At 35.1% G+C, this 137,233-nt stretch overlaps 6 protein-coding genes across 8 annotated transcripts; 4 read left to right on the plus strand and 2 right to left on the minus strand.

Annotated features, from left to right (window-relative positions):
• Positions 1 to 1,136: 1,136 nt before the first annotated feature.
• Positions 1,137 to 9,578, minus strand: LOC127867448 (ras-related C3 botulinum toxin substrate 2-like). Of its 2 annotated transcripts, none has more exons than XM_052408605.1 (5): positions 9,268 to 9,578; positions 8,044 to 8,115; positions 3,222 to 3,339; positions 2,555 to 2,617; positions 1,137 to 2,179 (listed from the first exon to the last, which is right to left on the minus strand). In XM_052408605.1, the coding sequence occupies exons 1-5, from the start codon at positions 9,279 to 9,281 to the stop codon at positions 1,868 to 1,870; spliced, it is 579 nt and encodes a 192-aa protein (XP_052264565.1). In that variant the 5' UTR covers positions 9,282 to 9,578; the 3' UTR covers positions 1,137 to 1,867. The 2 variants fall into 2 exon arrangements, with proteins under 2 accessions (XP_052264565.1, XP_052264564.1); XM_052408604.1 differs by having other exon boundaries at positions 9,261 to 9,578.
• Positions 9,579 to 14,638: 5,060 nt separating this feature from the next.
• Positions 14,639 to 20,398, plus strand: LOC127869789 (adhesion G-protein coupled receptor G2-like). The gene is made up of 3 exons (XM_052412451.1): positions 14,639 to 15,070; positions 16,083 to 16,834; positions 17,765 to 20,398. The coding sequence occupies exons 1-3, from the start codon at positions 14,755 to 14,757 to the stop codon at positions 20,192 to 20,194; spliced, it is 3,498 nt and encodes a 1,165-aa protein (XP_052268411.1). The 5' UTR covers positions 14,639 to 14,754; the 3' UTR covers positions 20,195 to 20,398.
• A 2,352-nt stretch (positions 20,399 to 22,750) lies between these two features.
• LOC127867459 (uncharacterized) lies at positions 22,751 to 64,165 on the plus strand. The gene is made up of 14 exons (XM_052408618.1): positions 22,751 to 22,886; positions 29,841 to 29,895; positions 44,230 to 44,921; positions 45,282 to 45,414; positions 50,928 to 51,111; positions 52,542 to 52,620; positions 55,357 to 56,875; positions 56,944 to 57,011; positions 57,216 to 57,249; positions 57,284 to 57,317; positions 57,352 to 57,453; positions 57,590 to 57,623; positions 57,658 to 57,759; positions 57,827 to 64,165. Exons 3-6 carry the CDS (start codon positions 44,255 to 44,257, stop codon positions 52,596 to 52,598), a joined length of 1,041 nt encoding a protein of 346 aa, XP_052264578.1. The 5' UTR covers positions 22,751 to 22,886; positions 29,841 to 29,895; positions 44,230 to 44,254; the 3' UTR covers positions 52,599 to 52,620; positions 55,357 to 56,875; positions 56,944 to 57,011; positions 57,216 to 57,249; positions 57,284 to 57,317; positions 57,352 to 57,453; positions 57,590 to 57,623; positions 57,658 to 57,759; positions 57,827 to 64,165.
• A 16,453-nt stretch (positions 64,166 to 80,618) lies between these two features.
• On the plus strand, positions 80,619 to 81,845 carry LOC127869790 (putative uncharacterized protein DDB_G0274435). The gene is made up of 2 exons (XM_052412452.1): positions 80,619 to 80,849; positions 81,096 to 81,845. The coding sequence occupies exons 1-2, from the start codon at positions 80,619 to 80,621 to the stop codon at positions 81,843 to 81,845; spliced, it is 981 nt and encodes a 326-aa protein (XP_052268412.1).
• Positions 81,846 to 94,978: 13,133 nt separating this feature from the next.
• LOC127867451 (S-antigen protein-like) lies at positions 94,979 to 97,965 on the plus strand. 2 transcript variants are annotated; one of them, XM_052408607.1, is made up of 2 exons: positions 94,979 to 95,263; positions 95,455 to 97,965. In XM_052408607.1, the coding sequence occupies exons 1-2, from the start codon at positions 95,026 to 95,028 to the stop codon at positions 97,923 to 97,925; spliced, it is 2,709 nt and encodes a 902-aa protein (XP_052264567.1). In that variant the 5' UTR covers positions 94,979 to 95,025; the 3' UTR covers positions 97,926 to 97,965. The 2 variants fall into 2 exon arrangements, with proteins under 2 accessions (XP_052264567.1, XP_052264568.1); XM_052408608.1 differs by having other exon boundaries at positions 95,479 to 97,965.
• A 19,590-nt stretch (positions 97,966 to 117,555) lies between these two features.
• Positions 117,556 to 132,804, minus strand: LOC127867452 (zinc finger CCHC domain-containing protein 7-like). The gene is made up of 8 exons (XM_052408609.1): positions 132,755 to 132,804; positions 130,308 to 131,024; positions 128,669 to 128,814; positions 127,353 to 127,523; positions 125,623 to 125,658; positions 125,059 to 125,154; positions 121,556 to 121,646; positions 117,556 to 119,014 (listed from the first exon to the last, which is right to left on the minus strand). Exons 2-8 carry the CDS (start codon positions 130,993 to 130,995, stop codon positions 117,750 to 117,752), a joined length of 2,493 nt encoding a protein of 830 aa, XP_052264569.1. The 5' UTR covers positions 130,996 to 131,024; positions 132,755 to 132,804; the 3' UTR covers positions 117,556 to 117,749.
• Positions 132,805 to 137,233: the final 4,429 nt, after the last annotated feature.

Consider the following 137,233-nt stretch of genomic DNA (forward strand, 5'->3'; position numbering starts at 1 on the left):
TGTAAATATTAATAATATTATCATCGAAAATGCACATATTAATATACAAGATCGAGATTTCTACTCAACAATAGATAGATAAAACGTTAACATTGTCCCATATTTTGAAGGTCAAAATCACACTTTTGGGGCATTCGGCTATCACAGTGACACCATAATTGTGGATTCTGCCAAGATAAATCAGATAGGTGGCAGCCGCAAAGTAATAATTGGATGGAATGTAAGCCAGATTTACAACATTTAATCATTACAATGTCTTGCCACATGCTGGCATATTGAAAACAATACAAATATCCCTCAATAACTTAGCTTTTGGATCAGCAGCTTTAAATACTGTCATTTTACAAAGAATTTTCATCCAAAACAAAATGTCAATAATTCGATTTCCATTAAGATCTGGCGAGTTAAATGGTCTAGTATTCGAACATAATTAATACTGTGTGACTTGAAGACAGCTGATGCTGTGTCTGGTTACAGTACCGTATGGGGATTTTGTGCCCTTAAAGGGGCCTTTTCACGTTTGGGTAAATTGACAACATTGAAAAAAGTTGTTTCAGATTCGCAAATTTTCGTTTTAGTTATGATATTTGTGAGGAAACAATAATACTGAACATTTACCATGCTCTAAAATAACCATTATTATGCATCTTGTGACGATTCAAAATCCCGAAAAATATAAAGCGTTGCAACGCGAAACGAATTAATAATTTGGAGAGTTCTGTTGTTATCGTTATAGTCTGTGAAACTACGAGGATTGCTTATATAAAGTATTACATATATCTAATGTTGTGTCCGGACGGATGGCCGAGTGGTCTAAGTGGGTACTACTTTTACTCCAGGACTCCAGGGGTCAGTGGTTCGAGCCCTGCTTAGGGTTACCTTTTTTTATTTTTTTTATTTTATTCTAGATTTTTTTTACTGGAGCTTTTTATATCTAATGTTTACATTTATCAATATAAAGCATTTTATGACAAACTTCAAAACATGCCTAAATCTGTGAAAAGGCCCCTTTTTATTCATACTTTTAAAGTATGGCATGCCCTCTAAAAAACATTGTCACTGTACATTTGGATTGATATTCAATGATTTCAATTAAAACGCCGAGTGTCAGTCGCTAAACAGAGTGAGCAGTTCCGGAATATTGTACTATTTTATTATTGTTACAATAAACATACATGTAAAAACAGTCTCGTATATGCCCACACAAGCAATTTTAATTTCAACGATAACATAAACATACGTAAATACGAATATCAACGCAGGTTATATAATACTATCTAAATAATGAATTGAAACATAATGCGCAGAAAGGAAAATCATACACGTTTATGCCAGGAAAGAGAAATTAAGAAAATTAAGTCACACATATACATGTATTTCGAAAGCAGTGCTTATTTGTAAGATATAAATGAAATCGAATCATTTGCGATAATGCTTCCGGTTTCATATATGTATATATAATCAAAAGACTCTAATAAGTGCGCCAGCCAAAATCACTATCACACGTCACGCAACCTACAAAAATATCATGTGACTTACGGGAGGCTTGCCTGTTATTGACCGTAACCATGACTTCAGTTCAACAACGAGATATAAGGCAGCGTTATGACCTGACAAAATTTTAAAGGTGTATATAATTAAATAGATTTATAGTCGGACCTTCGGGAAATATGTAATATGTTATGCACAACACTACATTTTTAAAATGCTTGAAAATCCAAACGATTCCTCGTAAACTGTATGTAATTCACAGCATTGTGTACATTGTCGGAAAAGTCCTAACAATTTCTCTTTTCGCGTGTAACACTCATAACAATAGATTACGAAAGTGTATAACAATGTACACATCACGCAACTGAAGTCGACATCACACAAGCGCACAACCAAATTCCCTCCGTTTCCGCTTAGAGGGGGTTATAACGGCCCTGATTGCACTTTCAAACACGTCTCTGGTTGACGTCTGCGTTTTGGCGGAACATTCAACGTAAAAAAGGGCGCCAACATCTTTCTTAAGCGAATCGCCTTGTTGTGAGCTGATCGTTTTCCCTGCTATATTTTCATCGCGATCCCCATTCATTAGTGCATCGTCTTTCGTACTGTTCTCGTCACGCATGTCCAGTTTCGTGCCCACTAAGACTATAGGGACGTCCCGGCAATGGTGTTTAAGTTCAGGCAACCACTGAAATAAATCACTAGAATTGATTTTGAATAATTAAAACATACATAAGGCTGATTATGTACACAGCATTTAATTGGTTAACATACATTGCGATATAAGGCGGACTTACTGGATACAAAGTACTTTCATGCTTTACGGTTATATAGTCGCTATACGTAATCGTCGTGCATCGATTTTGGTAACACAGGGGTTTTGTGTGTGTCCAATAAGTCACGTGATGAAGAAAGACGCAGTTGAAATTGAGCACTTTACATGTGTAAACTATAAATACAAAACGCCTGCACAGACTAATCGCGGACGACACTTAACCCACATGAATTTAGCCCAGTTTTCCCCAGAACGGGACTCTATTGTAAATGTATTCGTTTATTTTACCTTGAGTCTGACATTCTCATACGAGGCTCTGGATACCAAGGAGAAACACATTAGGAACACATCCTGAAAACACAGCACAAACACGTAGAGGATCAACTGTGTTGTTGTTGGCTCAGATACAACTTAAAAGTTTTTCGAGTACTCTTAACAATGAACCCTTGGTACGGAAAATCCGCATAAAGGCATCGGTTCATATTCCCGGGTACGTTCTATGTTATTTAACGTACCTTGTACTTAGTAATTTATTTAAGAGTACCCGGGTACTTGTAAGTAGTACCTGAGCCGACAACAACAATGAGATGGTCCTCATGTCATTTCTATACATAATACTGGTTCATTTATATAATCTCTGTTATGACGCTTGAATGAAATGTTGACAAGTGGAAGCTTCCTTGTAAAAATACATGTACCACACTCTCAAGTGCGTTTGTTGTGTTAAAATGTCTTGTGATCACCAGTGCTGTTTTTATATTTCAAATAATAAGATAAAACTTATAACAAAGGTTTAAGTGTAAATAATGAATGCGTGATGTAAAATATTTACTCTCTTATGCCCAGATGTGTCAACAATTACTATGTATTAATATGCAGCGCTATCCTGGCAAACAAGTTTGAAAACACATTCTAAATCGAAAAAAGTAAGGACATATTTTTCCTGGTCACGTACCGTTTGTGGGTACGTCAAAGGTCGTAGCCTATCGTACGCTTCTTGGCCGGCCGTATCATACACCGTAAGATCGTAGTTCTTTTCGTCCACCTGCATGGTTACCTTGATTGAGTCAAACCTGGTTTCGAAAAATTATATGTAATCGTGTTAAAACTACAGAAAAAGGAGGTTGAACACTATTTAATTTAAACTACTTTAAGCCAATGCTTTGCATTTACCACTCTCAGGTGGTGACCGAAGCTTTAATTATTTGAAACTTTATATAAGTATTGTCAGGGGCGTTCCTGAGGCTATTTCGGCTATACGCACGAACGAGCTGCGAGTGGGGGTAGGTGCGGGAGGGGATCTCCCCCTGCTGCTGGGGAGGTTTGGGGGGTCTCCCCCAAGAAAATTTTGGAAAATTCATTGCAGATGGTGCAATTTGGTGTTATCTTTCAGCCACGTTTTGGAAGTTTATTTCATCAATTTGTTGCTTGAAAATGACCGATAAAAGGAAATATTTTATTAAACTTTGTCCTCAACAAATATACTTTCGACCACAATTTATTCGCTAAGTTTAAGTGTCAATGCATAAAAATCAAGAAACCATATTGCGAGGGAGAATGGATCCGTAGTTTCATAGGTGTACGAGGGTGTTCAAATCCATTGCTGGCGGGAGTATGGGGTCCTCCCCTAGAACATTTTGGAAATTTCTTTGCAAAAGGTGTAATTAGGTGTTGCTTTTCAGGCACATTTCGGCAATGTTTATCCTCGAATTTTAGCTTATTTTTTTTTTAAATAAATATTTTAATAAATATTGCCAACTGCAAATGTACTTTTGACACTAATCTATTAAGTTTGAGTGTCAAGGCTTTAAATCAAGAAGTCTATGACTGCGAGGGAATGAGTATGTAAATATGAGGAAATGTCTGACTCTTGCTTCCCAGAAAATTTTGGATTTCATTACAGAAGGAGCGTTTTGTTTTTATCTTTCAGCGACATTTGGCCATTTATTCCTCAATATCTTCAATAAAAGAAATTTATTGGATTTAACATGTTTTCCATGGACACCTTTCCCATGTCCGTGTTATTGTTGCGACTCTGTAAAAATGTAGTGCCACGGCCACGGAGTGTGTATTTGTTTAGACGAGTCGTCAAACCTGGTGAGACGTGCGCCAAAAACTAAGCCTGTCATTATGTTCTGTTGAAACTGATTTAGTTTGGAGTAAATGGTAAACAGAAAATTAAATTCGTTTTCTATTAAACTGTTAAAGACACGCTCTTTGAATGAAACAACAGCATGCTCGCTGAGTCTGGAGCGAGCATAATAAACTTTTATTTAACTCGTAAATCGACTTGCCGTAAGGAAAATGTAAATCTGTGAACATTTTCCCACTTATCTGCCAAAAGAGCTAGCTTCTGAGTATCATCTAATAAACATGTTTCGCTGACGCTATCTCTAAAACATCTGGATTAAACGGAGCGTTCGCCGACATTTTGAAAATGTGCGCCATGTAAACATAATCTGGTACCAGCGTCCGAATATTGGTTCCTAAAAAATTGAAGGGCGATAACACAGTCGTTGAACGAGTAAAGTCTACACAGTCATTAGTCATTACTACCCCTCATCAGAGAAAAAAGACTTTTCTTCGTATGTTTGGAGTTAAGACTGTCTTGTGTTTTGTACACGCTGTTATTTTCTAAAACTGGACGTCTTGTTTGCTTGTTACATAAGTATACCCCTAACCCCCTTAGCCCTCACTTTTTATTGCATTTTTCGAATTTCAAGAGTTTTCTTTTTTAAGTTTGAAACTGAATTATACGCACGGACGTACTGCCGTATGCCTAGGTACGCCCCTGATTGTATAATTGATTGGTCACTCGCCTTAATAAATTTACCTCCTAGAATGTCTCTACAGTTTAATAAGACTCAGACATTATAATTAAGGACTCTACTTAGGTGCAAGAAACAATTAATCCTATAATGTTATGTATTAACGTTGATCAGACTGATTTAAACGGTGAAAATGCTGACGAACAAGTCCATGCCTTCAAACCGTTTAACCACTAAATATGTTCATATCGCTAAAGTAAGACCGTGATTTGCTGGTTTAAGACTTTGCCATGTCTTCAGACCTTTAAAACCCTTCAAGATTTGCAAAGCGCCAAAAGAAGACCGCGATAAATGGTTAAGATCTTCGTCATGCTTTCAAAACGGTTGAACCCCACATGATTTACATAAGCCTTAGCGTAGTCATGACATCACGGTAAAAAACTTTCACGTGTCGACAAACTGGTTGAATGTCACACGATTTGAATAAACGAAAATAATGTCGTACTAGTCAAGGAGTTTCTCATGTTTTCAAACCGGTTGATTACCATAATGTATGCTACTGCATTATTAGTCAGACGATGACCGCACTTCAGCTAGTTGGTGTACGATTGTTGCTTGTTCGTCTTATCGTAATAAGAATCGGTCTATTAAAATGGTACTTGATGAACCTCATCCGCCTAATAAATTAAATGTATAATACATGCCCATTTGTGAATTAAAAATACAAGTTTTATAAGATAAATGACAGCACTATAAGTACAGAAATAAATACATTTACATAAATATCATATCCAAAACGTAATAGTAAAGAGATACAAAAAAATCAAGTGCTTCTCTCGATGTCACCATTCATATGTCAGAGCGTTAACAATTAAAACGGAATCATTCAAAAAATGGCAGGTATAAAACGAACTGTGAGAAATGGCATGAATAATTTCCTGTGTACTAGTACAATGACTTGAAAACTTCCGACACGAATTAGTTTTCGATTGCTATGTAAAGTGGCTGAACATTTATTCACCACATGAGTGAAAAACTCGCAATACGCATATGAATCATATAGAACAACAGGCTTTTGATCTCCCCAGTTCATTGTCCGAAATAACGCCATACTAAACGTACATGTAGTTAAAACCCCATTTCCATGATTCGCAAACGATGTATATTTGATAATTGTGATTGTGACTTTTTTTAAACTATACGACGCGATTTCTTTTATTAAAGATGGTTGAAAACTTTCCCGGAAAAATTATTAAATCGTCATGTAACTCGATCAGTCTGTTTATACACATGAACGTTAAATGTGTTTTTTTTAACTATTTAAGTTTGATGAAATAATAGTGTTCAAAGAATCATATAATACTTGTGTTTTGGTCAACTAAGATGGGCATTTACAACAACTTGAATAAATGCGTCTTAAGAACAGACTACATTTATCCTACTGTATCGGTTAAACATAGATACTAACGTTGGCTTTCTTAAAGGGGCCGTCCAACAGATTTTGGCATGTATTGAAGCATGTTATTAAATGCTTTATATTGATAAATTTAAACATTTGACCTAAAAAATATCCAGTATAAAAAACACAAGAATACAATTTAAAAAAGGAAAAAAGTAACTCTCAACAGGGCTCGAACCACTGACCCCTGGATTCCTGGAGTAAAAAGTCTCCCGCCTAGACCACACGACCATCCATGCTCATCCTTAATGCGGGTGTATTTTTTACCTATATAAGCAATCCTCGTAGTTTCCCAAAATATAACTACAACAACAGAACTTACCAAATTATTCAATCCTTTCGCGTCGCACGACGCTTTATAATTTTCAGGTTTTTATATCGTCAAAAGATGCATATAATCATAATAATGGATATTTAAGAGCATGGTAAATGGTCAGTATTACCATTTCCTCAAAAATATCATAACAAAAACGAACATTTGCGAATCTGAAACAACTTTTTTTAATTTTGTCAATTTATCAATCTGTTGGACGGCCCCTTTAAAAAGTCGATCTACACAAGCCCGAAATTGTAAACCTCCACACTGTCAACAACATAAAAACATGTGCGGTTGTAATTTTCCTCATTGGTTTAAAAGTCATTCGCTTAAGTACATGCTTTACTGCATTGCTATTTTTGTTCTTCGTGTATAAGACGTATAAACCTTACTCTCCTACCACCCAATTTGATACCTGTATAATTATTTCAAATTGCAACATAGCAATAATACTTGAATGTATATACTGATGTAAGAAAAGCTTATTTAAAACTATGGTATAACGTAAGACCAAATATGTTAAATTTTATAGATTTATTGACCTCTAAAAATAGCAATATTGTTAAAAATTTAGCTAGGTTAATTTTTAAAGCATAGGAAATATGAAATACTTATAATACATATTATGATTAGGGTAGGACTTTTGTATATATTTATGCACAGCCTCTCGCTGTATATGGTCTTATTTAAAATACCTAATACTTTTCTTTACAATGTACCGATAAATTTTTGATGTTTATGATTCGAATGACCTGTGACTGTTTTTTTTTAATATTGTATGTGACATTTCATTTCATGTATACTCGTGTGCTTACTGCCTACTGCATTATCAAATAAACTAAACATAAACAAAATTGTAATCATTTTTATTTTTAACGTGGGAAAGGGCAGTTTAATAACTATAATGAATCATTTACATACTCTCTTGCCTCTACATCGGGATGACCTTAATGACCTCTATGTACGCAATCGAAAGTGAAGCTTGTACAATGTTCAAGTCATATCAAGTATCATGACACATGGAATCATAAATTTACAAAACACGTGTAGTTGATTTGGTTAATCATCCATTACCATGCGAGTATGTTCTCTCACGTTCGAATCTTTAAACAAGTTTGTGATATGTAACAGTTGTGTTTTAATGTTCATTTTATAATATATGCATATAACTGACCGGCTTTGAATCGGTAAGACGATGAAATTGCCAATCCCTAACTTGGCGGTCAGTACTTACACAGTGGGGATGTTGGTCTCTGGAAAGCATTTTTCCTTGTAAGTCTTCATCAAAGATGTCTTTCCAACATTCCTAAAATAAATAAGTTTCTTTATTAACCTCAATTTAACTTTTATTTCAACGCAATATTTCAGCATAACAGATCCTCGAGCATTCATTTACGTATTACAAAGGCATTCTACCAACCATAGCGACATTCAACTTCCAACCATCGCGACATTCGTTGACATAACTTTATGTCATAAGGATTTTTCAGACATTTGAGTATTCATGTTCATTTAGCAATTTTTGGATAAAGTGTATTTACAATATATGACAGTACATATATATGTTTACAATGTTTACACTTTACAAAGGTTATAAAATACAATACCATAGAAAAAAAATCGATATTGTTATATTCTTTTTGTCTACATAAACAGGACTGAAATGCCAACAGCGATCATATAATGAATTCAATTTGCTCATCATTTCCAAAACTATTTTAAATCTAAAATACCGTATGTTTTACAAGTATTAGTTTATATTAATTAAAATTTCACGACTGGTATAATACATTCATTGAAAAAGTTCATATTTTCAGTTTATTCGGTTATAAAGTTTCGGGATGTGAGATCAATGTACATCGCGAAAATAGGTGACATAACGATATACACACTACAAATAACGTTAGAAGATTGATCATTTTATATATTCAATTCGCTACGCATGAACAAATATGCATTCCTGGGTTTACCACGTAACGATGATGATCAATCTACTTGGTTATTTAAAGTTAACTGGTTAACAGGTACCTGCACCCGTACCCAGTAAAATTTATTACTGAATATACTGAAAATATTAACACTTAACAACTTTGCCAAAGTAATGCAATATACCAATCGTGATATTTTAATCAATATAAACTAATAATTGTAAAAAATACAGTATTTAAGAACTTTTCTTTGTTCGTCAATCGCGGTTGACGGTCCCTTTAAAACGGTAAGCATTTATCTAGCCTTGTATAAAATGTATCATTCCGCACCAAATGTGAGAACGATTGGTTAATTACAAACTGGAACGAAATTATAATCATTAGTTATCCTTAAAATGAACATTCAATACAACTTTAACAGCACATAATTCACTCTATGTTAATCGGTATGTATATTACACTAAACGCAAACATTTAAATATATTCAAAGGTTATACTATAACGAAGAATAAAATGTTCTCACCCATCACCTACTAAAACACATTTCAGTGCCTGCATGTTACTTTGGTATATTCATCCAGTCTTAACACAGGTAGAAACAGGTTGAAAACATCCATATCCATACAAACCACACACTATTCATTTACAACTTTCTGATAATCTTAGTCTCATTATATTCCACGAAGCAACTGCATTCTCATCTCGTCAGTGTGGTTATTTTAAATATCACATAAGGTGCGGAAAGAAATGTAACACCGCTATGTTTTATATATGTGTATCAACCGGTGTTAAACAGTAAAAATCTCGCATCTGATTTAGCAAAACTTCCTTGTGTGCTCGAAAAAATCTTAAATTGTTTCAAAAGTTTCCTGGTGAGACAGCTGTAATATACAACCAAAAAATAGGGACGAATTCAGCCGTATCAGCTCGCAACAAGGAACACGAATCTTAATGCGAGTGTATACGATTGTTTGTGTCAAAAAAGATTAAACGCTGATAAATAAATAAAAGACATTCAAAAGAAGTATTAATAAAAAATAAACAGCTGTACTTTTTAATTGAAAAGCTATGTAGAAAAAATGACATAATTTTAGTTCTGCAGCAAATACGAGTAAAGTTAAGTAAATGTGTCGGTATGTGATTAAGTACATGTGCGATCGTGGCGTCCGAGATTAGCCTTGCAGTCCACACAGGCTGATGAAAGATGACACTTTCACCGGCTCATGTTTTTTTTGTTAAGGAGATATATATCCTTTAAACAAAAAAAATCCACAAATGTCCATGAATCTCTAACAAGCACGTATCGATCGTGAAAGTGTCTGGAAACGGACTTTCTTGTACGTTAAAGGGACCGTTTTCGTTGTAGTTAGCATATTCGTTATGAAACAGTAATACTGAACATTAACCATGCTCTTAAATATCCATTATTTGCATCTTTTGACGATTTAAAACCCTCAAAATTATAAAGCGTTGCAACGCAATACGATTGAATAATTTTTAGAGTTCTGTTGTTGTCGTTATATTTAGTGACACTACTATGATTACTCAGTTTCATATCCAGTAGGGATAAAGATATACATTTTCATAGAGGATTGCTTATATAAAGTATAAAATACATCATACTTTTTTTTCTTTCTTTAATTTTATTCTTGTTTTTACTGGAGCTTTTTAGATCCAATGTTTTCATTTATCAATATAAAGCATTTAATGACAAACTTCAATAGATGTCAACATCTTTGGAAATGCCCCTTTAAATGTCATCAAGTAAATATTCGGCACTTAGCTAATCGCTAGATATAATTACATTTTATGGTTAAATGAACTTGTATCACATTAATATTCGCATATTGACACAAGATTAGAGGTCCCTGATACAATATATCATTCCATAGATTAAAGACAGTATTGTTTTTACCTGATGTAAATTAGCAGAAAAACTCGCTTTTTTGAAGACCGACTAACAACTAGTTTCATTCAGTATTTCTTAACAGGATCTCCAAAACTTTGGATTGGAAATGTCCATCGAATACATAGGTACAAACACTGATGACCTTTAATGTACCAATTGTAGTTTCCTTTAAATAGTTTTGAAAAGGCGTATGATTTTCAATTATTGTAAATGTGTCACCTTCGCTTGTACCCCCAGAGTAGTAGGGCTTTCAAAAAAGTAAAGCACTAGATGAAGGTTTACGTACCGCTGCGCTGTTTTTTTAAAGGACAACATCAATCAATATAGCTACGATTGCGGCATTTGAAATGAAAAGAAAATCGGTGATATTTTGTGTTACCACAGACCGTGTGTTATGTGTTTTGAGACGTTAAGAAAAATGGTCAAGTATATAAACGTGTGTACCTTTAAACCTATCTTTACATGGAAGACTTATTAGTTTTGGGTAAAAGGAATAGCTTACAATATACCAGGACGACACCGTGACATTTAGTGATCGATGCGGAGCACCAAACATATGATGCTTCTTATGGACTGATAATATGCTCCATATACCTTCTACTTTGTTAACGGCAAACAACGTTGACACGAGGATGAAATATGTTTTACAAATCAACACATAATATATAGTATGCGCATGTAATAACAATGTTTCTCCACGTTGCAAAATAGGCGAGGTCTTATTAAAGTTGCATGTAACGTTACATGGTTTCAAATGGTATATTTAAGTGCTGTTTCAATTGTTCTGCATGAGTGCTTTATTATTTAATATCATTTTTATATCGACCGGATAACTATCACTTAACCAATACTTCACAAGAATACACATTTATAGTTGAGTACAATGCATTGGTGTCAATTTTGAAACATTCATTAAGTAATTATTCAGTCAGATATAGTCAAAGTATTTGAAGATTTCCTTGTTAGTGAAATCATGCGAATGTGTAGAGTATATTCAAAAGTATTCATTATTTAACCCATTAATGCCTAGTGGACTCTCCCATCCTTCTAAGTTGGATCAATTTATTTCCAAAATTAGGGATGTTTAGTATATTTATTTCTATATTTAGACAATTCTTACAGAAATTCCTTTAAGCAAACAGTGTACACCCAGATGAGACGCCGCATCATGCGGCGTCTCATCTGGGTTTACGCTGTTTGCAATGTCCTGTTTTCAGGACGCTAGGCATGAATGGGTTAAAATAACACACGGCGGCTAAAAGTGTAGGGTTTGATTTTACATTTACATTTGTTCAAAACATATGTTACCTTTTTAAGATTATTATTAACATGCTCACATAGATATTTAAAGGTTATACATTGTATATGTGTGTAAAAAAGTGTGAAATAATTGTATCATGTCAAAAGTCAAAGTTTGGATATAATAATCATAATTGAACATTGCTGTAATACATACACAATATACGAACAAAATTCACTAAAATACATGAACAGCAGTACTGACCGTATTACACTAGTACAAGATCATTGCATGATCATTGTCAACTGGATCATGCGAGTTGTGTATCGTGTTATTTCTTAAAAGTTGACCCAGCATTTGTAAAAATATTGCAAGACATATACATTTCCAGAAAGGAAATTCATTTCTGCGTTGAATAAGACCGAGATCGTGAAAATCGCTGCACTATTAATGAAGATATGGCTGTTCAAAGCTATGCACCCCGTTTTGGGGTGATTTGAGTTGCATACCTTGTTATATATATATATATTTGATAGTGAATTTTTTTTTCATAAAATTTAATTTTTGTTATAATATGATAATTTATCATTTAAAATGATGTTTTCACTAAGTAATATCATAGCCACACGCTAACCGCCTGTGATCATTGCGGCCGTTAACGGTAATCACTGGTGCCACCTCATTTTTGCGATGCATTAATAAATTAGCAAATGCTACTTCCGAGGTGGCGCAACGGATCGTACATTTTGAAAATTCCCAGAAAATTCTACAGAAAAAAAGAGCCGATCGAGAGGCTTTCCGTGCCAACGAACGCGAAAGTAGGCATTTTTAAGTAAAATTGATGAAAATTACTATATAGCGTACATTGAACGTAAAGATTTGATCATAAACATTATATCAATGACATTTGATATTTGACATATTACGGAAAAGAAATGTTAAAAAGTCATCAAAGTGGCATGTATGCACGATTGTTTCACCACTCTCGTCATCATTCCATCTTCGATATAGTTTGTGATTAGTGTTTGGACCTGCGGAATACTGTGAACCTGTAACTGGATATATGCTTCAACTCATGGACCACCTCTTTTTATGCACAAATGTGTTTACGGGTTTTAATTTAAGATATTCTTACCTGCTTTGTGAATTCCGAGCATCCAATTTTCTTGTTTATGACATAGAGGCAGCGACGAATGAACAGATAGGCAGCATTTTGACAGAAAGACGACCGATATGCTTCTACAACGTGGGAGATGTATGTCGCGATATAAAGTAAAGCGTGTGTGTATTTAAATTGCAACTAAGTTGCAATACTAGTGCACGATATACACACGTGTATAAACGATTGCAAACCAAATTTAAATTTCATGCAATTATTCTTTATTGCTGCGCATTTAGCATGCTTGTAGTCCAAACGCAATTTCCAGTAATTATTCTAAGGTATCGGACACCCTTTTTAGCTCTTATTATGATATGTTATAACGCTGTTTTTCGGACATCCAGATTTTTTTCACAAAATAATAAATTACTCTTAATTTTCGTACAGTTGCAATTTATCAAAATTCTTCCCATTTGCGTTGATCCGTTGACATATTCCGTAGGTGTTTTTACAATCGGATGACGGACATAAAGCATGAAAGATGGTTGCTAAAGGTCATTGGATGGTTACATTTGCTTTATTTAGGTACAAAGGCATGCATGCTGACTATAATATGATATATATCCCTACAGAATATTAAATTTTGAACATACGAGAGCGTTTCACATTCATTGCAAACATAGATTGAAGCATTAAATTCATTACTAAGTGGTTTTTACTAGCATACGCGAAAATTGTGCCCACAAACAGAGGATTATCATGACTTTGTTGCAATATGCCTTTTTAAGAAGGTCTTTATAGTATCGGACACTGACTTATAAAAATATTTCTATGTATCTAAATGTTCGAACTTGAAACCATAACATTATTTATAAGCGTCAACAAACTTTCAGTTATTACGGCATTGAACTTTACTTTAAAAATGTGTTGTTTCCAAAAGCATGACATTGATACAAATGTATACTTTAGGTCCGTACATACATAATGAAAACGGGTTAGACCTAAATTTTTACAATATTATCGAGGGTCTTTCCCTTGGGACAGTTTAAAGTTATTATTATGGTGACAGACATACCCTATTAAAATGGTGTAATTCACAATGTACACAGTAGAGGACACATAACGAAATAAATACTAGTATTATGATTTTATTCGGGATATGATGGTTCAAGTTTTTCTAATTATCATGATGATGAAGATCACGATGATAATGATGATGATGATGATGATGATGATGATGATGATGATGATGATGATGATGATGATGATGATGATGATGATGATGATGATGATGATGATGATGATGATGATGATGATGATGATGATGATGATTTCAATCAATGAAACTAAAACCTCGTGATTTCATGAATGAAAAATCGCCCAATCTATACTTGCTTTATCTGCCGTTAGCTAGTCTCAGTAAGAGTGAATTGCACATGTCAAGAAGCTTCGTACCAAAACAATAAGTATACGTATGCGAATCCATTGGATTGAGTAAAAGGTGAGAATCACTTACGTGACAGTTTTCATAAAAAAGATTAATTGTGCGGCCATATAGAAACAACTCAGAAACACCGGTAAAGCTGGGGTGGTGATAACAGATTTATGAGCATGTCACACCCGTTTCGATCATATTTAAAGATTGGGCAAAATTATGCAAGATGGTGCATTTTTGAAATCTGTGTCGTTATTTGCAATAATGATGCATTAACAAGCTGAAGTGGTGTTTAACGCTTAATTATATGTATATGTAACGGAAAAACAACGCAATGAGGTACGGACTTCATCTTACACTTTTGAACGTCTGCGTTCATCTCGTTACGTCATCACCGGGTGCGTTTAACGTGACGGAGATAGCCATTATGGCGTTCGTGCAATCAGCAATGTGCGATAATTACATATCGTGCGGAAAAGAGATCAACGAAACAAACAGTGAGCTTGTTCAGACATTTGTTAACGGCTTGCAGTTCCATTGGCCGGAAATTCCACCCGCGCAATGCTGCAGAGAATGTTCTTGTGACGTCGCTTCCTGTGCCAAGAAGGGAACGTGTTGCCCGAATATTTTAGACCAAGTAAATTTTGAAGGTAAATTCTAAATTCTGAAGTTGATTTTGGACAACACAATGAATCAGTTGTTTAACTGTCACTCTGTAAAAAATCAAAAGATGGATGAGAGGGGGAAGAGGGCGGAATGTAATTTTGTGCAAGTATTATTATTATAAAGAAAATAATGTTCTCCTTGTCGTTTCTAAGAATAAAGACGTTTAAAATGATCAATAAATTCACATCAACCTCTGCTAAGAGATTTCTCTTGTTCTGAACATTCACACTCGTGAATCTAGCAAATATAGCCAATAATATTATTTTCGATATTGTGTTTAATTTTTAATTGTTCATTTTTGTTATCTTTCAGTTTTTAATAAATATTTTTATAAAATGGTTTGTTAGTTACTTTAGGATTGCTTTCTGCATTTTATATTGCACCTCATACTCTGACCAATTACATTGTATTTTTTGTTTTTCTACCGTTAGAATAATAGATTTTGATTACAATTGTGTATTGCGCCCTGACATTAAGTGAAACTCTATTCGTAAAAAAATGTTTGAGTAATGTCTTATAAATCTCCAAATAAAGAAGGTATAGTTAGAATCGATATTTTAAGTTTCTGTCTTTTTAACGATTATACAATTGCATATATCATTGCGAAAGTGTAACGCTTAATAAGTAATTTAAATATAACATAAAAACTATCAAGAAAACAAATTTGAGAAATCATTTAAATGTTTTAGGATGGGGCATTTTAGGGTACCTCGTGGTAACCTCTTCATTCGTAGAGTCGGTGAATGCAATTAGTATCTCCATATTTTCTAATAACATTTTCCAGTCGTATGGAGTGCAATGAAATCCTTGGATACATTCTAATAACAACCGCGTACTGGTTAGGTAGGAAAACAGTGTAAGGGATATGTGTATCATCAAAATGGTAAACAGTAAATGATATGTGACTTAAAGTGAACCGGCTACATGTCGAAATGCATGAAAACCAGTTAAACAAATAATAATTATTTCAATTTTGTGTATTATATTCTTCCACAGATGCAAACTATTTTGCATGTGAGAGGGCCCAGATGCGAAAAGAAGGCAGATTTTTCCGAGCCGAGAACCACTTTTACATGCGTTCAAAGTGCCATCCTTACTATGCGAAAACTGGATCCAGCTTAGAAGTTATTTCTTTGTGTGAAATTAGGACGGAAAACAAGTTGGAGATTCATGTTCCCGTCCTTGACACTATAACAAATGTCACTTACGCAAACAAATATTGTGCGCAATGTAATTTCGTGACTGTCACAGATGGTACCTTCCCAGGCAAAGGTGGTAATTTAGTATATTGGGATTCCAGTGTACAGTGCACAGACGCCAACGAAGCGCCCTCTATTTTGGCAGCGTCTAACCACAACCAGGGCTTTATAAAAGCCATCTTGCTGACAAAGACATGCAATGTTATATTCAAACCGAAACCAGTCTACGAAGTGCATACATCTTCATGCCTTGGTGCCGAAATCGACATATGCAATGCCACTGGAAACAAAATTACATATGACCCTTGGTTAGAAAAGGCATGCGGAGCTTACACGTCTACTTTTAACGTAAAATTTAAGAATGTGTTCTGTTTTCTGTGCAACAACTTCATCATAGATTTAAACTATTGCTCTACTATTCCTGCTCTTGATAGTCATCACATATTTCCCGAGTTTTCCTCGTTGTTAGCGTTCACACCAGATATAAGGAAACCGCCCACTTCCCAGCCGACCGGCTGCTCGTCTGAACAGGTTTTCGACGAACATGAGGTAATAAATAAACCATTTAATAAATGAGCCGTACTCCGTGAAAATAGGGTTTAATGCATGTGCGTAAAGTGTTATCCCAGATCAGGAACGACACTTTCCGCCTAAACTGGATTTTTGCTAAGAAGAGACTCTCAGTAAACGAAATATATCATAAAGGCGGAAAATAACGTCCCTGATTAGCCAGTGCAGACTGAACAGGCAAATCTGGGATGGCACTTCACGCACATGCATTCAATCCCTTTTTCATAGAGCACGTTCCAAATATATGCATTTACTTTATTGTTGATATAAAGTACGATCTTAAGTGGTGTACGTGTTATATTAGATACTGTATATAGTGTAAACGCATAAACAAGTACCGAGAGACAGTACTTAGAATTGCTTAGTCGTTTTAAATCTCATTGGTCCTATACAACTTACACCGTGGTTTCACGAACAGTGAGATATTAAAAGTTTTCCTAATGGAAAATGATTGATATTAATTACCTAGCTTGTTTGGGCATCCGTTTTATGTTAAAGGTATATTATGTTACTTATAGGACATAACATGCAATTTTCTCGTTTATATAATACATATTCACATGAAATACATTTCTAAAACGAGCATTATTTTGTTTGACCACTTCCTTGTTAGAATTAATTTGTAGTTGTATCAGATTTTAAGTCCGTGTTACAAGGTATGCGTTGAGCTCCTATTAACTCTTTCAGTGCTGGAACCGAATTTTGAAAGCCTTTGCAAAGAGTTTGGATCCAGATGAGACGCCACAGAACGTGGCGTCTCATCAGGATCCAAACTGTTTGCTATTCTGATAGTATTCTTTGAAAAAAATCAATAAAATTCTAATTTTAGAAATTCAGCAGACTACATTTTAGCAGACGACAAATTTCCAGCATGCAATTGGTTAATGTTTTCTCATATTTGTATTTCAGGAAACCTGCCGAGACATATTCTGTCGCTTTCCAAAGCGATTCAATGGCAGCGAATGTGTGAACGCAGTGGACACGCTTGATGGGGTGTCATTTAAATTATATCTAAAATTCACACCCCAAACACCATTTGGTATTAGCCTTCTTGGAGAATTGGTGGTTTTGCTAGAAAGCAAGGTTACAGAAATGTTACAGATTTGGGAACTGTATGACGCTGTATACAGTTTTAAAATACTCTACAATTTAAATGAGAACATTCTCGCTCCATCTGTATTATCAATTGCACATACATTTCCACCTGATACACTTACATTCCCACCTGATGTACCCACATTCCGATCTGATGTTTCCACATTTCAAACTGATGTATTGAAATTTCCATCTAATGTACCCACATTTCCAGCTGATGTGCCCACATTTCCAAATGATGTACCTAAATTGCCATTTGATGTACCCCCATTTCCACCTGATGTTCCTACATTCCCACTTGATGTACCCACATTCCCATCTGATGTTCCCACATTTCAACCGGATGTATTGAAATTTCTATCTAATCCACCCACATTTCCAGCTGATGTACCCACATTTCCAAATGATGTACCTAAATTGCCATTTGATGTACCCCCATTTCCACCTGATGTTCCTACATTTTCACCTGATGTATCCACATTTCCACCTGATCTTCCCATATTTTCACTTGATATAACCACATTTCCACCTGATTTACCTACAGTTCAACCTGATGCCCCAACATTAACATCTGATGAAACCACATTTCCACCTGATGTTGCTACATTTACACCTGCTCTATCTTCATTTCCGTCTGATGTATCTACATGTCAACCTGATGTACCCAGAATTCCGATTGATGTATCAACATTGCTACCAACAATGTATACACCTCTACCCAGCACTCAACCAAATCGTATGCCTGATTCAGTACCAACCATTAAGGGCAATGAAAGGACATCTACGGTAGCGGCATCTCCAGAAACAATCGAATATTTTCTTGTGAGGATAGAAATGAATTTACAGAAAAAAAGTTCAAACCCAAAGAACAGCGTTACCTTATTGGACAAGGCCCTTGAGTTTGACGAAACAAGCATGGCTATAGCATCAACATCATCCCGTTTTAATGTTACATTCAATTTTGAATTCGTAGATTTCTACATATCAGACGACTCAAATGAATTCGAAATCAAGATGTTCGATCCAGTTTCTGGCATACTCTTGAGTGAAGCTTTACCTTTATTTAATTCTCCATTAGTCAAAGCCACGACCACCAGTACTGTTCTCACTGCGAGATTCAAATGCCCACTCGTAGTTTTAAATTTAACTGAAATAAATCCCATTGAAAATAACGCATTTAGACTAAAAAACGGCGCAATGATTGATCGTAAATACGTTAATTACGGAAAACACATGATAACCAACGAAACGTTTGAAGTATGTTGGGAAATTTATAAAACATATTTTAACGGTAGTAAGACTAGGCAAACTGATCGTTCATCAGATCGCAAACCCGTGACTGCGACAGGCATACTGAGTCTTGCATGCATGATCATCTCAGTTACGTGTCTGTTGATTACCTTGGTAACCTATTTCTTGTTCAATGAACTACGCACACAGCCAGGAATTAACAACATGGGTCTAACAATCAGTCTGATAATCGCGCAGGTTTTATTTCAGTTTGGCAAAGAACAACATGCTCATGTTCCTTCTTGGGCATGTGAGTTCATCGGGGCGCTCGTGCATTTCTTCTGGCTTCTCGTAATCTTCTGGATGAATGTCTGTTGTTGGCACATGTTCCGTGCGTTCACCAACATGCAAGCTATTTCATTCAAACAAAGCTACGTTTGGAAAACCTGCGTATACACTGTATACACATTTGTCGGATCTCTGCTGTTTGTAGCAATCAACATTACTGTGACCGTCGTCAATACAAACAATGCCGATGTAGGTTATGGAGATGGCAATTGTTATATTTCTATGCTGGAAATGGTGGGATATACCTTTTCTCTCCCTGTTCTTCTTATAATTCTATCGAATCTTGCCATGTTTTGCATAGTAATTTTCAAGATTAAAAGGAACCCCGCTGTTCAAAGTTCGGCAGAATCAAAACGCAATTACTTGACAATATTTGCAAAGCTTTCCACGTTGACCGGCCTTTCTTGGATTTTTGGCTTCATCTACACGTATACGGAGATTTCAGTTTTTGTATATTTGTTCATCATTTTATGTAATGGGCAAGGCGTTTTAATATTCATTTCGTTTGTTTGCAGCAAGCGTGTGTATAACTTATACAAAATGAAATTATGTGCCCAAACATCGGAGAGGAAGAAAACGCCCCAGTCGTCAATATCTATGACACTAACGGAGGGGAGTTCTACTTTTACGTCAATATCTAGAACACAAACAGAAATCGATGTATAGATGAAACTGTTCATAAACGTTATGTTAAATGTCAAAAGTGCAATACCGATTAATTGGTGTGTTGTATCTGAACTTTCATAAAATGATACTGTATAAAAACAATCTGAAAACCGTTTGAAGAAACATTTTACATTTGGTTTGTATGAAAGCAACGGATTGATGATGGAAATGAACCTATTATATATGGCAATATGAGAAAACAAAAGAAACGACATTGGTACATATTCATGTGTAAAACACCGCAATTACCATAAGGAAACGGAAATAAAGTATTTGGAATACAGATTGAAAGTATTGCAGAAAAAATGCTGTTGCATTTTTTTAACTGTCGATTTAATTGTACAGCTATGTATTGAACGTGAATTATGTTATGAAGTTCATTTCATCCTCTTTATTCTTTTTTCTTTTTTTCTTCTGTTTTTGTTGTGGTTATATTTAATTTGTACTCACGCCACTTTGTGAGCTAAGTAACTTATTTGTAAATATGTATAAAACTTTGTTCCTACCGTTGTTGACGGTGAATATTGTACAAGTCAAAATAAACTGTATGTCCTGTCTGTCTTGTCTTGTCTTGTCTTGTCTTGTCTTGTCTTGTCTTGTCTGTCTGTCTATTAAAAGCAATGTGCCATAGGTAACTAAGTGTGATATTGCGCAATAACGATGCTGATTAACAACAACGCAATGGTGTTTTTTTAATGTTATTCGATATTGGTATGAAATTGCATTGTTTCAATCCACACTTTTTAGGCCCGAAAACAAGAAACAAAAAACTCCTCAATAGCGGCGAAACAAAAAAAAAAACAACACGTAAAATAGCCAAAGAATTGTCAACAAACCAAGACTAACTGTGATGTGAATTTTCTTTTACTTAATAATTGCATATTATTTAACAGCACTGCATACACAAGGGTGACGATATGGATGCTGACATACCATAAAACCAACTAGTGCAAATATATATCAGTATTGTGAACAACGCTCTTAAATAAAATGTATATTATATAACTATTGCATTTTTTCTTTTATTTGCATTATTTCACTTTCAATATAAGCCACGCTCAGAGACAAAGGGACTTAATGTATGTGCGTAAAGTGTCATCCGAGGTTAGCCTGTCAAGACGAGTATTCTTTAATCAAAAGAAGAGTCTTCATTTAAACAAAAAATACAATACAAGCGGAAAGTGTCATCACTGATTAGCCTGTGCGGACTACAAAAAACTAATCTAGGACGACACTAAAAGCTAATGCAATAAACCCCCTTTTCACAGAGTGATGCTTTTATACAAACATGACATTAAGTCCACGAAAGAGCGCGAGCGTTCGCGTCATCAAGTTGATCACGTTGTGGGACGTCGGCATTTAACATTTTAGTCGAGATATGTGAAAAGGGGGTTAAATGCATGTGCGCAAAGTGTTCCAGTGGTAATTGTTGTTGATTTTCGTTTAAAGGAGGACGCTTTATGACGGAAATCCAGTTTAGGCGTAAAGTGTCGTCGCTTATTAGCCTGTGCGGACTGCACGTGCTAATCTGAGACGACAATTCAAGCACGTCCATTTTGCTCTGTGTTTTCAGAGCGCGACTCATATTGTCTCTCAAGAATTAAGACCTCACAGAATATTTAAAAAATACTTTATTTTGGTACTTATAATTTAACAATGTTTTCACAGATCTTATATATACATAGTTTCAACATCATGCAGGTTCTCCGTGAAAGATACGTTTAGAGTTACTATGAAATGCTCGCATAAACTCGGTCCGTCCAAATATTGAATATTAATTCAATGTAATAAAAATAAACAATATCAAACAATTTTCTTTGAAACAAATTGTTTTGCTTTCTCTACATTCTTCGCACCAACTGGTTTGCGACCACCATACGGCGATTACCGGTAAGAGCTTTTTACAAGTTGTGTCATATACATTTTATGCATTTTTTGTGTCTTTTTTGCTTTTTGCGCTTAAACTTATATTATTGCCGCATCAGCAAAATCTATCTATACGATTTACGTATATAGACCTAGGTGAACGCAAATATCAATTTTCGCATACTTCACACAATTTAAATATTACATTCTGCTATTATAACCACTTGGTATTACACATATCATAGACACCATGTATATTTTTCAAATCCAATATACATTAATGATTGTTGTTAAATAGTTATCTTAAAAAATCATCGTTCACGTCACCTTTTTTGAAAATTTTTAACATATTGTATTAGTACTTTTCTACGTAGTTTAAACATATTTATTACCAGGGACCTATGTATAGGTCCCTGTTATTACGAACAATACATAGTTTAGCATTTAATTACACACACCATTGATACAATTTATAGATTTGAACAAAACCAGTTGAGCAACGCAACTTGAAAATATAACACGAATTATTGTTAATATGCTTTGGAAATGTTCAGTAAGAACTTTAATAATATGGCTTTTTGGGAAAGAGATGATTTTCGCTTTGTTGAGACGTCCTGTAGCCGTGTTACAATAGTCCACCATTATGTTAAGTGTTGTGTAGTCTGCCTTTAATATTATTACTGGTACTTAGCCGCTAATCGAGCACAGATTGAAAAGTTAATCAAGCTTACCTAATGATTTTGGCAATCGATAGTTTATTGTGTTATTGTGTTAATTTTACTTACTCCATTGGTTAATCAAAGATTTTTCTTTGAAAAATGAGCTGGTAAGTAATTTATAACACTTGTGAAGTGTTAAAGCTTGCTGCAATATGGTTTTAGCTATAACCAGAAACTATGTTACTGGTGGTGGGGTGTGAAGAAATGCTGTTATAATTTTCCAGATTTCAGATTCCATTCAGTGATTCATTACAAATTGTGGGAAGGTCATTTTTCAATTGTACATTTTTGCTTATAAGCAGAGGCGTCGGAGCTGGGGCGGCAGGGGCGGCAGCTTCCGCCCAAATATTTTCGGCAAAAAGGAAATTTCGGAAAAGACCTTTTTTATTTTTGTTTCCATATCAATACCCGTATATTTGAAAATATCTTTACCACAAAGCAAGGTAATCACGCTTTCGTGGTTATGACACGTGTATTGTTGTTTGCCATCACCCGCCCGCGGTAGTGTACGTGTCAATTATGTTGTTAATTGATTGATCTCTTTTATAACGATAATCCCTTTATTCATGAGTAATTAAACCTGGGAATCTTAAATTGTTGGTATGATCTAAGCCTTTGCTTCTTTTTATTAATATAAAGGAAAGTATGACATGAAACAAATGTGCCGGTATCCAATAGTCCTTAATTATCACAAAATTAAAGATACCTCAAGATACCTGAATTAATTGAAATAACTCAAAGTAAATCGATATTTCTAAAAATCTTATTTCAATATGTCTACTCCAAACCAACGAATTTCAAATTTCCAAAACGGAATTGCGGGAAAAAAATTCAGAAGAACGTTATTTTAACCCACATGGTCCCTATCGTTGTGTCGCCTGCTACAAAGTACAAACTGCGACATATAGAGATCACTTCTCCATTGATTGTCTGTCTGTCACAACTTTTGTCATTCAGAATATGCCTGCAATAGACGTGTATAAGGTCAGGTATCAGGCATAAAAACGCACTTGCATGCGCCATTTGATGCTAAATATTGAAAAAAAATCCGGGGGAGGCTCCGGACTCCCACCAACGGGAGCGGGATACGCCCTCCCATACCCAACCCCTCCGCCGCCCCAATGTCAATTTGCTTTCGACGCCCCTGATAAGTATACATTTCAAAGTAATTTGATTATGTTTGCTTCCATATGGGGAAAGGCTTATTCTAAAGATACTAGTCCATGTAAATGTACTCCCAGAGCCTTTTATAATTTTTGCTGTGGCAGCTCTGGGAGTCCATATGCACCCCTTCATAAACACAATGGCAGTTCTTTGCACAGATTTTGTGTGCATCAGTAAACAGAAGTCGTTCATAACAAATTAAGGAAAGCAATGAATAAACTTCAAAAACACATTTAATTTACCTGAATGGCAGCGGAAACCAATGGCAGCCTACCTACGTAATGCTACGTCGGTCGGGAAATAGCTCATGAGGTAAATAAACATATCCGACGTAAAATAAAGATTCTTGTATCTTGTTATAAAGCAAAAAGAAACGTTTATCAAGAAAAAACAACAACATTGAAATATGAATAGACACTTTTTAATTGATATTGCCAAATTTGTTTCGTGGCATTTTCGGTATATTAACAAAAGCAAGTGCCCAAAAGATTTATCTTTCTTTGCATTGTAATCAGTCAGTAAAATAAAGGCAGATGATCGTTTATCAAATCATTTTCCGCAAACAAGCGCTAACATCAAAAATTGTAACTTTTCCAAGTAGAACACAAAAAGAAGTTTCTTGATCCAAGTTCCAGCTCAAAGGTTCCAGTAAAGGATCGAAAGAATAAATGGGAATGAGTGTGGTTTGCTGAATTAGATAAATGTGGAAATAAATTTGGCCAATGACTAAAAACAGACATCCCTCATGTCCCTGGTTTGTGTTTTTAACTTGACTTTTTTGTGTTTTAAAAAACACAACTAGTAATATATCGTCCGGAAAAAATGCAGTTAACAGCCATGTGACAGACAAAACACACAAATCAATGTACATGTGTAGGTCACAGTTGTGAAAACCAACATTCAGTGGTTAAAAATGCTTGCAAAACAATTTTTCAGCATGTTTTACGACATTATGTTTATTTGATGAAACTTAAATTGATCAATATACATGTATCTAAAAAACATTAAATTAAAATTATACATAGACACTTAATTTTGTTTATTTGCTGCTGCTGATACTTGGACCAATCATACAATTTTAGAAGTGCTATAATCAACGAATGCAATTTTAATTGGAATTAAATACCTTAACTTGTATCTCTAGACACTTTTGTATCTGGTAATTTCTAATAAAAAAGTTACAAAGGATATTTTGTCATAGTGTTTATTTATTCAGAGAGCATATTTTTTTCAGTGTACTCATTTAGGGAACTTATATATTATCAGTGCTCCAGCTAGTCTTAAGGGCACTTACAAGCGCGCTGGCGAATCTGGAATGCTCCCTGTTGCATATTAATTTTTATGTTATTAATAATTGTTAGAATATATTATTCCCATTATTATTAAACCTTGCAAATAAAATGTGTACAATGAGGAATAAATTAATTACTACAATGTAATAAGAGATTTATAAATTATCTTTTTTAAATATAAATAAAGGGCAGGGCGGGTCCTTGAAAATGCAGGAAGGGCAGGGTGGCGCTTCGGAAGGGCAGGGCAGTGCACCCTTCCATTTAGGACTAGCTGGAGCACTGCTATAATATTTAATGCCTCAGCTCATTTCTTTCCCTAAACTCAGTTTAATACATCTGCATCTGATGCCTTGAGAAAACTGTCAAACATTATCCTAACGAGAGCGCCGATGGCGTTAAAAGCATAGGTGCAAGATACAGGGAAGAATGGCAACACGTGGTATAATGTAGTTCGATATAGCCATCCGCGAATTTCTCAAATCAATAATTTCAAACAATTACCGACTATTTAAATAGATAATCTTTCCATTTTCATCAGTGTTTGAAACGCTTATGAAAAATAATTACCCAAGCCTTTCAAAATTTAAGCACGGACAGATCTGTATCGAACTATTCTTTTCACAATGAAAAAAGACGCTACCCTATTCGTCTGCGTCAAGAATTTGTCGTAAAACTTGTGGTAAGCGTTAGATGCAGACGTGCACAACAGATTGAGTTCTGAATACATATGTCTGAATGCAGATTTTTATAGAAACTCCTCACAGAAGTTACTTCCCTTGCTTCGCCCGGTCAGTAACTTCTAGTATAAGGGAGGCCACTGCGTAGGAGATTGAGATTTATAGTGCAGATAGAATTGTTTTACGAACGAAATTTGTTTTAGGTTATAAGAAGATTTTTTAACATAAAACGGTCTTAGAAAAATTCACTAAAAACGGTGTCAGCAATATTCTTGGAAGAAAACGTTAGAAAAACGTTTCCCAAAAAAAATTGTAAGAATGACCATATACTAAATTAAATAGATATTTCGTCTGATTTTTAATCAGGTAAGGCTTCATAAAGGGCAACCGATCGATGTGGATTTTCGTAATGTGGTATATACCATAAGCATAGGTGCGTAAATGCACCTATGCAAAAAATAGTGTTGTTTTATCTGGACTGAGTGAAACCTGACTGTGGTCTGTTAAAAAATGGTTGCCTCCAGGTGTTTATACAGTTTTGTTGTAAAACCTAGTGAACCAGACCTCTCAACACAGTTAAGTTACTTGGGGTCCCAGATGAGTGCCTTAAGGCGAATTTGAACTTTATTTAATTTGGAATTCAGTCATATTTCTTAATGGAAGACACTTGGACTAATCATGCATGTTCTTATAGAGAACCTACTCTGATACTCTTTACTATGCACATTTGCATAAATATTGATCTTTGGAGGGGACATCTCGCTTTAAATGTTAGACAACTGACCCTCATTTGAAAACAACTGTGTCAGAACTGAATATCAGTGCCACACAACTGTCTCTTACATGTAGTTGTGAATAAACTGACTTGCAAGTGCAAGACCACATCTACAAACTCCTGTTGCAACACAACTGGCTGTCTTGCAGTGATGGTCAGAGTACATCATACTGGCAGTGCTGTATAACTAAGACACCTGTGATCCATAGTGGTGATCTGTTTTAAGGTTAATTACTTGGATAATTAATTTAAATCTAGTTAATGTGCAGCAACAGCTATATGTAAGTGTTCACATATAAAAGATGTATGTATGATATAACATGTCGGGGCTCAACAACTTCTTTAGTCAAATTCCTCTTTCTATGGCAAATTTCTTCTAATTTGGGCTATGGCAAATTTCTTCTTATTTGTGCTGTTTTATAAGTTTTAATGATGAACAAGTTGTAGCTAAGTATAATTTTCTTTAGCCAAATAGGTAAAAATTTGTAGCCATTGGCTTATTTGGTTAATGAAAAAGTAAGTTATGCATGTACACACTCTCAAGTGTTGAAGTATACGGATGTAAAATTTGTTATATGTGTTCAGTGATGTAAAATTATCAAAACTTCTTCAACAGTTTTATTCCAAAACAAAACTAGATACAGCATGTTGTTTTTATGCCTCATCATGGGAAAAGTACCAGTGCCAGCCCATTGGGAAGAGTTTGCGCGAAAAACCCTGAAATTGGGGAAATAGGTTTTGAAGTCCTCATATTGAGAAATTAGTGTATTTGATTTTTTTGCTCAAAATTCTTTAAAAATGATAACTAAATGTTGGCAAGTGCCAATATTATATTTACTTATGCTTTTTACAGCAATTGGGAAATTTTAAGGTTTTTCCATAATTGGCAAAGTGCCCTTTTCTGGAACTTTGTAAAGAAGGAAAACAATGCTGAGATATATGAACAGGGACTTCAAAAGAGTGTTAACCCTTTAAGCGCTGGAACCGAATTTTGAAGGCCTTTGCAAACAGTTTGGATCCAGATGAGACGCCACAGAACGTGGCGTCTCATCTGGATCCAAACTGTTTGCTATTCTGATAGTATTCTTTGAAAAAAATCGAAGAAAATGCTAATTTTAGAAATTCAGCAGACGACATTTTAGCAGACGACAAATTTCCCAGCATGCAAAGGGTTAAAACAAAGAGTCAAATGACCTTTTGCTGAAAATGTTGAGATGTCAAAGGTATTTATGGTCCAAATACAAAAATAAATGATTATTTTCCTTCTGATTCTTTTTTTATTTGCATCAAAATACTCCATAGCAAATAATATGCAGAAATCCAAAGCAAGAAAATTGTAAAAATGCTTGCATCATTCAAAAAGTGGGAATCTGCTTCAATTGAAATCCTTGATGTAGCTGACTATGTAACCACAGATTCTATTGATATTTTATCTTTAACATGAGTGCGCCCTTTAGCTCTAAGGGTTGTACATTTTGTTAACTGGTGTGGTGAACTGATTACTCCTGGTTTCAGTTTCTGATGGGTTTACAAGATATACTCTTATCTTGGTTATCTCTGATCTTTCAAAGAGAAAGTACTGTTGATGCACTCTAAATAGAGATAAGTCTGATAAGGCCAGCTGCTCAAAGGTGTATGTTTAAGCACATTTTTTGCAACAACACACAAATGCCTTAAAAACTACTTCTGCTTTAAAATGATGCATTCATTTTTATGCTCGCCCAATTTTTTTTGGGGGGGGAGCATATAGTCGCCGCTTCGTCTGTCCGTGCGTGTGTCCGTCCGTCCGTGCACAATTCTTGTCCGGGCTATTTCTCAGCAACTAATGACCGGAATTCATGGTCGGATGATTTTTCACAGAGTTATGGCCCTTTGAAATTTTCTATAAACTGTACATATTGTGCAATTCTTGTCCCCCCAACTACTAGACGTTTCCTTTTATCTGAATATATAGTGCAATATTGTGACAAAAAAAACCTTTGGGGAGCATCACCCGTCTCCGACGGTTTCTTGTCATTTATTTTTATCAAACATTGATTTATAACTATTTTTCAAAATGTAACATTTATTTTGTTCCTCGTGCTTGCCAGTTTTTATCTTGCTCAAATTAAAAACTTTCCCAAAAGTACATTGTTTGCATTTTTTTAGATTATTGTCTTTTATTAAATTTGATTCTGTTCAATGAAAGCTTTAGTGACATGCATGTAGTCCCTTAGAAAATCAAATAAAATTAAAGACCTTTTTTACAAAGATTCAAGTTTTAAAGGCTTTATGATTTAAAACCCTAAGACACTGTTGAGCAGCAAACAGCATACAACCTTAACCCATTTATGCATAATGGACTCTCCCATCCTTCTAAATTGGATCAATTTATTTCCAAAATTACGGATGTCTAGTATATTTTTTTCTATATTTAGAATATTTCTTACAGAAATTCCTGTAAGCAAACAGCGCAGACCCTGATGAGACGCCTCATCATGCAGTGTCTCACCTGGGTCTATGCTGTTTGCCAAGGCCTTTTTTCTAGACACTAGGCATAAATGGGTTAAGGTTAGTCTGCCTGGTTAGGCAATCTTTTCTTTTGTTTGAGAAAATTCTGCTACACCCAGCTATGGCTGGTAAGCCCTTGTGCCCCATTGCGTTGGAGCAGGGTGATGAAGTAGTACCGGTAGTTATGTTGTTATCTGACATGTACCTGGGAAATGACTCACTTCTCTGAATGACAGATGTGGAACACATTGTCATGAGTTTTCCTGGAAAACCTCAGCCTGTGCTACAAATATTGATGTTGATCTCTGTTGATCCTTGTGATGTTTTTATGCCAAAGGTGATGTTTTATAGCAAAGTTGTGACATGGAATTTGAGATAAATGTGAGTTTTTGGTCTTACACTGACTCGAGGGTGTCTTTTAGTGGCTTTGCGCTGGAAAGTTCAATAATTTATATGTGTATGTGTTAATGAACATGTTCTATCCTTTAGAAATGGAGGAAAGAATGTAAAAAACTTATAATAATATTTATAAAATACATTGGTAATGAGCTATCCAAGTTAAACTTTGGATAAATTAATTTCTTTAAAAAATCTTATATTCCATTTGAAGAAAATAATTATTGTTGTATCAAAAAATGAACATTTTGTGTTATCTTCTTGCAGACTGATGGCGATGTTCTGTTGAAATTGTGATGGTTCATTATAGAAGATTTCATAGGTATGTTGCACTTTTGTGTAATAGTATGAAAGCTGCATGCTTTTATATGCTTTTGTATGTACGAGACTTAGAAATTTAAGAGTGTGGTAAATTATGGCTTCTTGAAAAAAAGATAACTGTCTTAGAATCGTATATACATGTACATGTAGATGTAATTGAAGTTCAGAAGGTCACATTGATACTTCCACAAAATGTTTTCTTTGGTAAATATGAAGTATGCAATTTAAGAATTGTTTGCACCATATGTCAGTTTTTAGCTCGGCTGTTTTCGGAGAAAACCTGAGGTATTGTCATAGGCAGCTCGTCGTCCGCCGTCAGCCGTCCGCTGGCGTCGTGCTAAAACTTTGACATTTTGCTCTAAAATCAAAGTGCTTCCACCAACAACTTGAAACTTCATATGTAGATGCACCTTGATGAGTTCTACACGCCACTAGGTCACTAGGTCAAAGGTCAAGGTCACTGTGACCTTTAAAAAAAAAAAAAATCTGACAAGCTTTCATTTATTAAAAAAAGCACCTGCAGCCGAGCGTTGGCACTCGTTATGCGATGCTCTTGTTTACTTAATCATAATGAATCATAATGAAGGATAATCAATTTGAAAAATATATTTTTAGCCGGATTTTTTTCGAAAAAATCTCGGCTTATAGATTGATGTTGTCAGGCGGGCGGGCGGGCGGGGTGGCGGCGTGCTCGAAAATGTTAAAGTTCTTATTTCATGGTATAACTTTGGTATGCTTGGACCTAGAGTCTTCAAACTTGACATGAAGGTTGGCCAGGATTAACAGATGACCACTGGTCATTTCAAGGTCATTCATTTGAAGGTCAAGGTCACTGTGACCTTCAATATAAAAAATGTTAAAGTTGTTATAACTTTGGTATGCTTGGACCTAGAGTCTTGAAACTTGACATGAAGGTTGGCCATAACTAGTTAGTAACCACTGGTCATTTCAAGGTCATTCATTTGAAGGTCAAGGTCACTGTGACCTTGAATGTAAAAATGTTAAAGTTCTTATTTCATGGTATAACTTTGGTATGCTTGGACCTAGAGTCTTCAAACTTGACATGAAGGTTGGCCAGGATTAACAGATGACCACTGGTCATTTCAAGGTCATTCATTTGAAGGTGAAGGTCACTGTGACCTTCAATATAAAAATGTTAAAGTTGTTATAACTTTGGTATGCTTGGACCTATAGTCTTGAAACTTGACATGAAGGTTGGCCAGAACTAGTAAGTAACCACTGGACATTTCAAGGTCATTCATTTGAAGGTCAAGGTCACTGTGACCTTGAATGTAAAAATGTTAAAGTTGTTATAACTTTGGTATGCTTGGACCTAGAGTCTTGAAACTTGACATGAAGGTTGGCCAGAACTAGTAAGTAACCACTGGACATTTCAAGGTCATTCATTTGAAGGTCAAGGTCACTGTGACCTTGAATGTAAAAATGTTAAAGTTCTTATTTCATGTTATAACTTTGGTATGCTTGTACCTAGAGTCTTCAAACTTGAAATAAAGATTGGCCAGTACTAGAAGATGACCACTGGTCATTTCAATGTCATTCATTTGAAGGTCAAGGTCACTGTGACCTTAAATGTTAAAATGTTAAAATTGTTATAACTTTGGTATGCTTGGACATAGAGTCTTCAAACTTGACATGAAGGTTTGCAAGCACACTTAGATGACCACTGGTCATTTCAAGGTCATTCATTCTAAGGTCAAGGTCACTGTGACCTTGAATGTAAAAATGTTAAAGTTCTTATAACTTTGGTAGGTAAAAATGTTAAAGTTCTTATTCCATGTTATAACTTTGGTATGCTTGTACCTAGAGTCTTCAAACTTGACATAAAGGTTGGCCAGTACTAGAAGATCACCACTGCTCATTTCAATGTCATTCATTTGAAGGTCAAGGTCACTGTGACCTTCAATGTTAAAATGTTAAAATTGTTATAACTTTGGTATGCTTGGACCTAGAATCTCAAACTTGACGTAAAGGTTTACATTTGATAATGAAATTGATGGAAACTTCAAACAATATGTTACTAATTTGCTAATAAAAAAATTGAGATCAAACTTTCCTAATTGTCAATTCAAGTTCATATTTGTGACCTTAAATGTTATTGTTGTTCATGTATATGCATGCATTCAAAACATAACACAAGGTTTGCTCATGCCTTGAAAAGTACTTACATTTCATTTTGACCTTTGAACAATATTTCAGTAATTTAAGTATTGCATTGACAAAAACACGAAAGGTACTTTCCTGTCATTTAAATAAAAAATCCGGCTTCAATGCGGTCATCTCCGACCGCGGAACTCTTGTTTTTATTTATCTCAAAATCTATGGGTGAATTAAATAATAATTATAAACTTTAAACTTATTTTTATTTTGTATTTCTTAATGTTCTCTGTAATGTTACAGTATTAAACTTGTTTATTGTAAAACAAAATCCGATTAAATTGTAAAACACAGTCCGTGTTATAATTCTTAATTTTATTATTGTAATATACATGTAATTAAAGTTTTAAATATATTAAACATTGCTTAGCAAAGATTGAATGAAAATTAGTGAAAGAATTTGTTTGATACGCAGCAAAACAAAATTATAATATAATAATACATAAAAATGTAAATGCTATTGGCATTTTAACATGCATGAAGGACTTCATTTTAATCTACATATTCATTAAGGAAGATACTCCCATAGTTTAAAGGGACTGTCAACCACGAATGACGTAAAAAGAAACGTCTTAAATACGGTATTTTTTTACAATAATTAGTTTATATTGATTAAAATATCACTACTTTTATATTACATTACTTGAAAAAAGTTGTTACGTTTTCATATTTTCAGTATATTCGGTAATAAATTTTACTGGGTATGTGTACCAGGTAACTACCAGTTAACTATAAATAACGCAAGTAGATTGATCATCATCATCATGTGGTAAACCCAGGAATACAAATTGTGCATGCGTAGTGAATTGTATATAATTTTATTAATTTATATATAAAATGATCAATCTACTTGCGTTATTTATATTGTGTATATCGTTATGTCCCCTATTTTCGCTTATGTACTTATGATTTCACATTGCAAAATTTTATTACCGAACATACTTAAAATATGAACTTTTTCAAGTAATGTCATATACCAGTCGTTATATTTTGATCAATATAAACTAATAATAATATTTGTAAAAAAATACAGTATATTAGAACTTTGTTTTTTTGTCATTTGTGGTTGACGGTCCCTTTAATAGAGCATTTTCTAATTTCTATTGCAGGGGTTTTTTTCCACTTTTTGGGAAGATAGCCCATGGCTTTGGAATTGGGAATTTTATCGGCATTTTCATAAAATTGGGAAAATAAATTCATTAGCCTTATTTTCCACACGAAAAGTCCACTGATTAGGCAAATACTAAATTTGATATAACCCTTTATAATCATTCAAATTAAAAGAACAAAATCATATAATACTTTTTTATATGTAATTGAATTAAAATTGAGATAAAATACACATTAGACTTCTCCAAAAAAAAAAAAAAAAAAAATTTTTTTTTTTTTTTTTTTTTTTTAAATTGGGAATTTTTTGCCACATTTTGGGAAAAAAGTATACTTTTTGGGATTGGGAACATAGCCGAATTTCGGCTATAAAATCGTGCCAAAAAAACCCCTGTATTGAGAGAAATAAGGACAACTTGAATTGAAGTTATCTCAGCAGTAAAAAACAATTGGGAGTCTGTATATTGTGTCATTAAGTGAGCCCATTGAATACTCAGAATTGATTTCCTTATAATGTTTTGTAGAATGTAAGGTGTGGTCTTGGCAGGAATTCATTTGCTTTTAATTGCACTTGTAAATTGTTTGTTGTATGATAGCAATAAGTTCAGCAGCAGTGCCCTACAAGGAAGGAATTGATATAAAATAAGAATGAAGGCAAATGTAAATTGGGCTGACATTCTTACTTTGCTGAAAATGATTGAGCTGTTTCCTATGATTGTATAGTGTTGTGACCAGAAACTTTGCAATATGTTAAAAATTATGAATGGTATTTAAAGTTTTACGTGGTATATAAAGCACTGTGAAACATTTGCATGTTTATCATTTTTGTCTTTGTTGTTTTTACTGAATGCAAAATGATTTATTTTAACAGTATTAAATGTCAAGAAACATTATTACAATAAGAAATTGCAAGCACTATGACAGCACTGACTGCATCATTATTCTTACATGTATATGTTTCAATAATATCTTCTGGAAAAACAAAATTAACCACAATTTTGTCTGTTGCTAATTTGTCATCCTCTTTTTAGTTATGTTTGTTTGCATCAATTTCACAAAAATCTATTTCAGTATATTTATGGGTTTAAGGTTATAATTGCTGTTCTCTGTTGAAATTTCAAGTAACATCTAGGCATCTGATTTCCATTCAAATAAATGTCAATGTCCATGATTGTAATGTGTGTTTAATGTCCAAGAACTCTTTATTGATTGGCACCTTTGTTTGTTCTTGTACAATGGAAGCATTTTTGAGTTTGTCAATATCATGTATATCATTTATTAATTAGTCAAAATCAATACTGTTGACATTTTTTCAGATGGCTTGGAAGGGGTTTTCGGCTGGCTTCTTAAATGAAATATTGTGCCTTTCTAATAACCTCATATATTCATAACCAAATTCTAAATAAGCCTTGTTCTGGGAAAATGTGGCTTAATGCATGTGTTTAAAGTGTTGTCGCAGATTAAGCTAATTAGGGAAGACACTTTCTGCCTAAACTTGAAATTCAATTGGAAGATACTTCTTTTAAACAAAAAAACTGATAGTGGAAAGTGTGGTCCCTGATTAGCCTTTGCAACTGCACAGTTTTTCCAAAATGAAGGTCAAATGATAATATTGACAGGCTTATACTAATCTGCTTCTTCAGTGTGATGGGGTTGGGGTTTTATTTGTCAGAGAAAAGAGGGAGGTGTACCGTTGTAAACAAAAACTGTAAAGGGGCGGGGCGATGTGTGTTTCTGGTAAGGTCTGGCTTATATATAAACTCTAGCTTAAATCTAAGATTTTTTGTAAACATGGGTCAAGATTTTACCCAGATTATGGTAACGCAGTTGGTTTATTGTACACAAAACATTAACTGAAAATGTCCAGATCAGAATAATATCACAGCAACTTAAATACACATTTTGGAATGCCTTCATGTCACAAAATGATGTAGGTTAAACTTCCGCTTCAGCAAAACTCGCCCAAAATTACTTTTTATGATCAAATGTTGAACATCTAAAATAAAGATGCAGAGCCACTCTTTTTCAAACCTGTGAAACTTCCTTTATTGACTTTCAGGTTTTGATAGAAAAATGATGTCAAGCCAGAAACTTGGTATCAATACATTTTATCTAGACAGGGTTCGAAACTAAGGCACGTCCGACAGACATTGTCTAGTAAGATCGGTGGTCGGGCTAGTAAAATTGCGGGCTAGCTTGTCCGACTGGACGTACATAAAAAAATCTATACTGATTCATATACCTGTTACTAATTGCTGTGAAAACCTTTATTTTTAATGGGTAAAATTACTCTCCTATCCGTTATTTACATTGAAACAAAACTAGTGTATTTAAATAAACGTGGAGCATTCACATGATTCATCGCTTTTTTTAGACGCAAAGGAGAGCTTCCTGCAGAAATTGCTTGTTTCCATTGGTCAAGTTGTCATGCATATTAATGATTTTTTGCAGTGTTGTAAAACTGAAGAGCATGATTTTATGACTTCTATCGAAAATTGGTATCGTCACTGTAAACATTTTTGCGTAGCAGACAAGAGAATTAATTTAAATAATGGCTTTGTTCAAGTTCGGATTTTCGTCCGACAAATCAGTTAATAAAAAAGAATCCGACGCTTAAACTGACACGAAACTTTAATATGAAGAAACACGAAAACGTCAATTGTATCCTAGATGGAAAATCGAGTCAGTTGCCATGGCTTGACTTTGACGAAGAAAAGCAAAAAAAGAGTTTTATTTTTTTGTCTTACTCTATGCATCAAAAAAATCTGTTCACTTATTATTTACTGATAAATCCTGATTAAACAGTTACATGACACAATTGTTTTAATTTACTATGTCATTTATGGTCTAGTAGACATCAGGTTCGGGCTAGTACATTTTAAGAGGAGCTGGTCCGACGGTCTTGCTGTAAAAAAAGTTAATGTCGAACCCTGCTAGATCTAAATCTTTATTAAGCATGTTCAGTTCAGTATTTAATTTTGGAAACTTTCCATACGTAAAGTTCTAAGCATTTTCTATCAAGGGATATTGGTCTTTTATTATCCAGTATTAATCAAATAAAATTCTCTGGTTGGATGTTAACTCAGGTGATGTTCAACTTGTGTTGATTCAATCTGTCCGAGTAAACAAGTGGCCTATTGTTGGAATAGGCTGCCCCATAATGGGTACATAGGAGTATTGATTTGGGCTATAACTTCTGTACAACTGTTTTATTGTTTCTTGCATGGATGGAAATGAAACTGAGATGTATTCACTTGCATATTTTAGCACATTTTGTAAATAAAAGCCATTTGTTAACATATATAGTTTCTTCTGGTCTTGAAGATGAAAGCATTTTTGTTCTTCATGGAGCTTACAATGTAATTGCATTCTTGCATTTGTGTTTAAGAATGTGTGCAGTTGAAAACAAATCTTTTGTTTTTTGAATTTTTGAGAACAGATTGATAGTTTTTCGAAAAAAAACATACTGATATTATCCCCCAATACATGGTGTGTTTATTGAAATTACAGGAGTGAAAATAAGAAAGGTATTACGTTTCTTTTTATTAATCAAAGGACTGAAGGCACTGAAGATGTTCGCTATTGCATAATTTAACACGCAATTCATTTTTCAAAATCAATCGCAAGTTTGAAATGAACACACGCCATTCAACTTTATACAGTGTGTGTCATAGCGCACGGGTCGAGTTTTGTGTGAACTTTTTATCATCCTTATTATTTCATAGAAATAACTTAGACAAAATAAAAACAACATGCTTTTTGGACGTTCTGAAAGCATAGAAAGTATGATGAAAATGGTGATGAGAACTTAATATAAAGAAAATTTGCAGTCACCATCATATTAAAGGAATATTTTTTCTAATATCAAATAACTATCCCACCAAGAATATAAATTCATAATGAAAGTTCCGTGTACAAAACTTTTGATTTTTGACACCATATACAAATTCAAAATATACAATAATCTTCGTATCTTGTAAATGGAGGAATAAAAGTATATACACATTGCTGTTTATGCTTTACTTGTTACCCGAGCAGTTCATACGGTGTCAACAACGCTGACATAAACATAGGTATAGAGCACCAATGCGCTTTGAGGCGTAGCTGTTTTACTCAGTTCTCATCTTAGTGACTTTTACATAACGCCAACAAACACGCATGCATATTTTCTAATATTTAATAAGCTGATTCAAGATACAACTTCTGAATTGTTGCTACATCATTGCGTATGTGCTCAATTCAAAGGATGTAGCACTGTTCAGTGTAAGGAATTCCGGACTACTCTCTGTATGCTCAAACGACACAAATTGTGGCCCTGTTACAATTACGCATTACAATCCATCTCGCAGAATTTCACTTTCACCTCAAAGATGAGAAAACAATCATTAGCGAAATAGTATAGTGTCCTGATAAGAGAAAATCGTTTAATTATCATACCGCAATGTTTGCTGTTCTTGGTCAGCACGTCTGGAAATCATTCCTTAATGTGTGGATAGGCTGCCATTATTAACAAGTTTGCTATTTTGAATTCAATTTTGTATCAAAAAGCATTGTTCTTAAATGTGACATTTTCAATTTGCAATGAGATTTCTAATTACCCTCGTCATGCGAAAATGGGTCTTATTCCATATGCGCCCATCATATAAATAGCCCACTCAGCTATCTCTCCTTCTGGTAAGGAGAAATAACATATTGAGTGATATTATAGCGAACAGCATCGCCTATGGCCTGACTGCGCAAAAACACAGGTGGGTTTAACAAACGCTTGCCAAAACACATAAGACCCACTTTCGCATGACGGCGCTATTTACGTGTGATTTAAATGTGTCGAAAGAAAACTGCGTTTAAATCAAATATCAACATATGATATATTTCGATAGTGAAGAAAGATACTCATAACAAGGCATATGAGGACACATATGAAGTGCTCTCCAGTAGTATATTTTTTATCTACTCACACTGATGTGTGGTTTGACAATGCTAACACACATTTCATGCAGTGAATATGCAACTTACAAGTGAAAAACACAACACAATAGTTTAACTTTTGTTTAATTGTATTTATTTATTTAGAAAAGTAAATTGCAAACTTTATTTCAAAGTCAGCGTATACGCCGACTACATTTTTAAAAGATATTTATTGTTATAAATATATTTAATATCATATATTTAGTTGTTTTCGGTTTTAGCGGTTATAAAGCATTTTCGAGGTTGCCTATAGTATGCCTGTAGTAATGGATGAACTCATATCCAACTGTCTATGTATTGAGAACTATCAATATAAACAAGCTAAACCTTCTACTAACCTTCTACTATTGCGTTGCAAGCACCCTTAAATACAAAAGATCCCCGCTATCTGTTGAGAACCAAAGAACGTTTTCCAGAAATACCCGCTGTAGTAGCATGAAAGAGGTTACGAAACAGGTCATTCGTATTATTATTATAAATTGTTTGTTATATTCGGGTTTAGCGATAATGAAACATTTTTTTGTTTTTGTCTATCGTATCGCTGAAGTTATTGTTGAACTTACATTCAAGGTTTTATAAATTGAGAATATAAATAAGCGTTAACTTTTTCCCATATCTATCAATAGCCTCAATTTACGACCTGTACTACGTCATTGAGGTGTATGTGAGAGCGTAACCTATTGCGTTGTTATCGCCCATGGACTTTCCTTTGTTTATCGACAGGCGCGCCTATTAATAGCCTCATATTATGAATGGACTGAGCAAAAATACTATGTCATGAAGACGCTGCAGAAAGTGGACTATTTTATTCATAAACAATCTCCTCCGTGACACGTACAATACGATCATTGTTTATTGATTCTTTTCTATAAAAGCACCGTTTGAAACTATTTCATTTAACACGATATTAATATCATGTTTCCATTTGTGAATGAATATAATTGGAGAACTCAAACCTCTTGCATAAATTATACATGTACAACGTTTTCTCATGCGGATACGCGTAGTAAGCGGGTATTGGGCTCCTAGTAGCTAAGGCGTATCGACCTGAATTTTAGACTAACCATCTTATACGGTCGCTAAGCGACCATCTAAAAATGATGTATTTGTTGTAAAAAATCAGATATTCATGCATGTATAAGGTCAGAAGAAAAGGCTTAATAATTGTCAAGTGACGTGACATTTTCTTTTGTAAACTTAATGTTACAATTTGTTCTGCATTTTTGTAAATTATATCAGTTCATGATTTTTTATCTGATGTTTGATATGTCTCAAGATCAAGTATCTTTTTACTCTTATCTAGATCAGTATCAATTGCATGTGCCCCTTCTCAAAATAAAATACACTTTTTAACAAAATACGCTTTAAAAAGTGTATTTTTCCTGCATTTTTACCGAAAAGTGTATTTTTTCTGCATTTTTTTCATAATTAAGTGCACTAAAGTGCATTTTTTCTGTATTTTCATTATCTTTAAGTGTATTTTACTGTACTTTAAGTGTATCTTCTGTAGACAAAGTGCATCTTTTTATGCAATAAGTGCATTTTTTCAATGAAGTGCATTTTTTGTGCATATTAGTGTATCTTCTGATTTGCCAAAAAAATATTCTTTCTGTACAAGTGTAGTTTTAGTGCATCTTCATAAAAAACAGCAACACTATAGCAAATAACTAAAGTTAAAGGACAGAGATATAGTGTTTAATAGGAGGATTGTACTGAATTCTTTTTTATCTTCACATAATGTTTATGGTCTTATTATTACAATTTGTCTGCTCATAAAATATGTGAATCAGTAGAGCAGCTTTTAAAGGGAAAAGTACAACTAAATCAGGCTGTGGGTAAATAATTAAAAATATTGAAAGTGTCAAAAAAATTATGTGGGCTTGCCAGAATCAATTATATCTTCACAACATAAAAAACAAGTATTTGAACTTTCATACACTGATATTTAACCCCAATTCAATTAATGTCTACCACATTGACTATTAACATACATTTTAAAAGACAATTTAAATAATATTTATAATATTATATTTATTTCCTAACACCATTCAGTATGTTATATTGAAATATTCACAATTAAAATATAATATTCTAAGTGTGCTGTGTATTATTCAATAAATATCAGATAAGATCAGGATCAGATAAGAGATCAATTAGCATCATAAACACTAATCCCTATCAGTGCTCCATCTAGCCAGAAACAAAGGGGTGTTTATAGAATTTTGATTGGTTCTGGGACCATCTATTTGAAAACAAACCACTTTTGATTGGTTGGAGCACAGCAAGTTATTTGGAGCACAGGAAGTTATTTTTGTAAACAATTTGGTTTCAGCAACTTAAATTGAGCTAAATTTTTAGGTATAATTCAGCAACATTAATTCTAGTGTCAAATGTCTTGAAATTCTTTCAGCACATGAACTATTGTGTGATGAAAACAATGTGTATTTACTACAATGTGTAAATCAACAATAAGTTTGTTGCAAAGAAGATTTAAAGTGGGTGGTTAAAGTGATCAACAACTGCCGTTTTTGTTTTTTTGGAATGCTGAAGAACAGCTGTAACAGGTTTGTATTTTCATTTCTGCATCTCTTTTTAATTAAATTAATTATGATCATTATCATATTTATGTATTGTCACTGGGAAATGTAACTGAATGAGTAAATGTAATGCAATTTTAAGGAAAAAAACACCATTTGAATTATTATGGCTGTATTTTATGGTTATTGTCATCTTAAAATTTATTTATACCTATTTCTTGTCATTAATGAACAGATTTCTTTCCCCAATATTTAATCAGAACTTTAATATTTTATATTTGAAGGTTAAACCCCAAGGTGAAATTTACATTGATCGGAAGATCCATTGGACAGAATGTGCATCATCGCCTGCCAAAAAAGGGAGCAAAAAGGGGACTACCTGATGTATGGACATGTATACCAGGCCAACTTGAGGGGAACAGGAGTGGGAAACCGTGCCCTGTAGCTTGTCCTTGACCAAGAAAAGATGGATTTGTTGAGAGGTAAAACTATATAATAAAGGTTATTGCAATTCAAAGACGTCACACTTCCGACCAGTCCACACAGCCAAAGTATATTAGTACATTTATTAACAGTATTTTCTATCAAACGTAATTTCTTTAAATTATTTATGAAAAGCGTAAAGTCACATGTGATCACGAGATTAAAATTGCAAAAATAAACAAACAAAAACAACAAGCCAACAAACTTGTTTTGATTTAAATTTATGATATTTATAGCAACTGTTGAACAAGATTACCATAACAGCAATATTTAACACTTACATTATAAAATATCTTTCAGGACCCGATGTCAAATGAGATCATGCACGAGAAGCGCCTCGCAGACCATGACAGTAGTATTCAGACCTGATCAGCTGGTGAAGTGCTCTATAAAGGGTTGTTTATGAATGCATTCTTTGTAAGGAACAGTGTATAACAACAAATATAGTGACAGGGGCTAAGCTGCTAAATATTGTCAGAATGTATGCAGTGATTTTCTTTGGAAATTCAAAACAACCTGTACGTACTGGCTCTCAGAAGGGCATGTTTTAGCGCAATAATGAACAAAAAAGGAAGATCTTAAAAATTAGGTATAGATTTATATAAATTTCACGAATACTGTTCATTTATCATATATTAGGATCCAGAATATGATTGAATTGAATGTGCTGCTTTTCCATATTAAAAAGGGATTTGGAATTAATGTAATATATAAAAATCTAGTAAATGATAGGGAAAACGTTTCAGCTTAAGGAGGGGAAATCATTAATATTTTTGAAGTGGAAACCACCTGTATTTGGCTGTTAATCAGTTACCGATAATCAGAGGGGAGAAAAATCACTGGTGTGAGCTTGATATTTTCAATTGTTAATTCCAGATAGGCAATAGCCCGACTGAATCCTCTCTTTTATGTAGATATGTAACATTTGTTTTTGTTTTTTAAGGTTTAACATTCTAATAAAAGTGTGTATTTTTCTATTGAATTGTACTTTTTGTTTTTTATGTATGTGTTTACACTAACCTTTCATTTAAAGAATGAATGCTGACTTCAAAATGCTGGGATTTTTTTAAATTTGGTTAATTTTTTAGCATATTAATTTGAAGTGATGAAAAGTACACTTGAGCGTATAATGCGCTTAAAAAATTCACTTCCAACACTTCAAAAAGTGTATCATTTGTATGACTGAAAATGCACTCAAGTGTATTAATGCGCTTAAAAATTCACTTTTAATATTGTAAGGTGTATTATTTGTATGACCGGGAATGCACTCAAGTGTATTAATGCGCTTAAAAAAATTCACTTTCAATTTTGTAAGGTGTATTATTTGTATCAGTGGAAATGCACTCAAGTGTATTAATGCGCTTACAAAAATTCACTTTGAATACTCAATGAAGTGTATTATTTGTATGACTGGAAATGCACTCAAGTGTATTAATGCGCTTAAATAATTTGCTTTTAATTCTGTAATGTGTATTATTTGAATGACTGGAAATGCACTCAAGTGTATTAATGCGCTTTAAAAAATTTACTTTGACCATGAAGTGTATTATTTGTATGTCTTAAAATACACTCAAGTGTATAAATGCACTTAAAAATAAACTTAAGCGCACTTATTATCACAATAAACGCACTTAAGTGTATTATTTCGTGGAAAAAAAATACACTTAAATGTATAAACACACTAGTAAAAAGTTTTTTTTTTTAACAGATTAAAATGCACTTGTTAAGCAAAAAATACGGTGCCAATAACATGCGCATTAAATGCGCATTTAATGTGCATTTAATGCGCATTTAGTGCACTTTTTCGAGAAGGGTGAGTTCTTATGTCAGTAAATTATTGGTATTATGAGTTTACAGCTAGTTTTGTACTGAAGCTTTGCTACAATAAATGGGACTAATTAACTGATTTATTGGATATAAAGTTGGTTTTACCTGGAAAAAATATAGAAATTATTACTTTTGGGAATAATAGGATTTAAATGAGATAATAAAACAGTAGATATTTGTTTTTTTATTGATTGTATAGTCACGATTTTATTAGATATTTGTTTTTTTATTGATTGTATAGTCACGATTTTATTGTCATTTAAGCCTGTGTGGCATGTGAGGACAACAAGTAAAACTGTGAAGGAACAAGAATGACATGCATATGAAGCTCTTTTGAATAAATTTTTTAGTGCTTTAGGTCATAATCTTGTTCTTCAAAAGTAGGGACAGTTGAAGTGTGGAAGAGAGAATAACAATGATGGATGACAATGGATTAAATCATTTTCTGAAAAATGTGATATCCTATGAAACTGATGGAGAAGAGCACTTAGCTATTACACTCCGAATGGTACACTTGAACGAAATAACAAAAGTTTATTGCATTTTGCTTTCAATATTTTGCGGAAATAAGGTCTGTGCTCATCAGGTTAAGTAAGTGTAGTGCCTGATTATAGATTACAAGCCCGTAGACTGATAAATGACAATAAGTGTATGTTAGCATTTTCGGCTGTGCAGCACTGCAGGTAATTAGGTATTGGTCTCTTGGTTGGAAATACGGGTAGTATCTGAGCAGGTGTGTTGTGTCCATTTCTGTTTATTAAACATGTAAAAGAGCCGTAGAAACGACCTGTACGAACAGATTTCCAAATTAATCACAGGAATTATTTTTTTCTTTGATATAATTTTTTTTAAAGTAAGTTTCTTTATCTATTTCTTTTAATTACAAGCTGTCCAAAAATGTGTTTTTGTACTCCCTAGTGAGGTAATAAAAACAACAGGTCTGGAGAAAAAAGGATTCTTTCAAGCAACAAAGTGTTTGTAGTTGGAAATTCTCACTTCCTTGTAAATACTGCAGTATGAGTAATGCTAATTTTAGTAAGTTTGTTGATCTTTTGTGAAATCCTTATAACCTGGTTGTTTATTAACCGCCGCCTCTATTGCTTTCACATATAGTACTATTTTCAAGAAACGTAAGCTTCAATCTAACTCCATATTAGGATATCAATCTCTCAGGGACATGTTCAGAATGAATGTGAGAATGGGTTATTCTTGTCATCTCTATGACGATTTAATTTCAGAGGAGTGCTATGATGTAGAGTAGACATGGGCACCTGCTATTCCAAAGCTGGTCACGAGGCTGGGGCCCAAAGCAAAGAGAAGAGGCCCAAGGAGAAAAAGGGAGAAAAGAATGGGCATGCAGATTCGGTTCAAAATCACTTGGTTGTGCCAGAAATCCAGAAAGACCTTAGTGACACTGTTTACACCGATGACAGCCACATTCCATGCCCTAACATTGACAATTGTCTCAACAAAAGTCAGCAGACAAGCTTGGAAAAATTGACACGGGATGCAAACAAGAATATTGAGACCAAAACATTTGAAGATTTTGTCAACAAAGACGAGTGTCTAGTGATTGAGGCCATAGAAACCGAATGGGGGGAAAATGATTTTGCAGATGCTAGAACTGCATTGCTCAGTAAACATGTGGATATGGATGTTCCCGATGGAAAAGTATCTGCATCCGATAGCGGTATTGTTGTAGAATTGTCCTGTAAGAACTGTGATAGGGTTGATCCGTACTCAGATAGTTTTGAGTCAAGAGTTGAGCTTGTCGATGACGTATGGAATGCGAATAAAACAGACAGTGAAACGTCACCAGAAAAAGCTGGCAAGTATTCAGACTTGTGTATGGGTATAACCGATAGGCGCTCGCAACAAATAAATCAAGTATCAGAACATTCCGTCTCCCGTAGTGACGTGGGTGGCCATGGTGAGTGTCAAGGTCATTTATTTTCAAGGTTTAACAATCATTCTAGCTCACAAAGTTTGTTGAAGTCCAGTTTAAAAAAATTAAATAAACAACCTAGAGGCCGTAAAAGGTTGTCTTGGAAATCGGCTGACAGTCTAGACTGGATAGATTCTTTGGCTATCTCATTAGATCGTACAAAAAGTATGTGCTCAACCATTTTAGGCGATGACATAAGTTTGTATAATGCTCCATTGGCCACTTTTGATTCTTTTGATTTTGCTTTGGCAAGTAGTAATGATTTTACTAAACAACGCGGTGACGGGAACAGACTGAAATACTCATCTGATACATTTCAATTTCAATTTGATTTTTCTGGATTAGAAGACTCTACTAAAGAGTCGGTCACATCAATAGACCGACTAAGTGAGCATAGCAGAGTGTCTGAGCCTGACTTTGATAAAATCCGACTAGCCCTGCATAGGCCATCGTCTGTTGGAAGTCCCACGGATCACAGGTGAGACTATGGTTTAGGTAAGAGTTTAGTGTAACCGCAGATTTGCTTCCTTTCTGTATATGGAGACATGTAATTGTTTTCAAATTTCAAATGATTTTTCAGATAATTACCTGGTAAGCACTTTTACTAACTAATGAGAAATGATTACACTTAAGTTTTATGGATGTAATGCCAAAGAAAAAAGTTTCTTTTAAACAAAGCAATCATTTAATTTAACCATTGACCTTTTTTGTATGTCTTTGAATTGTATCACTACCCTTAAAATTGCTTATCTTTGTTTTTTTCCTTGAAAAGAGAGATTTTGTGGTATAAATATGCTTTCATGTTTAAATACTGTATCGGTTTAAAAGGAAACAAATCTACGGTGGTTCATGTGTATTTTCTGCAGTTTGCTTTCACAATTTCATGTGTTCTGCCAAACTTAATCGATTACATTCCTGGTAAACTGTAGTCAAATAATTGGGGATCTCACTCGACATACATACTTCTCCCTTCTTATTACATAAAGGAGAAGTGACTTCTGCTCCTTTTGAGATTAATTAACTTTTAGCCATAAATTGACTGATACTATGTTAATTTAACTCATGTAAATACAATAGTAACATACAATTAACTGCCAAAATTTGAGTTATTTATTATTAATCATTATGATGATGGGCATGGTGTATTAATAAAATAAGTAAAGAGTTAATTAAAAACTGAACAGAAACCACTTCTACTTTAAGTTGCCTCACTTCTCCTTTATTTCAGCCGAGGTAGAAAAACTTCTCCCTCAAATTTGAATGTAGGCTTAGCCCTGTTTTGTGTAATAATAAGTATATGTAGCTATACAATTTAATGATTATCTGGTTTAGCTTATATTTCTTTGTCAAGTCTTATAATTATATTTGTCAAATTCATTGCTTATTGGATAGATATATGAATGATAGCAAAATTACCTTTTTTGTATGTACCTATCATATTTTATGATCCCCCGCCATAGGCGGAGGGATATTGTTTTGGCGTTGTCCATCCGTCCGTCTTGGTAGTCTGGCACTTTTGTGTCCGGAGCCATATCTTGGAAGTGCTTTGGTGGATTTCATTGAAACTTGGTATGAGTATATATACATGTAATACATGATGTATGGATAAAAGGATGATGCACGCCAAATGGAATTGTACACCATCGAATAATAACGGAGTTATGGTCCTTTGTATTTTGAAAAAATGCTTTTTTTTGTGTCCAGAGCCATATCGTGTCCAGAAGTATAATGGCAGGGGATATCAATTCAACAAATTTGCTTGTTTAAATATTTTTCAACATTTTCTTGATTAGAACAATAACACTGTATTTATTTTATTTGGTAGAACACATCCCTGTTTTGCATGGTTGTTATGATTTTGCTAGCTACATGTAGTTAATACACCAACTACTTTGTTTTGCATGTCACATACATGTAGTCCTCCATATTTCACTTGCACCATCCCTATTTTCCCAAGCAAAATATGCCTTGCATATGATTTGTGTTGTTGTTTAAGAAATTAAAAATTGGTTATCTTCACATGCTAACTTTTATTTTATTTAAGATACTTGCATCCCAGATGACAATTATTTATATTATCATGAGTTTATCTAATTTTTTATACTGAACAAATATACATGTTTTTATTATTTCTCAAGTATGTATTACCCAGGCTGAATGTATAATGATTAAAATAAAAGAACCTTTTTTTTCCTATCGCAGTTGAAAATAGTCATGATTTTTTTTTTAACATGCATGAAGCTGTCCATCATTAACTATTTAAGAACCATCTTTATACATTATAACTATAAACAGTAAAATATATACATGTATTTGATTTTGATTGCTTGATGGGTTACTTGATCAGTACAAAGCTTTATTTGGCTGATTTGTTTAGCTGTTATTTGGTCATATTCCGAATTGCAAAAAGAATTCCAAATCTAGTCCCTAAGTTCCCAATCGATAGTTTTACCTGGAAATACTGGCATTTAAAATTTAGAAATAAAGAGATAAAAATTTAATATCAATTTAACTGATATTTTTTCTTAATGTTTTCTGTCTCCTGAAAGTTTATTTACATGTATCAATGATTTTTCAAAAGTTGTTATAACTTTTAAGTACAATTGACACTAAAACTCCCATTTTGTCTTTTTGTTTACAATTTATTAATAAAATAATGCAGCCGTTTGCTTTTGTTTACCACCACAAATAAAAACCCATTATTGGTCAACTTTGTCAACGATTTACTGTTTTACATTTTTCCGTACTTTGCTTTTTCCTATATTTTGCAGTCAGAAAGATTTTGTTTTTCTCTTTTGCTTTAAAAACATAACAGAGTTGGTTGAATTGTTTTAATTTTAAACTGCTTAAACAAAGTCTTCTCAATTGACCTTACATGTATGTATATTTGTTCTAAATTTGTTACGTTAATTAGTAATTTGTTACATTAGTAATTGTTCACAATGCATTTCCATATTTTTAATGATTGTGGTCACTACATTCTGAGTCAAGATTTATTCTGTGTAACTGTATTTTATTTCTAACTTTTTAATTAAAAGCTCAGTGTAATTATCCTAAGGGTTATTATAAAATAATTAATAATTATTCCTCCGATTTAAACATTGTATGAATAAACAATGTGCGTCCATTTGTAATTCAAAAGGGAAAATATTAATAATTTATATCTAGAAGGAAGTAAACACAAGGTGCAAATTTTCATGAACTTGATGATAACACCTGTTTTTTATGGCATGTCATTTTCTTTAACATGAATGAATTGTTGATATGTTGGCTTTGGTTTCATAGACTGATATGACCTACATGTAGTAAGAGTTTGACAGTGATGACTGTTTGTTTCATAAAGAAACAAAAATCCTTTTGATGTTTTTTACCTGATTATATATTCTTTTTTTACTCCTGTTTCTAACATATCAAGTTTATGCTTATTATTTTGTGAGTTTAGGAGTCTAATGAAATGTGTAATCTTCTTGATTCTGATATTTAATGCTAGTTTGCATGCTATGGTGTAAATATTTTTATAATTAACAACCTATTCCTATTGTCATTTGTTTTTAAAAGATATCTTTATAAGGAAATATTATGGTGCATGAAATGTGTACAGGTACATGTATTCAGTGTTTTTTTTGGTGTCGTAATTCAGTCTCAATATATTTTGTTTGATGCTCTTTTGTGGTTTATAGGGAAATGGCAGTTATTAGAAAACAATAATTCACTGTTTCAAACATTCAAATATAACAGTGAATATGATTGATAATGTTATCTGTCGTACTGTAAAATGATTTCGATTTTTGTTGCCGCTGGTTAAAATAATTGAGCCTCACTCTATAAAAAGGGTGTTTAATGCATGTGCGTAAAGTGTCGTCCAAGATTAGCCTGTGCAGTCCACACAGGCAAATCAAGGATGACACTTTCTGGCTATACTGGATTAACATCAAGAACAGTCTTCCTTAAAACAAAAGATACAATAAAGCAGAAAGTGTCAACCCTGATTAGCCTGTGCATACTGCACAGGCTAATCTGGGACGACACTTTAAGCCCATACATTAAACCCCCTTTTCACAGAGCATGGTCCAATAATTTGTTAGATAACTCAGAGTTCCTAATTTATTAAAATAATTTACATACTGGAAGGAACAAATGTTCTCTATTTCAGTGCAACAAGTTATGAATTCATCAGTTCTGTAACTTAAGTTATGTAGAATATACACAGAGGTCTACTCATTTGCCAGTTTTAAGTTCTTCTGTATACCTCAGTCACAAATAGGGACTGATCACCGTCCGATCAGCGGACAACGCATTTTTACACTCATTGGGCTGGCGCCTTGCTGATGATCGCACGAACACCGGGTCATTTTGTAGCATCAGGCAGTGTCCAGATTAATTTTAAGTCTCTCTCACAATTTTAACCGACGTTGGGCCCGGGATGGAATCGAATTAAGATTGAAAAATGGTTGGACGATCAATGCCAGGTTATAGCCTGGCGATCGCCAGACATCGGATTAATTGTATGTGTAACGGCAAAATTCAAGGTATTTCACAGGGACATAAACATCGGTCAGCGACCATCTGATTGCTGGAGGGCCTCCGCACGATGACTGACGGATTCCAGACGGAGCTCGTCATGATACACATACAACAAATCTCATGTCGGCGATATCCTTGCGATAACCGTGTGATGATGGACCAATCTTATTTCGATTTCAAGTCGATTCCTGTCCGGGCCCGATGTGGGTAAAATTTTAAGTTTGACTTAAATTTACTCCAGACGCGGCTCTATGCTACAAAAATGACCCATGGACAGTGCAATCATCGGCCGGGGCAAGCCTGATGTTCGGAAAAAACCGTCTCTGACGTGTCCAGTCTTCCTGATGCCTGGAGATCGGACACATCGGCCAGCGACCTGATTATTTGTGACTGAGGCATTACTTATTTACGTCAGTTGTGCAATGTGATTCTTAATTGTCATCAATTAAATGCATTTATTTCTCAACTCTTTAAATAAGTTCTATCTTTTAAAATCTTGAATTTGTGCATCTGTTAAAAGAGGCATAATATCATAAGTGTATGTGACCACATTTCTTGATTTATGACTATGTCTTAACCCTTTCCCACTTAGAAGAAAGTATAAATGGCTATATGAAACCAGCATTATACCAGAACAGCCTGCAAGTTACTCACACGCTGTACAGGTTTTATGCTGTTTGCTGCTTGTCAGTATCTTTGGGTTGGAACTTAAGCCCTTAAAACTTGAATCTATGAAGAAACATCTTAAATTTTATTTGATTTTCTAATGGACTACAATTGGGTCAAAATGCGTTTTTAAGGGGAAAGGATTAAACTATTAGTCCATCTCTTTCTCAGCTGATCCATCACAGTCTCACAGCTGGTTCTCAACATTTTAATTGGTCATCTGTTCTTTTACCAGGTCATTCCTTGACAGCTCAGAGGCTAGTTTTGAGATCTCCTCTCATCTGACTTCTATCATTCCGACATTTCATACATGTAGGTCATCTGTTTCTTCACCAGGTAATTCCTTGACAGGTTGGAGGCTAGTTTGGAGATCTCGACATCTCCTTCCCAACATTTTCATGGGTCCTCTGTTCCTTCACCTGGGATTCCTTAACAGCATGGGGGCTAGTTTTGAGATCCCCACATTTTCATTGGTCATCTTTTCCTTCACCAGGTAATGCCTTGACAGCTTGGAGGCAAGTTTTGAGATCCTCACATTTTCATTGGTCACCTGTTCTGTCACCAGGTTATTCCTTGACAGCTCGGAGGCTAGTTTCGAGATCTCCACATTTTCATTCGTCATCTTTTCCTTCACCAGGTAATGCCTTGACAGCTTGGAGGCAAGTTTTAAGATCCTCACATTTTCATTGGTCATCTGTTCTGTCACCAGGTCATTCCTTGACAGCTCAGAGGCTAGTTTCGAGATCTCTCGACTGACTTCTAACATTCTGATGTTTCATTGGTCAAATGTTCCTTCATCAGGTCATTCCTTGACAGCTCTGAGGCCAGTTTCGAGATCTCCTCGGGTCTCCAGCAACCTGAGGTTATGACGATGACAATGAACGGACGAGAGGTGGTCATCATTGACGCTGACCTGTTCTCACAGATCATAGATGAGATTCAGATCCTGAAAATGAAGCTGAGCCAGTTGACCGAGGTTATACAGGTAACAAACTCTCTGCTTACAAGGGCCCATATTCTCCAATCCTTTCTTAAACTTAAAATAAAATATACTCTTAGACTAAAAAAAATATATCTGAGTTTGCATATTATTAGGCTAAAAATGGTCATTATACCATTAACATATTGTTTTAATTGAACAATGAATACAATTACACATGTCAAGTGTCATGCTAGACTTTACTTGCAAGTAGTTTTATAACATTACAGTTAAAAGAAAAGTATTTATTTTTTAATAGACTTGAAGTCTTGGAATTGGTTGGTGGGTACCGGCCCTGGAGTTTCACTGGTAACTGATTTAAATGGCAATGCTTAGCCTGAATTAAAGGGATCTTTTCACGGTTTGGTAAATTGACAAAATTGAAAAAAGATGTTTCAGATTCACAAATTTTCGATTTAGTTATGATATTTGTGAGGAAACAGTATTACTGAACATTTACCATAGTCCAATATAGCCATTATATGTATATTCTTCTTTTTTTTCCTTGTTTTAATTTTATTCTTGATTTTTTACTAGAGCTTTTAAGATCCAACGTTTACATTTATCAATATAAAGCATTTAATGACAAACTTCAAAATATGCCAAAATCTGTGAAAATGCCCCTTTAAAGGGTTGCTATTACCAAAGAAACTAACAAATGAGCCATGCTTTGTGAACAGATGGTTAAATTCATGTGCATTAAGTGTCGTCCCTGATTCGACTGTGAAGTCTGCACAAGGGACAACAATTTCCGTTTAAACTGGTTTTTGGCCAAGAAGATATTTTCTGTATAAAAAAAATATCATAAAAGCGGAAAGTGTTGTCCCTAATTAGCCTGTGCGGACTGCACAGTTTGTGCATTTTGCACAGGCTAATCAGTTATGACACTTTCAGCCCAAACTGGATTTTGGTTTTAAAGAGACTTCCTTTACATTTCATACAAGCAGGAAGTATTGTCCCTGATTAGTAAGTGCAAATTGCAACGGCTAATTTGGGGTCACACATTAGGCCAATGCATTCAGGTCAGTTTTCTCATGTTAATACTAATTTCTCAATTTATTAAACTCAATTAGGTATCAACCATCAAGTGTAGGTTTGTAGACTTTATTATGCCCAATCATAAACACATTATTGTCCCCTACTGGTTTGCGCTCTGTGTGTCTGTGAGTCGGTCACACTTTTCTGGAGTCTGCGATAACTTTAAAAATTCTTAATATTTGTTCATGAAACTTATAACATGGAAAGATGGTAATATGGACATTATGTACGTCATTTAATTTTGTTCCTACGTAAAAAATTATGGTTGCTATGGCAACAACAAAAAAATATTCTGATAATCATTCGGGTGGAGTCCGTAGGGGACATATATTGCTTGGCAATAGTCTTGTTACTACTACTTCAGTGGATGAATTTCTTGATGTTTGATACTGTTTCAGGATGGAGAGGAGGGTGAAGTAGGAACCAGTGTCTCAGTGTTGTCGTCTTCAGCATAATATACATATTCCTTCCATTATGGTAATTGCTTATCTTTGTTGAGTTTTGTTTATCTTATATGCCACACATTGGACATTATCTTGATGAATAGTTTTTAGCTCGACTATTATATATGAAATATATATAGTGGAGCTATCCTACTCACCTTGGCGTCGGCGTTAGCGTCTGCGTTAGCGTGCAAATGTTAAAGTTTTCGTACTACCCCAAATATTTTCTTTGTCCCTTGACATATTGATTTCATATTTTGCATACTTGTTTACCAACATGACCCCAACCTATAAACAAGAGCAGACAACTCTATCAAGCATTTTGTGATAATTATGGCCCCTTTTCCACTTAGAATATGCAGCAAATGTTAAAGTTTGCGTACTACCCCAACTATTTTCAATGTCCCTTGACATATTGATTTCATATTTTGCATACTTGTTAACCATCATGACCCCAACCTATAAACAAGAGCAGACAACTCTATCAAGCATTTTGTCATAATTATGGCCCCTTTTATACTTACAATGTAGAATATGCATATTATTGATAAATCTATGTTAAAGTTTGCGTACTACCCCAAATATTTCCAATATCCTTTGACATATTGCTTTTATATGTTGCATACTTGTTAACCAACATGACCCCAACCTATAAACAAGAGCAGACCACTGTAGCAAGCATTTTGGCATAATTATGGCCCCTTTTACACTTAGATAATTGAACATTTTGCTTAAATTGCCATTACTTCTTTATTTATGATCACACTTTATTATCACTTTGACAAAACAACACTTACCTGAATACCACAATGGATTTCACCCAAACAATACCCCACGCCCCTACCCAGAATCCCTTCCCCCCCCAAACCTCCCCGCCCCAAATTTTTTATTTTTTTTATCATCATCTAATAAATTACCACACCCCACTTTATACCCCCCTCTCACCCCCTACCCCCCACCCCCCCACCCCCGATATTTTTTTTTTTTAAACATCATCTCATAAATTTCCACACTCCACATTATACCCCCCTCTCACCCCCCTACCACCCCCCCCCCCCCCCAAAAAAAAAAATTTTTTTTTTTTCCTTTTTTTATTTTTGAAAGATTGTCTAATAAATTATGGAATATGAACAAATTCCCAATGATGGCTTACGTTATACTGTCAAGCACTCGAATAGTCGAGCGCGCTGTCCTCTGACAGCTCTTGTTAAAACTAATATTTTACTTTTTAATTTCTGAAGCTTATCTGCACTTTTGTCTGGATCTCTTGATGTATTGCACATGCGAAACCTGACCAAATTTCATGAAGGAGAAGCTTTGAAGAGCTCATGAATTGGAATATTTGTTATCAACAAGATGTATTTTAGATTTACTACATAAAAAGTGTATATCAATTCAAAGGCCCAAAAATGAGGGAATATGATTTAACCCTTTGCCACTTAGATACTATTTTGATGCATATGTAGTCCCTTAGAAAGTTTTATTTAACTGAAGATCTTTCTTACTAAATTTATGCTTGAAAGGGGTTATTTCCAACCCTTAGAAACTGATGAGCAGTAAACAGCATAAGACCTCAACAGACTTGCAGGGTGTTCAGGTTTTATGCTGTTTGCACATAGCCATTTTCACTTTGCTTCTGAGTGGGAAAGGGTGAAGTTTGGTTTAGTTGAACATGACGCTAAGGTACATTGCAACATGTTTGAGGTGATCAGTGTCTATTTCCATAGCTTGTTTCCATTGTGTAATGATTCCATTTTGCCAATACAATAATAAAACAATGCACACCTGTAGGCAAATAAAGTGTTTGTATCAGAGATTTGGGGATTCAATATGAGCATTGGTTGACAGGGAATGAACTTGTGCAAATTTGTTTGATAATTTGCTGTATTTACGAAAAAGATGAAGTTTAGATGAAATCTTAAAGCAATCAATACCTGTATTTAAAGCTTAGGTTGATAGACACGTGTTATGCCTGGCCTTATTTATCTCTCTATATATATATAATGGACATGAAACCAGTACTGTACGACACAGAATATAAGAAAAGGTAATAAAAAAGGATTGAGATAACACAGCAAGAAACAAGCAATCAGCAAATATCCTTATTAGTAATCTTTTAATTTTTAGCGAGGCTGCTTTCAGAGAAAACCCGAGCTATTGTCATAGCCAGCTCGTCGTGTCGTCCGCCATCTGCCGTCCGCCGTAGGCGTGCAAAAACCTTTACATTGGCTCTAAAATCAAAGTGCTTCCACCTTCAACTTTGAAACTTCATATGTAGATGCACCTTGATGAGTTCTACATGCCACACCCATTTTGGGTCACTAGGTCAAAGGTCAAGGTCACTGTGACCTCTAAAAAAAATAAAAAAATCTGACATGCTTTCGCAGCGAGCGTGGCACCCGTTATGCGGTGCTGTTGTTTTGTTTGGTTTAGAAATAAATATCATATGGATTGCGTTATCATTCATGCAATAGGAAAAATTGTGCAAATTTTACCCATAACAATATGGTATTTGTGTTTGCCATATTTACACCTAATACATTTTGTCTGCTTTAAGTTATCACTAGCTTTCAGGCCATTGGTTTTCATATAGAGATTACATGTATGTTTTTATACCCCCATTACCATTGGTAATGGGGGCTATATAGGAGTCACTTTGTCGGTCTGTAGGTTGGTCTGTCCCGAAATTTCATCCGATCTTCACCAAACTTGGTCACAAGTTGTATCTTGATATATTTATGCAGTATTGAACCTCTGTTTGATTTTTCAGTGCAATCATCATTTCCACATGTCGTCATTACCTGCAATGCTCGCAATTGGTCTTTCCTAGAAAACAAAAGATGAAGACTGCGTATCTCAGTGGTAACCAGACACTATTGCAGCTGACATCTTGTGATCGATCAATCATCTTCGTTTGTGGTCATCGATGCTTATTATTGCAGAACACATCATCTGTATCTGTTGTTTGTTTCGTCCGCACATCGTGATGTAGTGTGCTTACTGCGTTGCTTTGAAGGTCAATTAACCCTTTTCCACTTAGATACGTATTTTGACACATTTTTAGTCCCTTAGAAAGTTACATTGAATGCAGGACCTTTCTTAATAGATAAGTTTTTAAGGCTTCATTTTCAAACCTTAGATAATGATGAGCAGCAAACAGCATAAAACCTGAATAGACTGCTAGGTTACTCACAGGCTGTTGTGGTTTTATGCTGTAAGCACATCACCATTTTCACCTTGCTTCTGTGTGGGAAAGGTTTAATACTGCTGATGTATACATTATGAATCAACATTGATTTTGAAGGAATTTTAACAAATTACTCAACCTTTAAGGTAACCCAAAAGATTGTCCGAATACATTTTCTGGTTGTGATAATTATATAATGCTGAACAAGCAATTGTCTTCTAAATAGTAAAGGTGTTTTAAATAATTTCTTAATATTATTAATTATTTGAATATACTGATGATCTGCTGTAGCTTTTTTATTAACATAGTTTAATATATAAAGCTATATATTATTTGACAGACTGTTTGACAGCTACAGCATTGTTAACCAGGTTTTCCGAAGGAAAAAACTGGTTATTAGGTTGGCCAATGCGGGCGGGCTGGCTGGCTGGCTGGCGGGCGGGCGGAACAAGCTTGTCCGGGCCATAACTATGTCGTTCATTGTCAGATTTTAAAATCATTTGGCACATTTGTTCACCATCATTGGACGGTGTGTCGCGTGAAATAATTACGTCGATATCTCCAACGTCAAGGTCACACTTTGAGTTCAAAGGTCAAAAATGGCCATAAATGAGCTTGTCCTGGCCATAACTATGTCATTCACTGTGAGATTTTAAAATCATTTGGCACATTTGTTTACCATCATGGGACGGTGTGTCGCACGAAAGAATCACGTCAATATCTCCAATGTCAAGGTCCCCACGACTAAAAATAGATTTTTTTTAAAAACAAACTTACAAAGGGGGTTAATTTTGTTGTTCATTTCAAAAGTTCAGTTTGAGTTTTCTCCCTTTATCAGATTTTTTTTCACAATGAAAACCTGGTTTTGTGACAATTTTGTCCCTTGTTAATTCATAAATTATATACAAAGCCTGAAGATTTTCAAAACAAATAGCCTGATTTCCATAGTAAGAGGCCTTTTTTTGTGTGGCACCCTAGCAACCCTGATTTGTTCACATATTTTATATCAATCTGTTCAGTCATCATTTTGATAGGTTAAACACTGAAATAGTGGAATAATATTGATAGGTTAAACACTGAAATAGTGGAATAATATTGATAGGTTAAACACTGAAATTGTGAAATAATATTGATAGGTTAAACACTGAAATAGTGAAATAATATTGATAGGTTAAACACTGAAATAGTGGAATAATATTGATAGGTTAAACACTGAAATAGTGGAATAATATTGATAGGTTAAACACTGAAAAAGTGGAATAATATTGATAGGTTAAACACTGAAATTGTGAAATAATATTGATAGGTTAAACACTGAAATAGTGAAATAATATTGATAGGTTAAACACTGAAATAGTGGAATAATATTGATAGGTTAAACACTGAAATAGTGAAATAATATTGATAGGTTTAACACTGAAATAGTGGAATAATATTGATAGGTTAAACACTGAAATAGTGGAAAAATATTGATAGGTTAAACACTGAAATTGTGAAATAATATTGATAGGTTAAACACTGAAATAGTGGAATAATATTGATAGGTTAAACACTGAAATTGTGAAATAATATTGATAGGTTAAACACTGAAATAGTGAAATAATATTGATAGGTTAAACACTGAAATAGTGGAATAATATTGATAGGTTAAACACTGAAATAGTGGAATAATATTGATAGGTTAAACACTGAAAAAGTGGAATAATATTGATAGGTTAAACACTGAAATTGTGAAATAATATTGATAGGTTGAACACTGAAATAGTGAAATAATATTGATAGGTTAAACACTGAAATAGTGAAATAATATTGATAGGTTAAACACTGAAATAGTGGAATAATATTGATAGGTTAAACACTGAAATAGTGAAATAATATTGATAGGTTAAACACTGAAATAGTGGAATAATATTGATAGGTTAAACACTGAAATAGTGGAATAATATTGATAAGTTAAACACTGAAATAGTGGAATAATATTGATAGGTTAAACACTGAAATAGTGGAATAATATTGATAGCTAAACACTGAAATAGTGGAATAATATTGATAGGTTAAACACTGAAATAGTGGAATAATATTGATAGGTTAAACACTAAAATAGTGGAATAATATTGATATAAATCATAACTGAAATAGTGGAATAATATTGATATATAAATCATTGAATTAATCCTCTTTAGACTAACAAACTTGTTAATAACAATACATATGTAAACAAATATATTGGCATTTACACGTGTCACAAATTTTGGTTAAATTTTGTCAAATTGTCTTTCCAAACAAAATCTCAAAATCCCACATTTTTAATCCAAAAGAACAACATTTGTGTGATAAAATTTTCTATAGATAAATAACTGAAGTTTTACATGAGATATACATGTAAAAAAAGTTTTACATGAGATATACATGTAAAATGTTTTACAAAATATTGGGTTGACAAATCTATAGGAATGGATGATATAGGAAAGAAGGATACATGTTTGTATTTGCATTACATTTACCGGTATTGAGGTACAGCTCTAGTCACACAAAAGTCATTCATACTGGTACTTGATGCTTAGTTGGTATTTAATAAATTTAATAGATATGTCTGTATGTGAGAGAGTGTTTATATAATTTATAATGTATAATTTATGTAATATATTAAGGATAATTGTAAAATGCTTTACATATCAGAATACTATGAGACAATTATGGACCTGTTTTAGGAATGGGAGTGTATGTTTTTTGGTATTTGTTCGTTAGTTGGTCTTTCTACCCAATGACCATTTCTTATCTGCAGAGAATATTTCGACCTACACTTTATTACAGTTGTGAAATCTGGTTACTTTGCATTGTTCTTGCGGTTCTTGAAACGCAAATGAATTGTGAAAAATGGCACAAGGGGGGAGGGGGGGGGAGGTTCAGGCATATCAGTGACAGTTAAAGTTTCCAGATTTTTGAATAACTTTAACTTGAAATACATAATCAGCAACTTATTGTATAGGTTGCAATTTTATTGTATTTATGAGAAATTAAAAAAGCTATACATCTTTTACGAATGTGTATGCTTAGCGAATGTTAATTAGTTTGCAATGTGTTCTTGCTTCTCCTGTTGTGATCATTTTTGCTTTTTGCAGTGTGAGTTGAGTTTTAAACCATACCCCCAACAAAACAACACTTGTTTTGCTGTACTCTAATGATATCCAGAGAACTTGATGGATTTCAAAGATTTAAGGGAGAGCCGTGTTCTTTGAAAAGTGGGCTTAATGCATGTGCTTAACCCTTTGCATGCTGGGAAATGTGTCGTCTGCTAAAATGCCGTCTGCAGAATTTCTAAAATTAGCATTTTCTTCTATTTTTTTTTAAATAATACTATCAGAATAGCGAACAGTTTGGATCCTGATGAGACGCCACGTTCTGTGGCGTCTCATCTGGATCCAAACTGTTTGCAAAGGCCTTTAAAATTCGGTTCCCGCACTTAAAGGGTTAACGTGTCGTGAGCACAAGCTAATCAGAGACGACACTCTTAGCTTGTATGGAAGTTTTTGTTTGTAGGAAATCTAGTTTAGGAGGAAAGTGTCTCCCCTGATATGGTTGTTTAATCTTGGACGACACTTTAGGCACAAGCATTAAGCTACATTTTCCCAGAACAAGGCTCAAGGAAATTTTCAGCGAAGACATATTATTTCCAGCCCTAAAATGATGATGAGCAGCAAACAGCATAAACCTTGAACAGCTGGCAAATTACCCGCAGGCCGATCTGGTTTTATGCTGGTTGCATGTAGCCATTTTCTTTTTGCTTCTGAGTGTGAAAACGTTAATCGTCTACGCATTTGCAGTCAATAATACACTGTGTAAATAGTTTGGTGTTGTTTATTCATGTGTTTAACATAATTATTAGTGCTGTTTATACTGAGGGAAGTGCTCATTGTTTAAACAGATAACCATTATTTCTATGCAAATTATGTACATGAACCATTTATCACATTTTATAATGATTGACGGAAGATACCCTTATCCTTAGCCATTTGGATAAATTTATATATATAAGATGAAGAATACTGTGTTTAGCACAATTTATTTGACAAGCAAATAACTGAAGAATATGTTATGTTTGTATTAATATTGAATAATTTTATTTGAAGATGACTTGTTGATATAAAAAAGTGATTGTCAGTTGTAGTAATATTATGTTCTGGTCATACTGTTTGTCTCAAAGTTTGACATCCCTTGTTGTCATGGAGACCTAGGCATAAATGAGGCTGTCTGATGGTCACTTTTGTAACCACCGTTGTGACATTGTGTCTAATTTTACCTTGTGACATTGAGGAAAGACAAATATTTTGTCAACTTTTAAGCTCACATAATGATGAGCTTTTGTGATCCCCCTTTGTCTGTTGTTCGTCATGTGTCATACAATTTTCCCCTGTAGAAACTTTACATGCCATATTAATTGCTTGATCTTCATGAGACATGGACTGAACATCTGTCCAAATCATGTCTAAGTCAAGTTAAAAAACCTGTTCATGTAGGACAAAACTAGGTCACTAGGTTTAATTTAGACAAAGTTGCTCAGAACATTTGTCGTAATGATTTTTATGCCCCCCTTCGAAGAAGAGGGGGTATATTGCTTTGCTCATGTCGGTCTGTCGGTCCGTCCACCAGGTGGTTGTCAGGTGATAACTCAAGAACGCTTTGGCCTAGGATCATGAAACTTCATAGGTACATTGATCATGACTCGCAGATGACCCCTATTGATTTTCAGGTCACTAGGTCAAAGGTCAAGGTCACGGTGACCAGAAATAGTAAAATTGTTTTTGAATGATAACTCAAAAACGCATACGCCTAGGATCATGAAACTTCATGGGTAGATTGATCATGACTCGCAGATGACCCCTATTTATTTTGAGGTCACTAGGTCAAAAGTCAAGGTCACGGTGACCTGAAATAGTAAAATGGTTTTTGAATGATTACTCAAGAACGCATACGCCTAGGATCATGAAACTTCATGGGTAGATTGATCATGACTTGCAGATGACCCCTATTGATTTTGAGGTCACTAGGTCAAAGGTCAAAGTCACGGTGACCCGAAATAGTAAAATGGTTTCCGGATAATAACTTATGAACGCATACGCCTAGGATCATGAAACTTCATGGGTAGATTGATCATGACTCGCAGAACGCTTTTGCCTAGGATCATGACACTTCATAGGTACATTGATCGTGACCCGCAGATGACCCCTATTGATTTTCAGGTCACTAGGTCAAAGGTCAAGGTCACAGTGACAAAAATCGTATTCACACAACGGACAGCCCATATGGGGAGCATGCATGTTTTACAAACAGCCCTTGATGTTTCGTATTAAATTATTATAATTCCCTTAGCCAGTTGTGTTTATTAATGTTATTGTGGAATATGGCAAGTGTGACATGCTTTTGGCATTATATACAGGTTGTCATTGATTTTAGTTTTGAAATGTCTCTTGTGTACTGACATATCAGAGTTTTTATTATTAAAATAATATATATAAATAAATGATAAAATAAATGATAGATACTTCCAAAGTAAAGGTTTGTGGCTTTTCCCATGAAAGCATTTTTTTTTCTAGGTGATCTTTTATGCACAATTCACAATTGTTTTTCACATTTTGTCATCCAAGAACGACATCACACTAATACCGTTCTAGCTGGTAGGTTGCTGTGAGTTTTTGTTTGACCCTCTCAAATGCTGGTTGTTGGTTTGCAGAACCAATAAAATATTATTAACAACATGTTGATAATCTTTGAAAGAGGAAACCTTTCCCATAGCCCATTTAAAAAATAAGAATGTTGGAGATGAGATTTTACAAGACAAAGATTATACATTAGATGCACAATGAGATTCCCTTTGCCCTTGTTGGACATGCATCTGTGTTGGGCAGTCAGTTGGTGGGGCTTGCAAATTACCTGGATGATATGTACACTGGCAGAAGTACCAGTAACCTTGGCGGCTTATGAAAAATAAGGTTCACAATATTGACTTAATGCCCCCTCTATGTGTTTGAAATGCATTGTGAAATACACTTGATTTGACAAAAGTATAAGTAAAAAAAGTATTAAAAGAAATTAGTTTTCTTTCTAAGAAATTTTCAATTTTAAAATAATTACTATTTAAAATATAACTTGCATGTCCCCTGGCAGTAATGTAGATACAAGTAAACAAATCCAATGTATTTGAAAGAAGTTTTAAGGTCTCCAAATGAAACTCAAGAAAATGGCTTAGCTAGATTAAAAAATAAATAACTTTTTTAATTTTAAACACGGTTAATATGTTAAGTTTATTTTGTTAACAAATACAAATGTCTTTAAGGCATTTGGTTTATCATCACCAAAGTAACATTTTTGCAAATAAGTACTTTTATGGATCATATAAGTTGTCTCCACTAAATCAACTTGCACTTATTTTTGTGCCAATCAGAAACTGTTTGATGTTCAAGGTTGGGTTAAAATCATATTCATTTTGTTTTAATAATGCTCCCAGAAGGACTGGGACTACAAATATAGCCTTTTTTAATGAGAATTTGTTTGCATTAATATAAGTAACTTTGATGTCAAGACTTCTGTCAATGGAAATACTAATTTAAAGTGAGAAATAACTTGTGTAATCAACACTGATCCACCCACCTTTATTCGCACAGGAGAAGCAGCTTTGGACTCCTGATTGTCGTTCAAACTTATTACTCTTCTTGGCCTTCATCTGCCACCCTTATTTTTTCCAATTTATCTGTCTCATCTTTTTCCGATGCAAGAGGGAATAAACTGGAGTTTTATTCTAAAGAAGTATTGTCTAGTTGCTGTTATGCAAAGCAATTTCTAGGTTGTTGTTGCGCCTGGACTGATGACTGTTAACCCTTTACCACTTATAAACACACTTTTGATGCATTTGTAGTCCCTTATAAAATCTAATTAAAATTAATTTTTTTCTAGAATCAAGTTTCAAGGCTTCATTTCCAATCTTAAGATACTGATGAGCAGCAAACAATAAAACTGGAACAGACTGAGTTACTCGCGGGCTGTTCTGGTTTTATTCTGTTTGTCCATAGCCATTTTCACTTTGCTTCTGATTGGGAAAGGGTTTAGAACAGCGTAAGTCATGCTCCATTTACTGCTAAAAGGTTTTGCAGCAGCTTAAAGTTTTAATATAAGAGTTTTTCAATAAAGATTAATGTTACAGCAGAAGGAGAACACTGATATACCAGTACTTTAGCTTGGAAAGATTGCCCATATGTCAGTCAGATAAATCCTATGACAAAATAGGGAAGAATCGTCATAATAATAAAAAGTCTTGAAAGTTGCACCAATGTAAATTGTATCTGAAGAACTTCTGTAGCTTTGAATTGAAGCTTTCATATCATCCAGCGCAGCACACTGATGATCTTCTCATATTATAATTTTCCAGCTTAAAAGGGCCGTCCAACAGATTTTGGCATGTATTGAAGCTTGTCATTAAATGCTATAAATGCTTTATATTGATAAATTTAAACATTTGAACTAAAAATCTCCTGTAAAAAATCAAGAATACAATTTAAAAAGGAAAAAAAGTAAATTTCAACAGCGCTGGAACCACTGACCCCTGGAGTCCTGGAGTAAAAAGCCTCCCGCCTAGACCACTCGACCATCCACGCTCATGTTTTGAGTGGATGTATTTTATAGCTATATAAGCGATCCTCGTAGTTTTCCAAAATATTGTTTCGCGTCGATACGACGCTTTATCTGTTGGACAGCCCCTTAAAGCTATGATGTGCGATCTGCCATTTCAGGGCCCCAATACAATTTTTCTAAAGTTTGAGCCTGGTTATATTTTGACAAAAGTAAAAAAATATTTTAATGTATTATTTAATTTTATTTTATAATAACAGTCGTGAATTGTAGAATAAAAGCATATTTTCAAATGTTTGCTCCAATCATCGATAGTTTTAATTTTGAGGACTTATAAGAACTTAAATTGGAGTTATTTTTGCATATATGTCACTTTTTTTGTACTTCCGTTATAAATAAATGTTACATATATTTCCACATTGTATGGGATGCACAAGTTAAGATTTTATATATCTTTGTAAGTTCATTTTGTTGTGATAATTATTTCAAATTAGATTTGCAAATGTTGTGGTATAGTATGTATTTATGATTTTATTTATTGTCAATAAACCATACTGCAAGTGGTAAATGGTTGAACATGATGGAACAATTTATTTAAATTTTGTACATTAAATGTGTTCATTTTTGATTATCATTTCCAGTATATACTGATAGTATGGCCTAAATATTCTCAAGAAGATTATAAGTGGACCACTTGAAATAGCTTTATTTAATTTTAATAATTGCTATGTCATATTTGAGGACTCATGAATAAATTGTATGTAATATTGCCATTGTTGTGTTTTTATTTATAACACATTTCATGATCATTTTAGTAGTCAGAGGAATTCAATTAGTTTATTTTAGAACAAGCTCCATTTAAGCTATACTGAGTAAAAAGTGTCACTTGTTAGCACTCTATATTCCACATGTTTTGCCCAATCTTTGTGGCATATTATTGGTGTCACTATGATTGGAACATTTATCCTAATGATAGCTCATACCAGTTAGAAAGTGGGTCATGTGGGGTTAAAAAAAGTAAATAGAAATACACTAGAAGTCATAAAATGTGCTCTGAACATTTGCCGATGATATTTCGGCTTAGTTGGAATATGTTTCCGGTTCGTTTTAACACTTGGCCTGTATGGGAGGTGGGGGGGGGGGGGCAGTTTTTCTCATTTGGTATATCCTTGTGAACTATGTAGTCACATTTTTGTCCAATCTTACCCAAAACCTTTGTTCTAATTATAAATAGGCTGCATGCTACGTAGTTTTATTAAATGATAACCCAGTTCCTTTCAGGGCTGATTTAAGAGAAAATGAACCAGTTCCTTATTCTTCATTCAAACCATATAAGGAATTGACATTTCCTTAATTACAATATATTTTTATTGAATCGAAAAGTACCACGTATCAATGACAAGCATGCAGGCTTGATGTTTGCAATATTTATCACAATACTCGAAATCAACGAATATTTCGCAAAATATTTCGTAAAATAAATTTAACACATACAAATTAGTGTTCCTTATAGCAATAATCAAAATTTCCATGCTATGTCTGGTCTTTTAACACAGATTTAACGCGAAACAAAATGCTCGTTGTTTTGTGCCACGATATATTCCATTTGAATTTCCCGCCACGATATCCGAAACATTTACGAGCGAACGCGAGATTGGCTTCGGGAAGCGTCGGAAGAACGACGTATTCATGAGAACTACGTCTTTATATTGAACGAAATATTTGTTGAATTTGAGTGTTAATGGGCTTTTTTAAAAAGATAACTCAGTTACTTTTGGCGGCAAATAAGACAAAAAGAACCACATGCGCTAATTTAGGCAAATGACTGGCCACCATCGAGACTATGAGACTTTTGTTATGTTTGTCCCTACGGACCATGGTCATGTGCCAAGGCTGGAGGCTATTGGTTCTACTGTTGGCCTGTGGCCTGCACGAGTGAAAAAAAAACGGTTTTCGGACACAATCGATGAAGAGCAAACAATATAATAACGAGCTTGTGCAATGGTTTTTATATTATTAAAAATGTATTTATAGAATACGGAGGCACCTTGATAAAACTTTCGAGTATACTAGAGGCATCTCGGCCGCAGCTTAACATGCAGATTTCTCCTCTTGACAATGTTGTCCGAAATATTCGCATTCGGTACGTGGACAGAGCGCAACAGATGTGCTAACATTTAGTTGTTCGCTTGCGAACAACTAAGGTTAGTACTACGCTTTGCAAGTCGGTCTGCTCTTAACTACGCTAAGAACGATTACCACCGCATCTGATGCTATTAATAGCCGCTGAGTATAGTGGGATGTTGTGTAACCCCGTCCAAAGTGCATGCTACTTTTGCTGTTTCTGGGAAACATTTTTTTGTTCTTAACAGATAGCGGCGATCTTTCGTATTCACGCGTGCTAACAACGCAATAGTAGAAGGTTAAGTTTGTTTACATTATCAATTAATAAAACGTTGAACATGAGTTCACCAATTACTACAGGTATATTATAGACAACAACACAAATGCTTTGTAATCGCTAAAACCGAATATAAGGTAGTCGGCGTAAAAGCTGACTTTGATATAAAGTTTGGGAATTTACGTTTACGTTTCTAAATAATTAAATTGAAAACAAAAGTTTAACTATTGTGTTTGTTAACTTGTTAGTCACCTATTCACCGCATGAAATGTGTGTTATCAACTTATCATTGTCAAACCACACATTAGTGTAAGTAGATAAAAACTATACTACGGAATTACCACGTATTAATGTAAGTAGATAAAAAATATACTACGGGAGTGCACATCATATGTGTCATCACAAACCTTATTATTTTTCTTCACCATAAAATATATCGTATGGTAATACTTGATTTACACGCAGTTTTCTTTCGACACATTTAAATCACAATTTCATGCTGCGTCATGCGAAAATGGGTCTTATGCGTTTCGGCCAGCGTATCTTAATCCCAACCTGTGCATTTGTGCAGTCTGGTCAGAGGCGATGCTGTTCGCTATAAAATCATCCAATGTGTTATGGTCTCATTATGTATCTCCTGACAAGACTGAGAGATGCGCAGGCTGGGTTGGGTATACATATGATGGGCGCATATTGAATAAGACCCATTTTCGCATGACGAGGGTCATTAAAAATCTCATCTCGAATTGCAAATGGCACATTTTAGCACAATGCTTTTCGATACAAAATTGTATGCAAAATAGCAAACTTGTAATTAGAGGCAGCCTATCCAGGCGTTTAGGAACGATTTCTAGACGTGCTGACCGAGTACGGCGAAGATTTGTGGTCGGATAATTAAACGATTTTCATCTTACCGTGACACTATACAATTTGTTTGTTTTCTCGTCTTCAAAGCAAAACTGTGTTTATCGATAGTTAATTATATATTCCCCGCACGATTTAGTGAACGAGTACTGACCCTGAAATTCTGCGAGATGGATTTTAACGCGTAATTGTAACTGGGCCACAATTTGTCATTTGAACATACAGGGAGAAGTCCGCAATTCCTTACACTGAATAGTGATACATCCTTTGCGCTGAGCTCAGACACGATGATGTAGCTAACATTCAGAGATTTTATCTCGAATCAGCCTTTGAAATATTAGAATATATTCATGCGTGTCTGCTGGCGTTATGTAAAAGTCATTTAAGGTGAAAAGCTAGGTAAAACAGCTATGCCGCAAAAGTACATTAGTGCTCTATACTTGTGTTTACGTCAAAGTTGTTGACACCGTGTGAACAGCTAAGGTAGCTGTCTTTATGACTAACTAATTCGTGAGTAAAAAGTATTGCTCGCAGATTTTGTTTTCATTTATTTTCATCAATTATCTTATTGTATATTTTGAATGTGTATATGGTGTCAAAAATCAAAAGTTTTGTACAGGGAATTTCCATTATGAAAATATATTCTTAGTATGTTAGGTATTTGATATTCAAACAATATTCATTTAATATGATGGTGATTGCAAATTGTCTTTATATTCAGTTTTCATTACCATTTTCATCATACTTACTATGCTTTCTGAACGTCAAAAAGGGCCATGTTGTTATTTTGTCTTTCTGAACGTCAAAAAGGGCCATGTTGTTACTTTGTCTAAGTTATCTCTATAAAATAAATAGGATGATAAAAAGTGAACGCACATCTCGACCCGTGCGGTAAGACACACTCTTTATAAATTTGAATGGCTTGTGTTGATTTCAAACTTGCGATTAATTTTGAACAAGAAATATCTTTAAAAAAGATATACGGCGTTGATTGTGGTTGGAGTTTATGAAAGGTAAAGAGTTCAATGAATGAGATCAAGAATAGCGAATGTCTTTTTCTGTGCAGTTCTCAGCTGCATCACACGCAGTACGGGATGTTACGCGGAGTTTTCGCGGCTTATTTTACATTATTACATATTGCTGGTCATAAACCTATAGATACAAAACAGAAAACCAAACGAAGAATGGAAGTGAAATCAACACATATGAGTCAACCGGCCACACGCGAAGTATCCGTACATATTTGAAATATTTATACGCGCGTTCTTCGAACAAACCTGTTTTAGAGGTTTGTCGGGCATTACTATTTGATTCGATTATTAACAGTATCGAGAATCATCGCGCTCATGCTTAATACATTAGTCAATATGGTGGAATAATTCTTGTTAAATTAATTAAAAATAATATTTATCATGGTATTGTTGAAAACACATTAAGAATCTATTATTGACATACCATAATTATATCGCTGGATATCTTCATTTAACATCTTTCTGGCCTAAAGAAAATTCTAGCTCACCTAGTTCACGCTATAGCGTCTTTATTATAAAACGCTTATATTACTGGCCGCGAACTCCGGTCAGCACATAAGGTAGTCGTGAAGACGCAGCGATGACCTGTATATAAACTCTGACATTCACACACACTGGCCGCGAATTGACCCGATACCTCGCGGGTTGCAATGCAATGCATTAAAGTGAGGCCTCGCTTCCACTGCTCTTTATACTTTTACATGTTAACATGTTGACAGGAATATGGAAGTTAGTACTAAATATGAGAACATAGCCTTTAACAAACGTTCTCGCGCTGGCAATCCTCTGAAAATAAAAGGTGCACGCACAAACTGTATTGATGTCGAGATTGAGTGTAAAACTGTTCTATCTATTAAGCCTTTTCATTAGAGATAAAATTGTTTCATGCTGAACACGAAGTAAAACAGTGTTACAAAGACGCGGACATGTTTTTAATGTTCTGGTCGTATGCTCAAATCAGCCTATGGGATAAATGAAGTGTATTCATTCTGACCTAGCCGCCGGAAATTTTATTTGAATTTTATTGGACAGTTAGAAAGGTCAGGTAAGGTCAAAAGCTGGCGTATACAGCTATGCCGAAAAATGAGTTGCGTCTTAAATTATGAAATAGCGAACAACTTCAGTGCCTTCAGCGCTTTGATTAATTCTGTCTTGGCACATTATTGTGACGACCGATTTCAATATTTATGCCCCCTTCGAAGAAGAGGGGGTATATTGTTTTGCTCATGTCGGTCCGTATGTCCGTATGTCCGTCCGTCCGTCCACCAGATGGTTTCCGGGTGATAACTTAAGAACGCTTAGGTCTAGGATCATGAAACTTCAAAGGTACATTGATCATGACTCGCAGATGACCCCTATTGATTTCGAGGTCACTATGTCAAAGTTCAAGGTCACGGTGACCCGAAATAGTAAAATGGTTTCCGGATGATAACTCAAGAACGCTTATGCGTAGGATCATGAAACTTCATAGGTACATTGATCATGACTCGCAGATGACCCTTATTGATTTTCAGGTCACTATGTCAAAGGTCAAGGTCACGGTGACCCGAAATAGTAAAATGGTTTCCGGATGATAACTTAAGAACGCCTCGGCCTAGGATCATGAAACTTCATAGATACATTGATCATGACTCGCAAATGACCCCTATTGATTTTCAGGTCACTGGGTCAAAGGTCAAGGTCACGGTGACCAGAAATAGTAAAATGGTTTCGGGATGATAACTCAAGAACGCTTATGCCTAGGATCATGAAGATGATCTCTATTGATTTTCAGGTCACTAGGTCAAAGGTCAAGGTCATGGTTACCCGAAATAGTAAAATGGTTTCCGCATGATAACTCAAGAACGCTTAGGCCTAGGATCATGAAACTTCATAGATACATTGATCATGACTCGCAGATGACCCAATTGATTTTCAGGTCACTAGGTCAAAGGTCAAGGTCACGGTGACCCGAAATAGTAAAATGGTTTCCGGATGATAACTCAAGAACGCTTATGCCTAGGATCATGAAACTTCATAGGTACATTGATCATGACTCGCAGATGACACCTATTGATTTTCAGGTCATTAGGTCAAAGGTCAAGGTGACTCAACTTAGAAAAATGTTTTCCGGATGATAACTCAAGAACGCTTACGCCTAGGATCATGAAACTTCATAGGTACATTGATCATGACTCGCAGATGACCCCTATTGACTTTCAGGTCACTAGGTCAAAGGTCAAGGTCTCGGTGACTTGACACAGTAAAATGGTTTCCGGATGATAACACAAGAAAGCTTACGCCTAGGATCATGAAACTTCATAGGTACATTGATCATGACGCGCAGATGACCCCTATTGATTTTCAGGTCACTAGGTCAAAGGTCAAGGTCACAGTGCCAAAAAACGTATTCACCCAATGGCTGCCACTACAACTGACAGCCCATATGGGGGGCATGCATGTTTTACAAACAGCCCTTGTTTATTTGTGGGTTGTTAAATTTTATTCGGCCAGTACATTGCCAGATTTGGGATTATCCAACTGGCTTATATATATGCTAGTTTTTTCAAAAGTAGTTTTATTTCTATATGCATATCAAAAGACATTTAGACGTCTAGTCCTGGCCGCCCATGCTAATATAGATATAGCCAAGTCGAGTTTATAGCTTTGGGATGAATCTTTTTAACTTAACAGAGTTCGGATATAACCATATTTCTTATAAACTAGAGGGTTAAGGTATAAAGCCCATATGTAAGGCACGATTGTCACAGAAATGTTAACATTAATGATATTTACATGATCATTGAAATTTGTATTTAAAATACAATTTTCTCTTTTAACCGATTGAATCTACAAAAAAAGCAAATAATAAGTCTATGTACCTTTCACTATGCGAGAGTATTTGTAGAGGGTTTTGCATAAAGAACCAATTTACAAAACTGTGTGTGTACTTTTTCTAAAGTTTCTCCATGACCGTAACCCCAATGATGCAACTAGATGCACAGTTTTTAAAATACTTTTTTTCCGACCGAAGCTTTGAAAGTTCCACGCTTTTCAGTTACCAGTTTTTATGCAATGCTCAATGCTCGATTGTGCCGACGAAAGATTTTCAAAGTTTCTCGACGATATGGTTTTCCAATCTTCCGACGTGGGCTGAATTTGTATAAAGTGAAAGTTTCGCGAAAAATAAAAATCCCCAGTAAGAATCTACTATATAATTTTATGTATTAGCGGAATCCACGCAGGCGTTCAATAAAAAAAACACATAAATAAATATGTCAGCCTTCAAAGTCTTCAAATAAACCATACATATCCTTTTGTACACGCTGTACGTGTTTTTCATAACAACCAGGTTTTCACAATGAAAGTCGCTGGAATGGGTAGTCCATACGTAAGCACACATTGTATTTCTAATGGAACGATACTATTAAAATCGTGGACATACAGCGACACATCTTGCGTGTCCGGGTCGGTAATCAAATCTGCGATCTTCGTTTATTTACTATGCACCTCAATGACGGGTCTTGTGATACATGGTAACTTTCTGCCGGAACATAATGTTTTATATGACCACTTATGAACTGATCATGAGATAGTACACTGAAATGAAACCGTATCTTCTATACCATTAATTGAGTGAGTTAACAAAATTAGATAAAAGATTAAGCTTGATATTCGTTTAACTACATGTAAAACATAAACCTTAGTCTCATTTATAAGACGCGCAAAAAAAATAGAGATACTTTTTATATGGGCTAAATTCTTTGGAACATTACCAATATAAATAGAAGCTCAATATTTGAAAGCGTCAACAAGTTGGACTTACATAAAACTAAGCAAGGTGTCTTTCTATTACGCAGTGGCGCCATTTTCGACAGACCATTGGGGCTATTTAAACGCCCAGAGATTAAAACAATGGCTGTTAATTTATTAATTATTATGCATGAAAAGTACTTAATACCTCAGTTACACAAAAAGACTGATCAGCGGACCACGATGATCGCCCGGACACCGGGTCATTTTTAGCATCGCGCGGCGACCGGATTAATTAAGTTTTACTTAAAATTTTACACGACGCCGGGCCCGTGAAGAAAACGAGTTGAGATCGAAAACAGATCGGACGATCAACGGACGGTTGCCGCCAGGCGATCGCCCGACATAGGATTCGCTGTTCTTGTATCGGCAAAAATCAAGGAATTTCCCAGGGGCATTTACATCGTCCGGCGGACGTCTGATAACCGGAGGGCCTCCGCACGATGGATGACGGACGCCGGACGGAGCTGATGATACACGTATAATCAATCCGAAAACGGGCGATCGCCGGGTGATAACCGTGCGTTGATCGTCCCATCTTTTTTCGAGCTCTACTCGATTCCTTCCCGGGCCCGACGTCGACTAAAATTTTAAGTTAGACTTACCTCTGTATGATAAAGGGTCTCTGGCATCTAGGCCACCTGACTTTGGAATTGGATTTAGTATTATTTTGTTTCACTCTGAAGGAATGACTCCTGTCTCGAAACAGACATTAAACAGAACATGACAGACAGACAGACAGACAGACAGACAGACAGACAGACAGAAACAGACAGACAGACAGACAGACAGACAGACAGACAGACAGACAGACAGACAGCGACAGACAGACAGACAGACAGACAGACAGACAGACACAGACAGACAGACAGACAGACAGACGACAGACAGACAGACAGACAGACAGACAGACAGACAGACAGACAGACAGACAGACAGACAGACAGACAGACAGACAGACAGACAGACAGACAGACAGACAGACAGACAGACAGACAGACATACAGACAGACAGACACAGACAGACAGACAGACAGACAGACAGACAGACAGACAGACAGACAGACAGACAGTTTATTTTGACTTATACAATGTACATCGTCAACAACACATTATGAAAACATTACAATGTCAATTGTGATAGGTACAAACTTTTACACGTATTTACAAATGATTTACTTAGCTAACAAAGTAAAATAAATATAAAAACAACACAGACAGAAAAAAAAGAAAAAAGAACAAAGAAAAGAGGATGAACATCTAAAGCATTATTGCGTTAATAATAGATGTTCGAACTTTAAGTGATTATTTAACAAAGAGACATACTTTCATAAGTTCTATTTTATTATTCGATTGCAGTAAACTTAAATATTTATACATAGATGGCCTTTTGTAATAACATGGTTTAATGTATTTTTTTCTAATGTTTCTAAACGCCGGGCAAATGCAAATAAAATGAAATTCATCTTCGATATCGGTCGAATTGCAAAACATGCAGTGACGCTGATTTCTAGCGACGTCTCTTGCATAACGACCGGTTTGAATATGCAGTGGATGGGCTGACAATCTAAATCTGGTAAAAAGTATCTCAAACTTCTTGGTAAAATGTCTAAGTACGACTCATATTCAAAACATCTAACATCGAACTATTATTTAAGGTTCTATACCAGTCCTGTGTGAAGTTATCATAAACTCTCCGTTTAAATTCCTCTACAAATGAGTTAATCTCAATATTAATAGTATTTATATCATCAAATGCATAACTAAAACCAAAGTCATAAACAAAATTAACATTAAATATCCAATTATGACAGCCTTTATGATAATCTGAGACGGCCAAATTATATATGGTTTTAATAATGATATTTTCAGATCTACATATCTTAAACCAATATTTAATTACACGTACATATCTATGTATATACATGGTATATCTACCTAGCTCATCATAAACACAAGCATTACATGTGTAAAGTTTTACCTTTAGTAATCGTTTGCAAAATTTCAAATGGATTCTTTCAAGTTCCTTAGTTTTAGTATAGCCCAGACTTCCGAAGCATAATTTAAAATGGATCCAACACATGCGTCAAATAATTGACAAAGTATCTTCGGCTTTAAATCGTAGTCATTACATTTAGACAATAAAATATTAATTGCTTTTAATGCTTTACCCGTTAGGTGTTCCTGATTCAATGTGAAACTCCCAGTATAATTAAAAACAACCCCAAGATAATTAAAATCATTCACAACTTGTATGTCATGGCCATTGTAGGTCCACTTTTCATTTGGCAATAATCCGCCTCTTTTCCGAAATACAATAATTTTTGTTTTCTCTGTATTTACTTTCAATCCCCATAAATTACAATAATAATATAGATTATCTAAATGGTTTTGAATTTCATCGGGCGTTTAACCTACAATAGCCATATCATCAGCAAAAAACAGTAAAATCAATACAATGTCGTCAATATTCAATCCGGATTGTAAATCATTTTGTAAAAACAACTAAAGATCTTCTACAAACAAAAAAATAATAAGGGGGACATAACTTCGCCCTGTCAGAGCCCCACTGCGTAAGAAAAATAGTCAGAATATAAAGACAATGACTTAACACAAGATTTAACTTTTTGATACATGTCTCTAACAATTCTAAGAATTTTACCCTGTATGCCACATTTATACATTTTTAACCATAATGCATTTTTATATATAGTATCAAAACATTTCATCATGTCCACAAAAATTACATATAATCTCTTATTTTCAAATAAAAAGTTTTGAACAAGAGAATGAAGAATAAATATTGCATCTGTCGTAGACCGCCCTTTCCGAAATCCGAATTGGGCGTCCGAAATAGTATTATTTTCGTAACAAATATTTTCAATGCGATTGTTTAAAACGGTTGTAAAGAGCTTAGATAAACAGCTAACTAAAGTAATCCCTCTATAATTATTTACATCTTCTTTTGAACCTTTCTTGTGTAGAGGGACAATAATATGCAAAAACATGCAAAAATGAAATACTACACTCATTCTTGAAAATATCAATTGGACTACCATCATTTCCACATGCTTTCCCTAATTTAGCCTTCTTAACAGCCTTTTCAACTTCAAAAATAGATATATTTCATTAAGAACTTGACAGTCAGTGTGATCATTCTGATTTGTCCTCATATTGGACTGATTAACAATATTACAATTATTTTTATTCAAAAAATAAATCACTAAAATCTTTTCTCCACTTAGCAAGAATACAATCAACATTATTAGAAACAGAACCATCATCATATACTATTTCCATTGGTATAGTACTTTTCCTTGATTGAGCAACACCAATCCTTCCAATGGTTTTTCAAAACTCATGTTGATCATTTTCACATTCAGACATCAACTCATTTTGAAAAGACACCCAGTGATCCCTTTTGTGTTTTTGAACTTCACTATCAAAAAGCTTTCGAGCTAAAATGTACTTAGATTTAAGCGTTCTTTTCCGAGAGATTTCTTTACATGTAAGCCAATTACTTTCTGCATCACATGCTGAATTCCACAGGACACGTGTTGCACCACCACGGCTTGCAAAACTTTCTCTTTTTGTTGTTAACAGAGTTCTTAACTACTATATGTTTGTTTTGCAGTTGATCTAACATTTCAATATTTATTATAGAACATAAATTATTATAAGCTTCATCAATATCAGTCTGGCGTCGCAAACTCTGTTATAATCAATAAACAGTATTATGAAGTGATTGTACAACATCATCCGTCTCAAAGAAATTTGAAGGGATATTATCAACATCAAACTTAGTATAACTAGAAGATATCTCATCTGATAAATGAGTTACATCGCATTCAATATTTACTGTAGTACATAAACTTGAAAATTCAAAAACCGAAGATAATATACAATGATCAGGTAAAGATGAAGGTATAAAACCATTTACAGAATGAATACTTGACACTAACTCAACACTTCTTGTAACAGTAAAATCTGTAAACAGGGGTATGTTGTACCAGACAATAATCAACCACTGAACAGCCTTGCCTTTTACTGAAACAGAATCATTTTTGGAACAATTACGCCCATTTAATACACACATATTACTATCTGTTAAAATAAAAAGTCTATCAGTTTATCACCATAAAAATTACTCTTAAAATCAATCACATCTCTCTCTCTCTCTGGGAGATCATCCACTCCAACAATATAATCGCTTAACTTCTATTATTTAAATCACCACATATTGCTATTGGACCAAAGTTTTGATAAGAATATACATCGGTCAATAAAGTGTCTTGAAAATCACAAACGTTTACCTGCCTAGATGAGTTATTAGGTGGCAAATAACAAACACAAGTGTAAAATATAAAACAACATATAAAGTCTGAAAATTTATTTTTAAATTTAAGCGAAAAAATACCATCAAAATTATTGTTCAAAACATCAATATCAAATATATCTAGTAAACATTTTTTAACAAGAAAACAAAATCCTCCAGACCTGTTCTTGCATTAACATGCAACGTTTTTCTATTGTTACCGTGGCATACATAATTATCTATATTTATTACATTGTCAGCAATTAAATGATTCTCTGAAACACCTAAAATGTCAAAGTTAAGTAAATTCAAACATTGTTCTCTCAGAATAAAATTGTCACTGTTTTTAAACGAACTCCACCCATTGACGTTTCAAACCCGATAGCGACCTATTGACGCTCTCATTCATTGTTACAAGCACCTTGACCCCTCTGTGCGCCTCTGTAACCTTGCCCACGTCCTCGCTGACCTTGTCCACGACCTCGATGACCTTTCCCACGACCTCGCTGATTTGCCCACGACCTTGCTGATCCTGCTTACTATTATGCTGATAATACGGCACTTGATTAGCATTGCTACTAGCACTATTAGGATTATTATGCCCAAATGTATCAAAATGATTCACACTATTCTTATCACTTATGGGATTATTATGCCCATATTTATCACAATTAACAATTTTGCTACCATGCACTGCTACTTGACCTCCCTTGTTGATAGCATTGGCGATCATTCTCAAATTTCTGGCGGCCACTCGTTCCTCTTTCGACTGGTTGTGGTGAACAAGGATATCTCTGTAAACAGACTTGTTTAAGTGAGACTTATTTTTCAAAATTGTTTTGACTTCGTCTTCTGTCTGGAAAGACGCTACCACAACACCTGGTGTCGGAGAATGGTATTTGTTATTTTGAACTCTACGCACGGCTGTCACTGATTCCTGAAAATCATATTCAATTTACGCACATCTCTTTCAACATTGGTACCTGGGTTTAAAGTGTTCACAATATCACTAAGACTGTTTACTTTACCAGAAAGTGAATAAAAATCTGAAGTTATATCTGCTCTAAGTGTGTCAACCCTTTCATCGATGGAATGATTCACTTTTTTCATTTCACTAGTGATACGTTTGTCAACGATATTTGATATTTTGTTTGAAAGTTTCTTTTCCAATTCAACTTCAAGTTTGTCGTTCCTATCAGTCACGGACGTACTAACATTCTTAATTTCCCCAGCCAAACTTTCCAGTTTGTCCATTATAAGTGCCATACCAAGTGCTGTAGGATCAATCATATTACCGTTCACCCTTGTAGACTCTACGCTGTTTGTCTTACCATTGTGTGTCTTGTTCAACATCACTGCGATCTACTTTTGATAGTGTGTTTCCATATAATGCTCGTCGTGCATTAGCTAGGGATTTCACACTTGAAGAGTGTGTCCTGGTCAAGCAGCGAGGACGCAGAGGAAACGTTTGTGACGTTCTCTATCAAGCTCAAACGCAAACCATGGTATGTCTTGGTGACCATTGTCCTGCCAAAAATCTTTCTTTGCATCCTAGACCTGTTAATGTTTGTGCTGCCATGCTTAAGCGGAGAGAAAATGGAATATTCGATGATCGAGTTTTTGTCATTTGCTATGTTCCTGACTATCGCTTCATCGACGGTGCCGCAGAGCTCTGGAAGTACCGCAATCATGTCCATCTTTGTGATTCTCCAGACGGCAGCCATCATGGTTATTGTCATCGTCTCAGTCTTGCTTGTTCGCATCAACAACTTCTCCAAATCAACGAGAATCCCATGGCCAATCATCGCCATGAAGCGTGTACTGAAATGCCGATTGTGCAACACAAAAGTTGACCCATCGGATTCGGGATCGTTTGACTCGTATGGGGAGGAGGTTCCGTTCACATGGAAAGACGAAGCTGACTTTCTGGACATATTTTGCTTCCTCCTTTTCGCGGGAGCACTGGCTATATCTACCCTTATATGCCTTAACATGGCGTCTGTCGGTATTGAGATGCACTTTCTGGACATGCTGTTGTTAATTCAGTGATCATTGAAATTAGTGTGCATTTAATAAGTCAACATTTTACTGTCGTAGTGTAGATCAACTGTTATTTTATCGAACTGTATTCCCGTTAAATGCAGACAATACGGATATTGTGTAATTTCATGCGTCTTATGGATTATTGCAAAATATGACTAAAAAATTGGTCATACATATGTTTTTACGGTATATTTCATTTAATTATTCCGAATATAAGATATCTTGTTCAAGCTTTTTAGTGACTGTTTTCTTTCACTGACCAATCGCTTGACTTTATTGGGGGAAATGGCGTCATACAATTCAAATGACTTAAAACAAATAAAGACATCTTACCAACATGTTTTGTTAATATAGTATGAACTGACAACTCATGTCATATCATACATTATATGTTGGATTGATTGATGTGGAATTGCTCACAATAAAAGCGTTTTGTTCTCTTATGTCAAACATTATCATAGTTTGACGCAATTGTGGCCACCTATTTTGTAGTACGTATATTTGTACTATAGTTTGTCAGGCTACTTGTTATTTCTCCACACATTTGTGACGCATCTTTTTCTTTATTTTTACTGTACATATTTGTAACTTTTTCCATTATGCCCCAAAATGATTGATTTTATATAGTTGATAGCGGTCAATGCACACCTAATTTACCCGAGGTTGAGTGCAAACACCTACGGTCGTATTATGGTTTAAGATAACCTATATCACAGTTTATATGTGGAAAGAAAAAAAACACAAGCGTTTCACCCTGAGACATGGGGCTTTATGCATGTGCGTAATGTGTCGTATGAGATTGGCATGTGCAGTCAACACAGGCTCATCAGGAACGACAATTTTCACCTAGAAATGATAATTTCTTAGCAGAGACGTCCGTTTAATTAAAATTCCGTAAAAGAAGAAAGTGTCGTCGCCGAACGGCCAGTGCGAACTGCACAAGCTGATTTCGGATGACACTTTACGCCCATGCGTTTAGCCCCGATATCAAGATTCGCATGAATGACGAGAGCGCCGTAAAGGGAATATCGCTACATGTTTTGAATAATTACAAACCATGCTCCTGTCCCAAAATGCGTCTCAATAAATCTCTTTTCAACGAAAGTCTAACAAATATAATACTGGAGGACCAATAGTATCGGAATGCTTCGACCTATTTTACTCCAGATTTTCCAGATGCCATGCAATTATTTTGAGATAAAGCAATCATTATTAATTAATGTAGCATGACTCAATCGATTTTTATAACGCCCCCTTTTTTACGTGTAACGTATATACAAGTATACATACTAAGTGTTAAATCGTCAACAGCAGTGCAACACGCTAATAAATCTTCGCTAATATGTTCAAAAAGATGCATATGCACCGATCAAAAGTCACTGCACAATTTACAAAATGATTTCCACTGATTTAAAACAGGTTTTCTGTAAAAGTAATCAAACGGTGCTCGAACAAGAATCGGATTCGCGGGTCAAAAACTTACCCATGGATCCAGGACTAAGCTTCTGCTATCCATACTGGGTCGAGTCACGAAATGCAAGATACAGGGTATTTTTTTATAGATTTAATAATTGCATTTAAATTGTGTTTCTTGTCTTTTGAAGCGTGTATTTCATTCCAAATTAAGAGACACAAAACGCTTGAAGTCGATGTATGGTATTCTGAAATTTGTCAAACTGATTTGAACTAAAGTATGAATTAAAAAGTTACGTGTGTGCGGATTACTTTATTTCATTAAAACTCATTTGGAAAAATACTTGGCTCATGTCTGACACAGAGTATAACTATTAAGTTTATAACAACTTCAAATTTGGAACACCATATACAGCGAACATTAATGGTTTTTTGCTGCATTCACATTGAATTCAGAGAAGCTTTATTTAAGTAAAAATGTGTATTTTTCTGCGCTACTTATCGTTCTAGCCAATAAATTATGTTTGGTGTCTGAAGATATATTATATCAGAATTATTTTTTTTCTTCAAAGTGATTGAAAATTTGATAGTGTTCGATGATTGTTTAAGCCATTTATTTATATTTTTCACAGGGGGGGGGGGGTACTAGAGGGGGTGGGGGTAGTGACTAGGCCACACGCCCAACACTTGTGGTACAGTTTAGATCCTAATTACCCTTACGTTAAAAAAATCACAATGCCTCACTCTCGCGTTTAAAGTTATTACACGCGCTCAGGTGATAAAACGAAGGCAAGGTGCAATATTCGTAAGCAAGTACGCCACACAATTTAGAAAAGTATTGAAATACATACGATTTACGGTAATATGTTTGCGGCAAATATCTTATATTATATGAAAATAACATAAAGTAAGTTAAAAGGAAGAACATTATTACAAATAATACCTTTTAGAATGATTACTTTATCGTCCTTTTTAGATCTGCGATACGATTTATTGTGGTATTTGTGGCAATCAATTACAGAACTTCGATCCGGACGGTCCAACGATTAAATAAAAGTTTAAAAATTGAATATTTGAATGATCACATACGAATATTCCAATATGATTGTGTGTATTCGTTCCTATTCCTAGTTTATATATTGCTAATTTAAGAACTCTCCAAAAATGGAAATACCTTAATCATAATGTCGAAAAAATCTAAGCTTATTAATACATACTCATTTGTAAAACGAATTTATTTTTCTTTTCCACGAAGCAAATAGCATCGATATTTAAAATTGAAAGTGAAAATGACCAAATCTACATACTGAAGACATAATATAAAATAAAAGATTTTACATCGACGAATATTTTGTAGGTAACTATGCAGGCCGGGGATTATGGATTTGTCTTTGATGAGTACGAGCCCAACTCGGAATGGGTCGTGATCAAATTCTGCTGGACAATAGACAAAAATTCAGATGAAACGACCATTATAATCACCGTCCGAATTAAGCGGAAGCCAATGTATTTCTTGCTGACCATAGTGCTTCCCGTACTGTTTCTTGCTGTCATGGACCTTTACACGTTCGTCTTGCCAAGCGATAGCGGAGAAGTCAGGTACGCCGTCACAGTCTTCTTGACCTTTGCCGTTTTCTTGACCATAGTCTCGTTCACTCTGTCTCAGTCATCCGGCAAAAATGGCAATCGTCGCCGTCTTCCTTCTGATTCAAACTGGCAACAGCCCTACCGTCGCGTTATTCGGCGTCGCACTTGTCCGCACCAACAACTTCCCAGAATCCAACAAGGGCCCTTGCCCTCTTGTTGCCCTGAAGAACTTCTTTAAATGCCGTGTATGCAGGAGGAAGAACGAAGTGTCGGCGATGAATTGGAGGAAGAGCAATGTGGCGGCGGTGAACAGGAGGAAGAGCAATGTGACCGCGGTGAACAGGAGGAAGAGCAATGTGGCGGCGGTGAACAGGAGGAAGAGCAATATGGCCGAGGTGAACAGGAGGAAGAGCAATGTGACGGCGGTGAACAGGAGGAAGAGCAATGTGACGGCGGTGAACAGGAGGATGTGACGGCGGTGAACAGGAGGAAGAGCAATGTTGCGGCGGTGAACAGGAGGAAGAGCAATTTGACCGCGTTGAACAAGAGGAAGAGCAGTGTGACCGCGGTGAACAGGAGGAAGAACAATGTGGTGGCGGTGAACAGGAGGAAGAGCAATGTGGCGGCGGTGAACAGGAGGAAGAGCAATGTGACCGCGGTGAACAGGAGGAATAGCAATGCGACCGCGGTGAAAAGGGTTAAGAGCAATGTGGCGGCGGTGAACAGGAGGAAGAGAAATGTGGCGGCGGTGAACAGGAGGAAGAGCATTAAGGCGGTGGTGAACAGGAGGAAGAGCAATGTGGCGGCGGTGAACAGGAGGAAGAGCAATGTGAGCGCGATGAATATGGATGCTGATGTAGACTCCATGGATGCCTTCGCAGACGAGCCGTACACGTGGAAGGACGTGTCTGACTTTCTGGACTTTTTCTGCTTCATACTGTTTGCGTCCATCCTCACTCTGTCTACTCTCATTTGCCTTTATATGGCCTCCGTTGACATATAAAATCTAGCTGTGCAACGTCTACAACCAACGATGAATGATATTACCATGAATTTACATAATGTTTATTTGTCTTTATTATGCTTCAATTGATTATATATTCTTGATTTATTTGCAGTTTAAGTGTGAAAGTAGCCTCAGACTTGAATGATATGGAAAAGACACGACTATTTATTAAAACTTGCCTGAAGAACATCATCTTAACAAATCAATTTAAAACATTCGTATTTTTACAAAATATTATGTAAACATTTTCAATTGAATAAATCTTTTTTTATCAACTAACATATATATTTTAACTAATTTTTAAAGTGACTGTTCTAGAACGTTTTTTTTCTAATTTTTAAGAATCTTTACCATTCGCTGATAAAATTTGTGTTGCTATAAATATTTTAAATTTCTTTAATTTGTGAAATGATTGCTTCAGTTTTACATAAGTCATACATCGCCTGTTATAATATCTTACTTGATTTCTTCACTTTCGTTATTTGCATGTTGCACGGCCTTATATACATGTACCATATTTCATAGAAATAAGTTTTTACCTTTCGAAATTTGATTCATGTCAATAAATCGCGATTCCATTTGTTTCCTTGTTTGATTATTTTGCAAAAAAACTAGATAAAATAAGCTATTCATTACCTGGACTTTTGTTCCATATCAGAGATGGAATATTAAAATATAAGTGGACCAGTATGCCTATTTCGAAGTTTATTAGGTCCTTCCGCGCCTGAAGCTGCATTATATGAGTCGTGTTCTGAGAAAACTGGGCAAAATGCATGTGCGTAAAGTGTCGTCCCAGATTAGTCTGTGCAGTCCGCACAGGCTAATCAGGGACGATACTCTCCGCTTTTATGACATTTTTTGTTAAAATGAAGTCTCTTCTTAGAAAAAATCCAATTTGGGCGGAAAGTGGCGTCTCTGATTAGACTATGCGGACTGCACAGGCTAATCTGGGACGACACTTTACGCACATGCATCATGCCCAGTTTTCTCAGAACGCGGCTCATATGGGGACCCGCATTGTGTCTTTGCACTCACACTTAATTAACTTACCTGACTCACGTGAGTTATGGCAAAGTTTCAATTATATATACAATGTCCATCTATAAAGTTGTTACTGAAAGATTTGCAATTTTGATGTTTTGGTCTTGTGTTTGGATACGGAGGGGGATACATTTGTTATCAAATCGGCCCCGGGACGATTTTCTATGAACACAACATAAGCCACTGTTCTTATACATAATATACGAACGAAATGTGTCTTATTGATATGGCATTTAGCATATAAAGGGCATATGAGAATTTCCAGATAGAGAACAAAACACCAAAACATTTATATTGCATACATGTATGTGCACTATATATTTTTCACGTCCAAATTACTATCCCTAAATTGAGAGATATATATATATATATATATATATATATATATATATATATATATATATATATATATATATATATATATAAACGAGTTCTGACTTAAACAATACAAAAATCAATTGCAATATGCGTTTATGCATTTAAATCTCACATAGTTTGTCATTCAAACAATATATTATATGTTTATACACAATTTCTGACTTAAACAATAACAAAACAATTGCAATATGCATTTATGCATTTAAATCTCACATAGTTCGTCATTCGATGAAATTATAACAAACAAAATATCAAACTACTTTTCCTTTTCTTGAATAGTGTTTTCATCAAGAATCTATAAGTACATAGACATATAAATACCTCAAAATTACGGAATCCAGATAGTGCCATCTATAATCTCGCACTTCTCGCCGCGATAACCAAGAAAAGAGCAAGTATCGCCGCGACTGTCAAGAAAAATATCGAGTATCGCTTCGTGTGTCTAATGTCGCGGTCTGAAATTAGACCGCGATACACGAGATTCGGATAATATGAGCGATATTTGAAAAATAAAAGTCGATATATCGAGTTAAATATATCGTGCGACGCTGCGATTGTCGCGCAAAATATCGTGTATCGCTTCCTGTGTCTAGTGAAGCGATATTTGATCTTTTTCTTGACAGTCGCGGCAATACTTGATCTTTTTCTTGACAGTCGCGGCGACACACGATATTTTTCTTGACAATCGCAGCGACGCACGATATATCTAACTCGATATATCGACTTTTGGGCTACCTACACAAGGGCGATATATCGTGTTAAGGTAGTACAACTGTAATCATTTCCCGCGTTTTTTAGTAAGATCGGTTGACATCGGCTAATGTCGGTGAATATCGTAACTGAAGCCGTGAGATGTCCGTTTTGTTCGGTTTATTAGTAACATTATGGAGCTCACACATAAACAAGATTACCAAACAAGCAAATTCCACCCTTGGCTACCTCAGACGAAACTTGAAACACTGTCCTGAACCCTGCCACAGAACAGCCTATTTCGCTCTAATACGTTCAACAGTAGAATACAGCCCCATCGTCTGGGACCCTCACTTCCAAAAAGACATTGACAAACTCGAGAAAATCCAAAAACAGGCAGCACACTTCATAACCGGAGACTACTCCACCAAAACAACAGGCTGTGCCACTAGAATGTTGGAAGGTATGAAGATCCCACCACTCCAAGAAAGAAGAAAAGCCAATGGACCGATCTCCTTCTGCAAGGTGGTTCAGGGGCTGGTACCAGCCCTGCCAAGCTCTGACTATTTAACCCCTGTCCGCAAATCCAAGCGTAAAGTAACTCAAAAATCATTCCAAAATTACATTACTGACAATATCATTGAAAAATACTCTACAAACAATTCTAAGTGTTTCGTTCCAATACAGTGCAAGACGTCTCAATTCAACAACTCCTTCTTTCCAAGGACAATTATAGAGTGGAACAAACTTGAGGATAGTGTTGTTTGTGCAAAAACAGTTGATAGATTCAGATCAACTGTGCTACAGTGGATCTAACTTTATCCAACCTCTCGCCCGTTGTGCCTACGCCGAAAGGCCCTACAACGTATATATCCAGATCCAGAAAGTATAAATCTTAAAGAAAAAGATGTTTTATATAATTCCATAATAGATTGTATCGCTGATATGCATAGTAAAATATAGTACGACGTCAAAATAGATTTTTCTTTTAAAATTGTGTAAAAAATGAACAGAAAGTTATATATTTTCGCAACAATATAAAAAACAACTATCGTGAATCGTAACCAAAAAGACGGTTAACGAGTAAAAAAGAAGAAGCAAAAAAGAAAAAAATCTGTACGTAAAGTGTAGTAACATTGGCTGCCAGTTAGTAAACACTGCAGCGTATGGTAAAACCCTCACAGTCAAAGACAATAGGAAAAAATGGACCTGGAAAAGTGGAATACCATGCTTTGTTGTCAACGCAAAACTTGAAACAGGTAAGGTCACAGATATATGATCAGAACGTTTATATAAAATACACATACGGTAATCATTTATATAGACATTTAGTTCAAAGATGTAAATTACGAGCATTATTATCATTATATGATGGTCTTTGTCTATGCTCTCTTTACTGTAAACACCGAGATACAGTAACCAGAAGTAAATGTGTATTGTTTTTTTTAGATCTTGTACTTACTTGTATATTTGCTATAGTTATATTTGTTTCTGCATTTAGCAATCGTGGACAACCTGGGTGGACCATCCCGTGTAAACAATATGCTGTCCATATTATGTAAATTACGAGCATTATTATCATTATATGATGGTCTTTGTCTATGCTCTCTTTACTGTAAACACCGAGATACAGTAACCAGAAGTAAATGTGTATTGTTTTTTTTAGATCTTGTACTTACTTGTATATTTGCTATAGTTATATTTGTTTCTGCATTTAGCAATCGTGGACAACCTGGGTGGACCATCCCGTGTAAACAATATGCTGTCCATATTAAACCTCAAAACAATATCGGACACCAACTTAAAAATAATGGAACAGCCAGCTGGTGTGGTAATAGAGCAAGTTGCGAATGAATCAGCTAGGATTGCAGCTAGCGATGCTATCTTAAATGAAATGACGTAAGAAAATATTATTTGGATTATCAGCGGTAACAATAAGTGTAAGTTAGGCAACGTTTGGAAGGCCTTTTTATACAAATCCTGCGGGTCAGAATGTCTGACCCATTCCCAATTCAAAATACAAGTATTTTCGCCCAATTAACTGAAAATTTTCCTAATCCTAGAATAATAGCCAAAATAATATGTCAAAAATAACAATTACCTTCTTAAAAACATCATGGTTTTGTTCTTCTATAAACACATTTCATGGCTGATAGATTAGCAGTTCACACATTTTATGGCTGGTAGATCAGCAGTACGATTATTTATCTTATAAAATTCCAATACATTATGTTTAGTTTCTTTCTAAATGTGATATTGCATGCAGCATGTCAATATTTTACTAGATTTTGCAATGTCAACTAAGTTTCCAGTTGAAGGAAGGGAACTCCCGCAGGTTACTCATATGCATCGATGGAAGTCCAGTCTGGTAGTCAGTTTGCAACATACGTCACGTTCCAATAAGTCAAAAGGCTTTACAAGTTACAGGCATTTTAATGACTGATGGGACAATGACATTCATTGGATAAGTTGTGCAGCCAGTGTCGGGACAATGACATTCATTGGATAAGTTGTGCAGCCAGTCAATATGAGTGGCTGTCGAAAGAATCATACATTTGCTTGAAAAGTTTCGAAATGTGTGCTAAGTTGTTCATAATGGTCGTCGTTTTGATTAAACAATTTTTGTTTTAATCTTAGTAAATGTAAGTGCAATTGATATTTTGTAAACCTGTGCTGTTATCGATTCTCTATCAATATTCAGAAAATTATATCCAAACCAGTCCTTGAAGCAAGTTGATTTAGTTTTACAATTGCTTTGTGAAACATACAATGCACTTGATGCTATGGCAGATGTGGCAGAACTTAGAAAGTAGCTCCAATTTGTGAATTTGTCTCCAAAAGATTTAATGACCCACAGCTTTTTCCCATTGGCTGTGTCAAAAAAATGGCTTTCAACAGTGCTAAAGCCCAGAACTGTCCAACATTGAGCCCACTCATTTCATGAAGTGTAATGAAAAGGCCTACGCTGCTGAAAATATTGCTGGATCAGGGCTAAAACTTGTGTATTTGCCAATGCTTAATAACAGGGATGGAGAGGATGCAATACGTGATGTTTTCGTTTTTAAAAATGCTGAAGGCTTGCCTAGAGTCACTTATTCTAAAAAAGTATTACATGAACTTCAACGAATGATTTGAAAGAAAATTTCAATCACATGTCTTATTTCAGTACCTTAAGTAGTTTTTCAGTAATTACAGGAGTCAGATTGTGCGCATGTATTTATTTATTTTTAAGTTACAGTGATTTTAACTAAGGTAAGACATATGCATATGGTACTGCATAATCTCCATAATGCCCTTTATAAGTTCACGAAATTTCATCAAAGCACCCTTTGTACTTTTTGCGTTATCGTAGGATCCGTTTTGTGTGATTTTTTGTTTCTATATTTAGTAACAGTGACCTGATCAATCACATAAGGTGAAAAATGAAGGGTTGTACTTTTTTCCTACATTGCCTTTTATGTGCATGCCAAGTTTCACCAAATTTGTTTGAGTATTTGAAACTTACTGCAGGATATAGTGTAGAAAGTCCTGTCCATGTTAAAGGAACTTATAAGTATACGCTTATTTAGTTTCGTTATGAAATTTTGCATTAATATTTTTGTTTGTACATTGTTGTTAAATGAATACAAACTTGTTAGGTATGTGGTCATTTGAATTTAAATCTAACAATGTTATAGATCTTGGTTAACAGAGAAAAATACTTAGTATACAACTTTGTAATCACTTTTCAGACCTACTCATGCCTCCACCCACACCCCCACCTCACTTACGCCATCCCTACATTGGCAGATTTAGCACAACTGCATAATGTATTAAATATATGTATACAGAGAGTAAGAGCATTGAACGTGTTAAATGAATTGGTAAATGACTCTGTTTATTTTGCATATTTGACCATTTGCCATTATGTGGTTTTGAATTTCTTGAACAATATGTGTAATAGTCCTATTAGATTTTAGTGAATTGTTAAAAATATACACGGGCAAATTGCTTTTTTTTTACTTTGATTTAAGCTGATCACATGTCTCTGCTAAAATATAAATGCTCAAATGCCAAAGAAATAACATACAATATTGAAAAAGGGAAGAAAAATTTGTATGGGTGATTTTTGCATACACGGGTCGAATTTGTAGTTTTGAAGGACCGTACATAATAAGTAAGATTAGTTTCATTATTGTTATCACTCAATTGTCTTGTATTATATTAATTTATCATCTACAATCATATCCTGTACTAAATATACAAACATTGTTAACAAAAAATGCTAATAAATATGAGATTATTGAATTTATTTATCCCCAGGGGTAACTTAATTTAGAAGAAAAATTCAAATCATGGGTCATCATACAGAAAAAATCACGAAAATTTTTTTTGCATGGAAAGCAACCCTAAAATTTGTAATAAGACCACATATGGTATGAAGTTTATGAAAATAATACTTTTAATGGGTTTTAGAATATTGCCCATTACAGTTGTACTACCTTAAATATATCGTGTGTCGCCGCGACTGTCAAGAAAAATATCAAGTATCGCTTCGTGTGTCTAGTGTCGCCCTTGATGAAAGAAGTGTGAGATTATAGATGGCACTATCCGGATTCCGTACAAAATGGACAATATTGACCCGCCTATTCAGATATACTTAAATCAAAAAAGAACATCAACAGAATTGACAATTATTCATGTAAACAAAGCTGTTTGATATTTTACATAATGGATCTTATTAAACAATGATAAACATATGGTATTAATGTTATATTTTAGAAAAAAGTATGGAATTCAAATTTATAAGAAACACATTTAGTGTAAAAAGATTATATGGCTTTAATGTTATACATTTACAAGAGCCTTATTCAGTAACACGCTCAGTTAAGATTAGTTATCAAATATAATTCATCAAAGTTGATAACCTATATATCCAAATAGATGATCGTTGGGGAATATTAACCCATTTATGCCTAGTGGACTCTCCCATCCTTCTAAATTGGATCAATTTATTTCCAAACTTAGGGATTTCTAGTATACTTTTTTCTATATTTAGAATATTTCTTACAGAAATTCGTTCAAGCAAATGGCGCAGACCCTGAGGAGACGCCGCATCATGCCCCCTCACTGTTTTTGTATAGGGCGGAGAACTGCCCCCCTGCTGATTAATAAGGGGCGGAGAACTGCCCCCCTGTCAGAATTGATGACCCGGAGAAGTGCCCCCTAATTAAAGAAATAGCGGTGATCTATAAAGCGAGTATTATAATGACAATAACGCCAGTAACTTTCTTGTTATTATGTATGGAAATTGAGGGAAATTTCAAAAGTAATATAAAGTTGTACAAGTAATAAAAGTTATAAAACGGCATAAAATACCTACCTCGGCATGGACGTCGTGCCTTGCCTATTAATTTACTTTTTTATATGTCAATTAACTTTTTTTCCATGGGTCAATACTATCTTTATAATGTAAATTAATTCCGATGTAACTTTTCCTCCATAAGTACCGAGTTGCACGTCTATATTTAGTTGCAACACATTGCCAGTATTAACACGCACGCGTTTCCTGTGTGGATCTCGACTATGTTTCGCGCTCTTATTAAAACACGACTTTTACAAGGCATTCATGTATAGTGAGTGGTGCAGATGCGTACCAAGGGCCTTAAACAGTATTATCACATGCCTCTAGACAATTTGTGTTATTCAGTTCGATAAATGGTAATATACTTGTACTGAAATTAAATTGTTACCGGATAAAATGTGTACGGCGATAACGTAAAATTACCCGTAAGTATTGTTTTCACTGTAACTAATAACTTATATGACACCGGGGGGCAGTTCTCCGCCCCTACATATCTGATGGGGGGGAAGATATCCGCCTACTAAATTCTGACAGGGGGGCAGTTCTCCGCCCCTACCGATTTGATGGGGGGGCACCTCTCCGCCACCTTTAAAATAAGGGGGCAGTTCTCCGGGGGGCAGTTCTCCGGGGGGGCACTTCTCCCCCCCCCCCGGATTTTTAATTCGTAATTTTAATTTGATGTGTTTTGTACAAAGAATGACGCTATTGAGGAATATTAACATACAACTGAAAAACACAACTTCACATAATGCAAATTGAACGGTGTACTCATGTATATTGAAAGCTCGATACTAGTGAGTATGCGTGACAAATATCTAACATTTTAACACACATATATTTATATACATTTTTTTGTAAACATTTTTTATCTCTGTTGGTGTCAAATGTAATTTCTTGTTTTAATGATGTCGTTCGTGCAAGCCGTAACATTAAATTTTCATACGGAATGACGTAGTTTTAATCAACCGATACCCGCTAAATACGTTAAATATTTTTAAGTAAATTTTATAATTATGAAATACTTTATTTTTTTATTAATTAAACGGGCTAGTATCTTTACGGTGTACAATTTCTGATATTTTATATTGGATATAACTTTAAATTTGTACAATATGTAACATATCTAATGTACGCAACTGTTAAGTATGTCGGGGGAAAATTATCCAACCAAATGACTGCTAAATACTACCAGAAAGAGGAGACATGGTGGCATCATCAATTGTGTTTAATGACCAGACTGTCATCTGCCACCCAGTGTGGTTTATGATACCATGTTGTTAGTTAAGTCTGGACAATATCTGATCAAAACGAGATAATCGGATTATGCAGAACAAAGTGGGCAATTAAACACTGGAATGCAAAGGCTTACACGATTTTAAGATTGATGCAAATAATCAAATGAAAAATATTGCATTTAATTTAATTAAATAGCTTTTTTGATGTGTCAATGTGAAATTTTCCTAGAAAAATACATAAAAATGCATGTTTTTTCAAACATTTTTCCAACACTAGCGTAACATCTCCACTGGCAGAAAAACTTTATTTCATACAACCAAGGTCATGTCATGACGGCCTTAGAATTTAGAAACAAATTCATCCGTTGAATAATCGGTGCTCTCTTATATATGTTACCGGTTGTTAGCAGCAGTGTAATGGCGGACGCGGAGAGTATTCAGGGGAGATAATTGGGTAAGTACTAAATTCTGGAATGATCTATATTTAACAAGTCATCGCCAAATCGATTCGTAACTGGGTCACAATTTGAACGTGGGATTAGGGTTTCAATATCTAGGTCAGAAACAAAATCAATATCGCGTATATACCTGTCATTTTCGATGTAATCTGCTTTGTGTCCCGTTCGCGAGTTTGTATCTTCCGTTAAAAACACTTTACCTTTAGTTTGATAAAAATTAATATCACATTCAATCGTTTCAAAAATATCATAGGTAAACAAAGAATGAACAGGAGAATTTTCTGGTGCAATATATACAACACATAGATATTCATCAAATTCAATATTAAAAAACAGCTTATCTAATTTTAGCCAAACAATATAATTTTTTACTAATATAACACCTTTACGAATAGATTCTTTAATATAAATAATAATACCACCACTTGAGCGCTTCGCTCTACGGTGTTGTAATCGTCTATAAGAATGAATTGGTTTGCTGTAGCCTTTTAAATCTATTGTAGAATCTTTATTTGTCCAGGTTTCAGTTAAACATATAATGTACAATTCAAAACCTTTCCAGCGATTACTACATTTCTTGTTCACGTGAAGGCACTGCATTATCTCCGTTGAGAAGAATACAATATGATTACGACCCCGTTGTTGTTGCCAATTAATTATCATTTAAGTTGTGCAACTTTACTTTTGTTTCTTAGTCCATGTATATGTTTAATTATGAGATGCATTTACTTCCAAGGTATTGTGTTGCTACATGAAGATTTTTAAAAAAGATACATGGTTTTGACAACATCATACAGAACACAAGAAGAAATTAGCATTTTTTTCTCTTAATAAAATCAAAGACCTATCAATTGATAGGTCTTTGATAAAATATGCATTTTTACATGTCTTGAGTTCAATCATAAACAAGAAATGGCGCGGCAGAGGCCGACGCGTATCCCCACGCCGCATGGATGATATATTAAAAGGCAATTTGGGTTGTCATAGGAGATGTTCAGTATTAATTTGAAGTCAATTGGTGAATAAATGAAGCATTATTATGCATAGATTCCGGAGATTCCCAACTTGCGTGTCCGGGTCGGGAATCAAATCCGCGATCTTCGTCGGATGTGTAGTCCAACGGTTTATCAACTAAGCTTGCCAGCCGGGTTTACATGACTTTTAACTGATGCTTTCGCTAACAATTTAATGAAGAAGTAAGAATAAATGTTGACGCGACCTCTTTTTTGGGACGGTTTATCGGCGTTGTGATTGTACATTGCATACCAGAAGCATGAACCACTGATCTATACATGTTTAAAATAAATTTATTAAATTGGCCACTTATCAAACTCTTTATTGCTACTGAGTTGCACATATTCATTATTCGTATGATTTAATGCAAAATTTTGATATGATCTGGGTAATAGAAACAATTTTTGAGCAGCCATCTTGAATTTCTCAAAACCCTCAAGGATACCTGCCCGGCATCGTCTATTTATGTAATTTACGGTAAATGTTTCTAAGATGTTCACTGGACTTTCGAAGACAACGTTCTTTTCATATTGCACCTGTTATTACATAATCCAAAAGACCAAAATATAAAGACATGTTTATCGTCGCGCGAAATGAACGACAAATTAACTCAATGCCGTTTCTGAAACAGAGATTCGTCTCCAACAAGTGTTAAATTTATTATAAAGTCTATTCGACCATTTAGATGTGTCCGATAATAAAACACGTTCAATCATAAATATAGGATGGTGCTAATTATGTAAAATAAGCCTTCTTCAAAAGAACAAGCTCTAGTTGAAAGATAACTATTGTATCGACCACATATATACGTTTCAGCTGGCATGAATACAGGTATGTAAATATTACTAATGTGCGTGTTTTATTGAAGTCTTACGACATGTTCAATTCGCTATTAATAATAACTGTACTTTTGAATATGTCGCGTAAGACAACGCGTAAGACAAACATGTTCATAAAAGAAAGAACATGGTATAGTGTTTAGCTACGAAGAACACATATTAAGTTACAGAAATGACGAGCCGCGGTACAATTCTACCCCGTATCGCAATGAAATCATAGAATGTGATGCTTTTCTGTAAATTGTTATGTATACATGTGGTTATATGTATCGTATTATAGTCGTACAAGGCGTGTGCTTATCTGTATCGTAATGCAGTTTTAGAAGGCGTGTGATTATATGTATCGTAATGTAGTCGTAAAAGGCGATGCTTACATTGTATAGTAAGTATGTCGTTTGATTGAAAAAAGGGAGGTTTCAGACATTGATTTGTGAGGGGCGGGGCGGGGCACGTGTTTCAAAGAGCATGCTATTTGCGTAATCTTAAAAAAACTGAGAGATAAAAAACTGGTTGTGACACTTCTTACAGCGTGTTGGATGGGAAAAACGCAACGGCGTTCCTTGAATAGTGTGCACGCAAGATGCTTGTTAGGTCACATAATAAAAGTTCTTGGTTTTCACAGAGACGTATATAGTTATCCACGTCTCTGGTCTCCACCCCCCCCCCCCCCCCAAAAAAAAAAAAAATTAAATTGATTGCAATTGCAATTTCTATCTTACTTATCATTCACAATTACGTGTTTCGTACTTACTTCTTACATCATAACCGCAGACAAAGACACGCGCATTCTGTATTGATCTAAAATTAATGGTATCAAGAAACACAAAGAGAATACATTGACTTTACTACTATACATATGAGGTCGATACACATCTAATAGATTACGTCTAATTATTTGGACTAAATAGATTACGTCTAATTATTTGACTAAATAGATTACGTCTAATTATTTGGACTAAATATATTACGTCTAATTATTTGGACTAAATAGATCACGTCTAATTATTTGGACTAAATAGATAACGTCTAATTATTGGGACTACATAGATTACGTCTAATTATTTGGACTAAACAGATTGCGTCTAATTATTTGGACTAAATAGATTACGTCTAATTATTTGGACTAAAAAGATTACGTCTAATTGTTTGGACTAACATTGGCTTATGTATAATGTTCTGCCTTTAGTGAAATTTCTTCAGAAAACATCTCCGAATCAGGCTTAATACGGGGCCGAAAAAGTGAACAGTAATATTGAATGACTCATAGACATTTTCCCGAAAGTTTCGGTTTCGATCTGGATCTGGCCAAATAAACGAGATTACTGGTTGGTAATGGTTGTGTTTATTTTTTTCTTAATGATATATCAATATATTATTGCTACTGGAGAATCACTCGTATGGCTTATGTATAATGTTCTGCCTTTAGTGAAATTTCTTCAGAAAACATCTCCGAATCAGGCTTAATACGGGGCCGAAAAAGTGAACAGTAATATTGAATGACTCATAGACATTTTCGCGAAAGTTTCGGTTTCGATCTGGATCTGGCCAAATAAACGAGATTACTGGTTGGTAATGGTTGTGTTTATTTTTTTCTTAATGATATATCAATATATTATTGCTACTGGAGAATCACTCGTATGTGGGAAAAGTGAAGTAAATTAAGTTTTAATATGTGTCGATATTTACTTGAAAATGTCGTCTTTATGGGGATTAAATTACCGGTTGTTAGAAATTCATTTCGTAACTCTTAACACTGTTAATAACTGACCATACATGTTTAATATTGATTGCTTATATCCTCGTATAACCTCGACAATCAACAGATATAACTATGACTATATTTCATGGGCATTCATAGATCGGACGCCCAAAGTATGTTTTTACAAATTAATTTGACGAATTGCTATGTAAACATTTAGTTCAAATATAAATTTGTATGACAAGTGCCGAAGGGGTATTAAGAAATGACTAATCCTCCTATCATACTTCTTTTGTATACGCTTCGAAGTTGTCCCTATATAAAAATGCAAAAAAAATTTTAAAACCAAAACGTTAAAAAGGAAGAGGATCAATTATTATGACGTCACCGAAAATGACGTCACTGACGTCAATGACATTGTTGTCGTTAGAAACACGTTCAGCACTAAAAGCGATCGCAAGCGTTAAATATCAGCCATAATGAATAAAGAAAACTTGTTCAAGCTAGACCCTATTGGGAAGTATTTCGTTAGCCAGTGGGGCAACAAGGCCTACTTGAACAATGTTGTATTGCCGAATATTAGAAGGACAATGCGGAATAAACACGCAGAGCAGAGAAAGGTGTATAAAAACGTGATTGAACGGGCAAAGCCTTTTTTAGTTGAGGACGAACTGACACCCGTATTTCGCAGCTTACGACCACAAAGAAGAAATAAAGGTACATATCTATGATTTAATAATAATATATTACCTTATCATGTTTATCATCGATTTTTTAAGTATATCTTATAAGCTTTGACAATGGAATGGTATCATGATTATAAAATTTAATTTCATAAAAAAAAGAATGGTTAAAATTTCAATTAAAAAATAAAACAAGATTATCATTATATGTTTTATTATCATCAGACACCGCTGGTGAAAACAGCCCAGACACCGCTGGTGAAAACAGCCCAGACACCGCTGGTGAAAACAGCCCCGACACCCCTGATGACAACAGCACAGAAACTGCGGATGAAAACGGCCCAGACACCGCTGGTGTCAACAGCCCACAAACCGCTGGTGCCAACAGCCCACACACCGCTGGTGACAACAGCCCACACGCCGCTTGCGCAAACAGACCTCACACCGCTGGTGAAAACAGCCCACACACCGCTGGTGAAAACAGCCCACACACCGCTGGTGCCAACAGCCAACATACCGCTGGTGAAAACGGCCCACACACCGCTGGTGCCAACAGCCAACACAACGCTTGTGAAAACGGCCCTAACATCACTGATGCACACAGCCCAGACACCGCTGATGTCAACAGCCCACACACTGCTGGTGAAAACGGCCCTCACACCGCTGGTGCCAACAGCCCACACACCGCTGGTGAAAACGGCCCTGACATCACTGATGAAAACAGCCCACACACCGCTGGTGCCAACAGCCAACACACCGCTGGTGAAAACGGCCCTCACACCGCTGGTGCCAACAGCCCACACACCGCTGATGAAAACGGCCCTAACATCACTGATGAACACAGCCCAGACACCGCTGGTGTCAACAGCCCACACACTGCTGGTGCCAACTGCCCACACACCGCTTGTGAAAACAGCCCTCACACCGCTGGTGAAAACAGCCCACACACCGCTGGTGCCAACTGCCAAGACACCGCTGGTTTCAACAGCCCACACACATCTAGTGTCAACAGCCCACACATCGCTGGTGAAAGTAGCATAGACGCCGCTGGTGTCAGCAGCGCACACACAGCTAGTGAAAACAGCATAGACACCGCTGATGAAAACAGCGCAGACACCGCCGATGAAAACAGCCCACACACCGCTGGTTTCAACAGCCCACACACATCTGGTGTCAACAACCCACACATCGCTGGTGAAAACAGCCCAGACACCGCTGGTGTCAACTGCCAAGACACCGCTGGTAAAAACAGCACCGGCACCGCTGGTGTCATCAGCCCACACACCGCTGGTGAATACAGCTCACACACCACTCGTGAAACTGAAAACAGTCCAGACACCGCTGGTGTCAACCGCCTAGACACCGCTGGTGAAAAAAGCCCACACACAGCTGGCGACAGCAGCCCACACACCGCTGGTGAAAACAGCCCAGACACCGCTGGTGAAAACAGCTCACATACTGCTGGTAAAAACAGCCCAGACACCGTTGGTGAAAAAAGCCCAGGCACCGCTGATGACAACAGCCTAGAAGCCGCGGGTGATAACGGGCCATACACCGCTGATGAAAACAGCCCACAAACCACTGGTGCCAACTGCCAACACATCGCTTGTGAAAACAGCCTAGACACCGCTGGTGCCAACAGCCCACACACCGCTGGTGAAAACGGCCCTGACATCACTGATGAAAACAGCCCACAAACCGCTGATGCCAACAGCCCATACACCGCTGGGGAAAAAGGCACAAACACCGCCGATGAACACAGCCCATACACCGCTGGTGAAAACAGTCCGGACACCGTTGGTGAAAACAGCTCTTACAACGCCAATGAAAAAAGCCCAAACACCGCTGATGCCAACAGCCCTGACAACGCAAATGAAAACAGCCCAGACACCGCCGATGAAAACGGCTTAGACAACGCTGGTGAACACAGCCCATACACCGCTGGTGAAAACAGCTCAGAAAACTCCGGTGAAAACAGCTCAGACACCGCTGGTGATAACAGCCCTCACACCGCTGGTGAAAACAGCCCTCACACCGCTGGTGAAAACAGCCCTCATAACGCTGATGAAAACAGCCCAGACAACGCCGATGAAAACAACTCAGACACCGCTGGTGAAAACAACTCAGACACCGCTGGTAAAAACAACTCAGATAACGCTGGTGAAAACAGCCCTCATACCGCTGGTGAAAACGGCACAGACAACGCTGGTGAGAACAGTCCAAACATCGCTTACGACAACACTCTTAGCACCACTGATGACAACGGCCTTATCACTGTTGATGACGATAGCCACGTAACAGCTGATTTCAACGGTCTCAAGGACGCCTATGACAAAGTCCTTGTGACTGCTAATGGCAATAACACTGTAACTGTTTGCAGCGCAGTCTCCGTGAAAGAGAATATCAACATCGCTGCTAACAGCTCTTGTAACTTTACTGACAACTGCTTAGTCACCGCTGATCACAGACGCCTAAGCGGCGCTGATAACAAGACATGGATTATTGATGACAACACACCATGCAATCACAACGAGGAATACATCACCACCCGTGATGCCAATGGTCATTCATACACCTGTGGCGCCAAGTACCGTGATGCCAAGGGCAAAAATGCTATTAAAACATGCAGACGACTTCTGAATAGGATCCTTTATGCGTTTCGGCGGCTTAGTTGCTGTAGAAAGTGTCAGGATTAATTAATGTTAATCAAGACTTTATATTTGTATTCATTTTTGTATGCAGCGATGTTGCATTAATGATAATAAACATGTTATATACTGCGTATACTGTCATTATTTTTATCATTTCAGCGCCCCAAGGTATCAATAAGAAATCGATACGTGCAAATGAATATTAATTTACGAACATGTATGAACGAAAATGGGAACAATACTTATCACGAAAAAATATCGACATGATGTTTACTCACATGTTTAACTACAGTGTAGTTAATTACTAGAACGATAGTTCCGATGGTTATAAGAACGATGTAAATTATTAATTTCAAAATAATTTTGGAAAATCTCGTCTTATCCCCCCCACCCGGTACAGGCAGTCGCATTAAATGATAACGGTTGCTTCGGTATGTGATTTTGAACGGATTTTAAATAGGTTTGCTTTATTTTTACCGGCACATTTATTGGTCCCGGAGTAAGTTTTTATTTGAAATGAAAATGTTAACATAAATGTTACATAATTATATTTCGTTAAGTTTCCTAACGTTTCCTTTCTTTTGATCAACTAGACAACAATATCGCTTACTCTGTTTACGCAATCGAGACAAACTATCGAGATTTTCTAACGCAATAGATATCGTTTTCATGACCGCTCACTACAATATACATGTATATTTTATTAAGTCCAAAAAGTGGTCGCCAAAACGCTTCGCAGGCGCGGTAAATAAGCATCGCTCTGTGCAAGTAAAATTTAAATTACGCTACTGAAGTGTTAATAGAATACGGAAACGTATATGGCACACCCCAATAATGTGGCCATGCCGTAATAATTTATATCGACTTACTGTGAAATAACATGGTATGTCGACATAGTTTTGTAGCTTTTCCCACCTTAATTTTACTCGTCATAACGACATTAAGTTGAAGTCTCGACGTAAATGTTTCCGGCTTTCTCCGAAAATATATTTGGTCGACATGATCTAAGTCGACAAATCTACAAAATTTTTGACGTCATGCTCTTGTGAAAATGACTTGCCATCATAGTTTTAATCGACACGATGAGTTAATTTTAAAGCCATGACACCTTTTTCATATCATGTCGTCATACAATTTTGACATCATCACATTATTGCAACATTGTTTCATGACTTCCGGCGTCGAACAGATTTTTTGTTTCTGGTATATTCTTTTGAAACACGCAAGGCAGTCCATTTTTACATCAGGAATGCTTGGTATAAAGGTAAAAATAACATTTGCAAACAATAAATATTAAGGTGTTCGTTGGATTTTATGGGCATTTAGAGAGCTTAAATCTCGATTGATTCGTTTAGATATTTCTCTTTAACTAATACATGCAAAACGCGTGTTTAACGACTCACAACTTTTTTTTTTTTATATTGCAGATTTGTGTCTAAGTGGCACTGATATATGTTGACTCATCGTTAGCTGTACTTTCATATCAAGAAAGGGATGTTTGGATTTCGCGTTATAGCAAACAGGGCTATACGCGTCTGGGTATATGTTGATTCTTGCTTTTCCTACACAACACTGCTCTCAGTTTGAGTCAACTGAAACGGATACTGCGAAGGAAAATGTCTAAAAAGACGCAACGCGTCGTCTCCTCTTCCAGACGTTATACGAGCGATTCGTTCAGTATATTAAAGAGGGATGGCTGAATGTGGTTATAGAACTACATGGAAACTGGTCAACACAACACAAATGTCAAAGTAACCCAAGAAATAACAAGATGTGTATTGAAGGTAATTGATCCTGAGGGTGTTGCTCTCATGTCTGCACATCGCCTGCGACGCAGAGTCTATACCAATAAAGGTCCTAATTTTACTATACACAATGATGCGTATGATAAGCTAAAGCCTTTTGGAATTGCTATACACGGGGCGGTTAATGGATTTTCCAGATGCATATTATGGCTGGAGGCATGTTATTCGAGTAATGACCCTCGAATTATCGCGGGCTTCTTTGTTAACTTTGTAAAACGGTTAAGTCGCGTTCAACGTCTGATTCGTGGCGATGCAGGGACAGAAAACGTTCGGGTACGGGCTATGCAAATAGCGTCTAGGTTTAATGACAGAAATAACATGTCTGGAATGAACAGTTACATTACTAGGAGATCCAATGGCAATCAATGAATAGAACGTTTTAGGGTAAATTTAAGAGTCAGTTTTACTGTGTTTTAGAGGAACTATTTTAAGGATATGGTAGACAGCGGCTTGCTACGGATTGATGATCCTGTGCATTTAGAATGCTTGAGATTCTGTTTCATACCATTGATGCAACGTGATCTGAAATCTTTCACACATTTATGGAATTCTTATCGGATTCGGCAGCAAAGACATGTGGAAGCACCAAATGGGTTACCGATGGTAATGTACTACCAGCCTGAGGCGTATGGAAACCGAGGTTTTTCATTTCGGCTTCCTTGCGGATTGGAAACCATCGATCGTATTCAAGATACTTTGTAAAGAAACCGCAGTTTGGGTGTAAAGATGACTTCATACCCGTCCTACCACATGTGTGTGAAATGCAGCGGGAGCAACTGCCAGTTCCTGAATCGATTGAAAGTGCGACTTCTTTGTTCTTGGCCTTCACTGAAATATTGGATGGTTACTAATTACATATGCTCAAATATATGCTTAAAAGGTGATTATATTTTGCAAATTTAATTGTTAAGTTAGTTTAGTTCTAGTAAGTTTCGTTTCGAGTTTTATTTACAATGTTTCGATAAGCAACACAAATTGATATTCTTGTTATTGGAATTGGTCTTGAAGTAGTTAAACTTTGTTATTTTGTTTGCTAAAATAAATTCACTCATATTGTTGTACACATTTACAGACATTGCAAACTTGGCAAAAACAGAATCACAATGTTCTTCATTTCATTGTTAGATTGCAAAAGAATGAATGAAACGTTATATTACTAATTGTTTGAAAACATGGCGGTCATTTAGTTATGAAATCCTCGTAAATTGTGGAATGTTCCTTTTAAAATATGGTTCTTTCAAAAGATTTATTAACATTTTATTTCAAACTTCAATATCTTAAACGAAACGACTATTGTAAATCTTATATTTAATATTAACACTGTCGCAAATATATGATATGTTTATTTTGTATTTTCTTAATTGATTTTCTGTTCCTGAAACTCCAGTGTATATAGTACATGTTTGAATTAAATGTTCATACTGCAATTAGATTTTTTGTTTGAATGGTCAAATAATTCGTTTTTGAGGAAATGGAAAATTATTCAAATGTGACACAAAATTGGGTTATTTGTTGATCAATTTTAGGGCTAGTTAATGTGATCGGTCTTTCTTCATCGTCCGTCAAAATTTTCACTAAAGCGAAATCACATACTCAGCTGTGTCAATGATACCAAAACATGTACAGTCTTCATATATATATATAATTGACTTTAATAGCATTTTATTTTTCTTGCAGTTTATTACATAATTACAGTTTCACTAGTGTACATTATTCTGGTTGGCTATAGTATATCATTTGACTGGGCTTTAATATTCAATGAAGCGAGTTGCCTCCACGAAGCGCACGAGGAAATCGAGCGTGGGACAACTTGGTTTAATTATGCCATGTGCGACATGCACACAGTCAAAACTGCGTATTTTAAAAGGGGCGCCTACTAAATTCATGCACGAATAAATACCAAATAATATTGTATTTTAGCCAAACCATTGAAAACATATGCAGAATGATCATCGTAATTGCATGTATAAGAATTGAAACGCTGTTTTCTTCGCTTCATCGATGTAAGTAGGTTAGTTTTGGTATTTAATTCGGCTTTATGCAAATTAGTTCCTCATACAAAACATGCACATTTTCAACTAGAGATAACTAAACATCTTACATTTAAAAGACCGGAAAGCGCGTTCAAGATATAGAGAATACTATGTTGGTGTGATTGTGTACTTAGTGGGATAAATTTAAGTACACAATCACACTAACATAGTATTCTATTTATCCTACAATATATTTTTTATTTAATTTACTCCTGATGCAATTAAAACAGTAGTTTTAAATTGATAAAATAAAAGCAAAAAAACACATTAAATTTACTGAATCTAACATTGCGTAGTAATATTAATTGTGCTCTTTCCCGTTTACGGAAATCGAAATAGTCCTTAAGAATTCTACGCAAAAGAAGAGAAACGAGACAAAATATCGCTATACGCCTCGATTCAATTTTAATCAGCGTTCCAAATGTAACACACTCAAGTAGAACACAGACGGTTGTGTTCAAACTACAATTCTTGTTTAACCACTGTAAAATACCAAAAACAAACATGGCTGCCATTTTGAAATTTACAAAATGTGTAGACACCTGCGTGAAGCATGATTCAGCATTTATCCCCGCCGATATTGTTAATTTTTGTCTATAAACAACTCTTCTTTTATTACACACTTTTAACTTACTGACATACAAAGTAAAACACCTACTGTTTATTGTTCTACTCATCGAAGTTGTGTAAAAACCATGATTATTTTCGTAAAGTTTAATTTGCTTCCATGACGAGTTAAAATTCTGAACACATTTCTTCATCGCAATCCATCTTTTCCATTTTAAAGCACTGGATGTTAGCAGGCAATTCTTTGTGGATAGACATTCTTTGATCGAGTGACAAAGGAACGACTTATTCATCAAAGAAATTAACCTTTTAATTCAATATCGATTTCCTTAAAAAAGTTAAAGAACAATTCACTGACACTTTCTTAAATTTAATCCATCAATTGTTCAACAAAACAACGCGTTATTCGAGTACATTCGACATTTTAACGAAATCGAAAATGGAGTCTCACCAGTTTGAATCCAGTTTTATATCCCAACACTGTTATTCACATTCATAATATCATAATAATCCATCGTAAACACACACAATAATCGTTCGATGCTTAAAAATATTTATTTGTTATATAAAAACCCTCCAAGTCCGAAGTTATGTTGTCCTTACATCCAAAGCGTCTAACTAGTTTGGTCATTTAAATTACGTCAAACGAGATACGTCATAAATTGCGTAATCAATTGAATGAAAATAAAAGTACGGAAAGCTGGTTCTTCATAAATTTTAGTGAAGAACCAAAATAGTATTATAGTATGACTCAAAACCTGTGCCCATCTATAATTTAGTATAAATGTTATATATATATTATAGACGTTAATACACGGCTGAGCCGGGCCGGGCAGTGATAATCGGCCCCAGGTCGCAAACCAGGGTTATGCCCCCTACGGGCCAATTATCACTGCTCGGCCCATCTCAGCCGTGTATTATCCTCTAAATAATCCATCGTAAACACACACACTCGTTAACTCGTTAAACGACTGCGTACCCAATGACCTGAATGACGCAATCAGGGGTGAAAGGCCAAAAAAAGTAGTCCCTATGTACATGTTCTAAAAATAACCGTGGAGAAAACCTTATCTAAAAATAACCGTGGACAAAACCCTATCTTTTCTTTATGAGTCGTATTTGTATAAAACACTTCAATAGCTGCAGTGAAGTATCAAGCAGATACATAATGGTGAGCATTAATATACGAGCATCAAATTTAAAAAGATGATTTATAAAACAACATAACTGCTAATGAGTTTCAAAATGTTCTTCAGTATATATTCAGAAAAAGTAAGACAAATGAAAGCAAAGTTAAGGACATATCACTTTCTGAAATGGTCAAAAGTGAGTGGGGTAATGTAAAACAATAATTCCTTATATTAACATTGTATTATGAAGTTTGGAACAATATGCACAATTAAAATAACATATGCTTCAGTGAAACATGAACCAGTTCTAATGAAATCTTTCAAAAAGAGTATATAATAACATGTTTTCACCTTATAAATCACTTTCTTCTTGGGCTTTGGAAGTCCTTATTTTCTTGTTTTGTTCATAAATCCGTTGACACCAGCTGGAACCTACACTACTGTAGTAGATAATGTTAGAGTATTATTAAATATTACACACTAGAATCACTGAAAAAGGGATACTTTTGTGCAAGAAAAAAGTGTAAACAACTAGAGTAAAAAAAATAGTACACTTGAGCAAAAATGTGTTTGTCAGAAACACTATGTCCCCTTCTGCGCCGCTTTGAAGCAATATATTTGACCTTTGACCTTGAAGGATGACCTTGACCTTTCACCGCTCAAAATGTGCAGCTCCATGAGATACGCATGCATGCCAAATATCAAGTTGCTATCTTCAATATTGCAAAAGTCATGGCAAATGTAAAAGTTTGACGCAAACAAACAAACCAACAGACAGCGCACAAACAATATGTCCCCACCACTATAGTGGTGGGGGAAATTAAAAAATATGATGGGCCAGAAATGATATTTTTAAAATGAAAGATACATAAATATTGAAAACATGTTAATAAAAACCCTTTAATTTTATAGCGTATGTTAATACTATAAAGATAATGATATATCAATGTGTTTGGTAAAGTGATATTTTACACTGTTTCCAAAAGTTTCAATAAAATTTATATTTGTCATCTTGGTCAACCATACTTTTCCCAACTATTTTAGACTCAAGTTGTTTACATTTTTTTCTTACAAACAATGATCTTGTTTTTCAGTGTTTTAGTGTGTTATATTAATTTTACTCATACTCTAACATTATCTTCTACAGTAGTGAAGGTTCCAGCTGGTGTCAATGGATTTATGAACAAAAAATAAATAAATAAGGACTTACAACGCACAAGAAGAAAGTGGTTTTACTCTTTTTGAAAGATTTTATTAGAACTGGTTCATGTATCACTGAAGTATATGATATTTTAGTTCTGCATATTATTCCAAACTTAATATAGAATGCTAATATGAGGAATAATTATTTGACATTACTCTAACCACTTCTGACTATTTCAGAAAGTGATATGTCCTTAAACAACAAAAACACGTAACACAAATAAGAGGGCTAAGAGGCACTGGGTCGCTCACCTGAGGGAATGAGATGAAATTAAAGACGAGTTAAACTCGTTTGCAAATAATTCAGAACATTTATATGACAAAGGCTGACTTCAAGTCGAGGTTAAGATCTTCCAAAGTATTTAACATAAGCATATATAGAAAATTACCCGACATGGTTTTTAATACTGATTGACAAGAACCATTTTACAATACAAAAGTATCAAGGAAACATACGCTTTTACCAATGTTCATGAAGATTGGGATAAAAATGCAACTTCTAGAGTTTTTACATGTTTAAATTATAAACGAAAAGGGAAAACTGCTCCACCCCATGGCGGCCATTTTTGTCCCACCTATCAGTACCAATTTCGAACTTGTCTGAAAAAATCAATAATACCAATTTTCTGTCTAACTTTCATAATGAATCCAATCCGCTTCCGGGCATCACTTTAAAATGTAATTCTAAAAACAAACAAAAACGCGTGTGAGGCACACAAATAACATTTGTGAGTGATGTGAAGTTTATTGAACAGGATGTGACATGTAAAAAAAATAAAACGAGGTTTGTTACTTTGAGAAGGCCTTTCCTCAAGCTTTTGTATTTTTCTATTGACAGGTGGGGTGTGAGAAAGACCCTGGATATTGACATAATATGTGTATACACACATAAGGTCATTGTAATAGCCATTGTCATTGTCTGGCGCCTCAATAAACATGTTAATAGTTAACCGTGACAGTAGCTAAAGTAAACAAGAGTGTTTAAGGGTTTATTGTGAATACTGTCCCGTTAATCCCGTGTTAGTTGTGAAATCATGAACAAACGCCAGCATTCATCTACTGCGAGCGAGTTAACAGACAATAGCTCATTAGACTCGTCTGTATTCGAAAGTTTAAATGGGCAGAAGTCCAAGAAAGACTCGAAAAAGAAAAAAAATTAACATGAAAGTCCCAAGCAACAATCTATGGAAGTTTATCAATTCGCTCAATAGAATCGCGGCTCGAAGAGATTAGTTCCAAGTTTTCTACAGTCCTTACGAAAGATGACACCTCCATTATTCGTACCATGATTAAGGAAACGTTCGGTGAAGTCAAAGATAAATTTTTGAGCTCAGTCGTCAAAAGGTTGGAAATCATTGAATGCAACATATTAGACCAGACAAAGGAAATTGAATCGTTACATTGTCAAATAACCAGCAAAGACAAAGAGCTACACGACCTGAAAACAAAGCTGAATGACTCAGAAAAGCGTACTGCAGAAATTTTAAATGAGCACGAGCAGTATAGCCGTAGAAACAATTTGCGAATAACGGGTCTACAAGAAGACGACGAATTTTAGTCCTCAATAGCGTTGACATAACAAGTGTCGTCCCTTTCCAAGCTTGTCTCTCTTAAGTATACTTACATGTATCCCGGGTACGGTAAATATACTAAAATGTACCCGGGAAATTTAACCCTCAATCAGTCGTTGTCGACTATTTTTTGTAATAATTATATATACACATATATGTCAATTTTCTGTAGAATGGCTTCTATATTATCGGAACACATACTCAAAAAGCATGTTGATGCAGTGTTTTTTTAAATGAAGTGTGTTTAAGATAATCGGTTGCGCGTTTTACGACATCGGATTTTAGGCGCGAATACAACTCGGGTACGGTCTAATATGGACCGAGTACAATTACGTTTATTTACCGTACCTGGGGTACATGTAAGTATACTTAGAGCACCCAGGGTACATGTAAGTATACTTAAGAGTACCCGGGGTACATGTAAGTAGTACCAGAGCCGACAATGACCAATCAAGCTCCATTATCCCTCATGAACCGACTCAAAAAACCGAGTCGGCAATATTTGACTTAATTTTTGGTTTGGTTGCTCTCGAGGGATCGAAAATTTCAGAATCTTCCTAAAAGCCCTACGGGTTTGATCCCAAGAAGCGACATTGAAAACTAGCATACTTTGTTATCTAAAAGGTTGCTAAACCTGATATACAATGATAATGTGAATTTTCTCCCACATGATGTTCATCAGTCATATTATATAAAAACTTACAGCAGTAGTAAACAACTGGACAATAATTAATGCACGCATCTTTCATTTGTCTTTGACACTTTGATTTTGACATGGCCTAGATTTAAATATGTGACTGGACTTTACCAGCACTCTTGTAACAGAGCTAAAGTTTAAATGTACCATTGAAGATCGCCTAAATCCAGATTTGCTATTGTAGACGTGTGGAAAGTTTTAAGGGTGTGACAAGTAAGCAAAAATTGGTCATTACCCAGAGGCCACAACTGATCTATGACTGTATTAAAACAAGAAAAATCAGTGCCTGATTTAGATTTCCTTAGATAGTTCAATAAAAATTAATTTCATAAGCCTGGTAACAGTTTAACGGTAATGCTACCAATGTGTAACACCAGGGCCTTGAATTTGAAATCTAGGACATGCATGGTCATTTCTTCATGAAATCAGGACACAAAATCGTATTTTAAGTCCTTAATTGACCTGGCTATACTTCTCAGATTATTATAAGCTCAATCAGTATATTTATATCATTATTTATGCTTTGTGTATTGTAAACATATACACAATCATGCAGTTACATGATAGCAATAAATAATATCAAAGCTACCCATACTATAAAGGTCGTTGACAAAGCCTATGTTCAAAATGTGAACACATTGAGTGTAATCGCCCTCTCGTGCCAGCAAAAACAACGCGTTGACAGGTTGTCATTTTTGACAGTTCTACTTTCACTTTCATTTTGTGATATCAAACTATTAACAATTATGTGGCTGAGAAAAATATCGCCATTGTTTTTTATGCTCCCGGTAGGGTGGCCTATATCAGTTGAACTGTCAGTCAGTCAGTCAGTGTGTCAGTCTGTCCGTCCGTCCGAAAACTTTAATGGCCATAACTTTTTTAATATTGAACATAGCAACTTGATATTTGGCATACATGTGCATCTCATGGAGCTGCACATTTTCAGTTGTGAAAGGTGAAGGTGAAGGTCATCTTTCAAGGTCAAATGTCAAATATATAGCGTCTGTCTGTCTGTCCGAAAACTTTAACATTGGCCATAACTTTTTCAATATTGGCGTGCATGCGTATCTCATAGAGCTGCACATATTGATTGGTGAAAGGTCAAGGCCATCCTTCAAGGTCAAGGTCAAAGGTCAAATTTTGCAATATTGAAGATAGCAACTCCATATTCGGCATGCATGTGTGTGTCATGGAGCTGCACATTTTGAGTGGTGAAAGGTCTAGGTCATCCTTCAAGGTCAAAGATAAAATATATGGGTTCAAAGCTGCGCAGCAGGGGGCATTGTGTTTCACAAACACAGCTCTTGTTTAATATATTTTCTGCACATTTCTTCAAAAAACTTACATCAATACACGATTTTCTTCGTTAATTCAATCATTCCTGACAGACTTGTGTACATATTTCGCTTTCATTTTTACGCGCGTAGATAGGACCGAATAACCGCTTCCGAAATGTGTATTCACACTATTGCCTTCGAGGAACTTATCTGATGTTTGACGGAAAGGGCCGAAAATGTGCGAGTGTGGGTCAAGTTCCCCACAGGTACTACTTTCCCGTTCCCCCAATTTTTTTCCGTACCTAAAATTTTTCGTACCCAATTTTTTTTCGTACCCATTTTTTTTTCATACCCAATTTTTGTTTCATCCCCAATTTTTTGTTCGTACCCAAATTTTTTTCGGTCCCATTTTTTTTGTTCCCAAATATTTTTTCGTACCCAAATTTGTTTTCATACCCAAATTTTTTTCGCTAAATTTTTGTACCAAATTTTTTTTTCGTACCAACATACACAATTGTGGTGATTGTGGTGATGTAGATAAACTTAACTTGATGCTTTTATACCCATCCTCTTAAAAGCATCGTCACACCAGTACTGTCAGTACTTTGATTATATGATACAGCCCCATTTTTTTGGTTACAGTGTAAATCGAGTACTAATGACTCGAAACACATAAGCTGTTAACATTTTACAAACACACACTTTACACATACGCACGCGCACTCACACACCAACGCACGTGCACAGATGCACGCACGCGTGCGCACACACACACACACACGCACGCGCGCGCGCGCACACACACACACACACACACACACACACATGCAAGAAGTAGAATATATTACTTTTTCAACATTTAGAGCATATACGTTTACTCTATTGCAGTTTTTCCGGGTCTTTGTTTGGACTGAATCGCCTTGTAGCTAGCTTCTTTAGTTTAGTTTCTGTTTTTCAATAATTTTGAGACCATCTTACACCTGATGATTACTTATGAATAATTACAATATATCATTCTTAGTGAGTTTTTCCTTACATGTACCTTGTTGTATCCACTTTCAAGTTTAATAAAACTGAAACCAAGGTACAAAGATTAAAATAACACTTTTTCTCCCCAAGATATTCTTCTTCATTGAAGAAGAGTACATAAGTAGGAATTAAAGGGTATGATCTACCTTTTTAACATATTTACTTTTTTTAAATGCTTGTTCAATTATATGAAAGTATTATTTCTCCTATTGTACATTTTTGATAATGCTTCCTTTTTTGATTTCGCGGGAAGCGTTCTCAATTTTTCTTTTTTTACCATGTAGAGAAAACTCTTTGCTACTGACAATAAAAAAAAATGTTCATATTATTATCCCATCTAAATGTATAATATATATTTTTTAACTTTATTTATACACATATTGTTACCTGGTAAATATAAAATCCGATACAACAGGCTAGGCTGGATCTATTTTTAATCATTTCAGATTTCTTGCAACACTTTAAAACCACTGGAATTGATCCATGTTTACAATCGGACCACTCTATAATTACTTTAAACTTAACCTTTAGTACCTTTCCTCATAAACCAGGTCTTTGGATACATAATAATTCTTTACTGTCAGACATTATGTATGTACAGGATATCAACAAAAAATTGATGATATTAAACTTCAATACGCACTACCCATTTATAATTATCAAAATATAAACGATATTCCCGACAGTAAATTACAGTTTACGATAAGTGATCAACTTTTACTAGAAACCCTGCTTATTGAATTAAGGGGCAAATCTATTTCATATGGGTCTTATAAAAAAGAGAAACAAAACTTATAGAAAGCAAATTATTAACAAGAATTAAAGAGTTGAAAGAAAACTTCCTAGATGAAAACTCTGAAGAACTTGAAAATTTGAAAACTGAAATAAAAAATATTCAGAGCACACATTTAAAAGGATACATGCTAAGATCTAACTTTCAGTGGACTTTACAAGGTGAGAAGCCATCTAGATATTTTTGTAGCCTTGAAAAAAATAATGCAATAACAACATCAATATATAAACTAAAAATGAAGATGATAGCGAAATAACTGACCAAACCGGTCTCCTTAATTCAATAGCATCGTATTATCAGTCTCTTTATAAACAAAATAATGATTGCAGTAGTGAAGACTTTAATAACTACAGTATGTAAAAGACATAAATTGCCCAAAACTAAACCAGAGTGAGTCCATTTTAATCGAAGGTATTATAACTTTAGAGGAAGCTTCAACTGTTTTAAAAAAGATGTCAAATAATAAAAGCCCAGACAGTTCTGGCTTCAGTGCAGAATTTTATAAAATGTTTTGGAAAAAAATGGTACTTTTATTGTCAGATTTTAAATGAAGCTAATAAGTGTGGTAATTTATCTATAACACAAACTCAAGGTATCATAACCTGTATTCCAAAGGGTGAAAAATCTTGGCTTTATATAAAAAAAATTGCGTCGAATTACTCTGTTAAATACTGTTTATAAAATTGCATCTGGAGTAATAGCTAACAGATTTAAATTATTTATTGACAGGTTAATTCATAACGACCAGACGGGTTTTATTAAAGGGAGATACATAGGGGAAAATACTAGGTTAATTTATGACATTATGCACTATACTGAAAAAAACGAGATCCCATGCTTACTTCTCCTAATTGATTTTGAAAAGGCGTACGATTCATTGGCCTTGTCCTTTGTACAAAGTACACTTTCTTTCTTTAATTTCGGTCCTGACATAAAACGTTGGTTTGAGGTTTTATATAAAGATTCTAAATCAGCCGTTTCTCAGTGTGGGTACTTATCTAACCTTTTCCCTATTGAAAGGGGCTGCAGGCAAGGAGATCCCCTCTCATGTTACATTTTTATCCTCTGTGCCGAAGTTTTGTCACTTGTATTGAGAAATAACAATAATATAAAAGGTATAACCATTCAGGGAACTGAACATAAATTGTCCCAGTTTGCTGATGATACTACCATTTTATAAGACGGTACCGAAGAATCCCCAAATGAGACACAAACTGTTATACATAATTTTGCATATATTTCAGGCCTTAACGTTAATTTTGATAAAACAAATGTTGTATGGATTGGCAAGAACAAATATAGTTCATATACCATAAAAACCAAATGGAAACTAAATTTGATGCAACAAAGCTTTAAAATGCTTGGAATACATTTACATGTAGATCTGTCAAAAATGTTAACAATTAAATTACGATGAAAAAATTGTTAAAATGGAAAACATTCTGAAAAATTGGAAAAGAAGAATTTTAACACATTAGCAAAATTGTGATTATAAAAACACTTATTGTGTCATTATTCAATCACCTGTTCATATCATTGCCCAACCCACCCATTACCATATTAAATTCAATAAAATTTTCTATTCTCAGTTTTATTTGGGATGGGCATAGTAAAATAAAGTTCACAACAATAGTTAAAGAACATAATGAAGGAGGTTTAAAAATAATAATTTTGGATGCATTTATTCCAGCATTGAAACTTACCTGGCTACAAAAACTTCAATCCTTTAGTGGAAATTGGATAGACATCACAAGACTGTATTTTGATAAGTATAAACTCTTTAATTGCAGTTATCATTACGCTTTAAATACAGCTAATAGAATTTGAAATCCTTTTTGGGTAGATGTTTTAAAAAGCTTCTCACTTTATTGTAATAAATTTGATTTAAACACAGAAGAGTTTCTATATTATCCACTTTTCTACAATCCAAACATATTTATAGGCAATAAAATTATTTTCTTTAAGTCATGGTTTGATGCTGGAATTCATTGTATAGGTTATATATTTTAAAATGGAACCTTTATTCCTTTAGATGAAATAAATAGAATGTATAATTTGAACATAAATTCCATTCATTATACAGGGGTAAAAAAGCAATAGATGAGTTTTTGAAAAAAAAGTATCTTGTTCCGCCCAAAAAATTATAAAACCCTTTTTGTCCCCTTAATAAAAACTTTTACTGAAAAAAGAACGTGGAGCAAAAAGACTAAACGTCATTATAAATAAAAATAATGAACAACCATCAGTAAAAGCAAAATGGTGTACTTAACTTAATGCCAGAGGTAATGAAAAAGAATATAATTGCATATTTTAGCTACCATTTTAATAACCAATGACGTAAAAGTGCAGTGGTTCCAATATATAATAACTCACAGAATACTTGGAACAAATAGTCTCTTAAATAAAATAAAAATTACTTATGATCCATTATGTTCTTTATGCAAACAAAGTGATAAAACTTTAGAACATTTATTCTGGGAATGTCAGATATCTAAAACAATTATTGACGAAATGTTACCCAGACAATCTTTTCCATTTATCGATAAGACACCTTTTCTTCTTGGATATTTAACGAAGTCTGCTAGTACCATAAATAATGTATTTTTTTTAAAGCTCTACTAATACAAGTGTAAAACAACAAAAATCATTCCAAGCATAGCAGCCAAGAAATACCTCAAATATGAATATGATAACTTGAGAAAATTTTAATTACAAAAAACAATTAAGAATCCATTGATAGAGAATGGGAACATTGTAATACCATTGTATCGCAGACATTGAAGGATTGTTGAATTTTCATCTGTTATTACAATGTTTACATCATTTCTACAGCATTGATTATCTATACACACTAAAAAATATCTGCATCATTAAATGCTCTTATTAATGTTTCTCTCTATGCCTTTACATTTGCTAGTACAATTTAAACATCATTGGTCGTAAATGGAAAATGAAAAAAAAATGAAAAAAAAGTTTCATAATGATTTGCAAAAAAGTGTCTTTAAGGGTGTTCACAAGCTTCTTTTACTAAATAAAATATATGGAAAATGACCCCACGGTGGCCATGTTTTTTGAAAGTCAGAACCAGTTTCAAACAAACTATACATATAGAGAAAACTGCCCCACTCCCTAAAAGCCATATTTTCCCACCGATCTTGACCATTTTCGAACTCGTCCATGAAATCAATAAAACCAATATTCTGACCAAGTTTCATGATAGGGAAAAATGTGACTTACAATGTAACTTTATAGCCATGTCCGGAAAACATGTATGTATGTATGTATGTATGTATGTATGTATGTATGTATGTATGTATGTATGTATGTATGTATGTATGTATGTATGTATGTATGTATGTATGTATGTATGTATGTATGTATGTATGTATGTATGTATGTATGTATGTATGTATGTATGTATGTATGTATGTATGTATGTATGTATGTATGTATGTATGTATGTATGTATGTATGTATGTATGTATGTATGTATGTATGTATGTATGTATGTATGTATGTATGTATGTATGTATGTATGTATGTATGTATGTATGTATGTATGTATGTATGTATGTATGTATGTATGTATGTGTATGTATGTATGTATGTATGTATGTATGTATGTATGTATGTATGTATGTATGTATGTATGTATGTATGTATGTATGTATGTATGTATGTATGTATGTATGTATGTATGTATGTATGTATGTATGTATGTATGTATGTATGTATGTATGTATGTATGTATGTATGTATGTATGTATGTATGTATGTATGTATGTATGTATGTATGTATGTATGTATGTATGTATGTATGTATGTATGTATGTATGTATGTATGTATGTATGTATGTATGTATGTATGTATGTATGTATGTATGTATGTATGTATGTATGTATGTATGTATGTATGTATGTATGTATGTATGTATGTATGTATGTATGTATGTATGTATGTATGTATGTATGTATGTATGTATGTATGTATGTATGTATGTATGTATGTATGTATGTATGTATGTATGTATGGATGCATGCATGCATGCATGCATGCATGCATGCATGCATGCATGCATGCATGCATGTATGTATGTATGTATGTATGTATGTATGTATTTATGCATGCGTATGTATGTATGAACGTACGTACGTACGTATTTACATATATACATATGTGACCGTACGCGCATCTTGGTACTTCTATATTTTTTAATACAAATTCAATTAGTGACTGCTGAGTGCAGACATACAAACATTATGGGCTATAACTCATCGAATCAGAATGATTACATTGACATGAATAACAGTGTTTTGTACTTTCATTCAAATGTTTTGATAGTTATAGAAGTGGTTAAAGTTGAATAAAGAAGAGCTGTCTCCATAGGATGACATATGCCCCCGAAAAAATGCTTTGATAGAAGTTATGAGCATTTTTCGAAACCTGAACGCTGATTTTGAAACCTAAACGCGGACCCAAAGTTCAAGGTCAAGGTAAAAGGGGTCAAACATTGTGTGCGTATGGTAAGGTCTTGTCCATATACACATGCTTACCAAATATGAAGGTTATATCTCAAGTGACATAGAAGTTATGAGCATTTTTTGAAACCCTAACACAGATTTTAAAACCCAAAACTATGACGATATAAACTAATCCGACATGACCATATTATTAGGGTACCATAGACGATTCCATAATTTTTAAACAACACCATTTGTCCCCATAAATTATATCGACTCCTTCAGTTATATCGCTATGTCAACATTTTGTTACTTGCAAGTCATCAAGATATATGCCGTCATACAGTAAACAACACAGAAATAGTTAAATTTACAAAACGGCTAAAGAATAACATATTGTCAGAGATTTAGGCTCTTATTCCAGCATGCGGATTGTTTACGTCTTGACAACATATCTTATGTCGACAAATCAACATATTTTTAGGCGTCATGCTCTTTTAAAAATGACTTGCCATCGTTGTTTTAGTCGACATGATGAGTTATTTTTGACGACATGGCACCTTTTTCATATCATGCCGTCATAGAATGTTGACATCATCACAGTATCAGGGTGTACCATATACGTTTCCATAAATAGAATCATTTCAAACAGAAAATGTGCGTGTGGGAGGATTAATACGGACGGAGGCATCTATGAATGTGAGAAGGGAGGCGGTGATTAAGGGATCGCGGTCGAAAAGAAGCAATAATGGGTGCGAGGTAGGATACGAGTGCGCGAAGAGAAAGTATAGCATATGCATGTGAGGATTGAGGGATTGGGGGATGATAAGGAGAAAGAAAAGGATGGATGGATGGATCGACGAGAGGAGAGAAAGAACACCGAGGAATATAGCGGCTCAAATTGCATTAAAAGACGCCAAACGTATGATATTGTATGAAAATAAAACAGAACTGTGTGTACGAACCATATTACAAAATACGATTTTTTTCCATATACCTGTGTTCCTTATTATTGAGAAATAGCGTTATGTACTATGCACCTCAATGACGGGTCTTGTGATGCATGGTAACTTTCTGCCGGAACATAATGTTTTATATGACCACTCATGAACTGATAATGAGATATTACACTGAAATAAAACCGTATCTTATATACCATTTATTGAGTGAGGTAATACAATTAGACAAAAGATTTAGCTTGATATTCGTTTAACTACATGTAAAACATTAAACTAAGCATGGTGTTATTTCTATTACGCAGTGGCGCCATTTTCATAAACCCTTGGAGCTATTTAAACGCCCAGAGAATAAAACAATGGCTGTAAATTTGTTAATTATTATGCATGAAAAGTACTTAATACCTCAGTCACAAAATGAGACCGATCAGCGGACCATGTTGATCGCACGGACACCAGGTCATTTTTAGCATCGCGCGGCGACCGGATTAATTTTAAGTGTCACTTAAAATTTTACCCGACGCCGGGCCCGTGAAGAAAACGAATAAAGACCGAAAACAGATCGATCAACGGACGGTTGTCGCCAGGCGATCGCCCGACATAGGATTCCCTGAACTTGTATCGGCAAAAATCAAGGAATTTCCCAGGAACATTTACATCGGCCGGCAGACGTCTGATTGCCGGATAGATGACGGACGCCGGACGGAGCTCATGATACACATACAATCAATCCGAAAACGGGCGATCGCCGGTTGATAACCGTTCGTTGATCGTCCCATCTTTTTCGAGCTCTACTCGATTCCTTCCCGAACCCGACGTCGACCAAAATTTAGAGTGAGACTTAAAATTGATCCGGTCGCCGCCCGATGCTACAAAATGACCCGATGTCCGTGCGACTGCCAAATAAGTGGAAAAATACGTTGTCCGCTGATCAGTCTCTATTTTTAAGTGAGGTATTAAGCTGTGTCACTCACCGCACGACTCAGACGTGTCCAGTCTTCTCGATGCCTGGTGATCGGACACACCTGCCGACTACAGGGCTACACCGGATTATTTGTGTCTGAGGCATAAGTCTTGATGATTTTAGTATGCGTATGTCCACGAGGAAAAATAATTCGCTGTGTACTATACTTTCTGGAAATTTGCATGAACGTCTTATGATTGAAAATAAAGCACACCATTACAAAACTTCAAATCCATGTACATGTTTTGATCCAATTGCATGGGGGTTATTGTCAAATGGGTCGGTGTAGGCTTTTATACTCGTTCTAACTCGATTTCAGCATGGCAAGAAATAATATACTTTTTTATTACTCGGCCTCCCGAAAACCAACCTGAGATATCTCAGGGTGCGCTTAAATATAGTTTGTACAATTAAATCCCGAAAATTTTGAGATAAAGCACAAGGCAAGAAGAGCTTGACTTTTTTTTCTAAAATTACATTCATATGCTGCTGGCTTTTGTTTGTTCTAGGCAAACCAAAGGGTTACAAAAAAGAACAACACTTCATTAGATTTTGAGACTGACAATATATGTGTTATATGAAACAACAACTACTGTTTTCAGCAGCTTTTTTTGTAAAGAAATATGTGCTAGTGAAATAGACAGTCACCAGGAAAGTCAATGAAGATTATTCAAGTAGCTCCATGAAGATTATTCAAGTAGCTCCATGAAGATTATTCAAGTAGCTCCATGAAGATTATTCAAGTAGCTCCATGAAGATTATTCAAGTAGCTCCATGAAGATTATTCAAGTAGCTCCATGAAGATTATTCAAGTAGCTCCACACGAGTCTCGCTCTGGGACATCAGGGTTTAATGCATGTGCGTAGTGTTGTTCACACAGGCTAACCAGGGACTCACAGGCTAACCAGGGACTCACAGGCTAACCAGGGACAACACTTTCCCCCTGGACTGGATTTCCGTTAACCCTTTGCATGCTGGGAAATTTGTCGTCTGCTAGAATGTCGTCTGCTGAATTTCTTAAATTAGCATTTTCTTCGATTTTTTTTCAAAGAATACTATCAGAATAGCAAACAGTTGGGATCCTGATGAGACGCCACGTTCTGTGGCGTCTCATCTGGATCCAAACTGTTTGCAAAGGCCTATAAAAAGCGATTCCAGCACTGAAAGCGTTAAGAAAAGACTTACAGCATTTATATATTCAATCATTTATTTTCCCTGACTGGTCAAGACATCTCTGTAACCTGAGTCACCAACAACAAAAACAACTATATAACCTAGTCTTAACACATAAATTAATAACAGTTACCAACAAGTAATTTACCTTTTCGTAACGCATCAATAAATCAAAGGTTACTTATGTTTAAATAACTTTGTCTTAATAAATCAATTAATATCAACAGTTACAATTGTAACAGAAGATTTGGACATTCCCTTTCTCTTCTTTGCCTTTTCTTTTTTTCTTATATTTTTTATTCTTGTTTTTGGTCTCTTTTTCTCGTTCCACCATTCATTGTTAAAGGCCTGATGATTGATGTCCCCATCTTCCTGCACTTCACTCATATTCTCCCCCTGTGATAACTTTGACTTTATTTTATGGAATTTCTGAATAGAAAATAAATCGTCTGGGTTACTACTGTCGTTAGTATTCACCTTGACATTTCTCTTCCTGACATCTGACCTGCGTTGGCCGATATCGCCACTCTCAAAGGTCACTGACAGGTCAAGTGCAGACCTTGGAAAATCTACCTCAGTGAAAGTACTGCTTTTAGGCACATTTTTGTTTAATAACTTTTTATGCTTGTTTTGAATACCTTCATCATAATATTTTCCCAAAGTGTTCAATAAATCCTGATTTGATGTATGTCTTTTGTTTTTACTTTTAACATTTTTTGTCCTGACCACTGTTTCACTGATATTTTCCCCATCACCCATTCCAACATTATTGGATTCTTTATCTTTTAAATTCTCTGCACAGACATTTGTCTTTTGCTTTTTCTTATTTTTAATCTTCATTTTTTTTTCATTGTCATCTGTCTTTCGCTTGTTCTTCTTTCCCATCTTCATGTCTATTTCATTCATATTGCTGTTCACCGTTGTTATTCTCAGATTATCAAAGTTGTTCCTACCACCCAGATTGCTTGATCGACCTTTCTTGAAAGAAATAAACTCAGGCAACTTCTGTTTCTTGCATGAAATAAACTCTGGCAACATTTTCTCTTTCCTCAAGGGAACAAATTCGGGCACCCTTTGCATTGTTGACTGAAGAGCAGTTTTAAACTTTTCCAACTTGTCCCCACAATAACCCGTCTTAAATCTTTTTGACTCGGGTCCAATGTGTCCTGACTCCATTTCAATAGGATAATTGTCTATACAACTGGTGCTCTCATTAGAGGGAACACTTCTCTCCAGGTGTTTGCTTCTATTATCAAATTTCTCTTTATTGTTCAGAGACCTTGGCAGATCTGTATCTCCATCCAGACTTCGTAATTTTCTTAATTCATATAATCTTAAATTGCTTTTACCACTATCCTTCTCCATGGCTGTATTGAACTCGTCCCTGTTTGGACTACTAAATCGTTTGTGTTGTGGAGCATCATTCTGCCGTCTCCGCTTTGACCCCATTTCTTCCCAGCCCTCATTCCTCCCACCTACAAAAGAGGCGTTAAATTGTTAACCATTTCTGAAATTCCCTTTATCATATTGATATTATATACATTATATACAAATAAATTTATTGGGTTGCAACAATATACTTGAATGTGTTTTTTATGTGAGGGTATTAAGTAAAGATATATTAACTGTGAGGGTATTAAGTAAAGATATATTAACTATTAGTGCCTTATTACCAACACTCCGTGCTGGTTATTGATCTAAGAATAAGTGTCAGAATCCACCTATCACCTTTATGTTGTGGAAATGAGTTGCCAGTTTTTGACCTCCAAGTGTGATCTTGACCTTTGAGGTAAGGAGACACGTGTTACACATAGCACGCCATAACCTGCTTGTCATACATAATTTGAAAATTTAAGTGAAGTAATGTCATATAAGGAACAAGAGCTGTCACAATAGGATGACTTATGCCCCCTATAAACGCTTGGTAGAAAATATGAGCTTTTTTCGAAACCTAAACGCAGATTTTGAAACCTAAATGCGGACCCTAAGTTCAAGGTCAAGGTCACAGGGGTCAAAATTTGTGTGCATATGGAAAGGCCTTGTCTATATACACATACATGCCAAATATGAAATTGCTATCTGAAGCCACATAGAAGTTATGAGCATTTTTCGAAATCTAAACGCAAAGTGTGACGAACAGACGGACCGACAGTCCGATCACTATATGCCTTCCTTCGGGGGCATAAAAATGTCTTAGAATATCAAAATAAATCAGAAAGCCACATAAATTAGAGAGCGGACACCATGCTTAATCCTTGAAATGCACTAAGTGACGCCGTGACCTAGTTTTTGACCTGGCATGACCGATATTCGAACCTGACCTAGATACTGTCTTGATACAACTTCTGACCAAGTTTGGTAAAGATCAGATGAGAACTACTTCAATTAGAGAGCGGACACCATGCTAAATCCTTGAAATGCACTTAGTGACCCCGTTACTTAGTTTTTGACCCGGCATGACCCATATCGAACTTGACCTAGATATTGTCTTGATACAACTTCTGACCAAGTTTGGTTAAGATCAGATGAAAACTACTTTAATTAGAGAGCGGACACCATGCTAAATCCTTGAAATGCACTAAGTGACCCCGTGACCTAGTTTTTGACCCGGCATGCCCCATATTCGAACTTGACCTAGATATCGTCTAGATACAACTTCTGACCAAGTTTGGTAAAGATCGGATGAAAACTATTTGAATTAGAGAGTGGACACAAAAAGTGTGACAGACTGATAGACAGACTGACAGACGGAAAGTGCGAAAACTATATACCCCCTGTTCTTCGAAAGGGGGCATAAAAAAATGTCCTGCATTCCTGGTGACCATATATTTGAAAGGAGAGGACTCATTTTCAAACAAGGCCCAGATATGTTTAGAACAAATGTTCTTGGTAAGTTAAAGGATGATTGGAAAACACAAAAATTCACTTGTAGAGATGTCTCAAGGTTTCACTATAGCTTGATAAGGAAAACTGCCACGCCTCCTGGCGGCCCTTTATTAACTAATGAACCAAAACCATTTTAAAACTTTGCCAACATATCATTTCAACACATTTTTGTGAGTGAATTTTATGAAGATAGAAAAAAATTCAGGAGTTTTCACATATGCACTTTCTTTAATTTTACATAGTATTGGCCCTGTGTGACCTATTTTAAAACTCTGTATAGTCATAAGTTGGACAAATGCTCTTTACCAGTTCCATGAAAAGTGGGCAATTAATGAACCCTCTTGAGTGTTCACAATGTAAATGTTGACTACATACTATCAACAACTGACAAAAAGTGATCACAAAAGCTCATTATGAGCCTGTTTTTCTCAGCTGAGCTAAAAAGTTAGAATGAGACAAAATTATTCCTAGTTTAATTCTCTTTCATTGTTCTCCTCACCCCCCCCTTCCTAGTTTAATTCTCTTTCATTGTTCTCCTCACCCCCAAAACAACCTTCATATCATATCACATTTATACTGCATGCACCCTGCTGTAGTACTAGTCACAGAGCAGAAAAACTTCATCTGTATTAATCCATAATCAGCTTTGATAAAACAACAGACAAAGACAATAGGGGGCACATTTAAACCATGGAGGGGCCAGTAATGGGTTAAACTAAGACAAACTTACTCACTTCATCAAATCCCTCGTTCATCTGGTAGCGACACACAAAGGGCGTGCTGACAAGGGTTAAACTAGAACAAACTTACTCATATCATCAAATCCCTGGTTCATCTGGTAGAGACGCACAAAGGGCATGCTGACATGGGTTAAACTAGGACAAACTTACTCATATCATCAAATCCCTGGTCCATCTGGTAGCGACACACAAAGGGCATGCTGACATGGGTTAAACTAGGACAAACTTACTCATATCATCAAATCCCTGGTTCATCTGGTAGAGACACACAAAGGGCGTGCTGACAAGGGTTAAACTAGAACAAACTTACTCATATCATCAAATCCCTGGTTCATCTGGTAGAGACACACAAAGGGCATGCTGACATGGGTTAAACTAGGACAAACTTACTCATATCATCAAATCCCTGGTCCATCTGGTAGCGACACACAAAGGGCGTGCTGACTCGCATGAACTTGTTGCTTCTCTCCTCCCTACACTCCTGTTGAATACAACTAAGAATGATTCAAATCCATATGAGCCTTGCTAAGTGAAAAGCATGTGCGCAAAGTGTTGTCCCAGATAATAGCCTGTGCAGTCCCACACATCCTAATCAGGGACAACACTTTCTGCTTTTATGAAATTTTTGTTTACAGAAAGTCTCTTCTTAGCAAAAGTTGAGATTAGGTGGCAAGTTTTGTCCCTGATTAGCATGTGCGAACTGCACAGGTTAATCTGAAATGACACTTTACGCACATGAATTAAACCCGCTTTTCTCATATGTTCATCATCTCATTCTACATGGCAAGTATTATTCACTTCTTAGGCAGGTGTTCTTTTATGTTTAACTATACATTTTTGTAATACTTAGGGTAGGAGGAGGGAATAAAAAATAAATTTCTTTCTAATGTACACTTCATATGTATTTTTTACCAGAAAACTTAAAACAATTAGAAGCCTTTAAATTCAGACAGTTCAAATTACCTTGAAAAAGGAAATGGTCTCAAATAAATCTTTAGTTCATGCAGATAAAAAAATATATATAAAAAGATTGGGTGATTTAAAAGCTTGCATGACCAAAACTAATGCAGAATGGTGTAATTGTTTTTATATGTATGGAGTAAAATGCAATTGAATAATGTGGTACACAGTTTTGCATGTGACCCAGAATCCAACTCTGTGTAGATATAGTCAAGATAACTATTCTGGCCATGTTTTATCAAGATTGAGTCATAAATCTGGTTTCTACGATAACTAGAGCTTTGTCACAGACGTGACAAAAACCCCCACATGCCGCATTGACACAGAATATTTTGCAGGTTGTCTTCACAAAAAACAGCGAACACTATGCTCAATGTTTAAAACGCACTTAGTGACCCCGTGACCTAGTTTTTGACCCAGCATGGCCCATGTTCGATCTTGACCTACACATCATCTAGATACAACTTCTGACCAAGTGTGGTGAAGATCAGATGAAAACTACTTGAATTAGAGAGCAGACACCATGCTAAATGTTTAAAATGCACTAAGAGACCCCATGACCTATTTTTTGACCTGCCATGACCCATGTTCGAACTTTGCCTAGACTACATCTAGATACAACTTCTGATTAAGTTTGGCGAGCTCGGATGAAAATTTTAATTAGAGAGCGGCCACCATGCTCAATGTTTAAAAACGCACTAAGTGACCCTCTGACCTAGTTTTTGACCTGGAATGACCCATATTCAAATTTGACCTAGACATCATCAAGATACAACATCTGACCAAGTTCGGTGAAGCTCGGATGAAAACAACTTGAATATAGAGCGGACACTTAATTCGGATTGACAGACCGACCGACAGACAAGCTCACTCTTATTATACCCCCCTAAACTTCAGACCGACGGACAGACAAGCTCACTCCTATATACCCCCCTAAACTTTGTTTGTGAGGATATAATAACAAGATTTGACCTGACGACCTTATTTTTTGGACGCACTTAACACCGATTCCATTTTGGCCTTGATATTCTCATGTTGAATATTCTTACTATATTTGATAAAGATTGAGACATATATAATGCCTCTACAGGGTAAACAAGATTTTTCTAAGATTTTTCCTGAAGACCTTGTTTTTTGAAAATGTGACAAAGAATAAATTTCACCTCATTATTTTCAAAATAAACTTTCTGACCAAGTTTCATTAAAATTGAGGGTAAAAATATGGCCTCTTGAGTGATTACAATTTTTTTTAGATTTGACCTGGCTACCTAGATTTGACAGATTCAAACTAGGCCTTAATATTGTAAACATAAACATTTTTTTTTATATCTATGCTTTTGAGAGGAATCACACAGAAATAAAAATATAAAATATATGATTATTTTAGTTTGTTTTTTTTTGGTAAAAAAATTGAAACAGTTTTCCCCTTTAACAATTATGACAAACTCTAGCCTTATAGGAGTGTACAATTTAAGATTACAATTACATAAACCATGCCAGAGTAGTGTCATACAAAGCACAACATTAAGTTATTGATTTGAAGTATTTTAAGCTTACTCAAAGCATTTGTCAACTTTAATGTGAAGGTTCAAAAACAATTTTAATACTATGCCAAATTTGATCATCATATCATAAATTATAATATGGCTAATCCTGTGATTACAAAATTCCAATTTTCAAACATTTCAAATGTGCCTTATTATGCCCCCCTTCAAAGAAGAGGGGGTATATTGCTTTGCTCATGTCGGTCTGTCGGTCGGTCGGTCCGTCCACCAGGTGGTTGTCAGACGATAACTCAAGAACGCTTGGGCCTAGGATCATGAAACTTCATAGGTACATTGATCATGACTTGCAGCTGACCCCTATTGATTTTGAGGTCACTAGGTCAAAGGTCAAGGTGACCCGAAATAGTAAAATGGTTTTTGAATGATAACTCAAGAACGCATACGCCTAGGATCTTGAAACTTCATGGGTAGATTGATCATGACTCGCAGATGACCCCTATTTGATTTTGAGGTCACTAGGTCAAAGGTCAAGGTCACGGTGACCCGAAATAGTAAAATGGTTTCCGGATGATAACTCAAGAATGCATACGCCTAGGATCATGAAACTTCATGGGTAGATTGATCATGACTTGCAGATGACCCCTTTTGATTTTGAGGTCACTAGGTCAAAGGTCAAGGTCACGGTGACCCGAAATAGTAAAATGGTTTTCGGATAATAACTCAAAAACGCATATGCCTAGGATCATGAAACTTCACAGGTAGATTGATCATGACTCGCAGATGACCCCTATTGATTTTGAGGTCACAATGTCAAAGGTCAAGGTCACGGTGACCCGAAATAGTAAAATGATTTTCGGATGATAACTCAAGAACGCTTTTGCCTAGGATCATGACACTTCATAGGTACATTGATCGTGACTCACAGATGACCCCTATTGATTTTCAGGTCACTAGGTCAAAGGTCAAGGTCACAGTGACAAAAAAAAGTATTCACACAATGGCTCCCACTACAACGAACAGCCCATATGAGGGCATGCATGTTTTACAAACAGCCCTTGTTTACTTTTACACTTATACCATTACATTTCAAACTCACAGGGCTTTTCTATGCCATTTTGAGAAAAAAAGTAATTTCAGGATTGGGAATTTTTCGCATGAAAAGTCCACTGATTTGGGAAAAACAATAATTTAATATAACTCTTTATTAAAATTAAAATTAGAAGAACAAAATCATATAAATTACAGTTTATGTTATATAATTCATACAATTGAGATATAATATTCTTAAGACACTTCATTAAATTGTTATACATTTAAATATTTTGTAAATTGTAAAAATAATCAAAGTGGGATTTTTTTTGCAATTTTGATTTGGGAATGGGTCAGTTTAATGGACCCGTAGATACGCCAGGAAAAGGCCTGACTCACATGACCCAAATGTTTAGTCTCCCCACAGTTGTAGCACGATAAAGCTATCTTCCTCTTCCTTCTTGAATCTGGTTGTTGCAGTTTCCCTGACTCCGTCTGAAATCATGATAACTTTTAAAAGAACAAAACTGTGAAAGAATCTAAAGTATAAAAAAAATATTCTGACTTGAAATTGATTAAGATTCCAAACATTTTAGACAACTACCATTGAGAAGCTCTATTCAAATTAAATGGTAAATACATTGTTTTGTATTTTGTTATGATCAGTAGAATACTTATGACAAATTAGCGGCTATCATGCAAAAATGGGTCTTATACCATAGGTGGCCAGGGTGGCTCCAGAGCAGCTAACACATTCGCACATACTGGTCAAAAGCTACATAGATTGCTTATGAGACAACAAAACCTTGCATATCTTTATAGCAGACAGTGGAGCTTCTGACAACCAAGCATTATTTTTGCAGGCGGGTCTGGAGCTATGCTGGCTATGAATGATATGGCATAAGATCCATTTTCGCATGACGCAGCTCATATGCAAGTCTTAGTGAAAAGGTACACACTTACTGTTACATGAAACTGCCTCCATACATCAGGACATTTCTGAAAAACAAACAACAACAACAACAGATTACCATGTATTTTCAATCACTGAAAACAAACTGCTCAAACAGTAAAACAATTTGATAGCTACACAAAAAATATGATACAACATGATCATCAACCTCATGGGTGCCTGCAGTTGTCAAAGTTTAGCTAAAACAAAACTCAAACTCTGATAGCTCGTCTGATTTAACAAGACTATTGCCAAACAATATATGTCCCCTACCGGCTCCACAATTGTCAGAAATTTTACCATTGTCAGAATTAAAAAAAATATTTGTTGCCATAGCAACCAGAATTTTTTATGTAGGAACAAAATGAAATGACGTACATAATGTCCATATTTCCATCTATCCATGTTTCAAGTTTCATGAAAAAATATGAAGAACTTTTAAAGTTATCGCAGGATCCACAAAACCACCATGTTCAGCAGTATTTCTAGTCTATTTGTTGCCATAGCAACCAGAATTTTCGACGTAGGAACAAAATGAAATGATGCGCATAATCTCCATATTGCCATCTATCAATGTTTCAAGTTTCATGAACAAATATGAAGAACTTTAAAAGTTATCACAGGATCCAGAAAAGTGTGACAGACAGACTGTCTGATAAAGCACAAACCATAAGTCCCCTCCGCTGAAACCGGTAGGGGACAATAATAAACACACCCTTCACAGTTAAAGTATTTTAACATTTTATATTCAAGTAACAAAAACAACTTATTGTTTATGCTCTTGGTGATATTTTGTTCTTTAATTATACCAACTTCAGTACAAATGGTAATTTTGGTATTATATGCCTGTGAAAGAATATTGTAATGGGTATGTGCAATTAAGTACCCAGGAATTAAGAAGACCCAAATTGGCACATTTAAATATTTCACGACTTGATTTTTTTTAATTTCAGGATTTTATTAACTACTTTTTACACATAAGACCCGTAATAGTGTTTTTGAAAACATCAATCTCTCTGGCTTATCTTAAAGCCTGCAACACTATTTTGAAATACAACAACAATTGCTGCGAAACTGGATGACAAAATGTGCTTTTCCAGCAACAACGAACAATTAACCTCAATGTTCAAACAAGCGATATGTTTAAAAAAACACTATGTCCCCATATATCTGACCTTTGACCTTGACCTTTCACCACTCAAAATGTGCAGCTCCATGAGATACACACGCATGCCACATATCAAGTTGCTATCTGCAATACGGCAAAAGTGTACATTAAATGAGCGATTTTGGCCCATATATTTGACCTTTGACCTTGAAGGATGACCTTGACCTTTCAAAATGTGCAGCTCCATGAGATACACATGCATGCCAAATATGAAGTTGCTATCTTCAATATTGCAAAAATTATTGCAAATGTTAAAGTTTGCCCAAACACATAAACCAACCAACCAACAGACAGGGCAAAAACAATATGTCCCCCACTATAGTGGTGGGGGACATAAAAATGTTTCACACTCACGAGCAAAGTGAAAATGGCAATATGCAACTCACAGTCTGTTAAGGTTTGCTTCTCATCAGTATCTTAGGGTTGGAAATGAAGCCTTTAAAACTTAATTAAGTAAGAAAGGTCTTCAATTTAATATGATTTTCTTATGGACTACAAATCAGCAGAATGTGTATATCCGCGCAGTAAAGGGTTAAACATGATACTGAATTATTAAGTTTTTCTGCCACTTACCTTCTGGTCATGCCCATTCATATTGCAGCGGAAGCACACCATGTTGAGACGTCTGGGTGCCTTGCAACCACGTAAGTCATGACCAGGCTCCTCACAGTTGTAACAGAAAATGTTCGGACATGTGCGACTTGTGTGCTCCGAATCTGAGCACAGTGAACACACTGGCATCTTCTGCAAAGGCGAAAATGATGGTCACATATATGATAACAGCATTGTACTTCTTATAAATGTGTGTCATATTCATGACTTGTTTTACTTTTAACAAGTAAGGCCCCAGGCAAATAATTATAAATATGTCTTTATATAAAAGGCACTTTTTCCAAGTTTTTGGTAAATTTACAAAATAAAAAAAATGTTTCAGATTCGCACATTTATGTTGTAGTTATGATATTTGTGAGGAAACAGTAATACTGAAAACATACCATGCTCTACAATATCCATTATATGCATCTTTTGACTACATGTACTAGTATTTAAAAAAATCCTGAAAATTATAAATAATTGAAAAATGATTCAAATATTTGGAGAGTTCTGTTGTGGTCATTATACTTTGGGATACTTCGAGGATTTCTTTCATAAGTAATACAATACATCGCTCATTGTATGAGCACGGATGGCCGAGTGGTCTAAGCTATAGACTTTTACTCCAGGGGTCAGTGGTTCGAGCCCAGTTGAGGGTTACTTTTTTTCTAACTTTAATTTTATTCTTGTTTTTTTACTGGAGCTATTTAAATCCAATGTTTACAATTATCCATATAAAGCATTTTATGACAAACTTCAATACATGAAAATGTGACGGACAGGCAGACGGACAGTGCAATCACTATATGCCCACCTTCAGGGACATAAAAAGTAATATTTTTAACAAAAATCTGATCAAAATTTCCCCCAAAAGATGCAACATTTTTCCAATCAACACAATTATTGGTTTATTGAGTTTATTATATAGAAATATAATTTTGTAGCACTTAATAATTTACATTAAAAAAATGAAGTTACCATGCACTTAACATTGGCCAATAAAACATAATAAATGGAATCTGTTATTTAAAATCATATTAATAATGTTTTATTTTTTTGCAATTTCACGGTTTATCGCGCTATTTCTCTTAATCGAAATGGCACAGCCTATACAATAAAATGCAAACAAATCACTGGCTGGTACATACTCCCATTCCTCAAATAAAGCAGCCTCTGGCACAGAAGGACTCCATAAACTTTTAAACAAACACACAAGTCCTGTCCAGTAGTAGACTTGGTGCTAATGTCTACCAAAGAATGAACAAATTGCATGGTTGTATGGTATCTGTTCTTACCTTTGGTTGAGGGCAGTTTTTAGACAGATGTCCCACTTGGTTGCAGTTGTAACAGCGCAGACCCTCCTTGAAGTAGCGACCTTTTACACCACCTTTTAGCTGGGCACTGTGACTGTCAGCTGTACTAATGGCCCATTTATCTTCATCTAACAAGCAGAATGATGTATAATTTATAAACTGTCTACAATATTAAACAGCCATCTTAAGATTATCCAAGTATTTTTGTTTATATGATATATCTTAAATCAGACAAAATGTTTTACAGAGGAAAAGAGTCAGAACATACTATATAACAAAATATAACCTTTCCCAATACATTGGGGCATAACTGAACTAGAGCTTTGTCACAGACGTGACATATACCCCTACATGCCGCATTGACACAGACTATTTTGCAAGCTGTCTTCACAAAACAAGAGAATCTAAATGGTGATTTTTAAGAATTATTATTTATGGCCATTTTGACCTTTGAACTCTTGAATTCTTTCGCATGACACTCCGTCCAATGACTGTGAACAAAATTAATGTACAGAGTCATTTTAAAATCTCACAATGAATGACATAGTTATGTCCCGGACAAGCTCATTTATGGCCATTTTTCACTTTTAAACTCCAAGTGCAACCTTGACCTTGAAGATATCGACGTAATTCTTTCGCATGACACATTGTCCAATGATTGTGAACAAATGTACCAAGTAATTTTAAAATCTCACAATGAATGACATAGTTATGGCCCGGACAAGATCATTTACGGCCATTTTTGACCTTTGAACTCACAATGTGACCTTGACCTTGGAGATATCGACATAATTCGTTCGCGCGACACACCATCCAATAATGGTGAACAAATGAATTATGTGCCAAATGATTTTAAAATCTCACAATGAATGACATAGTTATGGCCCAAACAAGCTCATTTATGGCCATTTTTGACCTTTGAACTCAAAGTTTGACCTTGACCTTGGAGATATCAACGTAATTCTTTCGTGCGACACAGGCCAATGATGCTGAACAAATGTGCCAAATGATTTTAAAATCTCACAATGAATGACATAGTTATTGTCTGGACAAGTTCATTTATGGCCATTTTTGATCTTTGAACTCAAAGTGTGACCTTGACCTTGGAGATATCGACGTAATTCTTTCACGTGACATAATGATGGTGAACAAATTTTCCAAATGATTTTAAAATCTCACAATAAATGATAAAAGTTATGGCCCGGACATGCATTTGACCTTTGAACTTCAAGTGTGACCTTGACCTTTGAGATGTTGACGTACTTTTTTCACACGACACACCGTCCATGATGGTGAACAAATGTACACGTACCAAGTTATTTTAAATCTAACGATAAATGACATAGTTATGGTCCGGACAAACTTTCGGTTTAAAACACACTAAGTGACCCTGTGACCTAGTTTTTGACCCATATTTAAACTTGACCTATACATCATCTAGATACAACTTGTGACCAAGTTTGGTGAAGATCGGATGAAATTTCTAGACAGACAGACAGACAAAGTGACTCCTATATAGCCCCCATTACCAATGGTAATGGGGGTATAAAAATGTGTAGTGGGTATCAAACAAATAAACAATTTGAGTAGTTTACTAGGTAAGTAACACATTAGTACATACTCCTTGTTTCAGCAAACAAATCAGTCTGCTCAACATTCATCTCCAAGTTTGAATCATTCTCTGACAGTTCCCCAAGAATGCCATAAATATCATCACTGTCACTACTGGTACTCTCTGATGATGACACAAAAATAACGTGCGCATGATTGCTTTTGTTAAAATCAGTTCTAGTTTTTGCACCATATGCTGAACCAACTTTCTTTTTGTGTTTTCTGTGTCCAAGCTTTGATTCTTCTGCAAAGTTGTCTGATTTTGTTTTTGATAAAATTTCAACACACTTGGATCCTTTACATGTCATGTTTTCTCGATCTTTATTGGCTTTGTCTTCATTGTTTCTTTTTTTGATAGCATTTGAATTTACTTTATTTTTTCTGTTGACAAAACATAATTCTATTGCATCATCACTGACAGCTCCAGTATCATATTTTTCCCTTACGCATTTTTGCAAAATAGTGTCTACAGTTGTAGGTAAAGAAACAAACCCTGATGATTTTTCACCAATTACATCATAGGTGAAACTGTTAACTATAAAATCCTTATTTTCCACTTCTGCATATGAAGAAATATTTGAAGCGTCTGGGTTGCTTTCAAAATGTATCTGTGAATACAGTGCAAACTCAATATCTTCTTGTGAATAATCTAACTCATCCATGCCTGAATGTTCATCGCCATGCCTGTCTTCTTCCATGTTTTGATAAGAAATTGATTCTTTATAATCTAAAAGAAAAGAAAATATAATGTATCAAAATCCCATTTTTTAGCTTTAAAATTTAAAATTTACTGAAAGTAATTGTAAGCATCTTCTATGTTAGAAAATCGTATGTACTTCCATTCTTATTGTCTTCATACATGTAGGCAAGTTTCTCATTCCCATTTGTTTGCAATAATTACCTCACAATAATTTATTTATTGAAGTTTTTCCTGATTCATTTCAATATAATACTGCCAAGCCATTTTTTTTCAAAACTTAGCCAAAATCCCTATTCTCAAAAGTATATATTTTACCAAAATGACTGCTTAACATTCCCATTGATGTTTAAATAAAAGATTTAAATAAAAATGAATCATTCAAATTATCACAATATTCAGCTCTACGCAAATAAAGAGATTGCCCTATTTTGCCATAATTACATAGGAATAACCCATTAGGCTACACACATCTTTCATACAAGGGTATTGTTTGCAAAAAATGGTTGAAAATTACCCAAATCGACTTTGCTTTAAAACTGGAATATACGGGATTATCGGGTAATGATTAGCGATATCAACTGTATAATATAAACAAAATGAAACGACTTTATATACGCATAGTCAAACAATAGTTATAATAAGCTGATAATTAACAGAACAACAATTAAGTGTTGATTATTGATGTGGCTTCAAAACTACTAATTGTCTCAGCTAATATATAATAGCAAAAACAACAAGCAATTATAAAGCCTTGACCACTCGTGGGTGCGATAACAGCTGCCTGGTCTCATTAATGTCTCGATATTAAAGGGAAAATAATTGTACATAATTATGTGACATTGTTTATGTGTGAAATACATACACAACGGGCGGGAAACAAACTTACTTGGGGACACATTAAATATGCTTATATGCTAATACGTGTTGTCGTAAAAATAAAACCCAAAACAAATATGTTTGTTGATCGTTTAATATAAAGACAATAATCATATGGCGCAATAAACGCACACAAAGTAACTTAAAGTACTTTAGCCGATTCTAAAAATGACAATGGTAAATGATTAATAGCAATTTTATTAATACATGCCCGTGATAATAGTGTTTTGTTTTTATAAATTTGATTATTTTTTAATTTGCATTCTTTTAAAATAATTATTATTTCTATCCGGATTACAGCAATTTCTCTAGAAACGGATGTTTTTTTATTAACTATTTTATCTATTTTGAATCCGCGCACATTCAATTAATTATGATTTTAAATATTATATTTTTTCTGTAATCTTTTTTTGACTAACTAATCATTTTAAAAAGATTTTGATTTGAAGATGCACATTGACTGGGTGTCATGTCAAACATCGCGACTTGCCTTGGCATGTCTCTGCGGACATATGCTAAGCTTTGCAGCGATATGCGACTTGCCGCTGCATACTGACGCGGCTTGAACGGCCGAATCGGCATCGAATCGTTGCGACTTGCCGCCGGGGATCGCGAAATACGTTTGTTCCGCGTTGGCTATACTGTAGATAGAATCGCCAATCATTAACATGTCACTAAACAAAAAGTAACCTGACAGTCTCCGAAACTATTTTTATCCGAAAATGCTGAGACGCTAAACACAGGGTCATGCGTGTTGGACAATTGACTCTAACGCTTCTTAAATTTGATAAAATCAAAATATAAGTTCATACAACTAGAACGCATATAACTTCAATATATAGGCCATTTAAATGTCTCTGTAAACCTAAATTGTTACTCACGTGCCAAGTTTTCTGTTGTTGTTGTTGTTGTTAGTCGTTGTCATTTGAACGCTGTATTGTTAACTCAACAACGAAATACCTCAGATACCCAAGATTACTTTTTAAAAATCTGTTCGATACTATAATTAGAATGATCATCGCTCACACTACCATTTTATTTGAGGGTTCATGTAACATCTTCTTGTGCAGAACGCAGTAGAATTTTGAGGCTAAACGAGTTAAATGAGGATTTTATGTTTATTATACGGCTAAGTTAAATGACCCTTTGTTTTTTAACACGTTGATTTATTGTTTTCAAAATAATATACACTTGGAGACGTTTCTAACGCAACACATATTCAAATCAATATAGCTCCCTTATTTTAGAACGGATTTTGTTGAAAATTGGACTCATTCTATTTCAACACATATCTAATACATCATGTAAATTTAATTGAAATTGATCAACATTATAATATCAAACATTACAAATTAAAAAAAATCATTGAAAAAGTAAAATTCTCAAAATCGTACATCGTAAAAAAATAATGTGAAAAGTAAAACGCATTATCACTGTCTATCATCACCACCGGAAAAAGATTACCAGAGAAGCGAACGTAAACAAACCAACCATGGAGTGCAGTCAGTATTTACCTAAAATATCTAATAATAACTCGCTCCTGGATAACCAGTGCGTGTTAGGCATCTTACAGAAAGATAACTCTGTTCAAAAATGTGTATCTATCTTTCAATTCGTATTGATGAAGCGCTTTTTACACAAATTTATGACTGCTTGGTACCGGGTTGAAATTGGAACTTCTCGAAGAAACAGCTTTTCTTTCATGATTACATGGTTTGCCACCGGGTATGGAGTTGATTTCCTATTCTTATATGCAATATATACCATCTTAACGCTATTTCTTGTCTTGGTTTGATTATTGTTCGTGAAAATCTATTAAATTAAAATAACTGTAGTGTACAGCGAATAGTTGTTTATGGCAAAAGTCGTGTACGGTGAATAGTTTAAGTCATGTACGGCGAATAGTTGCAGCGTATTTGCCAAAGTTGTCGCAAATTAAAATGATTTTCAGAAAATATTTTTTCAATTTACATATATGTTCTTAAAGGCGGACTTTTGCCCGATTTAATGATGTATAAATCTTAATTTTAAACTTAGTTTTGCCCCCGAATAAACACGCAAACACAGCACATGTGCTGACTTTGCGGTTGAACGCTACAACGCTGTGAACAGAAAGTCAGCCAAGTTCCAATAATTACACAAGTTGAATATAAAATCCTGATTGGAATCCACTTGTAAGTAAATATTTTATCGATTCGTCTTAATTTTGAAACATAACTACGATGAAATACACTAGAATCGTATTAAACTAGAATACGGACTGAACAATGGTCGATCGATTTATCATACCACCGCATTGATATCTGCCTGATCTATAGAGAATTACAGGTTACTGTCTGATCTTTTTGTAATATATCAGGCAAGGCTTAGAATACTATAACGGCGAGGCTTGCCGAGCTGTTATTTTATTCGCGCCGAGCCTGATATATTACAAAAAGATCAGGCAGTAACCTGTGTTTCTGTTTATAGCGATTTTTTCATTATTTCTTAAAAATCGGGGACGTAGAGGTATGATAAACAGAAAAAACAGGTTAGTGCCCGATCTTTTTGTAATAAATCAGGCTCGGCACGAAAAAAATTACGACTCGGCAAGCCAGGCCGATATATTATTCTAAGCCTTGCCTGATATATTACAAAAAGATCGGACAGTAACCTGTTATTTTCTATGTAGCAGGTGCCCGTAAAACAAAGCTTTTTTTTAAATATCAACAATGCATCAGACGTATTCTTTGGCCATAAACGGTCTCATCGTAAAGAATATAAGTGTATTTATTTGTTTTATACCAAGATGGTCACGTATTTGCGAAGTTTTTATTTATTTTCCCTTACAAACTCAAAACTATGTGCCGTACACAATTTAATTTTATTTTGCTATACGCCGTACACGTCAGGTTCTATTCGCCGTAAACAAAGAGGTTTATATTTTAGCCAAACATTTGCATACTAACTTGATTTTTGGGCTGAAGCTGGCAAAAACCGATAGTTTCTATAATTCTATTTGCGCACCATTGAAAAATTCGGAAAAATTATTATATTTTCCTCAGACAAAAGGAAAAAAGATGTCCAAATGAACTTAATTTTCGGTACCAGGTAGCTGATGATTGATCTATTTCAACACTCGAATGTATTAATAAAGAACTCCCAACTACTTACGATATAAGTTGATATGTCCACTTTTAATTTGTCACACAGTTTTTTAAAAACGTTCGCGATAAAAATGGTAAACTTTATTCTTTTCACGAGCACTACCTCTTGCGTGATATTTAATTTCGCTTCGCTGGTTATCTATTTCCGGTGGTGATGATAGACAGTGATTTTCTTACACGTCTTAATGACCGACCGGGTTGCAACATGAATATTCATACGAGAGGTATTGCTTTTCTGCTTAATGTTATGTTTTCCTGGTGTAAACACCAACCTAGAATGATAAAATAGAAATTAAATTGCAATTATATAGCGTTGCGCTACACTTGATGACTTTTCGAGCGCAGCATTTTTTCAAACTTGAATATCTCAGTTATGAGTAAATATTTTTATTTGAAATTGTACATGTGATCATTAGACTACAGTATGTACACACGATAAAATCATTCATCGACGCTTCAGCAAGTGGGGAAGGTAGCCGATTTCGCTGTTGCGCGCCTGAAATTTTATACGAGACTTATTGATTTTTAAATTGATTTTATGTTTTCCTGGTGTATCAACCCATGATACATGTATTTGGATAATACTTTGAGTTTTAAAGATCACATAAAGATCAAGTGTAGAAATGTTGAACTTTTTTAAGATCAAAAGTATTCGCAAATACCTGACACGTGATGCAACCGAAACCCTCGTTCTCTCCTTAGATTTCGCACCTGGACTATTGTAACGTCATTTTGTATGGGATTTCTGATTGTGATTTAGCGAAATTGCAACGATTTCAAAACATGTGCGCGAAGTTAGTTTTGAATCGTAGAAGAAGAGATAGTTCTAAGCAGGCACTCTACGATTTACATTGGCTGACGATTTCAGCAAGAACTATCTTTAAGATTCTCGCTTACATGTTCAATTGTCATACTGGAAATGCGCCAACGTATTTGATGGAACTGTTAACACCAAAAGTTCAACGACGTTCCACCAGATCATCAGAGTTCTGCATCGAGTGTTACACCGTGCCATTCAGTAAACGCAAAATATTTAGCGACATAAGTTGCTCAGTTGGACCCAAACTGTGGAATAATCTACCATTGAGTCTGAAACAAATCTCCTCGTTTGACTGTTTAAAAAGAAATCTGAAAACTCACTTTTTTAAAGACTATTTCTCATTGTTTTAACAAGTCAATGAACTTAAAAAATAGTGACATTTGTGACAGGAAACTAGAAGATTAATATTTATCTGTATTTATATTAGTATTCTATATCTTAATTGGTTTTAAGATGTTGTGATATGAACAATTTAGTTTAATATAATTCTTATATTTTAATTTGTATTTTTTTTCCATTTAAATAGTTTTATTTATATAGATTATGTACCACGCCATTGAATATGTTTAAATGTAGAAATAGGCGTTTTAGCAAATAAACCAGTTTCAGTAAAATGAAGGGCTTGAAATAAAACTAGAATCATATCGCGTTTCACAATATTTACGTGCAAAACGATGAAACCACATCTACCCAACGTGCAAAAGCACCCGATTGTCATGGATGAATGATTGTATGAGCCTTGTTCTGAGAAAACTGGGCTTAATGCATGTGCGTCAAGTGTCGTCCCAGATTAGCCTGTGCAGTCCGCCTAAACTTGATTTTCGGTAAGGAGGGACTTCCTTGAAACTAAAAAACATAAAAGCGGAAAGTGTCGTCCCTGATTAGCCTGTGCGGACTGCACAGGCTAATCTGGGACGACACTTGACGCACATGCATTAAGCCCAGTTTTCTTTCAACTGTTTACGTCCCGTTTAAATTTAATAAGATTCAATGGTCAGGAATATGACGGCGATTCAAGCATTTATTGATATAAACCAGGTCCCATTCATGCATTAACTAAATGACAAGTAAGGTCATTGTCGGCTCGGGTACTACTTAAATGTAGCCCGGGTACTCTTAAGAATACTTAAATGTACACCGGGTTCGGAAAATATACAAAACACGTACCCGGCCAATTTAGACTGTACCCGAGTTTTATTCCCGCCCTAAATCCGATGTCTTAAAACGCACTACGGAATACAAAAAAAAACGCTTTGAACAAAACAACCATCAACAGGCTTTTTGAGTAGGAGTAGGAGTTTCGATAATAAAGAGGCCATTTTATAGAATTTTGACATAAATATGAACACAATTTGAACACATTAGCCGACAACGACCAATTTAAATTAGCGTTA

Source organism: Dreissena polymorpha, chromosome 2 (genome assembly GCF_020536995.1).
Source record: "Dreissena polymorpha isolate Duluth1 chromosome 2, UMN_Dpol_1.0, whole genome shotgun sequence".
NCBI classification, from domain to species: Eukaryota; Metazoa; Mollusca; class Bivalvia; order Myida; family Dreissenidae; genus Dreissena; species Dreissena polymorpha.

Excerpts from the sequence above, each read along its gene's own strand:
- LOC127867459 (XM_052408618.1), top strand. The coding sequence starts at position 44,255 with ATGGGCACCTGCTATTCCAAAGCTGGTCACGAGGCTGGGGCCCAAAGC. Across the intron at positions 45,415-50,927 it reads GGAAGTCCCACGGATCACAG|GTCATTCCTTGACAGCTCTG; the intron begins GTGAGACTATGG and ends TTCCTTCATCAG. Across the intron at positions 51,112-52,541 it reads AGTTGACCGAGGTTATACAG|GATGGAGAGGAGGGTGAAGT; the intron begins GTAACAAACTCT and ends ATACTGTTTCAG.
- LOC127867452 (XM_052408609.1), bottom strand. The coding sequence starts at position 130,995 with ATGGAAGAAGACAGGCATGGCGATGAACATTCAGGCATGGATGAGTTA. Across the intron at positions 125,155-125,622 it reads GGAGGCAGTTTCATGTAACA|ACGGAGTCAGGGAAACTGCA; the intron begins GTAAGTGTGTAC and ends TCATGATTTCAG. Across the intron at positions 119,015-121,555 it reads CCAGGGATTTGATGATATGA|GTGGGAGGAATGAGGGCTGG; the intron begins GTAAGTTTGTCC and ends CCTCTTTTGTAG.
- LOC127867451 (XM_052408607.1), top strand. The coding sequence starts at position 95,026 with ATGAATAAAGAAAACTTGTTCAAGCTAGACCCTATTGGGAAGTATTTC. Across the intron at positions 95,264-95,454 it reads ACCACAAAGAAGAAATAAAG|ACACCGCTGGTGAAAACAGC; the intron begins GTACATATCTAT and ends TATTATCATCAG.
- LOC127869790 (XM_052412452.1), top strand. The coding sequence starts at position 80,619 with ATGCAGGCCGGGGATTATGGATTTGTCTTTGATGAGTACGAGCCCAAC. Across the intron at positions 80,850-81,095 it reads TGCCAAGCGATAGCGGAGAA|GAGGAAGAACGAAGTGTCGG; the intron begins GTCAGGTACGCC and ends CCGTGTATGCAG.
- LOC127869789 (XM_052412451.1), top strand. The coding sequence starts at position 14,755 with ATGAGGTACGGACTTCATCTTACACTTTTGAACGTCTGCGTTCATCTC. Across the intron at positions 15,071-16,082 it reads AGACCAAGTAAATTTTGAAG|ATGCAAACTATTTTGCATGT; the intron begins GTAAATTCTAAA and ends ATTCTTCCACAG. Across the intron at positions 16,835-17,764 it reads AGGTTTTCGACGAACATGAG|GAAACCTGCCGAGACATATT; the intron begins GTAATAAATAAA and ends TTTGTATTTCAG.
- LOC127867448 (XM_052408604.1), bottom strand. The coding sequence starts at position 9,295 with ATGCAGGCACTGAAATGTGTTTTAGTAGGTGATGG. Across the intron at positions 8,116-9,260 it reads TGTGTTTTAGTAGGTGATGG|GAATGTTGGAAAGACATCTT; the intron begins GTGAGAACATTT and ends TATTTATTTTAG. Across the intron at positions 3,340-8,043 it reads GAGACCAACATCCCCACTGT|GTTTGACTCAATCAAGGTAA; the intron begins GTAAGTACTGAC and ends TTTCGAAACCAG.